The sequence below is a fragment of the Homo sapiens genome, chromosome Y, assembly GCF_000001405.40.
Source record: "Homo sapiens chromosome Y, GRCh38.p14 Primary Assembly".
Taxonomy (NCBI): domain Eukaryota; kingdom Metazoa; phylum Chordata; class Mammalia; order Primates; family Hominidae; genus Homo; species Homo sapiens.
Genome location: NC_000024.10, coordinates 57,037,946 through 57,182,124, shown reverse-complemented (window position 1 = coordinate 57,182,124; position 144,179 = coordinate 57,037,946). Strand labels below are relative to the sequence as shown.

Here is a 144,179-nt window from a genome sequence, read left to right as displayed (position 1 = left end):
ACTCACTGGAGCCATCCCTGCACTAGTGTCCTTACCAAGACAGCTTCTTTCTGTCAGTGTGCCTTCTATCTTGCTGAAGCCAGAATTTACTAACTCAAGACCAGCAGACCACACTACCCATATCATAACCTCAGAAGCAGAGACCACAAGGGCTGGATAGGGAGAAAGGAAATTCTCAAAAGAAAAACCAGAGAAGAGAGCCCCAAATTCTACATCTAAATTCTACCCAAATCTCTGGATGACCCTTGAACTATACATCTGCCAGCTAACTCCAAGGAGCCCAGCTAAGGTTAAATAACCTGAACAGAAGTTTCAGCTGTTCACCTCAGGACACAGAGTTTTCTGCCTGCTAAAATAACAAACAAACAAAAACAAAATTAAAAAAAATTTTTAAACACCCTCCAGAGAAATATAACAGAACACACAGTCTCAACAATGTATACCATTCACAATTTCTAAGATAAAAACAAATTTATCAAACACATGAAGAAAGAGTACTATGTCACCCATGCTTAAGAGAAAAGATAATCAATGAAGATTGACTTCCAGGAATAAGTTGTTGGAAATAGCAAAGGTTTTAAAGCAGATACTCTTACTATGCTCAAATATATAAAGGAAAATATGCTCCCAATGAATACATAGGAAATCTCAGAGGAGAAATAGAAACTATACAAAAGAACCAAGGCCAGGTGTGGTTCTATACAAAAGAATCAAGGCCGAGGCAGATGGATCCCTTGAGGTCAGGAGTTTGAGACCAGCCTGACCAACATGGTGAAACCCTGTCTCTACTAAAAATACACAGATTAGCTGGGCATGGTGGTGCACATTTGTAATCCCAGCTACCTGGGAGGCTGAGGCAGGAGAATCACTTGAACCCGGGAGGCAGAGGTTGCAGCGAGCCAAGATCATGCCACTGCACTCCAACCTGCTGACACAGAAAGACTCTGTCTCAAAAAAAAAAAAAAAAAAAAGAAAGAAAGAAAGAAAAAAGAAAGAAAAGAAAATATATAAGCAAAAAGTGCATCTTAAATAAAAGGAATAGGCCAGGCATGATGGCTCATGCCTGTAATAACACCACTTTGGGAGGCTGAGGTGGGTGGATTGTTTGAGCCCAGGAGTTCAAGACCACCCTGGGCAACATGGTGAAATCCCGTTTCTACAAAAAAAAAAATACAAAAATTAGCTGGGCATCGTGGTATGCACCTGTAGTCCCAGTAGGAGGCTGAGGTAGGAGGATTACCTGAGCCCGGGGAGATTGAGGCCGCAGTAAGCCATGATCAGGCTACTGCACTCCAACCTGGGCAACAGAGTGAGACCCTGTCTCAAATATGGAATAAATTATAACAATGCATACAAGAAGAAGGAACATTAACCTCTCTGAGCCTCAGTTTCCTTATCTGCAAGATGGATACAGAGAGGACTTGTTATATGTTAAACTACATAAATTGTCACAGCCCTATGAGGTAGAACAGAGGTCAGCAAATGACACGGGCCAAATCCAGCCTAATTTTTAAAACCTGTGAGCTAAGAATGGTTTATACATTTGTATGGATCCAGCATGCTTACACTGGTTTATACTTTTTTTTTTTTTGAGACAGGCTGGAATGCAGTGATGCAATCATAGCTCACTGCAGCCTCAAACACCTGGGCTCAAGCGATCCTCCTGCCTCAGCCTCCTGAATAGCTGGGACTACAGGTGTCCACCACCACACCTGGCTAATTTTTTGCTTTTATTTTAGAGAATGGGTCTTACTGTGTTGCCCAGGCTGGTCTTGAACTCCTAGCCTCAAGTGATCCTCCTGCCTTGGCCTCCCAAAGTGCTGGAATTACAGGCATGAGCCACCATGCTTGGCCATCTTAACCATTTTTAAGTGTACAGTTCAGTGATATTAACATATTAAGTACTATTATATTGTTGTGCAACCATCACCACCACCCATCTCCACAATCCTTTTCATCTTGCAAAACTGGAACTTTGTACCCTTAACCAACAACTCTCCATTCCCTCCTCCCCTCAACTTGACAACCACCTGTTAACCACCATTCTACTTTCTGTCTATGCTAGGTACCTCATATAAGTGGACTTATATAGTATTAATTTTTTTTCCAAAGTTTTTTTTTTTTTTTTTTTTTGAGACAGAGTCTCTCTCTGTCGCCCAAGCTGGAGTACAGTGGCACGATCATGGCTTACTGCAACCTCCACCTCCCAGGTCCAAGTGATTCTTGTGCCTCAGCCTCCCGAGTGGCTGGGATTACAGGCGTTCGCCACCACACCTGGCTAATTTTTGTGTTTTTAGTAGAAACAGGGTTTCATCATGTTGGCCAGGCTGGTCTTGAACTCCTGGACTCAAGAGACCTGCCCGCCTCAGTCCCCCAAAGTGCTGGGATTCCAGGTGTGAGCCACCGCACTCGGCCTATACAGTATTAATCTTTCTGTGATTGGATTATTTATATATGGCCACTCCTGATCTCTTCTGGTTACTATCTGCATGACATGTCTTTCCCTATCCTTTTACTTTCATCCTATTTGTGTCTTTAGATCTAAAGTGAGACTCTTGTAGACAGTGTATACTTGGATCATTTTTAAATGTTATTTCTGTATTTATTTTTTGAGACAGGTCTTGCTCTGTTGCTCAGGCTGGAATGCAGTGGTGCAATCACAGCTCACTGACATCCTGGGCTCAAGTGATCCTCCCACCTCAACCTTCTAAGTAGCTGGGACCATAAGTGGGCACCACCACACCTGGCTATTTTTTCTTTTTGTATGTTTTGTAGGGACAGGGTTTTGCCACATTGCCCAGGCTTGGATCATTTCTTTAAGTGGTACATTGACAAATTATAATTGTATATGTTTATGGAGTACAATGTTATATTAGAATTTAGGAATATAAGGTGAAGTGCTTAAATCAAAGTAGTTAACATATCCATCACCTCATATACTTTTTCTTTGTTGTGAGAACATTTACTCTTAGCAATTTTGAAATGTGCAATAAATTACATTTATGGCTGGGCAGGAAGCTCACGCCTGTAATCCCAACACTTTGGGAGACCAAGGTGGGAGGACTACTTGAGGTGAGAAGTTCAAGGCCAGCCTGGTCAACACAGCAAAACCCCATCTCTTACAAAGTTAAAAATTAAAAAACAGTCAGGTGCGGTGCCTATAGTCCTAGTTAGTCAAGAGGCTGAGGTGGGAGGATCACTTGAGCTCATGAGTTCAACGTTACAGTAAGCTGTAATTGTGTCATTGTACTCCATCCTAAGCAAAATAATGAGACCTTGTTGCAAAAAAGGCAAAAAAAAAAAAGCAACCAAAACCCTACATTCACCATGCGACCATGCTGTGCAATAAATTTCAAGTAAAACACTTTATTCCTCCCATCTGAAACTATACTCTTTGACCAATATCTTCCCCATTCCACCACCCACCTGGATCATGTTTTTTTAATCCATTCTGCCAATCTCTATCTTTCGATTGGAGAGTTTATCCACTTACATTCAAAATAATTACTGATAAGGAGAGACTCACTTATGTGATTTTGCCATGTGTTTTCTATATGCCCTATGGCTTTTTTTTGTGGTCCCTTATATCCTGCATTACTGTCTTCTTTTGTGTTTAGTTGATTTTTTTTTACAGTGAAACATCTAAATTCTCTTCTCATTTCATTTTGTGGATATTCTATAGCTAAGCTATTTTCTTTGTGGCTACCATGGGATTACATTTAACCTCCTAATATTAAGACACTCCAATTTGAATTTCTATCACTTAACTTCAATAACATACAAAAACCAGGCCAGGAACAGTGGCTCATGCCTGTGAGAACTTTGGGAGCCTGAGGCAAGATGATCACTTGAGCCCAGGAGTTTTTCGACCAGCCTGGGCAATATGGTGAAACCCCGTCTCTACTAAAAAATACAAATATTATCCAGGTGTGGTGGCATTCACCTCTAATCCCAGCTACTCAGGAGGCTGAGGCATGAGAATCTTTTAAACCAGGGAGGTAGAGTTTGCAGTGAGCCAAGATTGCGCCATGGCACTCCAGTCTGGGTGACGGAGTGAGACTCCATCACAAAAAAAAAAAAAAAAAAACAATCAGCCAGGCATGATGATGCACGCCCGTAGTCCCAGCTATTCGGGAGGCTGAGGTGGGAGTATCAGCTAAGCCCGAGAGGTTCAGGTTGCGATGAGCCGTTATTGCATCACTGTACTCCAGCCTGGGTGACGGAGTGAGACCCTGTCTCCGAAAAAAAAAAAAAAAAAAACAACTATGCCCCTGTACAGTTCCATCCCCACTCCTTTTCAGTTACTGATGTTACAAAATTACATATTTATACATTGTATGTCCAGAAATATAAACTAATAATTTTAAATTCATTAATCTCTTACATTATGTAGAAGACAAAATGTGAAGTTACAAATCACTTACAGTAATACTAGCTTTTACACTAATACTCATTATCATGTATTAGGCTCTTAAATCAAGTAAAATAACAAAAAATAGAATTACAACCCAAAGTTAATAGTAGCTTTTATAACTGCTCTTGTATTTACCTTTACTAAGATCTTTATTTCTGGCCAGGTGAGGTGGTTCACGCCTGTAATCCCAGCACTTCGGGAGGCCGAGGTGGGAGGATCACCTGAGGTCAGGAGTTCAAGACCAGCCTGGCCAACATGGCGAAACACCGTCTCCACTAAAAATCAAAAAATTAGCTGGGTGCAGTGGCGCTACTAGAGAGGCTGAGACAGGAGAATTGCTTGAACCCGGGAGGTGGAAGTTGTGGTAAGCCGAAATCGCACCATTGCACTCCAGTCTGGGCAACAGAGCAAGACTCTGTCTCAAAAAAAAATTTATTTCCTCTTATGGCTTCAAATTACTGCCTAGTGTCCCTTCATTTCAACCTGAAGGACTCCTTTTGGCATTTTTTGCAGGGCAGACCTAGTCGTAATGAAATCTCTCAGCTTTTGTTTCTGTGGGCATGTCTTAATTTCTCCCTCACCTTTTAAGTACAGGAGTCTTGGTTGACAGCTATTTTCTTCCACTGCTTTAAATATATGAGCCCACTACCTTCTGTTCCCCAAAATTTATGATTAGAAATCTGCTGATAGCCAGGTGCAGTGGCTCACACCTGTAATCCCAGAAATTTGGGAGGCCAAGGCAGGTGGATCATGTGAGGTCAGGAGTTCGAGACCAGCATGGCCAACAAGGTGAAACCCGTCTCTACTAAAAATACAAAAAAAAAAAATTAGCCTGGCGTGGTGGTGTGCACCTATAATCTCAGCTACTCAGGAGGCTGGGGCAGGAGAATTGCTTAAACCCAGGAGGTTGAGGTTGCAGTGAGCCCAGATCGCACCACTGCACGCCAGCCTGGGTGACAGAGCTAGACTCAATATCAAAACAAACAAACAAAACCTAAAACTCCATCTCTACAAAATAAAAAAATGAAAAAATAATAATTAGCCATTTGTGGTGGCAAGTCCACTTTCACTGAACACTCTGTAACCCATGCCTTGGAAACAATAATCTCAACTCTTCACATTCCACTGGTTGTGGACACAATTTTGGATTCAACATCAGAGGCACCATATCCCAAGTTACGGGTGAGTTCTCCTTCCCATTAGGTTTGAGTTGACCACTCAAACAAGGGCACACCTGGCCTGGTCATCCAGGCAAGGGCAAGTCATTCCTACTCGCCCTTGGGTTGCAGTCTTAAAAAGTGACCCCATTTTAACCCACAAACTCCCAAAAAGAAGTGTATACTTTTTTTTTGCATTCAGAGGTCCCACATGTTGAGGTCTTTTTGGCTTTATCCCCAAATCCCCAAATAAAAATTATCATACATGCTTCCAAGGAACTTCCTCTCCCCCTGATTCTGATGTCTTAGACGATCCTTCCTTTTGCATACCACACTCTCCTCAGCCTGCTCCTGCTTCACCTACAACCTCTCCATCTGCTCCATCCCCTAATCAACCCTTCCCATAACCAGATACTTTATCCCCCTCACATACTCACTCGGGAGTCACATATGCAACTCTAAGATTCCTCCAAAAATCCCAAAAATGTTTTGCCTGTCCACAAGATGGCAAATAGAGATTTGGGAACAATTTGAGTTCATGTCCCTTTTCCAATGTCTGATCTTTCACAAATTCAACCCACATTGGATTCATTTTGCCAGGATCCCTCTAAGTTCACTCAAGAACTCCTTTGATTTAACCTGACAAGACATATTCGTGCCATTCCCACAAAGAAAAATCACACATATGGTCTTTAGCTCAAGCGTAGACAAATAAAGTTCATGCTCATAATCCTAATGATAAAAGGGTTGAGGCAGAAGCTGTCCTCAACAGAGAACCCAATTGGCAATAACAAACGTTATCTCATCTGCCGATGAGATTATATAATAACGTGCTTGATGGAAGGAATGAAAAAGGCTGTGATAAAACCTGTTAATTTTTCTAAGTTACAAGAAATCACTCAGGAACCATCTGAGAACTCCACCCTTTTCCAAGCTGGACTGGTGGAGGCAATGCATAAATATACAAATTCACACCCTGAAAGCCCTAAGGGCCAATCCATTCTGGCTGTACAGCTTATACGTCAGGCTTCCCCAGACATCAGACAAAAACTCCAAAAATTAGAGCAAGGCACTCACATTCCCTTCCCTACTTTACTAAATACAGCCTTTAAGGTTTTCAATGACTGGGAGGCAACCTCAAAAATAAAAAAAGGCTCAATTGGAGGAGGAAAAATGCCATTGCCAAGCGAATTACATGGCAATGGCATTGATACATTATTTTTCGTTAGCTAATAAACCCAAGACTCATCCCTATAATACTAACAGAATGGGGGCCTATCATCGCTGCAGGAATCCAGGACACTAGAGTAGAGAATATCCCAAACCTCCAAATTACAAGCTACCCCCAGGACCCTGTCCTCATTGCAAACAAGAGGATCATTAGAAGAGTAAGTGTCCCTCTCTCTCTCAGGAGAGGGCCACCTCTTCCTTCTAGGCTGTTACAGCCACAACCTCACCAACCTATCTGACAGGGGTGTCATGCAGGACAAGGATGAGGGCAAGGGCAAGGACAAGCACCTCTAACTCTATTCCTGGATTATGATCAAGCCTCTGAAAGTCATCCTCTAGATGATTGATGGGACATTGAGGCCTTCCAGGCTCCTATCTTTTCCATCTGTATGGATGAGCCTCAGGCAAATCTGATTGAGACTGAACCAGAGGTAACGTTCATTATAGATATGGGGGCCAGTTATTCAGCTTTAAATGTTTATTAAGGCCCAATGTGCTAGTCCTTCATTTTCCTCACGGGTATTGCATTAGTCCATTTTCACACTGCTATAAAGAACTACCTGAGGCTGGGTAATTTATAAAGAAAAGAGGTTTAATTGATGCACAGTTCCACACGGCTGGGGAGGCCTCAGGAAACTTACAATCATGATGGAAGGTGAAGGGGAAACCAGGCACATCTTACATGGTGGCAGGAGAAAGAGCAAATCAGGAAGTGCCACACTTTTAAACTATTAGATCTCAGGAGAACTCACTATCACAAGAACAACATGGAGGAAATCTGCCCCCATGATCCAATCACCTCCCACCAGATCCCTCCCTGACACATGGGGATTACAATTTGACATGAGATTTGGGTGGGGACAGAGGCAAATAATATCATTCTTCCCTGGCCTCTTCCAAATTTCATGTCCTTCTCACATTTCAAATCTAATCATGCCTTCCCAATAGTCCCCTAAAGTCTTAATTCATTTCAGCATTAACTCAAAAATCCACAGTACAAAGTCTCATCTGAGACAAAGTAAGTCCCTTTTACCTATGAGCCTCTAAAATAAAAAACAAGTTTGTTACTTCAAGATACAATGGGAGTACAGGCATTGGGTATATGTTCCCATTCCAAATGGGAGAAATTGGCCAAAACAACGGGGCTACAGGCCCCATGTAAGTCTGAAACCCAGCAGGGCAATGATTAAATCTTAAAGCTTCACAATGATCTCTTGTGACTCCATGTCTCACATCCAGGCCACACTGATGCAAGGGATGGGCTCCCAAGGCCTTGGGCAGCTCTGCCTCTGAGGTTCTGCAAGGTACAGCCCCCACAGCTGCTTTCATGGGCTGGTGTTGACTGCTTGCAGCTTTTCCAGGTGCATGGTGCAAGCCATCAGTAGATCTACCATTCTGAGGTCTGGATAATGGTGGCCCTCTTTTCACAGCTCCACCAGGCAGTGCACCACTGGGGACTCTGTGTGGGGATTCCAATCCCACATTTCCCCTCTGCACTGCTCTAGTAGAGGTTCTCACACTGCTCTAGTAGAGGTTCTCCATGAGGGCTCTGCCTGTTGGGAGAAGCTGAGGGTTGGGAGAGAAGCTGAGGCAGGGCTTGCATGTCTGACATAATGTAACAGAGTCTTGGAACATTTCCAGGGTCCAAGGTCTAAAACCCCTCGTGGCCTTTGGAACACCAAGCTCTGTGGTAAAGGGTAGAAGGCTACCCTGATGCACCATAATCTAAGCCCAGGGCATAAAACCCCTCGTGGCTTGGATAGAATCCAGGGCTCAGGGCACAAAACCCCCCAGGGGCCTCTGGAATGTGCCTAGACTTGCTGGCTCCTTGCTCCTTGCTCTCCCAGGATTGATTGTATCTTGAGTTAAAAGAACCTGCTCTCCATTATCTCAAGTAGCAGAGCATATGCTAAACCATCACAGCTGTAAATCTTGTGCTTAATGCAATGCGCCCTTTCAACCCCACATTCTCACCACCTGTTTCTTTGATCACCAATAAATAGTCTGGGCTTCCAGAGCTCGGGGCCTTCACAGCCTCCATACTTAGCGATGGCCCCCTGAACTCACTTTCTTTCTCAAACTGTCTTTTCTCATTCCTTTGACTCCACCAGACTTCATCGCTCCCATGACCTGGTGTTGGGTCCGATCACCCCAACATTCCTGGCTGCCCAACGTGAGGCAACAAAGATCCCGGTGAAGGAACACTAGAGCGTGTGAAAGCGGAGGATGCATTGTCAAAGGACACCCGAGGATAACTGAAAGAAGCTCGGTGGGAAAGCTTAGCACTCGGAAGAACCAGGTTAACAATGATGGGACAAAGTGAAAGCAAACATTCTGCTTACTTGAATTTCTTAAGGCACTTATTACGAAGAGGGTGAGGCATGGGGTAAGACCAGGGGAATCTGAGGCTTGTTTATTCAGAGGGCCCCATTTAGAGAAACAGAAGACAAAGTGAGGACTTAGAAGGAGCCTGGGCAAGTAAAGTCATCTTGAAGCTTCAGTTTCATGGTTAACCTTCCTCTGCTAGAGAAAAACAGATTTAATGAGCGCAGAGGCATGATATGGGCTGAATGTAAAGAAATTTGGACTCAAGGCCCCAAGGAATATTTGTTTGAGTTGTGGAACATGCTTGATTTTGGTATGTTAGCAATTTTATCAGCATCATTCATTGCAAGATTCAGGGCATTCTGGCATGCTTCCAAAGCCCAGAGCATCACTGATGCAAGTGATACTTTGAAGGACTTGACAAAAGTAACATTGGGAGATAATGTGAAATACTACAGTTTGGCCAGGAGGGAGTGGGACCCCTCGGATCCTCGTATGGTGTCTGAAGGTCTTTGTGCAGTTGCTGTGGTTTTGAGTTTCTCTGGGATAGCTTGTATTTTGCCAGCAAATGAAAGCTTTGGACCTCTGCAGACGTCGCTTGGAGGAGCAGTCAAAGACATCTTCAGGTTCATGCTCATATTCATTATGGTGTTTGTGGCCTTTATGATTGGAATGTTCAACCTCTACTCCTACTACATTGATGTAAAACAAAATGAAGCCTTCACAACAGTTGAAGAGAGTTTTAAGACACTGTTCTGGGCTACATTTGTGCTTTCTGCAGTGAAATCAGTGGTCATCAACTATAGCCACAAATTCATTGAAAACATTGGTTATGTTCTTTATGGAGTCTATGATGTTACAATGGTCATTGTTTTGCTAAATATGTTAATTGCAATGATCAACAGTTCACTCCAGGAAATTGAGGATGACGCTGATGTGGAGTGGAAATTTGCAAGGGCCAAACTCTGGTTTTCCTGCTTTGGGGAGGGGGAGAGCACTTCCTGTTCCTTTCAATCTGGTGCCGGGTCCAGAGTCCCTGTTTTATCTCTTGCTGAAGCTTAAAGGGTGGATTTCTGAGCTCTATCCAGGGTCATAAAAAAGGTTTCCAGGAAGAGATAGAGCTAAGTAAGTAGAGCTAAGTAAGTAGAGCTAAGTAAGTACAGCTAAGTAGGGAAAGACAGGAACTTGCAGGAACTAACAGGTACCATAGGGACAGACAGGGACAGATAGAGATAGATGAAGGCTAGCAATATAAGGTCAGTGCCCTAAAGAGGTACTGATCAGTGCCCTAAAGAGGTACAAAAGTAAAGACTAGTAATATAAGGTCAGTGCCCTAAAGAGGTACTGGTCTGTGCCCTAAAGAGGTACAAAAGCAAAGACTAGCAATATAAGGTCAGTGCCCTAAAGAGGTACTGGTCAGTGCCTTAAAGAGGTACAAAAGTAGAGAGTAGTGAAGACTAGCAGAGATTTGCAGGGACAGACAGGAACATTCTGAATTATGGAAATTAGCTATGGCTCAAAGTCCAATCAAAATCTGAGAGGGCAAATATAAAAGGAATAGAGAGGAGGAGGCAAGGAAGGATAAAAATGCTCTTTCTTTTCTCTCCGACAGGACCTTTTGGATTCAAGGTTGTGCTAGCAATAGGAAATGTTACTCTTGATATAAATACACGTTTTATTACATGCTCTGAATGTTGCTTGTTTACCTGCATTAATTCAACCTTTGATAAAAATCAAATTATCTTGATAATTAAAGCCAGGGAAGGAGTTTGGTTCCCTGTGTCACTAAATAGACCATGGGAGACATCACCCTCTATTTATATTGTAACTGAGATCCTTAAAAACTCTTATCCCATTCCAAAAGATTTACAGTTGAAGGCCATTGGAGGCTCTACATTTGTGGATTTTGTTCTGGTGGTTGTGTGCTTGTGCTGTCTCCTTTTAGTCTGCAGATGTGGAAGCTGCCTCTGAAGAGGAAGCCACCTCTGAAGAGAAAGCTGCCACCAAGAACAAGCAATGAGAGCTGTGGCGGTTTTACAAAAAAGAAAAGGGGGGCATGTTGGGAGAAGCTGAGTGTTGGGAGAAACAGAGGCAGGGCTTGCAAGTCTGAAATGATGTAAAAGAGTCTTGGAACATGTCCAAGGTCCAGGGTCTAAAACCCCTCATGGCCTTTGGAACACCAAGCTCTGTGCTAAAAGGTGGAAGGCTACCCTGATGCACCATAATCTAAGCCCAGGGCATAAAACCCCTCATGGCTTGGATAGAATCCAGGGCTCAGAGCACAAAACCCCTCATGGCTTGGATAGAATCCAGGGCTCAGAGCATAAAACCCCTCATGGTCTCTGAAATGTGTCTAGACTTGCTGGCTCCTTGCTCCTTGCTCTCCCAGGATTGATTGTATCTTGAGTTAAAAGAACCTGCTCTCCATTATCTCAAGTAGCAGAGCATATTCTAAACCATTACAGCTGTAAATCTTGTGCTTAATGCAATGCGCCCTTTCAACCCCACATTCTCACCACCTGTTTCTTTGATCACCAATAAATAGTCTGGGCTTCCAGAGCTCAGGGCCTTCACAGCCTCCATACTCACATTGGCCCCCTGGACCCAGTTTCTCTCTCTAACTGTCTTTTCTCATTCCTTTGACTCCACCAGACTTCGTCACCCCCATGACCTGGTGTTGGGTCTGATCACCCCAACATCTGCCCCTGCAGCAGATTTATGCCTGGACGTCCAGGTGTTTCCATATATCCTCTGAAATCTAGGTGGAGGCTTCCAAGCCTTAACTCTTGCCTTCTGCATACCTGCATGCCCAATACCATGTGGAAGCCACCAAGACTTGGGGCTTTCACCTCTGAAGCAATGGCCTAAGCTGTACCTTGGTCCGTTTTAGCCACAGCTGAAGCTGGAGCAGCTGGGATGCAGGGTACCATGCCTCAAAGCTGCACAGACCAGCAGGGCCCTAGGCCCAACCCATGGAACCATTTTTTCTTCCTCGGCCTCTGGGCCTGTGATGGGATGGGCTGCCACAAATATCTCTGAAATGTCCTGAAGACTTTTTTCCCATTGTGTTGGCTATTGGCATTTGGCTCCTTGTTACTTATGCAAATTTCCACAGCCAGCTTGAATTTCTCCCCAGAAAATGGCTTTTTATTTATTTATTTATTTTTAGATGGAGTCGTGCTCTGTCACCCAGGCTGGAGTGCAGTGGCACAATCTCAGCTCACTGCAACCTCTGCCTCCCAGGTTCAAGCAGTTCTCCTGCCTTAGCTTCCCGAGTAGCTGGGATTACAGGCGTGTACCACATGCCCAGCTAATTTTTGTATTTTTAGTAGAAACAGGGTTTCACAATGTTGGTCAGGCTGGTCTTGAACTCCTGACCTCAAATGATCCACCTGCCTCGGCCTCCCAAAGTGCTGGGATTACAGGTGTGAGCCACCATGCCTGGCTGGCTTTTTCTTTTGTACCACATGCTCAGGCTGCAAATTTTCCAAACTTTTATGCTCTGCTTCCCTTTTAAACATAAGTTCCCATTTCAGACCATCTCTTTGTGAATGCATATGACTGTATGCCATTGGTAGCAGCCAGGCAACATCTTGAATGCTTTGCTGCTTAGAAATTTCTTCCACCAGATACCCTAAATCATGTCTCTCAAGTTGAAAGCTCCATGGATCCCTTAGAGCAGGGGCATAATGCTGCCAGTCTTCTTGCTAAAGCATAGCAAGAATGACCTTTGCTCCAGTTCTCAATAAGTTTGTCATCTCCATCTGAGACCACGTCAGCCTGAACTTCACTGTCCATATCACTATCAGCATTTTGGTCAAAACCATTCAACAAGTCTCTAAAGTTCCAAACATTCCCACATCTTACTGTACTCTTCTCAGCCCTCTAAACTGTTCCAACCTCTGCCTGTTACCCAGTCCCAAAGTCACTTCCACATTTTCTGGTATCTTTATAGCAGTGCCCCACTTTCCTGGTACCAAATTTCTGTATTAGTTCATTTTCATGCTGCTATAAGGAACTACCTGAGGCTGGGTAATTTATAAAGAAAAGAGGCTTAATTGGCTCACAGTTGTGCATGGCTGGGGAAATCTCAGGAAACTTACAATTATGGCAGAAGGCATCTTACATGGTGGCAGGAGAGAGACAGAGTGAACAGGGAAGTGCCACACTTTTAAGCCATCAGATCTCATGAGAACTTATTATCATGAGAAAAACATGGGGGAAATCCACCCCCATGATCCAATCACCTCACTAGGTCCCTCCCCTGACATGTGGGGATTACAATTGGACATGAGATTTGGGTGGGGACACAGAGACTAAACTATATCAGGTATTGATGGAAAACCCCAACGAGGCTGTTTCACACCACCAGTCTCTTGTAAAAGGGAAGGTTATGTCTTTAGCCACTCCTTTTTAGTCATGCCAAGCTCTCCTGTTCCATTATTAGGTCATGACTTACTCACAAAATTACAAGACAATTTATAGCTAAGGCCCCACTTTCTAACTGTATGAACTCACACTTCACTAAAAGAGCTGCTACAGTCTATAGAACCTCACATTCTAAAACAAGTGCCGTTTGAGGTCTGGAATACTTCTATTTCTGGCCATTCAATATCAGCTGCTCCCATCATCATTCAGCTTAAAAATCCCAGTAAGTTCCCAAGAACCGCCAATACCCCTTGAAACCAGAAGCCCAAAAAGTGTTAAAGCCCCTAATAACAAAATGTTTAACCCATGGATTATTGTGCCCTTGCAACTTGCATTGCAGCACTCCCATTTTTGCTGCAAAAAAACCAGATGGCTCCTACCAGCTAGTACAGGACCTTAGAATTATTAATGAAGCTGTTATTCCTATTCATCCTATTGTCACAAACCCTTAGTCTCTTTTGGACAAATTTCCTCCACTGCAGCTTGGTTTACTGTACTTGATCTTAAGGATGCCTTTTTCTGCATTCCGTACACAAGATAGCCAATTTTTGTTTGCTTTTGAATAGCAAGACCTAGATACTCAAATAACTTAATAGTTAACTTGCACTATTCTGTCCTAGGAATTCAGAGATAGCCTCCACTGTTTTGGACAGGACTTAGCTAAAGACCTGTCCACCCTGCAGCTTCTCCCAGATAGCAATCTACTCCAGTATGTGGGTGACCTGCTAATCTGTAGTCCTAACAAGGCTGTTTTAGAGCAAAATACAGTACGAGTACTGAATAAAATTGCTGATTGTGGATATGAAGTATCTCCTTCTAAGGAACAAATATGCACATAAAGGGTTCAATTTGGGGGTATTTTAACCCCTGGTACAGAGAGCCTCTCTAGCACTTGTAAAGATCTTATTTTACACATGACAACTCCAGTAAATAAATAACAGCTTGAGTCCTTTTTGGGTAGGGCCAAGTTTTGCAGAATATGGATTCTTTCTTTCAGATTAATTGTAAAACCTTTATATGAAGCCCTTAGGGGTTCTTATAACCCTAACCCTAACCCTAACTCTAATACCTAACCAAATCCCAACCCTAAACCCTGTAAACCCAGAAAATCTGAGACAGGTCTCAGTTAATTTAGAAATTTTATTTTGCCAAGGTAGAGGATGCAGGCCCCTGACACAGCCTCAGAAAGTCCTGATGACATGTGCTGAAGGTGGTCAGGGCACAGCTTGGTTTTATACATTTTAGGGAGACAAGAGACATCATTCAATATATGTAGGAAGTACAGTGGTTCCGTCTGGAAAGGCAGGGACAACTTGAAGCAGGGAGGGGCTTCTAGGTCACAGGTAGGTGAGAGAAAAATGGTTGCATTCTGTTGAGTTTCTGATAAGCCTTTCCAAAGGAGACAATCAGAATATTCATCTACCTCAGTTAGCAGAGGGATGACTTTGAAAAGAATGGGAGGCAGGTTTGTCCTGAGCAGTTCCGAGCTTGACTTATCCCTTAGCTTAGTAATTTTGGGGCCCAAGATATTTTCCTTTCACAACCCTGACCCCTAACTTTAACCCTAACCCTAACCCTAACCATAATCTCTAATTCTAACCCTCACCCTAAGCCTAATCTTTGCTCTGACATTCTAACTCCTTAACCCTAATCCCCAACGTCTATCCTACACTTAACCTTAGCCCATAATCCTTCAAAAATTCTGGGTTTTTTTTTTTTTTTTGGTATAACCTCTAACCCTCTAACTGCTAACCACTAATACCCTAAATAGTACACCAAGCCATACCTTTTTCTAACCCCAATCGAGTACTGACTCAAACATATGATATCACCAGGACAAAAAAACTAAATGTTAATAAAACTCATAATGATAGACTTAATAATGTTTAACCAAATCATAGTAAGTGGAATTTGGTACATAGCGAAAACATTATACACCACAATGAAGAGGTCTTTTTTTTTTTTTTTTTTTTTTTTTCAGAAAATCAAAGGTTTTTCAACATACTAAAGCCATTCCTTTTCCGTATACTATATAATTAAAATGATGGGAAAAACACGTTTATCTCAACTGTTACAGAAAGTACTTAAAGATAATCAACGTATTTAATGATAAAAACCACCAATAAGCTGAAGATTCGAATTTTCTTCACATGATAAAACACCTTTATGCAAAACCCATAACAATCACCACCTGAATTGTTGGCACCCAAAGCTTTAAGATCAGGAACACAGCACTGATGCTCACTTTCATCATTGTGTTCAACACTGTACTAGAAGTTCCATCCAGAACAATTAGAAAAAAAAAAAAAAAATATATATATATACAAAGTCATTCATATGTGAAAGAAAAAAGTAAAACTACCTACTCACAGATCCCATGATCTCATACACAGAAAATCATAAGGAACCAACAAGAAATTGTTAAAACTAGTAAAGAAATTAAGCAAAGTTACAGGACAAAATATTAATACACAAAAATATATTTCTGTATACTAGCAATAAACGATATGAAAATGAAATTAAGACAACAATTTCATTTCTGAAAACTAACAGGCTGGAATACCTCCAACTGCCCTGGAACACACAGGGCAGGCAGCTTGGGGTGGGGGACGGCCTTGGAATAGGGGCTGTGGTGCTACATGGGGACTTGGCTGCAGTGGCTGCAGGGCTGACAAGAAACAACTGAAGTTCCTAGAGAATCAAAGTAGAATTCCTTAAGAACATAATGGATGAAGAGGAGAAAACGTACATTGGCTGTGAAAGCCCTGATGCCAAGATGTCAAATGAATATCTTCTGAATCATAAATATGTTGTAAAAAGAGAACACGCCCAAACATCAGGAAGAAGGAAACCCATGTTGAGTGGCCCAGGTCATTTTGCTGAGAATGAAACCAATTAGGTCAATTTGAGAGAGATCTCTTCACAAGTGCTGCCAAAAGCAGGCACGTATTTTACCTAAAAGTTTCGCTATACCTACAGCTCCACAGAGATTCTTAAATTCCCATTTCACCTGAAATGACACTAGAACTGCTGAGGCTGTGAACTTCCTAGATTGTTAATAAAATAAATTGTAATAAACTGTTAGTTCTTTCAGTGTTTAAGACCTGTACTTGAGTTACTATTTTGTTTCATATATAGCATGTTCCTTGTATGCAATGGAGCTACAAAATTCATTGCAAAGAAGATTGTCTTCTGTTTTTTGCATGGCAGAGTTGAAATCTGTTTGCAACATCAACAAATTAAGGACATTTTCACAAACTGAGAGATAAACAAATATGTCAATTCATAGGTGGTTTTGCCTTATCCTTTGGATATGACTTTTAAAATCAGAGCAATGATGACATAATGCTGCTGAAAATTAGTCATAAATGAACGTGTTCTACAAGTAAATAATGGGGATAAGTGTTTTTATGTATTTAGTATTTTCTTTAGAAAACTATTTCGATCTTATAGCTGTCCATAGCATTACTAGAGTTATGCAAATAATTGCATTATAAACATATTCATAACTTAGCCAAAAAATTGATTTGTATAACATTCCAGAAATAAGTGTTGAGGCTGGGTGTGGTGGCTCATGCCTGTAATCCCAGCACTTTGGGAGGCCAAGGCAGGTGGATTTCTTGAGCCCAGGAGTTTGAGACCAGCCCGGACAACATAGCAAATCCTCGTTTCTACAAAAAATACAAAAAAATTAGCCGGGTATGGTGGCTGAGGCTAAGACAGGAGGATTGATTGAGCCCAGGAATTAGAGGCTGCAGTCAGCCGTGATGGCACCACTGCACTCAAGCCTGAGCAACAGAGTGAGACCCTGTCTTAAAAAAATTAAAAGAGGGGGGGGAAAGAAGAGTTGGAAATTTCTTATGTCCTTTGGATAAGCTTTCAGTTATTTTTTAAATGTGTCCTGTCATTTTTATTGCTACAATTTAAGAAGTTTATTTAAAAGCAATTCTGGAGGTTATTAGGTACAACTTGAAGAGGTAACTAACTGGTAGCCAGATGGTCAGCGAGTCACTATTACACTTTAGAGTTTTTATGCATTATGCCTCTTTTGGGCAATTCAAAGTACTATATTTTCATTGACTATAAAGCATCCTTTGGAATTTTCAAAACAGAAAGCAAAAAAAAAAGGTTGGGTGTGGTGGCTTATATCTTTAACCCCAGTACTTTGGGAGGCCAAGGTGGGAGGATTACTGGAGCCAAGGAGTTTGAAGCTGCAGTGAGCTATGATCACCCTACCACACCCTACCTGGGCAACAGAATAAGGCCCTGTCTCAAAAAAACAAAAAAAAATCAACAGTAATAATGTTTTAAGAATAAATTTAACAAATATTCAAGACTTAGACATGGAAAATTACAAAATATTGCTGAAATAAATTCAAGAAACCCTAAGTAAATGTAAAGACACTCCATGTTTATGGATTAGAAGACAAATATTAATAATTCATCTGCTTAAATATCTAAGCTTACTTTACTAATTGTCCATTGTATAGAGAAATATATTTGCAAATATTTCTGTAGGTTGTCAAGATATACACTAGCACTTTTGTCAGTTAACTGTACCTTTTGATTACATAAACATAAGTGTTTAAGCCTGAAATCCCTTGCAACTGCTAATTACTGGTGCATGCAGCCCCCAGTCACGTACTCCCTGCTTGCTCAATTGATCATGACCCTCTCACATGTACCCCGTTAGAGTTGTGAGCCCTTAAAAGGGACAGGAATTGCTCACTTGGGGAGCTCGGCTCTTGAGACAGAAGTCTTGCTGATGCTCCTGGCCGAATAAACTGTTTCCTTCTTTAACTCGATGTCTGAGGGGTTTTGTCTGCGGCTTGTCCTGCTACATTTCTTGGTTCCCTGACTGGGAAGTGAGGTGATTAATGGATGGTCAAGGCAGCCCCTTAGGTGGCTTAGGCCTGCCCTGTGGAGCATCCCTGCCGGGGACTCCAGCCAGCTTGAGCAACACAGATCCTGAGAGCGCTCCCGGGTAGGCAATTGCCCTGGTGGAATGCCTCGCCAGAGCAGCATGTGGCAGGCCCCCATGGAGGATCAATGCAGTGGCTGAACACTGGGAAGGAACTGGCACTTGGAGTCTAGACATCTGAAACTTGGTAACACTAGTCTTTGGAACTTGCCTACCCCATTTTAGTGGAAATGTGGCCTGATCACCCACAGCGTGCCCCCGCCAGCACTTTGGTTTTTTTGTTTTTGACTTGACTTGGATTGCTTGATACTTTGGTTTTGGTTTTGACCTGGCTTGGATTTCTTGATACTCTGATTTTGGTTTTGATTCTGGTTTGGTGTAAACTGTAAAAGTGTGTGTGTGCCCTTTTTACCTGTTCTTTGTTTTGTGGTGTGCGTGTAGTGTGAGCGTGGTGTTTTGTCTTGAGAAAACATGGATCAGGCACAAAGTAAGCCCACCCCACTAGGAACTATGTTGAAAAATTTCAAAAAGGGATTTAAAGGAGACTATGGAGTCAACATGACACCAGGAAAATTTAGAGGTGGGTTGGCCATCAGAAGGAAGCCTGGACAGGTCCCTTGTCTTGAAGGTATGGCAGAGGGTAACCTGTAAGTCAGGGCACTCAGATAAGTTCCCATATATAGATTCTTGCTTACAGCTAGTTTTGGACCCCCGACAGTGGTTAAGAGGACAGGCAGCAGCAGTACTAGTAGCAAACGGGCAGTTAGTTAAGGAAGGTTCACGCTCCACCTGCTGAGGGAAGTCAGCACCAGAAGTCCTGTCCGACCCAACACTAGAAGAATCATGGCAGGAATTGGTACCAGCAGTACCCCCTCCTTATCGAGAGGAAGGGCTCCCCACCCCTGAGCCCACAGCACCTACACCTCCACCAGATAACCACACCCCTAGACCACCCAGAGTAGACAAAAGAGGAAATGAAGCCGCGGGAGAAACTCCTCCCATGGCAGCTCGCTTACAGCCCAAGACTGGAATCCAAATGCCCCTGAGAGAGCAGCGATATACTGGGATAGATGAGGAGGGACACATGGTGGAAAGGCGTGCCTTTGTGTATCAACCTTTCACCCCTGCTGACCTCCTCAATTGGAAAAATAATACTCCATCTTATACCGAAAAGCCTCAAGCTTTAATTGACTTGCTCCAAACTATTATACAGACTCATAATCCTACTTGGGCTGATTGCCACCAGCTGCTCATGTACCTCTTTAATACAGATTAAAGGCGAAGGGTACTCCAGGCGGCAACTAAGTGGCTAGAGGAGCACATCCCAGCCGATTACCAAAACCCCCAAGAATATATAAGAATTCAGCTGCCAGGAACAGACCCCTAATGGGACCCGAATGAGGGACCAGACATGGAGAGGCTAAGACGGTACCATGAGGCATTAATAGAAGGTCTAAAGAAAGGGGCTCAAAAGGCTACAAATGTAAATAAGGTCTCTAAGGTCAACCGAGGAAAAGAGGAAAGTGCAGTGCAATTCTATGAAAGACTGTGTGAGGCTTACCATATGTACATTCGTTTTGATCCAGATAACCCTGAAAATCAGCGCATGATTAACATGGCCTTAGTCAAAGCACAGAAGATATCAGGAGAAAATTGCAGAAACAGGCTGGGTTTGTGGATATGAATACCTCACAGTTACTGGAAATAACCAATCAAGTGTTTGTGAATAGAGATGCAACAAGCCACAGAGAAAGCTGTAAGGAAGGCGAACGCCAGGCCAGGCAAAACGCCGACTTACTGGCCACGGCCATTAGGGGAATTCCCCTGAAAGGAGAGGGAAAGGGGGGTTCCAGGAAGAATACCCAGTCTAATGGCACACTCTTGCAACGTAACCAGTGCGCCTATTGTAAGGAAATAGGACATTGGAAAGATAATTGTTCCCAACTGAAGGAAAAGCAAGGTGATTCACAACAAAAGACCTCAGATAAAGATGAGGGAGCTTTGTTCAATCTGGCTGAAGGGCTACTGGATGGAAGGGGACCGGGCTCAAGCGCCCCCAAAGAGCCCATGGTCAGGATTACAACTGGGGGCAAGGACATTAAATTTTTGGTTGATACTGGTGCTGAACATTCAGTAGTGACCACCCCAGTCACCCCCTTATCCAAGAAAATCATTGATATAATCGGAGCAACAGGAGTTTCCACTAAGCACACTTTCTGTCTACCACAGACCTGCTCGGTGCGGGGACCTGAGATAGTTCACCAGTTCTTTTACATGCCTGACTGTCCCGTGCCCTTGCTGGGAAAAGGCTTGCTTAGCAAGCTGACAGCCAACATCTCCTTTACAAACAGGGCTCTTTACAGCTAAAGTTACCAGGAACAGGAGTTATCATGGCCCTTATGGTCCCCCAGGAAGAAGAATGGAGACTTTTTCTAACTGAGCCAGGCCAAGAGATAAAACCAGCTCTAGCTAAGCGATGGCCCCAAGTATGGGCAGAGGATAATCCTCCGGGACTGGTGGTCAACCAAGCCCCTGTACACATAGAAGTTAAGCCTGGGGCCCAACCAATTAGACAAAAGCAGTATCCAGTTCCCAGAGAAGCTCTCAAAGGAATCCAGGTTCATCTCAGGCGCTTGAAAGCGTTTGGAATTATAGTTCCTTGCCAGTCTCCATGGGAACACCCCCTCCTCCCTGGTCCCTAAGCCAAGGGACCAAGGACTATCGATCGTACAGGACTTGCGCTTGGTCAACCAAGCTACAGTGACTCTGCACCCAACAGTTCCTAACCCTTACACATTGTTAGGGCTGCTGCCGGCTGAGGACAGCTGGTTTACCTGTCTGGACTTAAAAGATGCCATCTTTAGCATCAAAATAGCTCCTGAGAGCCAGAAGCTGTTTGCCTTTCAGTGGGAAGATCCGGAGTCAGGTGTCACTACTCAGTACACTTGGACCTGGCTTCCCCAAGGGTTCAAGATCTCCCCTACTATCTTTGGGGAGGCCCTGGCTTAAGACCTGCAAAAGTTTCCTGCTAAAGACCTAGGCTGTGTCTTGCTCCTGTATGTGGACTACCTTCTGCTGGGACACTCCATGGCAGTTGGGTGTGCAAAAGGGACGGATGCCCTGCTTCAGCACCTGGAGGACTGTGGGTATAAGGTGTCCAAGAAGAAAGCTCAGATCTGCAGACAGCAGGTAAGCTACCTGGGATTTACTGTTCAGAAAGGGGAGTGCAGCCTGGGGTCAGAAAGAAAGCAGGTCATCTGCAGCCTACTGGAACCTAAAACCAGAAGGCAAGTAAGGGAATTCCTAGGAGCTGTGGGGTTTTGCAGATTATGGATTCCAAACTTTGCAGTACTAGCCAAACCTTTCTACAGGGTTACAAATGGGGGCGACCGGGAGCCTTTTGAATGGGGGCCTCTACAACAGCAAGCCTTTTGTAAGTTAAAGGAAAAACTTATGTCGGCCCCAGTCCTAGGACTACCAGATTTGACAAAGCCCTTTACACTCTATGTGTCAGAAAGAGAAAAAATGGCAGTTGGAGTTTTAACCCAGACTGTGGGGCCCCAGCCAAGGCCAGTGGCCTATCTCTCAAAACAACTAGATGAGGTTTCCAAAGTCTGGCCACCATGTCTAAGGGCCCTGGCAGCAACAGCCCTGTGAGCACAAGAAGCAGATAAACTAACCCTTGGGCAAAACCTGAATATAAAGGCCCTCCATGCTGTGGTAACTTTGATGAATAGCAAAGGACATCATTGGCTAACAAATGCTAGATTAACCAAGTACCAAAGCTTGCTATGTGAAAATCCCCGCATAACCATTGAAGTCCGTAACACCCTAAATCCCGCCACCCTGCTCCCAGTATCAGAGAGCCCGGTCAAGCATAACTGTGTAGAAGTGTTGGACTCAGTTTATCCTAGCAGACCTGACCTTCGGGACCAGCCATGGGCATCAGCAGACTGGGAGTTATACATGGACGGGAGCAACTTCACAATCCACATGGAGAAAGATGTGCAGGATATGCGGTGGTAACTTTGGATGCTGTCCATTGAAGCCAAACCATTGCCACAGGCACTTCAGCCCAGAAGGCTGAGCTCATTGCTTTAACTCGGGCTCTAGAACTCAGTGAAGGTAAGACTGTAAACATCTACACTGACTCTTGATATGCCTTTCTAATCCTTCAAGTGCATGGAGCATTATATAAGTAAAAGGGCCTGTTAAACTCTAGGGGAAAGGACATAAAATATCAACAAGAAGTTCTACAATTATTAGAGGCAGTGTGGAAACCTCAGAAGGTGGCAGTCATGCACTGCAGGGGACACCAGCGAGCTTCCACCTCAGTGGCCTTAGGAAACTCTCGAGCTGACTCAGAAGCTTGAAAAGCAGCATCTACCCCTTACTGGGCATCGGTAGCAACCCCCTTACTCCCTCAAACACCTGACCTGGTACCTACCTATTCTAAGGAAGAAAGACTTCTTCCACTCAGAAAGGGGGCAAGTAAAAAAAAGGAGGATGGATCAGACTGCCAGATGGGAGGGTAGCTGTGCCTCAGTTGCTGGGAGCCACAATCGTATTGGCCATGCATGAAACCACTCATCTAGCACAAGAGTCACTTGAAAAATTGTTAGGGCAGTACTTCTACGTCTCACACTTGCCAGCCCTTGCCAAAGCAGTAGCACAATGGTGCGTTACTTGCCCACAGCACATTGATAGGCAAGGCCCCACTGTTCCGCCCGGCATACAAGCTTATGGAGTGGCTCCTTTTGAGGATCTTCAGGTGGAGTTCACAGAAATGCCAAAATGTGGAGGTAACAAGTATTTGCTGGTTCTTGTGTGTACTTACTCTGGGTGGGTGGAGGCTTATCCAACACGAACTGAAAAGGCCTACGAGGTAACCCGTGTGCTTCTCTGAGATCTTATTCCTAGGTTTGGACTGCCCTTATGAATCGGCTCAGATAATGGGCCAGCATTTGTGGCTGACTTGGTACAGAAGACAGCAAAGGCATTAGGAATCACTTGGAAGCTACATGCCGCCTACTGACCTCAAAGTTCCGGAAAGGTGGAGCGAATGAATTATACTATCAAAAATAGGGAAAGTATGTCAGGAAACAGGATTAAAGTGCATACAGGCCCTTCCTATGGTATTGTTTAAAATTAGATGCACTCCTTCTAAGAAAACAGGATACTCCCCTTATGATATACTGTATCATAGGCCTCCTCCTATATTATGGGAGCTTCCAGGCACTCCCTGAGAGTTAGGTGGAATTGAATTACAGCGACAGCTACAGGCTTTAGGAAAAATTACACAAACAATCTCAACTTGGGTAAATGAGAGGTGTCCCATCAGCTTATTCGCCCCAATTCATACTTTCTCCCCAGGTGGTCTTGTGTGGATAAAGGACTGGAACGTAGCCCCTTTGCGGCCACGGTGGAAAGGACCTCAGACCATCTTCCTGACCACCTCCATGGCTGTAAAGGTAGAAGGAATCCCAGCCTGGATCCACCACAGCCGTGTGAAACCTGCAGCCACTGAAACCTGGGAGGCAAAACCGAGCCCAGACAAACCCTGCAAAGTGACTCTGAGGAGGACAACAAGCCCTGTTCCAGTCACACCCGGAAGCTGACTGGTCTACGTGGCTGAAGCATGAGGAAGATCATCATGGGACTCATTTTCCTTATAATTTGGACTTGTATAGTAAAAATTTCCACTGATTTTCTCCACATGGAGACTGCTCTCAGTGTATACATGAGGTTACCGAGGTAGGGCAGCAAGTTAAAACAATCTTTCTGTTCTATAGTTACTATGAATGCCTAGGAACTTTAAAAGGAACATGTTTATATAATGACACTCAGTACAAGGTATGTAGCCCAGAAAACGACTGACCAGATGTGTGTTATGACCCCTCTGAGCTTCCCATGTGGACAGTTTTTGAAATAAGATTAAGGACTGAAGACTGGTGGGGACTCATAAATGATACTAGTAAAGTATTAGCCAGAACAGAAGAAAAAGGGGTGCCCAAACACATAATCTTGAAATTTGATGCCTGTGCTGTCATTAATAGCAATAAGTTAGGAAGGGGATGCGGCTTTTTTAGTTAGGAAAAAGGTGATATTACTGAAAATAAGTACATTTGTCATGAATTAAGACTGTGTAGAAATGAATGTGGATGCTCGTCTTGTGTCATTTGGGCCACTTAGATAAAAAATGAAAAGGATCCAGTCCACCTTCAGAAAGGAAAAAATGGCCCTTCCTGTACTAAGGGACATTGTAACCCCTTAGAGCTAGTAATAACCAACCCCCTTGATCCTCACTGGAAAAAAGGGGAGCGTGTGACCTTAGAAATCGATGGGGCCAGACTGGATCCTTGAGTAAATATCTTAGTTCGAGGAGAAGTTTACAGACGCTCTCCTGAGCCAGTGTTTCCAACTTTCTATGATGAATTAAATGTGCCAGTACCAGAAATTCCAGGAAAAACAAGAAATTTGTTTTTGCAATTAGCCGAGCATGTAGCCCAGTCTCTCAATGTCACTTCATGTTATGTATGTGGAGGAACTGTAATGGGAGATCAATGGCCATGAGAAGCCCGAGAATTAGTAGCTACAGACGAGTTCCTGATGAATTCCTGGCTGAAAAGAATCACCCTGATAATTTCTGCGTCCTAAAAGCCTCAATTATTGGACAATATTGCATAGCTAGAGAAAGAAAAGAATTCACTCACCCCGTAGGGCTACTTAGTTGTCTAGGACAGAAACTGTATAATGGTACCACAAAAACAGTCACTTGGTGCAGTTCAAATCACACAGAAAGGAATCCATTTAGTAAATTCCCAAAGTTGCAAAATGGGTGGACTCACCTGGAGTCCCACCGGGAGTGGACAGCCCCCACTGGATTATACTGGATATGGGAGCATAGAGTTACGCCAAATTACCCGACCAGTGGGCAGGTAGTTGTGTTATTGGCACTATTAGACCATCTTTCTTCCCACTGCCCACAAAAACAGGTGAACTCCTGGGCTTCCCTGTGTATGCTTCCTGCAAAAAGAGAAGCATAGCTATAAGAAATTGGAAAGATGATGAATGGCCCCCTGAGAGAATCATACAATATTATGGGCCTGCTACTTAGGCACAAGACAGCTCATGGGGATACTGGACCCCCATTTACATGATCAACTGAATCACACGGTTACAAGCTGTCTTAGAAATAATCACTAATAAAACAGGCAGAGCCTTGACTATACTGGCCCAGCAAGAAACTCAGATGAGAAATGCTATCTATCAAAATAGATTGGCTCTCGACTACTTGCTAGCAGCTGAAGGAGGGGTGTGTGGGAAATTTAACCTTACTAATTGCTGTCTACACATAGATGATCAAGGGCAAGTAGTGGAAGACATAGTTAGAGATATGACAAAACTGGCACATGTGCCCGTGCAAGTGTGGCATGGATTTGATCCTGCAGCCATGTTTGGAAAATGGTTCCCAGCGCTAGAAGGATTTAAACCTCTTATAATAAGAGTTATAATAGTAATAGGAACCTGCTTACTGCTCCCTTGTTTGCTACCTGTACTTCTTCAAATGATACAAAGCTTCATTGCTACCTTAGTTCACCAAAATGCTTCAGCACAAGTGTACTATATGAATCACTATTGATCTGTCTTGCAAGAAGACATGGGTAAGGAGAATAAAAGTGAGAACTCCCACTGTTGAGTGAGATTCTCAAAGTGGGGGGGGAATAAGGGAGGAGACCACCCCTCATATTGTCTTATGCCCAATTTCTGTATCAAAAGAAAGAAGAAGTAAAAACTAAAAGGCAGAAATAAAATCCACAAGCAGACAGCCCGGCACCACACCCTGGACCTGGTAGTTAAAGATCGACCCCTAACCTAATTGGTTATGTTATCTATAGATTACAGACATTGTATAGAAAAGCATTGTGAAAATCCCTGTCCTGTTTTGTTCTGATCTAATTACCAGTGCATGCAGCCCCCAGTCACCTATCCCTGCTTGCTCAATTGATCACGACCCTCTCATGTGCACCCCCTTAGAGTTGTGAGCCCTTAAAAGGGACAGGAATTGCTCACTTGGGGAGCTCAGCTCTTGAGGCAAGAGTCTTGCCAATGCTCCCGACCAAATAAACCACTTCCTTCTTTAAGTCGGTGTCTGAGGGGTTTTGTCTGTGGCTTGTCATACTACAACAGAATTAGCCGGACAAAGTCTTAGAAAATTTGATAAGGTTGGGGGCGCTGGGTGCATGGGTTAAGAGAACATGCATAAAATTCCTGAGACACCCACAAGCCTGCTATGTCCCTGTAATTGAAAGCAAATTGGACTGCAGGTAATTGGGGCTGACTGAATGGGAGAGGGGAGCAGGCAGGAGCACTCATGGGCCAGTAGACCATGAAAAGCCATATGGACCTTGTTCTAAGGCCAGTGGAAACCCATTAGGAACATTAAATCAGGAGAGTGACAGGATGAGATTTATGTGTGTATTTTGCCATTATCAAGTTGAGATCACCTGTGGTGGGTGGGTGGCTCTGTGTTCCTCCTGGTGGGCTGTACTGAGGAGTGCAGTGTTTGCAACTGCTCAGGAGGAAACAGGGGGCAGAAGTGAGAGAGGAGAAAGGAAAAAACCCGGTCAGGCAGCAGTTAGGGTGGGTGCTCAGATGAATCCTTTCAAACAAAAGAACAGCCTGCAGGCACAGATAAGGAACATGCACAAGGGGACTTGCCTAAGACATGGCTACAGCACACCAGATAAGAAAAGCTACACAGGTGACTTGCCCAGACATGCCCACAATGGAAAATTCTGTCCCCTGACACATGCACAGTAAGGGGGAACAAAGCAATTAGGTAGTGAACTCAAGATAAGAGCCCGCATGTGCACTAGAAAGATGGGGTGGCGCCACCAGAAATTCATGCCTTATGCAAATGAGATACCAAGACCTCATCTGTTTCTTATAAAAGCCTTTGCATTCAACTGTAAAAACAGCAACCCTCTTCTGGGTCCCCTCTCCGTAGTGGAGAGCTTTCATCTTTGGCTTATTAAACTTTCACTCCAACCTCACCCTTTGTGTCTGCACTCCTTAACTTTCTTGGTCATGAGACAAAGAACTCCAGGTACTACCTCAGGCAAAGAGAAACTTCTATGTTGTGGTGCATTGGCAAAACTATGACAGAGGCAGCTTGGATTCATCTCTATTATTTAAATCTGCCAAGGTTGTGAAACTGAGAGATAGTCACAGGAACAGTTCCAGGAAAAGAAAACTGGATCCAAAGGGAAAGAGACATTTTTCTCACAGTCAGCACAGGCAGTAAAGTGAACTGGGTCAGCTGATTGGATTGTCAGGTAGAAACCATATTGATTTCCTGATTTGGAGGTTATGTGGTGGTTACCTGGGAGAGTGTCCCTGCTTTGAGTAAAATACAGTAGAGTATTTTGTGTGAAGTTGCAAATCTGGTACTGGAGTGACCACTGGGGAATCTGAGAGAAAGGATAAAAGGTATTTTGTACTGCCATTGCATGTTTCCTATAAGTATGAATTTACTGGAAAGTAAATTACTTTATAAAACAACCATATCAATACCATACCAGGAAAGTAGAGATGACATCAAACTTCATTATAGAGGCTCCATTTCAGCCAAAGCTGTGAAACCAATAATTCTCAAAAGAGTGTGAATTTCATTAGTGGCCACTGTGTGGACATGATTCCATCAGTAGTAGGGGCCACTGAGTGGATACTAACTACTAGAGGCCATTGTGTGAATATATATTGTAGCCACTATGTCTTGGATGTTGAGAATGATCTCAGGGTGCAATGGCAACAGTGGGATTTTGGGGTTATATTTTTCTACATGAACCCTTCCTGTGCAGAATCCTCTGAATCAGAATCTCCGCTACACTCCGAGTTGTGGACAGAAGCTTTTAATTCACCACTGAACAGTATCAAGTTTAGATCTCCATCCTGGAGCCTTGAGGAAAATGAAGTTCTTGTCTCCCTGCTCCCACCATCTGAGGGGAGATGGTCAGAAGAGGCGGGTTCACATGCCATCTGGTGGCTGTCAGGACTCAGCACAGGACGCTCTTGCTCACAGTTTATCGGTGGACGTGTGCCCCCTCTTGGCTCTCTTGAAAAATCAATACAATTCAGCATTCATTTACTCAGTGCGATTATTTTGGAAATTCACTATCCCGTGTATTTTTCAAAAATAGTGATGGAACAATTATTTAGAAACCATATGGAATGAAAATAATGTACATGCAAACTAAAATTATGCAAAAATTCACTCACAATCATCCATAGGCTGAAATTTGAAATGCAAAACTATAAACATTCTAGAAGAAAGCCTGTGCAACCTTGGATTTGGTGCTGAGGTTTAACACATAATACCAAAAGCCACATCACAAAAGAAAAAATACTGATAACACAGACTTTATAAAACTAAATTTTCAACTCTGAGAAAGAGCCTATTCAGAGAACAAAGACAAGACACAGACTGGGAGAAAGTATTTACAAAATACATATCTGGTAAAAACAATTGTATTAAAAATATAAAAAGATGTTGGGTGGGGTGGCTCATGCCTGCAATCCCAGTTACTTGGGAGGCTGAGGCAAGAGGATGGCTTGAAGCTAGTAGTTTGAGACCAGTCCGAGCAATATAACAAGACACTGTCTCTAAAAATAATGATAACACAAAAAGAACTCTTAAAAAGAAGCAATAAGATAACTAAAAACCCAATTAAAATGAGTAAATAGCTAAATGGACACCTGACCAAATAAAATATAAAGATAGCAAATAATCATACAAAAGGGTGCTCAACATATCATTAGGAAATTGTAAATTAAAACAACAATGAGATAGCTGCACACCCTTTAGAACTGCTGAACTCTAAAAGAGCCCTGATAAACCACTTGCTGGAGGCTGAAGAACAATAGGAGCTGTCATTCATTGGCTGGTAGAACGCATAATGGTACAGTCACTTCAGAAGACACTTTCGCGTTTTTTTTTCCAAAGCTGAACAACTCTCACCTTATAATCTGACAATTGCACTCCTAAATTGCCTGTATTTAGACAACTGCTTTGAAAAGTTATGTTCAAACATATACCAGCATGTAATTATGTACAGCAGTTCTATTCATAATGGTCAAAATGTAATCAGAATTTCCTTCAATAGCTGAATGCATGATCAAATTGGGGTGCATCTATGCAATGGAGTACCATTCATAAATAGAAAGGAATAAACTATCTACGCATGCGAAGACATGGGTAAATCTTGCATGTATACTGCTAAGTGAAGGAAGCCAGTCTGAAGAGGCTACCCACCATTTCACCCCATTTTATATCATATTTTGGGAAAGGCAAAATTACAGAGATAAACGAATCAGTGGTTACATAGGGTGGGTATTTGAAGGTACTTCAATGGTGGATACCTGACACTATGCATTTTATAAAACTGATATAGTTTTACAGCCCAAAGAATAAATCACAAGCTATACAAATTAAATCAAACATTTAGGGTGCAGTAGTATCCAAGGATAAAATATAGAATGGGATCAGGAATCTAACTGTATTACAAATTTATGGAAAAACTCACTGCAGGTGATGGGCAGAAAGTGCTAACCTAAGTCACTTTGGAAATGAGTAGAATCTATAGTCTAAAAGCAGAATATACTGAATATAAATAGTGGTCTCTATTTTATAAAGTTCTCTCCCCCAGGGGTAATAGTCAATTTTGAAACCAGTATATCTGTAAAAAGAAAAAAAAACCTGTTTTTCATCTATACTCTCAATACTTCACTTCTGACACCAAATATATGAGGGATTTTCCCATATCAACCAATTCTCCAACTTTCTGGACACCAGCTGGGTGTTATATAGTTCAATTATGACATGAACTAACTGGAGTTATTACATACCTAATAGTTTAAGGGCTCAGTAACACCAGACTGCCCCCCCCACTTCAGATGCCAATCACAACTAGTAAATCCCCAGTTTACTCATACTTCTGTATGACTTAGCTGCAAATTGAACAGTCCCACACCTCCTCCTCAGGATTGATAATTTGCTATGATGGCTCATAGAACTCAGGGAAACATTTACTTATGTTTACTGGTTAATATGATCTCAATGTTGGTGTCCCCCCAAAATTCATATGTTGAAACCTAACCTCCAAGAGGATGGTTTAAACAGGTAATTCATTGTCAAGTGTTGTGGGAAGTCAGAGACCCCAAACAGAGGGACTGGCTGGAGCTGTGGCAGAGGAACATAAATTGTGAAGATTTCATGGACATTTATCAGTTCCCAAATAATGCTTTTATAATTTCTTATGCCTGTCTTTACTTTAATCTCTTAATCCTGTTATCTTCATAAGCTGAGGATGTATGTCACCTCAGGACCACTGTGATAATTGTGTTGACTGTATAAATTGATTGTAAAACATGTGTGTTTTAATGATATGAAATCAGTGCACCTTGAAAAAGAACAGAATAACAGCGATTTTTAGGGAACAAGGGAAGACAACCATAAGGTCTGACTGCCTGCAGGGTCAGGCAAAAAGAGCCATATTTTTCTTCTTGCAGAGAGCCTATAAATGGACGCGTCAAGTAGGAGAGATACCACTAAATTCTTTTCCTAGCAAGGAATATTAATATCAATACCCTGGGAAAGGAATGCATTCCTGGGGGGAGGTCTATAAATGGCCGCTCTGGGAATGTATGTCTTATGCAGTTGAGATAAGGACTGAGATACACCCTGGTTTCCTGCAGTACCCTCAGGCTTACTAGGGTGGGGAGAAACTTCACCCTGGTAAATTTGTGGTCAGACCGGTTCTCTGCTCTTGAACCCTGTTTTCTGTTATTTAAGATGTTTATCAAGACAATATGTGCACTGCTGAACATAGACCCTTATTAGTAGTTCTGCTTTTGCCCTTTGTCCTGTTCCCTCAGAAGCATGTGATCTTTGTTAGACCCTTACTAGCAGCACTGCTTTTTGCCTTTTGAAGCATGTGATCTTTGTACCTACTCCCTGTTCTTACACTCCCTCCCTTTCTGAAACCCTTAATAAAAACTTGCTGGTCTGAGACTTAGGTGGACATCATGGTCCTACTGATATGTGATGTCACCCCCGGCAGCCCAGCTGTAAAATTCCTCTCTTTGTACTGTCTGTCTTTATTTCTCAGCCGGCCGACACTTATGAAAGACAGAAAGAACCTACACTGAAATACTGGGGACAGATTTCCCCAATAATCAAGGCTCTGCCCTCATGAATGGCACAAGTGCCCTTATAAAAGAGTCTGTAGGGAGCCTGTTTCTCTATTCTGCCATGTGAGGACATGGCTAGAAGGTACTATCTCTGAGAGACGAGCCCTCACCAGACATGGAATCTTCCAGTGCCTTGATCTTGGACTTTCCAGGCTCCAGAATTATATGCAACAAATTTATGTTGTTTAAAAGTTACCCAGTCTATGGTATTTTTTTATAGCAACCTGAAAGGACTAAGACCCCAGTTCATTATAAAGGACATGGTAAAGAAAACACATGAACAGCCAGATAAGGGGGTACACAAAGCAAAGTTTGGAAGTGCGGAAGCTCTGTCCTCATGGAGTTGGGGTTTGCCATGCTCCCTGCACATGGATGTATTTAACAATTTAGAAACTCTTTAAACCCTATCTTTTAGGATTTTTTAAGAGACAAAGTCTCGCTCTATCCCAAGCCTGGAGTGCAGGGGTACAATTATAGCTTACTGCAACCTTGAACTCCCGCCCTCAAGCAATCCTTCTGCCTTAGTTTCCCAAGTAGCTAGGACTACGTGCACACACTACCACACCCAACTCTCTTATTTTCTGTAGAGATGGAGTCTCACTGTGTTGCCTAGGCAGGCCTCAAATTCCTGGCCTGAAGTGATCCTCCCACCTCTTTCAGGGATTTTTATGGAGGCTTTATCACATAGGCATGATTGATTATTAACTCAATCTCCAGCCCCCTTTCCCCTCAGAGGATAGGATATGAAGCTGAAAGTTACAAGCTTCTAATCATGGCTTGGTATTTCTGGTGACCACGCCCCATCCTGAAGCCATCCAGGAGCAGAGCAAAAGACATTCCTATTACCTGAGAGATTTTTAAGGCATTTGGAAACTCTGTGTCAGAAACCAGGGTCAAAGACCAAATATGAGAACAAAAAATGCTCCTAGCACCCCTATCACTCAAGAAATTGTAAGGGTTTTGGGAGCTCTGTACCAGGAAATAGAGACAGAGACCAAACATATATTTATTATTAAATCACAACTTATAATTTGAATCAACAACAATAAATTCGGTGTTTATACTGGAACAAGGGATTAAATAAATGGCAGATGGTAGAAGCTAATTCCTTGCTGTCAGAGTGAGAATTTACAGACAAGAAAGGCAGGGGAGGCTAGAATAATTCTTGTGATAATGGATCAGAGTCCATTGATTGGAGATATCAGTATAAACTCACATGTAGCTTAATATATACACAGATGGATCCACATAGAAATCTTTATAATTAGGCATGTATATGTAGGTTAGAACACACACATATATATTTCCTTGCATTGTCAGCTGTGAGGGACAAGATGCAATGAGCATATTTAGCTGCCAGATATAAGTTTTTAAAACCATTCTCTAATAAGGGAAATCAGTGCTCTTGGAAGAAATAGCTAAACTAGGGCTGAGACAGTAAATATATGAGCCAGGATACTCTTGAAGTGTCAGAAAGAAATTGTTAAAACAAAACAAAACAAAACATGCAGTTATGTCAAAGGAAAACAGGAGCCAATAGAAAGATCTCCCAATGGCCACAGGTAGGAAATCAAAGCAACAAAATACTGTACAATTGGATAATAACCAAAAGATTGAAGTAACTGTCTGGTTGTCCATACTGGTCTAAATAAATGATTAAATAAATATGCAAATTGGCCAAATAGAAATATCTTATACAGAAGAATTCCAAATACCTAATGTAGATACTCAGCCATCAAGGAAGTAGAGCTAACTCCCTACTCCTTAAGTGTGGGCTCTGCATGCTTATTTCCTCCAAAAGAATACATACAGTATGGACATGGGGAAAAAGTAACTTCACAGTGAGAAACCTAAAAACACTACCTCAGCCAGGTGATCAAAATTAACATTAATGGTGATAATGCATCTTGAGAGCATGAAGAGACTAGAATAGCACTACACATCTGATCTGCTTCCCCCAAACCCGTAACCCCAGTATAATTATGAGAAAAATACCAAGTAAACCACAATGAGATATTTTCTACACAATACCTGACCAGTCTTTCTTACACTGTCAAGGCTATCAGAAGGAAAGTCTGAGAAACAATCATAGGCAAGAAGAGCCTGACATGACAACTAAATGTCCTGTAGGATCTGAGATGGGATCCCAGAATAGAAAAAGATAGAACTGAGGGAAACCAAATAAAACGTGGGCTTATTTAGTAATAACATATTAATATCTGGTCATTAATGGTAACAAATGATGTAAGATGTTAAGAAGACATCTGATACATACTAATATGTTAATAAGAGGGAAAACTAGGTTGCAGCTACAGGGGAAATCTGCATTCTTCTTTCTAATTTCTGTGTGAATCTAAAACTAATTTAAAATAATAACTTTATTCAAAACGTAATTTTTTTCAAACATCTGCTTATTTATTTGTACTAATAATTAAGACTATACTTTCAGGGATTATTTCTATAGTTTGTTAATTATTTGTACTAATAGTAGTAATTGACACTAACTAGTCCTACATTTAAAAAATAAGAACATTCATGATGCTGTGAAGTATATAATGCAGACTAATAAATAATTCCAAATAAGTGCCTCTTTTGCATGTTTTATGTTAAAATAACATACTCGTGTAAACTTATTAATCATATTTTTTACTTGTGGTGTGGTTCTGTCCTGGGTTCACTCTCTAGAAATCTGGTCACCTTAGACCAGGGAAAAAATCACATTTTAGAGACTATTTCAATTCATTGCTGAACATTTTCAAAAGTACAACTTTAAAAAATAAAAAAGGGCCAGGCACGGTGGCTCACACCTGTAATCCCAGCACTTTGGGATGCCAAGGCAGGTGGATCACGAGGTCAGGAGTTTGAGACCAGCCTGGCCAACATGGTGAAACCTGGTCTCTACTAAAAATACAAAAATTAGCTGGGTGTGGTGGCAGGCACCTGTAATCCCAGTTACTCAGGAGGCTGAGGCAGAATTGCTTGAACCCAAGAGGCGGAGGTTGCAGTCAGCCGAGATCGCGCCACTGCACTCGAGCCTGGGTGACAGAGCAAGACTCCATCTCAGAAAAAAAAAAAAGGTCCAAATGACAAATTGATTTATTGTGACTGGATCACTTATTGTAATGAATCTTTGTCTTTGTTTCCAAGCATTCCTTTTAACAGTAATACAACAGAAACAAATATTTGTCACTGCAAAAAATATTCAGAGAAAGGAAGAATATGAACAGATTTTGTGACCACGATCATTCGGTGTCTCCTTGTGATGCTTTCTAAAACAGAAGAGTTTAAAGGGATATTCAAAGTCAATTTTAGAGAAATTGATGAAATTAGATAAACAAAAGTGGCAGGACATTCTATGAGTGATTTTAGATATTGCTATGTCTTGAGGAAAAATGTAATATACCTTTTAGAGGATCACAAAGGATTATTGGAAGCCCAGACTCTGGAATGTTTCCAAATTCAGTTGAAATTATGTCAATATAGGTAATAATGAAGGTAATGATAAAATGGGATCTGTGCCTTATTTGTGTAATAAAATCCACAGAGTATTTAATGCTCCTAGGAAAACATGTTAGACTTGAAATACAGTTAATAATATCAAAAGCAAAATACACTTCTGTAAACCAAAAATAAAATTCTAAGGCTCCCAACCTTCTAAATGGACTTCCTCCTCAGCCAAGGCTCTCTAAAATTTAATCTGAGAGACTGTTTCAGGCCAAGACGGGAAGTGAGGGTCAGACATGCCTCATTATACCTCTTTGGAATTAACATCAACACAGACTTTAAGTATGATAAGAAACATTTTAAAACGTATTCTCTGTGAAGCCTACTGCCTGAAGACTTCCTCTGCAAATAAGAACTTGGGTCTCTAAAATCCTTTATCTTAACCCAGACATTCCTTTCTATTGATCCCAGGTCTCTAGATAAATTCAACCAATGGTCAACCAGAAAAATTTTAAATCTACCTGTAAGCTGGAAGCCCCCCATTTCGAGTTGTCCCAGCTTTATAGATCAAGCCAATGTATTTCTTAAATGTATGTGATTGAAGTGCCATGTCTCCCTAAAATGTATAATAACAAGGCGTACCCTGACCACCTTGGTACATGTTCTCAGGACCTCCTAAGGGCTGTGTCCTAACCATAGTCACTCATATTTGGCTCAGAATAAATCTCTTCAAATGTTTTACAGAGTTTGACTGTTTTCATTGACACTTCCTTACATTTGATTGTACAACAGAAGTAGCTCATCAGGAACAAATGTACCATATTGAAGTATGTTCATATTGTTGACCTAAAGGAAGAAGCTGAGGCACAAAATAGAATTTTACAGTTTACTTGAGCTAAGATGAGGACAGCTGCCCAGAAGACTCAGACCTAAATATCTGTAGATATGAGCTCCATTCAACTTCTGTTACAAGCAGGTTTTTTAATTTGGCAGCCAGCACCAGGGCACCAGGGAGAGAGAATCTCCTGATGATCCACAGCTGTTAACATTGAAGTGTTAATTGAATGCAAATGACAGGGAGAAGAAACTTCCTGGGCATGTGCTTAAGAGACAAAATGGTGAAGTATGACCTTCTGGGGACACTCCACCAGAAAAGAGAGGAAAGCCTCAGATGGGCACGCGTACAAGCTTCCTAAAAAGACGGCAAGTGCTCAGTTCCCAAGGGTAAGGAGGGCACTGTGCATGCGGGCAGCCCACCCTAAGGGAAAAATCATGGGAAAGAGGTGAGCCTATAAAGTCCTAGGATCAAAGTTAAATGCTGTCTTTGACCTTCAGATGCCTACTTGGGTCTCTTTCAAAGCGAATTTTCCTTCCTTTCCTGTTCTATAAGCCTTTTTAAAATAAACTTACACTCTTCTTCTAAAACTCGCCTTGGTCTCTTCTTCCACTTTATGTCCCTCAGTCGAATTCTTTCTCCTAAGGAGGCAAGAACTGAAGTTGCTGCAGACACATATGGATTCACTGTTAGTAACTCAGGGTAACTTGGATACCTGCCACTGGTAACAATAATGGAATAAAGTTTTCTTGACTTTACTGAAACGATGTGTTGATGAGAGGAGGTGCCAGCTGGGCTTCCTGGGTCTAGCAGGGGCTCAGAAAGCTATGAAACTCATTTTCTGCAACAGGACTTACTTTGGTCCTGGATGAATAATATTGAAGATATATGCTTAAAATATTCCTAACATCAGAATTTGTGCATGTGTTTTCTTCCCCAAGAAAGCTATAAACAGCGAAACTTTTGCTGTAAGCTTCCCTGTGTCCTCGCTCCCTCTCTCCCTTCCCCCTCCCCTGAAACTGAAAGGAATGTTAAAAGCCCGTTTTTCTGTGACCAGCAAACCTTATCTATGCTCCCAATTCCGATTCCTTGTAAACACAGTTTGTAAAATCCTGTGAGATCCTGTCTCCTTTGCCATGCCGCTGCAAGGTCATAAAGTAGATAACCTTAAGTTACAATTCCGGTTTCCTCAGATCTGATACATGTTAATTGTCTTTGTTTCTCGCTCTGGTAACATCTTCCCGCCGCACGTATTTCCCGCCTTAAAGGGTTTAAAGGGGTGATCAAAAAATCTAACACTGGCTACCGGCCCAGGACCCTTCACGCTGTGGAAGCTTTGTACTGCCACTCTGCTCAATAAAGCCTACAGCTTTTTTCTCTCAGTCTGATCCGTGTCTCTCTCTCACCGCGGCTGCCGCCACATCAATTCTTTGGTGTGGCTAAGGCAAGAACCTTTGGCGTTACATTGAGACCAGAAACCCAAAATGATGGTGACTGAGAGTACTACTAATGCCCTATGTTTTGGTCACCTAGGTGAGAACCTGACCAAAAGGGGAGAGTTATTAACTGGGCTCCTGCACTAGGCCACAACAGACCAGGCCAAACCAGGATGGAATAACTGACGCCAAATGCCACACAACCAAACTGAAGTGTTAAGGAAGCAGATAAATCCCAAAACAGACCAGTGTTTCCTGAAAAAGAAAGGATTCCCGTCTACCTGAGTCAGCATAAGGAAATCCCCTCTGCTTTAACCCTTACCCAAAAAGGGACCTGATATTAACTGAACCCAAAATATCTGAGACAGGTCTCAGTGAATTTAGAAAGTTTATTTTGTCAAGATTAAGGACACACCCGTGACACAGCCTCAGGGGGTCCCGATGACATTTACCCAAGTTGGTAAGGGTACAGCTTGCTTTATACATTTTAGGGAGACATAATACATCAATCAACACATGTAAGATTTACACTGGTTTGATCTGGAAAGGTGGAACAACTCGGGGTGGGGGCTTCCAGGTCATAGATAGATTTAAAAATTTTCTGATTGGGAATTAGTTGAAAGAGTTATTATCAGTAGAAAGGAATGTCTGGGTGGATAAGGGGTTATGGAGACCTAGGTTTTATTATGCAGATGAAGCCTCCAAGTAGCAGGCTTCAGAGAAAAAAAGATTATAAACGTTTCTTATCAGACCTAAGGTCTGTGTTGATGTTAATGCTGGAGGGGTGTAATGAGGCATGTCCAACCCCCTCTTCCACAATGGTCTGAACTAGATTTTCAGGTTAACTCTGCAATCCCCTTGGCTGAGAGGAGTCCATTCAGGTGGTTGGGGGCCTTAGAATCTTATTTTTGGTTTACATAACCAATCAGCTGTTATTTTCCATTGTTCTGTTTCCTTGTTTCCATCTTACAAAACTCACTGTTCTGCTATTGCCCAGTGGGAACTGAGACCAAATAAGAACTTCTGAATTCCATACTGAGACCAAATAAGCCCATTTATAATGATGACAGAGAGTGGAGTCATGGTGACAATGCCCAAAAGTTTTGGTCAATTTCTCAAAATTAAAAGGCTGACCAAAAGGAGGGAGTTGTTAAACTAAATTTGGGCTTTAGAAGCCTCCCAACGAGTCCTTGTAAAGAACTACAACCTAAGTTAGTATATAAACAAACTGAAAATCTGACTTAGAAATCTGTCTTTATAACAAATAGCTGAGGCTAAACCAATCACAGCTGCCAAGTGTCAGCCAATGGCAGGCGGCCAACTGTTCAAACTAGGTTCCATAAAGGCAAATCCAGGCTGTAACCAATGGAGCTGTCTCTGTATTTCACTTGTTTTCTGTATGTCACTTTCTTTTCTGTGGTTATAAACATAACCTGCAGATGTCATGTGGCAGAGCATTCTGGACCATTTTTGGTCCGGACTGCTGCCTGATTCTAGAATCTCAAACAAAAGCCAATTAAGATCTGCAAACCTAGATGTGCTGTAATTTTGTCTTTTAACAGTTGGGTCCTGAAAATGATGGCCTATTAAGCTGAAGTTAATTAAAAATCACTTAAGGTCATCATTGGTGTCACGCGCGTCAGCGTGAAGAGACCACCAAACAGGCTTTGTGTGAGCACCAAGGCTGTTTATTTCACCTGGGTGCAGGTGGGCTGAGTCCGAAAAGAGAGTCCAGCTACAGCCTTGCAGAGAGCCAGCACCCATGCCGGCACCCTGAGCTGCCTGCTGTGCAGTGGCCAGACCCTACAATCGCTCAGACACCCCTCACCACTCCACGCCTGACTCGCCCTTGGCAGGCATGGGCTCCAGGCCAGTAGCATGAGCTGAGTGCAGCCTACCAGGCCAAGTGGGTAGAACGAGTCCAGCGGGCCAGGGTAAAACTGCAGCAAAGGCTCCACTAGCCACAAAGGTTTCCGGCCAGAAAAGTAACACCCCAAGGATCCCTAACAACATGAGGAAAGTAAAACATATGGCAGCGTTCCCTCCTCTGCACTCAGGGCATGGACAGGAACCTTATTCCTCACCTTCAGGTGTCCTGAAGCCAGGGTGCTTCCCCAGGTCCCTCCTGAGCAGAAGGAGGCTTGGGTCCTCCCTGGGCACGACCCCCAGGTGTTCCTTAGCCACAGAGGGTCTCCCAGGTGGGTCCTGAGGAGAAGGAGATTTGGGTCCTCCCTGGGCATGGCCCCCAGCTGTCCTGTAGCCACAGCAGCACCTCCTGGGTGAAACCTGAGAACAAAGCTTGGTCCTCACTGTGGAGGTGCCGGATGTCTACGCAGAGAACATGGGGGCCTCATGAGGGTCCAAAAAGGTGGGTTTGCATGCCCCTACAGGCCGTTGGGGGCAGTACAGGATGCTCAGGCGCTCACGATTTAGTGGTGCCCATAGGCTGCGGTCTGCGGTCCCCGTGAATCTCTGAAAATCCATTGTTCTGATAATTCCATGCCATGATTTTGGAAATTAAAACTGAAAGAGAGCCTACCATCCCTTGCCTTGACCAAAATGGATAGAGATAAAAAGCAAAGTAGATGGTCAACGGACAAAAGTCAATTGATGTCCTACGTATCAGCAATTATGTATGGATAAAACTGGAATTTGAAAGCTGGAATACAGTATTTAAAAAAATCAATATCATTTACAACAGCAGGCCTCAAAATTAAAGTTCTTAAGTATAAATTTTTTAAAAAGGTACACATATGCATTCATAAAAACTAGAAACACAGTTAAAAGAAACAAAACGTAAATAAATGCAGAGATATTCCTTATTCACCATTGGTAGACTAGACATAGTTAAGATAAAAATTCCTTCAAAGTTGATCTATATATTCAGTGCAATCTCAATTAAATTCCCAGCAAACTGTTTCTAAACCTATAATAGACAACACTGAATAAACACAAACTTAAGAAACTCACACATCTGTACCCTAACACTTATTATAAAGCTAAACTAATGAGGAAAATGTGATAACGACCCTGACCCCAACACTGATCCAAAACCTAACCCTAACCCCTAAACTTAACCCTATGCTGACACTGACCCTGATCCAACCCTGACCCTGACCCCAACCCCTACCCAACCCAGATCCAGACACCAACCCCAACCCATATTTATAACCCAGACCCTGACCCTGACCCAATCTCTGACCCCTAACTTTGATCCTGACCTTTAACCTGACCTAGACTTCTGACTCTAACCCTAACTCAATTTTCCCCAGTTCAACTTGAGTGCCTAAATCTGAAACCATAATCAAAACTCAATATTATCCCAAAGTGAAACTCAACATCAATTTCACCCTAACCCTAGTGGTAACACCCACCGTAAGTCCTAAACCAGAATTGAGCCTGTATCCTGAAATTGTAACTGAACCCAGGTTCAGCTGCTTGCTACTTGAAAGACAAAACTCAAGAGACAGGAGGTGAGAGGAAAAGCAGGTTTATTAAGAAAGCCAGCAAACCTAGAAAATGACATGCTAGCATCCTAAAGTATCATCTTAAGTCACTATAAATTTTAGGTTCTTTTAATGTTAAAGGCAAGAGGTAGAGGAAGGAGTTGGGATCTAGAAGTGACCAACAACTTCAGACATCTGGGCGCCAGTGAGGGCCCGAGGAGGTTGGGAAATTCTTTGTCCTTGGTCAGGTCACAATGCTCCTATAAGTCTTTTAACAAAACACAGTTAGTTGTTTACATGCTTTTTTCTTTAATCTCAGAGTTAGTTTTAAAAGCTACGTGATTGCTGTTTTTCCATATTATCTCAGTGCTCTAAAATTATCCTAGCCTATGTGCAGGAATGGGTAAATGTCCCTTAAACAAAAATAGAATTAGTTATGTTAGTTTTTTTGCTGTTTCACTGTTACAAAACCATCCCCACACTTGAACCCAAATCCAGAAATCTTGACACTTAATCCAAATGTAAACTAGGATCCAACTGAAACCTATTAACCCTATCCTGAGCCTAAGCCCAAGTCCCAACCACAATCCTAAACTCTTTATGTGACCTGTTTGTCAATCATAACCGTGACCTCAATACAAAACCACAAATCCTATCCACATCTGAACCCTAGTCCTAAACACTAAACCCTAACCCAAATTGAGGCCAAAGTCCTATACCCTAAAATCCAGCCCAAGTCAAGAGTCTAATCCCAAACCCCAACCAGATTCCAATCAGACACTGACATCAAACCTGATCCCATCCATAACATCAATACCAACCTGAAGTTGAACCAGAAGGTGAACTATGAACATGAACCAAAACCCTAATTCAACCCCCTAAACTCTAAAGTCAAGCTTCATTCAGAGCCTATGCACAGGCCAGGACATCATAAACTGCAATCCAAATCTGAATCAAACCCCAACTCCAATTCCAACCCTAACCCTTACCATAAACCTCGATCCCAAACTTGAACCCAAATCCAAACTCTGAATTCCAAACAGATCATGACCTGAACCCTGACCCCTACACCAATCCAAAATCCTTAACCAGAATTGAACACAAACTCAAACTTTAAACCGAATGTAACCTGACCCAAAACCTAAACTCTAAACCCAAGCTGAAACCTGAAGCCAAACATTGAAGCTGAATAAAACCTTAGTCCAAACTTCTAAACTTTAAAACCAAGCTTAAATCAGGAGCCCAACCCAGGCATAAACCTGAACCATACCAAGCCCCAAAGTCAAAGCCAAACCCAAACCTAACTCCAATTACAACCATTACTGTACCTCTAATTTTAACCATAAACACTAATCCCAAACTCTAACCCAAACCTAAACCCTTAACCATGAAACTGACATCTGGGCCTGCGGTTCTGCCCTCTGGGGGCATGGCTCATTCTTTTGTTCCCAGCTGCACCCACTGCTCCTCCATCTAAGGATGAGACTGCTCACCCTGGGCCTGAAGCTCAGGCCTCTGCCTATGCTCATGTGGCTCAGCCTTTTGTTTCCACAGCTTCACCATTTGGGGCCAGGCTGTTTCCTCTAACTCCAGGGCGATGCCACCCTTTAAGCTCAGGACCCCGCCCCCTGCACTCTGGGGTCTGCTCTCCTCTGGGTTAAATCTGCCTTCTACCATTGTGATCTTGGCTCTGGTCTTTGAAACACAACACTAAAACTGAACCAGCACACGAACCCCCCTATACATTGAAACTGAGCACAAGTGAGAGTCCAAGTTCAAGCCCAACCACAAACCCCAATCAAACCCAAAGCTGAACCCCACCAAAATCCCAGAACACTATACTTACATGTGGGCAAACCAGAACATGTACTTGAACCCCTAAACCCTAAAACTTAGCCCTAGAACCCCAATTCTAACATTGACCTGACAAACAAGCCAAACCCCAAGCCCATCCTAATACTAACCCTAATACTAAATCCCAACTAAAAGCCAAACACTGAACACAAGTCAGAACCTGAACCTGAACATTTGAACCTGAACCTAAAACCAAGCCCAAGTCAGAGCCCAAGCCTAAACAAGACAGAACACCAGTCCATATCAAGGCCAATGCTGTTCCCAACTTTGACTCCATGCCACCCTAATCCAACTGTAATCAGGCCCCTTGAGATTTCAGCATCCCAGCATTTTAGTGACTGAAATAATGAAAATTCTGATCAGACCACTGCTTAAACATGTTAACTACTCATTTTTGGCCCATTATTCCTTGTTTCCACAATATAATTATAAACTACTGACATATTCTTTCTTTGTCAAGCAGGAGGAGATAACTTCAGGGCCACGAAAAAAAAAAAATGGCAAAAGGAATGAATGTTTTGAAGGACATTGGGACCAGGTTTTGATGCCCAGAAGTCTGGTTGTTCCAGGTGTTATCTGAGATTGAAGAAACACAGACGTTGCCCTTCAGTTCTCTGAAATACTCCCTTATTCCCTAGCTGCATAAAAACTCCTTGCTGCATCTTTTTGTTAAGGCAGATTTGACAGATCTTGCTCTCCCGCCTTCTTGCTTTGGCAAAATCTAATAAACCTTTCTCTATCTCTAAGAACTGGTGTCTCGGTGTTTGGCTTCAGCTGTGCATTGGGTACACGAGTTTGAATCTGGGGTTCCACGACCCAATCGCAATAATCCAAAGCAGCCCCAACTCAATCCTAGCCCAAGTTCTAGTCAAAACCAGCACCCCAACCCTACCCTAACCCTAACCCAACCCCAAGCCAAGCCCTAGCTTCAGCCCTGGTACAAACCTGAGCATGAACCTAGACACTACACCAAAAGCAACTCTGACCACAACACCAACCCTAAACTTTAAAATCGTACTTGACTACTACTCAGACCTCACATCTAAACCCTAAAGACAAATCCAAAGGAGAACACAAACATGAACCCTAAACTGTAAAGCCAACTCAAACCCAAAGGTGAACTCTCAACCAGAATATGAACCTGAACTTCAACCCTAAAATTAACCTTAACCCTAAGACATGAACCAGGACCCAAACTGTAAACATGAACAAGAACTCATACCCTTAAATGCCCAAACCAAGCCTGAATCAGAGCTTGATCTGAATCCTGATCAATACTCCTGATGAAATTCCAACCCCGAACTTTGACCTCAACCCCAACCCTAATCCAAACATAATCAGAAACAAAAAACTCTAGTCACAACCTGAACCCTATCCCCAATTCAGGCTAAGCCTTAGCCCCAGTACATTCAAAGAACAGGCCAAGTCCAAGTGCCAGCTCCAGCCCATGCCAAGCCCCAGCCTGAGAACTGAGTCCAAGCTGAGTCCAAACCCTTACCCCAACCCCCAAATCGACCCTGACTTGAACTCTGTCCCCAACCGTTCCTAACCCCAACCACATACCCAACCCTAAATTCTTAAAACCAAAAACTCCAACCTCAACCTCCAATCTAAACCCATATACACAAACCTGAACTAGAACCTAACTCAAATTTCTAAAGCCTGAACCCAAGCTGGAATCCCTAAACCCCAAAACAAAGCCAAGTCAGGACTCAAGCCTGAGCACCATAAAAAACCCAATTCAAATCCTGCCCCCAACCCCAAACCCAACCCTGACATCCCACACCCACACTTGACATCAATCCCAGTCCCAGCACCAGTGAGAGCTTGAGCTGTCAAGCTAGAAATAGAGCCTGAGCTTGAGCCAAAGCCAAATCCCAAAACCCATTTTGAACCAAACACCAACCTGAATCCCAACCACAATGCTGACTTCAACCCAGAACCAAACCTGGGTTCCAAACCCTGTCCCCAACCACAACTACACCAAACTAAAGCCCTAAACCTGAAATATAACCTAAATCCAAACTCTGAAATTAAAGCATAATTTACTCAAACTCTAAACATTAAAGCCTGACTCAAACCTAAAGGCAAAACCTGAACCCCAATCAAAATCCTAATCCAAAGCCCTTAGCCATAATATTGAAATGGAGTCAAAGCCCAAGTCTGGGCATGAATGTGAACCGCAATCCAAACTCTGAATGTGAACCTAAAATTTAACTCCGAAATCCTGAACTAGAACCTAACTGGAACCTAACTACACCCCAGCCCAAGCCTGAATCCTAAAACCAAACCCAAACCTAAACCCTATGCCTGAGCTACACCTTGACCTCAACCTAGCCCCCAAAAGAAGGCCTAAGCATGAACCCAAACTCAAATTGATACTCTAACCCTAAACTCAAACTCCAAACATGACTAGAACACTGCACCTGACCACTAACCTGAATTCAAAACCCAAACTCTAAAACCAAGTCTGAGGCAAGGCCCAGGCTGAGGGATCATATCCTGACTTAATTCCAAACCCTGACCTGATCCTTTACCCAAATCCTGATCCCAACACTAACCTCAACTTCAACCTTTTCATGGTCCCAAACTCAAACCCAGCCTCAACACTGGCCCAAACCCCGTCCCCATCCATGGCACCAACTCCAGTGTGAGCAGAGCACTAGTTCAAACCTGAGCCCAAAACTCTAACCTGAACCACATTCCAAAACCAACCACAACCATAAATTAGAGCCAACATTGTCCTCAGCCCAGACCCCTAAATCCAAACTTGAACTCAAGTCAACCCCTGCATCCAAACAAGACCACACCCAAACCCGGACCTCTATTCCAATCATATACCTAATACCTGACCCATGCCCTGAGTTTGACCTGGAGCCAAATAGCAACTCTAACCTGAATTCGTACCCAAGCCTAAATCCCTGAACATAAAACCATTGCCAGAGTCTGAGCCCAAGCCCACGCCCAAACCATAAATCCAATCTAAACCTAAACTCAAAACACGACTTAAACCGTGAACTCAACCCTAACACTAACTGTAATCTTAAACCAAATTCCAATCAAATTTGCTCTTAAATTCTGACATTGAATGAGAGTGATACCTCAGGCTTAAAACTTAAAACTAAACCTGAGTGAGAGCTCAAGCCCAAATGTGAATCACTCCAGCACCGACTCCAAACCTAAATCATAATCCTGAACCCAAACCCCAAATTGTAAATCTGAATCCAGACCTGAACCTTGAACCCAAACTACTAAACTCCAAACCCAAGATAGAGCCTGAACCTGAACATGAAAACCCTAAATCCAAATCTGAACCTGAACTAGAATCCAAACCTAGCTAATCCCAATCCCATTACCATTTCCAGCCCCAGCCATAAACTTGCATAAAGCAGGTTCACTGTGCACTGCTTACCAACTTGTCTGGGTCTGGTGAGACAAGTTATATGATGAAGCAAATGTATTAATTACAAATAGGCAGTAAGAGAAAACAGAAGCCTAGGATTCACTGTGAGCCAGTCCCCCAAGGTTCAGGAAAGCTGCTCAGGGCAGATAGAGTCTTGTCTGTGCATGCCTCACTTGCACTGCAATTGAAGGATCCTGGAAAGCAGTTTGCTCTGGATTTTATACCCTGGGAGTACAGGAACTACTTGTCTAAAGCGTCGTATGACATCCTGTTCTGGGTGAGGGGCACTGGAACAAAGCCTGGGCTGTTCCAACTAGCCTTCCTTATCTCAGGGTGTTGCATTCCCAGACATTCTACAATTATTCTTGAAAATTACGAGTGAGAAAGAAGGGAGAACTGGGATGGTCCAAGGATATCTGGAGAACTATCCTGCACCTAGCTCCATCCTAAGCCCCTGTCCTAATCTCAATCTCAGCCAGAGCCCAAGCCCTAGTCCAAACTGAGCTCTAGTCAGAGCTCCAACATGAACTGGACTCAGAGCCCGAGCTTCAACACAGACCTCAAACTGAACCAAATCCCTACCTTAACTCCAGCCCAGAACCAAACTGCATTTCAATAATGTCCTTTAATCCAACCCCAAATCCTAACACAAATACAAATCCAAACTCTGAACCTGAACCAGAACCCAAGTCTGAATCCATACACCCTAAAATCAAAGTCAAGTCAGAGTACAAGCCTGAGCCCAAACCAAATTTCAAACTAAGCCCAAACCTCAGACTCAACATCCACACTAACCCTAACCCAAGCCTTATACCCTAAACCCTAACCATAAATATAAACCTTAATTCCAAACTCAAAATCTAACCCAGACTTGAACCCAAATCCCTAAGCCATAAAACTGATCCAGAGTCTTAACTTGAAATGGAACCCCTAAACTCTAAGCCTAAACTCAAACCTGAGCTAGAACCTTACCAAAACCCCTAAACCCGAACCCATGCCTGTAACCTGATCAATCCTAAACCTAACCAAACCCTGACTATGACCTCAATCCTAAATTTGAACTTGATTCCAATTCAAAACCTTCAATCTGGCTGGGTGCAGTGGCTCATGCCTATAATCCCAGCACTTTGGGAGGCCGAGGCAGGTGGATCACTTGAGGTAAGGAGTTCGAGGCCAGCCTGGCCAAGATGGTGAAACCCTGTCTCTACTAAAAATACAAAAATTAGCCAGGCGTGGTGGTGTGTGCTTGTAGTCCCAGCTACTTGGGAAGCTGAAACAGGAGAATTGCTTGAATCCAGGAGGCGGAGGTTGCAGTGAGCCAAGATTGTGCCACTGCACTCCAGCCTGGGTGACAGAGCAAGACTCTGTCTAAAAAAAAAACCGAAACAAAAAAAACCCCAAAACCTTTCAATCTGAGTATGAATCCAAACCTCAATAATAATCCCAACCCAATCCCTGATGTCAGCACTAATTCTAAAACAGAAGCTCAAGCTGAACTCAAACCCTAACCTGAACTCAATTTCTTAATCCCAAAGCTTACACCTGAACCTGAACCTTAGGAAATAAAACACCGCAATTGTTTTATAACACCAAGTTTTGGGGTTAGGGTTATTTTGCACTGGAGTTCAAATTCTGGGCAAGATGGAGAAAGCACACTCTATTGTGTCTCTCCCACAACTATAAATCCTAGATGGAATGTATGGAGCAGCTAATTTGAAGACTAAAAATGTATGTTAACAGGCAGATTGAAGATCAGAATCTGAAGTACCACCAAACCTGAAGTATTTCATTGCTTTTCCTTCTCAGACCATGTAGGCTCCAGAGGAAGCCCAAAACCTAACTCCTAGATTTTAAACTGGTAATCCTAATCCCCAACCTTAAACCCTAAAAACCCTGACACCTGATGAATTTACCCACTTATCATTATGAAACAATCTTCTCTATCCCTGGCAATATCCTTTGCTCTGACATCTACTGCAGTTTTCTCATTACTGTCTGCATGGTATATTTTCCCATGCTTTTACTTTTAACCTATATTAACATTTTAAGTGAGTTTCTTAAAGATAAGAGTTGACTCTAAAAATACACTTTGACATTTAACACTTTATCTTTTAATTGATGTGTTTCATTTGGAGAGTTTCTATTGCTTAGTCTTCAAGGTCAGTAATTTCTACTTCTGCTATGTCTACTAGGTCATTAATCCAATCCTGTGTATTTTACATCTCAGATATCCTAGTCTTAATTTCTAGAAATTAAATGTGCCTTTTTATTTCATGCCTCTGCTTACCTTTTAGAACACATGTAATACAACATTAATAGCTGTTTTTATATCTTTGCTAATTCTAACATGTCAGTTCTCCATTTATTTAAATTGATAAATTTTTTTATCTTATCGTTGGTCATATTTTCCTGCTTCTTTGTGTGACCGGTAATTTTGTATTTGCTGCCTTACACATTGAATTTTAATTTGCGTGCTGTGTTTGTGTTTCCATAAATATATTCTTGAGGTTTGTTCTGGGATGCAGTTACCTGGAAAACAATTTCATCATCTCAGGTCTTACTTTTAAAATGTATCAAGCTGGATGAGAGGTGTGTTTAGTCTACAGCAATGGTTCTCAATCAGGGACAATTTTGTCTTCCCAACTTTGTGAAATCATTTGGAAGGTTTTTGGTTGTCAGAACTGGGAAGACAGTGGCCCTGGCATCTAGTAGATTGATGGCCAGGGATGCTGGCAAAATACTATAATACAATGCACAGGACAGCCCCACATGACAAAAAATATCTGGCTCCAAATGCCAACAGTGCCAAGGTTGAGAAGCTCTGGACTAGGGTTATTTATTCTCCATTACTGAGGTAAGACCTTTCTGGGTACTCTATCAAATACTCTGTGATTCATGAAATTTTCCAGTTTGAATGCATATACAGGCACTACTTCTGGTACTGCGTGAGTGCAGGAAACTCTTCCGTCTAATCTTTTTTCGGGTGGTTCTTTCTCTGCCATTGAGTAGTTTCCTCAGATCTAGAGTCCTTTCTGTGCAGCTCTCTCCTCTCTAGTACTCTATCCTGCAAAGACATCTGTCTTGATCTTCCTGGAAATCTCAAGTCACATCTCAACCCAGGGAATCTGCCAGGCTCTGCCTGGGTTCCTCCTCATTGTATTATGACCTAGTTACTCTCTCCTCAGAATAAGCTGGTACAATTGTAGGATTCAACTCTTCGAAAGATCACTGTCCTTTGTTGCCTAGTGTCCAGTGTCTTGAAAACTGTTGCTTCATATATTTTGTCTTTCCGGGGGTGTTATTTCACGCAGGTAGGTAAATGCCCTGTATCTGTTACTCCATCTTGGCCAGCAGTGAAAGTCTGTAAGTTGCAGTCTTGAGTTCAATATTCTCTATGAGACTTCTTAAAGTTTTCTTTGTGCTTTTCTAAACTTGCAATGGGGATTTAAAAAGAAAAAACATGGTGTCAGCCCGTGCATGTTAGTTTTCTTATACAGAATATTGCCATGATTTTTTTTCTCTTTGGAAGAGATGTAAAAAGTCACAGCATTTTGGATTTAGATTGTTTGGGCTTAATAAATAGCACGAACCCAAAATAATTTTGTACAGTGTATTCTGACCAGAAGAATGCTTTAACTTACCAAAATTGTCTTGACAAAGCAGTAGAGCCAATACTATGAATGAGTCTAGGAGGAACTGGGCTATGCTAGACTGGCACCATTGCTTTTGCCAGAAGCTGAGAATTTCATAGAATCCCCTTACCCTAGATGGTTTTAGGGTTAGCCTTTCTCAGTGAGTTGCACTTATATGAGACTTGGAAAGCAGAACAAAAGTAGAGGCCAGTACCCTTCAAAGGATACAAAGATGCTTAGGTGCCTGGTGTGTCGCAGCTTTTCCTCAACCTTTTCCATTCCACATCCAACTCATTCTGTGGACTGTTAGTCATGCTAACCAACTGGGGCTGCAAGCCTACTACTTGGTACTTGGCATCAGATCTACTGAAGCTGTGGCTTCCATAAACCTTTCCACATGTCTCTCTTCACACACCAACTTTGGCAAGTGTATTAGTCTTCTCTCATACTACTGTACAGATACTACCCGAGACTGGGCAGTTAATAAAGGAAAGAGGTTTAATTGACTCACAGTTTCGCAAGGCTGGGGAGGCCTCAGGAAACTTACAATCATGGTGGAAGGGGAAGCAGCCACCTTCTTCACAAGGTATCAGGAGAGAGTGAGTGTGTGAAGGAGGAACTGTCGAACACTTATAAAACCATCAGATCTCATGAGAACTCCCTCACTATCATGAGAACAACATGGAGGAAACTGCCCCCATGGTCCAATCACCTCCCACCAGGTCCCTCCCTTGACATGTGGGGATTATAGGGATTAAAATTCAAGGCGAGATTTGGGTGGGGACACAGCAAAACCATATCAGCAAGCAGACATACAGGGCTTCTTAGGTTTTCCAGCAAGCTCCGACCTGTCTGCCTATGTCACTGCCTCAAGTGAAAGCACTAGGACTGTTCTTCTGATCTTCTGGTACCTGCCTTCCAGACCTTCACTTCCCAGTTTGTCACACATTTTTGTAACCTTGAATCCTATATTAAACTCTTTGTTTCCCTAACACTTGTCTTGCCTCTGCTGTCTTCACTGGATTCACGCTGATATACATGGCAACCACAACCACTACTTCCACCCTGTTTATTATACTTGAGAAGATGGCATTGCAAGACATAGACTTGCTTCTAATGTAGAACACTTTGGTAGGGTCTACGGTGCTGCTGTTGTTGTTACATTCATTTCCATCAAGATACCCTGGGAAGCAACCCAGTATCTTTGTCTATCTTGAGGCCAGAAAAGATAGATACCAAGAGTCAAGCAAGAAGAAACCATTATCTAAAGGCACCTACATTCACTATTAAGGAAACTTTTGGATTGTAACACTGTTTTTTTTTTTGCCAAGGGTTTGAAGTAAAGAGAAATAGCTGGTGTCACTTCTTTCTTTATTCATAACCAAATAAATAACCATCTTTTATTTTTCTCTAAGTGTCTGTTAGAGAATGCACATTTCAGTTGAAATCTGGATAAAACCTAGGGAGAACTTAAATAGGCTGTTTTTAAGTTATTGCAGCCTGTACAAAAATATATTCTATACCTGACTTTAGCCACCTTACGTTCAGAGGTCCCAAGTGACTGATTATTTTGTTGTGACCTATCTATTTGTATATTTGATTTGTGCCTGTTTTTCTTTTATTTCTGTTTAGGTACCCTGTTTGCTATAATGAATTATTCCCTCCCACCATTATGCCTTCCGCTTGAGTCTCTTTCAGAACCAGTCATTTAACTTTAGATAGAAAGATTTTTCAGAATTGTGCTAAACTGGATGAAAATCCCTGGGGTTCTTTTTCAGTTCTGTCTAAATCATGCACTCAGGACGATAGTTGTGAAGGCTGTGTGATCATCTCAGAATCTTTCATTGGTTTCAGCATGGGCTATATATTTTTTAAGTTCATTTGTGTCTTTTGAAGAAATTCTACACACCTGAGACTATGCTACAGATCTTTACTGGAAGTCTCCAGGTAACACTTCTTAATATATTTTCCGCATAAGTAAAATACTTTTGTTCTGTAAACAATGGCAAATGTCATCAGAAGAAATTAGGTTCCAGAAAGAACTTCTAAAACAAGCAAATCATTGTATTACTCTTAAATTTTATTAACATCTTCAGTTTGTGCGTCATTTAAAATGAGACATGTGCTTTAAAAAGCATTCTTATACATAAATAGACCAAGGAACAGTTAGGTAATTGATCCCTAAAACATGCACATCAATTTTATTCAGGTGTGTATAAGAAAGGGAAATAAGCTTTAAACCTTTTTCTTTGGATTAAAAACATTTGGAAATTATTCAGGAATGCCAAATGTTTTTCTGGAACAGATGTATTTTCCAATAGGAAATACTGATGCAATTAAGAGGCATTAGTGTTGATAAAGAAGACTGGAAAAACGTTTGTGCTATGCTAGATAAACAAGAAAAGAGTTCAAGTGGGCCTAAGATCTATGTCAAATAAATGAATCAGGTAGCATGAATTGAAAGGTTTGGATAGAAGAACAGGTACCATGAGCCAGATTATGGGACACATATATGTTCAAGGCACATGACTAGGCTAAACAGGTGGCTAGATTCTACAGACTAATTTGTTCATTCATTGAGAAAGTGTAAAATGTAATATAATTTCAATTTAATGGCACTTATTGATAAATAAATGCAATTGGATCTAGGGTAGAAAATGTCTTCCTTTCAGATACACACCAGAAATGCATACTAGATAACAGATGCCAGTAGCGATATGATTACAGTCCAATTTTCTTACACTGCAGTTAAATGGTTGTTAAACTGTTTTGTATTAATTCTATATGTCATACTGTCTATTCTCTTTCAAGTTTCACAAAAGAATTCATCAAAACTAGGCAGATTTAAGAATTTATTTAACCACAAAGAATGCTCAAAACTATTATTCAACAGGAATCAAGCCCAAACCCTGGAGTTGACTGCTGACCGTATTCGGTTTGGGCTTTTCCCAGAATGGAAACACTTTTCCCACACTACCTCCCTTTGCACAGCTAAAATGCTAGCATATCCACTGTGGTTCCCTTCTTTTTCTTTGGCAAGTCAGAGGAATTTACCTCCCCACCCCCTCTACTACATATTCTATTAGCGACACGATTGCCCTAAATATTCACAGAAGAAAAAGGAACACATTTAAAAAACTGCAACTTTCAACAATATTTAAACCTTCATCTTCTCAAATCAACTGCAATGGGAAAACAGAAGATATCAAGCTATCCACTGTATTGTGAATGATCAGCACACTGAACTTTATTCCTGAAAGTCAATATTAGGAGGACAAGGATAATTCTGTGTGCTTCTAATGGGCTAGCAAAATGTTCCCCATCTAACTGAAATAAGAATGTTTCATACTTTACTTGTCTGAGCTCTTAGAAGGAAGCAGCACCAACATCATTACAATTCCCCAAATAACAACTATTATCCATTTATATTGTTTTGAAGCACCTAAAACTTCTCAATAACAAAAGACATTAAGATGAGATGTTAGCAATACTGTCTCTTGAATACTTTTGTGTGCACATACAAAGTTTCTCCATAGTTTTAGTAGATAGCTCATAAGACTAGCGGCGACAGCTTTGAGCAATTAAAAACAAAAATGTTTCTCTAAATAGATGACACTAGTTAACAAACCAAAGAAATAAACAAAAGCCTTTTTAAGGCTACTGCTGCAATGAATGGTTCAATCTGAAGTTCACAGGAATAAACTGGTAGATAAGACAAAGATAAACCTGGAGGCATGGAACAAGATTTTAAAAAGTGAGAAGAGGGTTGAAGAGACTGGCAGATACCATCTGTCAGTATGTGAAAGGCTTGAGTCACATGGATTGCTTTTAACTCCTTGTTCTCTCATATCCTTGGTTAATGGTAACTTCTTCTTTCCTATTTCTTCACACAGCTTGGCCATGTAAATCCACCACAGAGAGGTGAAACAATGATATAGATGAACACCTGGAGGGACGAGGAGAGCAATTTTATTTTCTTGAATCAATCATATTATTCTAAATAATATATATAGGAAAGTAGAGCCTTATTAAGAAATACTTCTGATTCCATTAGAGTAGCAGTTATGTAGTAATGGAACACACTAAACAAGTATTTTCCAAGACAGAAGTGTAGTTAACATTGTCGTTTTTGGTATAACTCACACCCACTTGAACTCTAGCGTTTCCTTCAGTGGGAGAGAAAGCAGTGGGGTTGTTGCTCTTCACTGGTAACTCGGCAGAATCAAGGCTAAATGAGCAACTCATACTGATGTGTCATTAACAAGTCATAAAAAAATCACAAATAACCATAATTCTCCTGAAGTATGGTTTCATTAATTATATTTTTAGGTTTTGCACATGAATTTTATTTTTGATTAATATAAGAATATATTTTAAAAGCCTGAGTAGAAGGCTTTCATCTATATCACTTATGAGCAAGAACACTGCTACGAACTGTTCAGTGGATAATGACACAATAATTACGATGACCAAAACAATGAAAAGCAGATGATGTAAGTAACACTGCAAAAATACTGGTGCTATTACAGATGTGTTTGCTTTTTAATTCTAGATTATAATTTTAAATTATATTATAAAAGTCACTACTTGTTCACATTATTATATCACAAAAAATAGATTTTAAACATTAGGTTCACTGCATTAGTCACTTTATTTTATTTATTTTTTATTTTTTATTTTTGTAGAGATAGGGTGTCACTATGTTGACCAGGCTGGCTTCAAACTCTTGGCCTCAAGCAATCCTCCTGCCTCAGCTTCCCAAAGTGCTGGGATTACAGGCATAAGCCCCTATGCCTGGCTTTATTTTGCTTTAAATTACAACTTTTTGAGATCTTTAAGTGACTGATTTCATTATTTGCAAGCTTGGAAAAGGATGCATTGATGAATTGCATGCCCTTTGCTCCAAAAGTGAGCAAAGCATTTTGCCTTGTAGGGAACTATAAATATTGCCAGGGTTGGGGGGCAGATTACAGCAAATTCTGTTTATTAATGAATAGGTTGAACTTCTGACATCATATTCACACATACACACACATACTCACACATACACATGCCACAAATGTAAAGTTTACCAACTTGATGTAAAGTTGACTATTTGTCACAGCTGTAATATAAGGATTTTTCAAGCTGAAGTACATCTCGTTAGGTGACAACACCTTTTCGCAAAGATTGATATTGCATTTAGAGCTGTGCTCTGCATGTAATAAGTAATCAGTAAATATATTCTGAATTTAACAATTCAGCTGCACAAATCAACCTAAACTCCCAGACCAAATAATAAGTAAGAAGCTAAGCTCAGGAGCCTAAAATGTGATATTAGAAAGAGAAACCTGAGCAAGGAACCATTCAAGGCCATGACAATTACTTCCAGTATAAAATCTACAGATCTATGACTGCTCTTCTCTTTTAGATAAATCCAGCTGTCTAAGGCAGAGGACCCTCAAGCTGTGGTAGAGGAGAAGCAGGGTCAGAGTTATCTGCTTGGAGGTAACTTTGGGCTTCTGGACATGACTGGAGGATGGGGAGGAAAGGCAACTTTATCTGACCATGAACAGGGTAAAGCACCCCCCACCTGTTAGCAATAGTTTTTAAAGTTGTGGTTTAGGACCTCTTTACACACTCAAAAATTACTGAGGACTCCAAAGAGTTCTTGTTTAAGGGGGATTATAATTATCAGCATTTGCCATATTAGAAATTAAAACTTTAAAAATACATAATTAATTTAAAAATAAAAACAATAAACCCATTACATATAAACCAGAAATGTCTTTATTTAAAATAACTACATTTCTGTGAGGTCAGTTTTATAGATCTCTTCCTATTGAGAATATATAATAATTCTCAATAGGAAGGAGGGGTTTAAGTAGAGATATTTCATAGTGACTTCATAGGAAAGCCACTGCCTGGTCATGTGTTTCACTATTAAAAGACATATGTAGCTCATTTCAGAGTGTTAATCATTGAGAAATAATTCTAGTACCTAATTTCTTAGAGATTGAAAAATAAAGCCATACACTAAAAGGACAAAAACTTACAATTGATACGATGATGATGATAATAGTGAGCTTGAGGTTCTTCATACACATGGCTCGAGCAAGATTTCTGCTGGTAGTTTTGAAGGTGACAGACTAGAAAAGAGGCGAGAATTGTTTAACCCCTGGCACTGACTACATGAATGATTTGCAGTAACAACCTGAGAACATTTTACTTCCATTAATTCCATTTAAGTCCAATGACCTCTCTTTACAAGTAGAGACTGGCCATTCATACTCAATAGTTGCCAAAAGCAAGACTCTGCCAGGCCTATCATAAGCAGTATGAGCCCAATGAAAACGCTTCCCTCTTTTTTCTTCTCCACTGCAGCAATGCACATGATGTTGAGCACCAGAAGTGGTTCTTCCCGCTAGTGGAAAAGAATTTTCCTCTCTATACTTCCAATAAGAAAGGCTCTTTTAAAGCCAGCTGACTGCAAGCACATTCGCCTATTCTGCCCCGTATAATTCCGGGGCTTTGAGCCATAAAAACCTGTTTGATTTCTGTAGGAAGATATGTATTTACTTTTGTGAGGGCCAAAACCCATAGAACTTCATTCCTTCTGCTATCCATTTTCTTTTGCATCATCAATTTCTCAGTATCTACTGAACAATTCCCACCAGGACACAAGGAGTTTAAAACAAAATGGCAAACAACCAACCAACAAAACTCCCTAATAATCCAGCAATCCACTCTGGTATGGTCCCACAGATGTATGCAAATTCACCAAAAGACATATAAAAAAATGTTTTGGACAGCACTACTTTTCATACCTTAAACTGGAAACCACCCAAATGCCCATCAACTGTGCAATGCATAAATTACAGGAGAGTCATAACATGGAATACAATACAGTAATGACAATTCACAATCTACTACTACATTTATACAATTTACCACAGATGAATCTCACAAACATCATTTTGAGCAATAGAAACTTGACATAAACAGAATACCTGCTATATTTTATTATTTATCTTGAGACAGGGTCTTGCTCTGTCGCCCAAGCTGGAGTGCAGTGGCACAATTACGACTCACTGCAGCTTTGACCTCCTGGGCTCAAACGATCCTCCCACCTCAGCCTCCTGAGTAGCTGGGACTATAGGTGTGTGCCACCACTCTCGGCCCCTGCTATGTTTTATTAATCTATGTGGAGAAATCAGGACAGTGGCCACCTTTGGAGAAGAGTAGTGACTAAAAGAAGGGAGAAGGGAGCTTCTGGGGTACTGTTCGTGCTCTAGTTCTTAATCTGGGTGTTGGTTCTACATGGTATGTTTACTTTGTGAAAACACAACAAGTTGTATGCTTACAGTTGATGCACTTTATGTATATTATACTTCACATATTGGTTTTAAAAAATCCACTCCCTTAACCATAGATTCATCTCCAACCACATACTCCACAAAGTCTCTGCAGTAGAACAACTGACAGGGGCACCAGTCTTTGGGTTTCACTTCATGAAGACTGCACAGGATGCCACCTGGAGGCACATACCAAAACTGATTACATCTAGAGCTAAATATATATGTTGAATAGAATATATGCATTGACTAGAACTTTTGAGAAGAAACAGCAGTTAAAGTGAGGAGACAAAAAAAGCAATGGGGACAAACAGTCCTTAATGGAACAAAGTTAATATGGGAAACAAGATAGAATAACAGTAATAAAAAAATTTCTAATAAGTATCCTCAGATACAAGACATAATTGAACTAATTTTAAACAAAGTCATCAGAGGACATAAAAAATTAGATAACATGACAACATTCCAAAAACTATATTTTAATAAAATGGCATAATTTTTTAAAAGCAGAACATAAATGAGCAAAAGCAGCTTCTGCAGTAACAATTCAAAAAATTTGTTCTGAAAACAGCAAAATGTCTAGGTTGTAAATCATGAAAGAAGATGTAAGATACACGGAAAACTGATCAAGCAAATCCAGGATCAATTTATACGATCAACAGATATTTAACATGTGCTTATTATGTGCCTGGTACTGATTTACACACCTATTAGCAGTCACAGGAGAGAATACAGCCAAAAGAGAAGGATCAATAATCAAGGGACTAATTGAAGAAAATATCCCCCAAATAAGACAGACTTGAATCTTCAGACTAAAAGGACCTACCCACCATGTGGCAAGAATATTGAAAAAAGGAAAATGTTACACTTTTAGTAACATTTCAGACCTCCAAGCTTTTGTTTCTACTCTAATTTTATTTTTTTCTGCCTTGAAGTATAATTGGCAAATAAAAATGGTATATATTCAAGGTATACAATGTGATATTCTGATAAATGTACACATTGTGAAATTATTACCACAATCAAGCTAAGTAAAATATCCATCACCTCACATAGTTACTTTTTTGGGTATGTGGTGAGAATGCTTAAGATCTATTCTTATAGCATATTTCAAATATTCAATACATTATTATTAACTATAGTTGCCATGCTGTATGTCCGGTATCCAGAACTTATTCATCTTACAACTGTAAGTTCATACACTTTGACCAACATCTCTCCAGGTCTCCCACCCACTGTCAACCACTGTTTTACTCTCTGCTTTTATGAACTGAACATTTTTTTTAGATTCCATATATAAGTGAAATCATACAGTATTTATCTATCTGTGTCTAGTATATTTCACTTAATATAATGTCTTCTAGTTTCATCCACATTTTAGAATTTTTTTTTCTATTCTGTGAAAAATGCCATTGGAATTTCAATAGGGATTGTGTTGAATCTGTGTATTGCTTCAGGCAGTATGAACATTTTAATAATATTGATTCTTCCAATCCATAAACATAAGGTATCTTTCCATTGATTTGTGTCTTCTTGAATTTCTTTCATCAATGTTTTATAATTTTCAGTGTGCACATTATTACATCCTTGGTTAAATTTATTCCTAACTATTGTACTCTTTTTGATGCTATCATAAATGGGATTTTTAAAAAATTTCCTTTGATTCCTGTTCCAAGATGGCCAAATAGGAACAGCTCCAGTCTACAGCCCCCAGCGTGAGCAACGCACAAGACGGATGATTTCTGCATTTCCAACTGAGATACCGGCTTCATCTCACTGGGGCTTGTTGGACAGTGGGTGCAGCCCACCGAGCGTGAGCCGAAGCAGGGCGAGACATCGCCTCACCCGGGAAGCACAAGGGGTCAGGGAATTCCCTTTCCTAGCCAAGGGAAGCTGTGACAGATGGCACCTGGAAAATCGGATCACTCCCACCCTAATACTGCGCTTTTCCAACGGTCTTAGCAAACAGCACACCAGGAGATTATATCCCGCGCCTGGCTCAGAGGGTCCCACACCCACGGAGCCTCACTCATTGCTAGCACAGCAGTCTGAGATTGAACTGCAAGGTGGCAGCGAGGCTGGAGGAGAGGCGCCCGCCATTGCTGAGGCTTGAGTAGGTAAACAAAGCTGCCGGGAAGCTCGAACTGGGTGGAGCCCACCACAGCTCAAGGAGGCCTGCCTGCCTCTGTAGACTCCACCTCTGGGGGCAGGGCATAGCTGAACAAAAGGCAGCAGAAACCTCTGCAAACTTAAATGTCCCTGTCTGACAGCTTTGAAGAGAGTAGTGGTTCTCCCAGGACAGAGTTTGAGATCTGAGAACAGACAGACTGCCTCCTCAAGTGGGTCCCTGACCCCCAAGCAGCCTAACTGGGAGGTACCCCCCAGTAGAGGCAGACTGACACCTCACACGGCGGGTACCCCTCTGAGACAAAACCTCCAGAGGAACGATCAGAGAGCAACATTTGGTGTTCAGCAATATTCACTGTTCTGCAGCCTCCGCTGCTGATACCCAGGCAAACAGGGTCTGGAGTGGCCCTCCGACAAACTCCAACAGACCTGCAGCTGAGGGTCCTGACTGTTAGAAGGAAAACTAACAAACAGAAAGGACATCCACACAAAAACCCCATCTGTATGTCACCATCATCAAAGACCAAAGGTAGATAAAACCACAAAGATAGGGAAAAAAACAGCAGAAAAACTGAAAATTCTAAAAATCAGAGCGCCTCTCCTCCTCCAAAGGAACGCAGCTCCTCACCAGCAACAGAACAAAGGTAGACAGAGAATGACTTTGACGAGTTGAGAAAAGAAGGCTTCAGATGATCAAACTTCTCTGAGCTAAAGGAGGAAGTTTGAACCCAGCACAAAGAAGCTAAAAACCTTGAAAAAAAGATTAGATGAATGGCTAACTAGAATAACCAATGTAGACAAGTCCTTAAATGACCTGATGGAGCTGAAAACCATGGCACGAGAACTAAGTGACGAATGCACAAACTTCAGTAGCCGATTCGAACAACTGGAAGAAAGGGTATCCGTGATTGAAGACCAAATGAATGAAATGAAGCGAGAAGAGAAGTTTAGAGAAAAAAGAATAAAAAGAAACGAAAAAAGCCTCCAAGAAATATGGGACTATGTGAAAAGACCAAATCTACGTCTGATTGGTGTACCTGAAAGTGATGGGGAGAATGGAACCAAGTTGGAAAACACTCTGCAGGATATTAGCCAGGAGAACTTCCCCAACCTAGCAAGGCAGGCCAACATTCAAATTCAGGAAATACAGAGAACGCCACAAAGATACTCCTCGAGAAGAGCAACTCCGAGACACATAATTGTCAGATCACCAAAGTTGAAATGAAGGAAAAAATGTTAAGGGCAGCCAGAGAGAAAGGTCGGGTTACCCACAAAGGGAAGCCCATCAGACTAACAGCTGATCTCTCGGCAGAAACTCTACAAGCCAGAAGAGAGTGGGGGCCAATATCCAAAATTCTTAAAGAAAAGAATTTTCAACCCAGAATTTCATATCCAGCCAAACTAAGCTTCATAGGTGAAGGAAAAATAAAATCCTTTACAGACAAGCAAATGCTGAGAGATTTTGTCACCACCAGGCCTGCCTTACAAGAGCTCCTGAAGGAAGCACTAAACATGGAAAGGAACAACACATACCAGCCACTGGAAAAACATGCCAAATTGTAAAGACCATCAAGGCTAGGAAGAAACTGCATCAACTAACGAGCAAAATAACCAGCTAGCATCATAATGACAGGATCAAATTCACACATAACAGTATCAACCTTAAATGTAAATGGGCTAAATGCTCCAATTAAAAGACACAGACTGGCAAATTAGATAAAGAGTAAAGACCCATCAGTGTGCTGTATTCAGGAAATCCATCTCATGTGCAGAGACACACATAGGCTCAAAATAAAGGGATGCAGGAAGATCTACCAAGCAAATGGAAAACAAAAAAAGGCAGGGGTTGCAATCCTAGTCTCTGATAAAACAGACTTTAAACTAGCAAGGATCAAAAGAGACAAAGAAGGCCATTACATAATGGTAAAGGGATCAATTCAACAAGAAGAGCTAACTATCCTAAATATTTATGCACCCAATACAGGAGGACCCAGATTCATAAAGCAAGTCCTTAGAGACCTACAAAGAGACTTAGACTCCCATACAATAATAAAGGGAGACTTTAACACCCCACTGTCAACATTAGACAGATCAATGAGACAGAAAGTTAACAAGGATATCCAGGAATTGAACTCAGCTCTGCACCAAGCGGACCTAACAGACATCTACAGAACTCTCCACCCCAAATCAACAGAATATACATTCTTCTCAGCACCACATCGCACTTATTCCAAAATTGACCACATAGTTGGAAGTAAAGCACTCCTCAGCAAATGTAAAAGAACAGAAATTATAACAAACTGTCTCTCAGACCACAGTGAAATCAAATTAGAACTCAAGATTAAGAAACTCACTCAAAACTGCTCAGCTACATGGAGACTGAACAACCTGCTCCTGAATGACTACTGGGTACATAACGAAATGAATGCAGAAATAAACATGTTCTTTGAAACCAATGAGAACAAAGACACAACATACCAGAATCTCTGGGACACATTTAAAGCAGTGTGTAGAGGGAAATTTATAGCACTAAATGCCCACAAAAGGAAGCAGGAAAGATATAAAATTGACACCCTAACATCACAATTAAAAGAACTAGAGGAACAAGAGCAAACACATTCAAAAGCTAGCAGAAGGCAAGAAATAACTCAGAGCAGAACTGAACGAGATAGAGACACAAAAAACCCTTCAAGAAATCAATGAATCCAGGAGCTGGTTTTTTGAAAAGATCAACAAAATTGATAGACTGCTAGCAAGACTAATAAAGAAGAAAAGAGAGAAGAATCAAATAGACGCAATAAAAAATGATAAAAGGGGATATCACCACCGATCCCACAGAAATACAAACTACCATCAGAGAATACTACAAACACCTCTACACAAATAAACTAGAAAATCTAGAAGAAATGGATAAATTCCTTGACACATACACCCTCCCAAGACTAAACCAGGAAGAAGTTGAATCTCTGAATAGACCAATAACAGGCTCTGAAATTGAGGCAATAATTAATAGCTTACCAACCAAAAAAAGTCCAGGACCAGATGGATTCACAGCCGAATTCTACCAGAGGTACAAGGAGGAGCTGACACCATTCCTTCTGAAACTATTCCTATCAATAGAAAATGAGGGAATCCTCCCTAACTCATTTTATGAGGCCAGCATCATCCTGATACCTAAGCCTGGCAGAGACACAACACAAAAAGAGAATTTTAGACCAATATCCCTAATGAACACCGACGCAAAAATCTTCAATAAAATACTGGCAAATCGAATCCAGCAGCACATCAAAAAGCTTATCTACCATGATCAAGTGGGCTTCATCCCTGGGATGCAAGGCTGGTTCAACATATACAAATCAATAAATGTAATCCAGCATATAAACAGAACCAAAGACAAAAAACACACGATCATCTCAATAGATGCAGAAAAGGCCTTTGACAAAATTCAACAGCCCTTCATGCTAAAAACTCTCAATAAATTAGGTATTGATGGGACGTATTTCAAAATAATAAGAGCTATGACAAACCCACAGCCAATATCATACTGAATGGGCAAAAACCGGAAGCATTCCCTTTGAAAACTGGCACAAGATAGGGATGCCCTCTCTCACCACTCCTATTCAACATAGTGTTGGAAGTTCTGGCCAGGGCAATCAGGCAAGAGAAAGACATAAAGGGTATTCAATTATGAAAAGAGGAAATCAAATTGTCCCTGTTTGCAGATGACATGATTGTATATCTAGAAAACCCCATTATCTCAGCCCAAAATCTCCTTAAGCTGATAAGCAACTCCAGCAAAGTCTTGATACGAAATCAACGTGCAAAAATCACAAGCATTCTTATACACCAATAACAGACAAACAGAGAGCCAAATCATGAGTGAACTCCCATTCACAATTGCTTCAAAGAGAATAAAATACCTAGGAATCCAACTTACAAGGGATGTGAAGGACCTCTTCAAGGAGAACTACAAACTACTGTTCAGCGAAATAAAAGAGGACACAAACAAATGGAAGAACATTCCATGCTCATGGATAGGAAGAATCAATATCATGAAAATGGCCATACTGCCCAAGGTAATTTATAGATTCAATGCCATCCCTATCAAGCTACCAATGACTTTCTTCACTGAATTGGAAAAAACTACTTTAAAGTTCATGTGGAGCCAAAAAAGAGCCTGCATTGCCAAGTCAATCCTAAGCCAAAAGAACAAAACTGTAGGCATCATGCTACCTGACTTCAAACTATACTGCAAGGCTACAGTAACCAAAACAGCATGGTACTGGTACCAAAACAGAGATATAGACCAATGGAACAGAACAGAGCCCTCAGAAGTAATACCACACATCTACAACCATGTCATCTTTGACAAACCTGACAAAAAGAAGAAATGGGGAAAGGATTCCCTATTTAACAAATGGTGCTGGGAAAACTGGCTAGCCATATGGAGAAAGCTGAAACTGGATCCCTTCCTTACACCTTATACTAAAATTAATTCAAGATGGATTAAAGACTTAAATGTTAGACCTAAAACCATAAAAACCCTAGAAGAAAACCTAGGTAATACCATTGAGGACATAGGCATGGGCATGGACTTCATATCTAAAACACCAAAAACAATGGAAACAAAAGCCAAAATTGACAAATGGGATCTAATTAAGGAGCTTCTGCACAGCAAAAGAAACTACCATCAGAGTGAACAGGCAACCTACAGAGTGGGAGAAAAGTTTTGCAATCTACTCATCTGACAAAGGGCTAATATCCAGATTCTACAAAGAACTCAAACAAATTTATAAGAAAAGAAACAAACAACCCCATCAACAAGTGGGTGAAGGATATGAACAGACACTTCTCAAAAGATGGCATTTATGCAGCCAACAGACACATGAAAAAATGCTCATCATCACTGGCCATCAGAGAAATGCAAATCAAAACCACAATGAGATACCATCTCACACCAGTTAGAATGGCGATCATTAAAAAGTCAGGAAACAACAGGTGCTGGAGAGGATGTGGAGAAACAGGAACACTTTTACACTGTTGGTGGGACTGTAAACTAGTTCAACCACTGTGAAAGACAGTGTGGCGATTCCTCAGGGATCTAGAAGTAGAAATACCATTTGACCCAGCCATCCCATTACTGGGTATATACCCAAAGGATTATAAATCATGCTGCTATCAAGACACATGCACACGTATGTTTATCGTGGCACTATTCACAATAGCAAAGACCTGGAACCAACCCAAATGTCCAACAATGATAGACTGGATTCAGAAAATGTGGCACGTATACACTATGAAATACTACGCAGCCGTAAAAAAGGATGAGTTCATGTCCTTTGCAGGGACATGGATGAAGCTGGAAACCATCATTCTCAGCAAACTACTGCAAGGACAAAAAACCAAACACCACATGTTCTCACTCATAGGTGGGAACTGAACAATGAGAACACCTGGACACAGGAAGGGGAACATCACACACCGGGGCCTGTTGTGGGGTGGTGGGAGGGGGAAGGGATAGCATTTGGAGATATACCTAATGTAAATGATGAGTTAATGGGTGCAGCACACCAACACGGCACATGTTTACATATGTAACAAACCTGCACGTTGTGCACATGTACCCTAGAACTTAAAGTATAATAAAAAATATATATATTTATAAAAAAAATAAAAAATAAAAAAGAATTAAAAGAAAAAAAATTTTTTTTTTTTTGAGATGGAGGTCACCCCTCTGTAACCCAGCCTGGAATGCAGTGGTGTGATCATAGCTCTCTGCAGCTCTGAATTCCTGGGTTCAAGCAATTCTCCATCTTCAGCCCCCCAAGTAGCTAGGACTACAGGTGCACCCAATCACACCTATTTTTTTTTTTTTTTTGTTTGGTTTTGTAGAGATAAGGTCTCACTTTGTTGCCTAGGCTGGTCTTGAACTTCTGGATTTTAGAGATCTTTCAGCTTTGGCCTCCCAAAGTATAAGTATTAGGATTATAGGTATGAGCTACCATGCACAGCCTTGATTTATTTTTCTAATAGACTGTAATCTAGATAGTAACAATGTGATTTAGGGTGGGGAAAAGACACTCCAGAAAAAATGACTATGTGATTTAGGAGGCTTTGGATCACACCAAGTGGAGCTGGAGACTGAGATCAAGCCAGAGGGCAGTCAGTCAATAATGCCTACATAATGAAACCCCAATAAAAACTCTGAACACTAAGGCTTGGGTAAGCTTTCCTGTTAGGCAATGCTCTGCACATTTTGTCACACACTGATGCCAAGAGAGCAACGTGTCCTGACTCCATGGGAAGAGGACAACAAAAGCTCTACATTTGGTATCTTCCCAAACTCCACCCTATGTACTTTTTCCCTTGGCTGGTCTTACTATGTATAATTTGCCTGTAATAAACCATAACTGTGAGTATAATAGTGCTCACAGAGTATTATAAATCCTTCTAATGAACTATCAAATCTGAGGGTGGTTTGGGGAATCCCCAAACTTGCAGTTGGTGCCATTAAGTGAGGGTGGACTTGAGTAAACTGTATAGTTGTTCATGCCATGGCTCCAGCGTGAGTGGATGGCTTGACTGAGATCCTGTTGCTCTGCTCCTCTGTGTTGCCAATCAATTTGGCCTTGAGACCTCACTAAGTTCTTTAAGCCATGGTACCTTTTTTACGTCTTTCCATCCAACACGGGACAAGAATATCTGGGAATAAGCCTCCCCAGTGACATGGGATAAACTTATATCTAAAATGCTGATCATCAATGCTTTCAGAAGAGAAAAATTTTGATCAAAAGGGGGAAATGAGAAAAGAAAAACAGCTCAGAGCAGCCTGAGCTATGTGAGGTATATAAAATTTATCAGGCCCAGAAGACATGAGTATGGGGACTTCAGTCACACCCCCCACACAATGCCCAGGGGGGGCAACTGTTTAAAGGCAATTTGTTGCTGACTAGCTGCCTCAACCATTATCTTCATGTTCCTGGAATTTGTGATACAAAGGACAATGTATAGCAATCAATAGCTTATGCTATTTTAATGTAAATTCTTGGTAAACAAATTAGATACTGCCTCTCCTTTTTTCCTTTAAAAACCTACTTGTAACTGCTGCTAATTAGAACATATATTCAGAGCAACTTGAATCTATGCTCCTGGGTTGCAGTCCTCAAACTTGGCCCAAATAAAAAACGTGTAAACTGTATAGTTGTTGAACTTCTCAGATGCCTAAATTCTTCATGCACTGAAATGCAGCAATATTCAGAGAATTTTGAGAGAAAATGATCTTAACCCTAGAATTCTACACCAGTCAAAAAATTGTTCAAATATGAGACCAAAATAACACTTTTATTCTTGAAGGGATTATCATCCACAAACTCATATGAAGAAAATGTGTGAGGATATACTACAAACAAAGACTAATTCACAATAAATAATTCAAGAAAGAGAAAGATGATGTAGATGAGAAAAAGCAGTGAGGAATGAAACTAATAAATCCGAACATAGCTGTGTGATTCAACAGGTTGTAATGGAGATTCCTCCACCACTCTCAGGTCAACATCTGAACACTGACAAACCATCTGTTTAAAACAAGTTCACCTATAAAGAACAATTGTTAAATGTTGCCCTAAGACATGCCTGTGTCCTAATCCCTATGAATGTGACATATGTGATATTATCTGGAAAAGGGGTCTTTACAGATGTGATTATGTCAAGAATCTTGAGATGAAGAGAGTATCCTGGATTATCCATGTGAGCCCTAAATGACATCACAAATGTCTCTATAGGAGGAAAGTAGATGGAGGCTTGACACACATGCAAAGGAGAAGGTAATGTGAACATGGAGGCAGAGACTACAATGATATAGCCACAAGCCAAGAAATACTGGCAGCCACCTGAAGCTGGAAGAGGCATGGAACAGATCCTCTCCTAGAGCCTCTGGAAGGAGTGTAGCCTTGCTAACACCTTAATTTCAGCCCAGTTAAACTGATTTTGAACTTCTGAAATCCAGTAGTGGGAGAAAATAAATTTTTGTTGTTTTAAGCCACCAAGTTTGTGATAATTTGTGATAGCAGCCACAGAAAGCTAATAACCATATATAAAAAGTTGAAAACCAAATATAAAAAGACACTCTTAAAACCAGCCAAAGGGGGCCAGGTGTGGTGGCTCATGCCTGTATTTCCAGCACTTTGGGAAGCCAAGGTGGGAGGATCACTTGAGCCTGGGCATTTGAGACCAGCCAGAGCAACATAGGGAGACCCGTCTCTAAGAAAAATTTAAAAAATTAGCTAAGTGTGATGGCGCATGCCTGTGGTCCTCCTACTTGGGAGGCTGAGGCAAGGCAGGAGGATCACTTGAGCCTGGGAGGTGGAGGCAACAGTAAGCTGTGATCGTGCCACTGCACTCCAGCCTGGGTGAGAGAGAGAGACTCTGTCTTAAAAAAACAAAACAAACAACAACAACAACAACAACAAAAGCCAAAGGTGGGGTAAGAATCATTATTTTTCAAGTAAGACTAAGAGAAATGACAATCTCTTTGAGAACATATGAAAGCCAAAGAAAAATGGAATGGCATTTTTAAAGCACTCACTTTAAAAAAAAAAAAAAACTGCCATTGTGAAAAACTAAAAAACTCTATGCAAAGAAAGTATTCTTTAAAAAAATGATGAAACAGATTTTCAGACAAAAGCTTAGAGAATCTCTCATCAGTAGATCAACATTATAAGAAACAATAAAAGAACTTCTTCAGTTTGAAGCAAACAAAATCGTACACTGAAACAGAACTGCAGGAAAACAATAAAGGACACAGAAAGAATTACAGGCATATCCCCTTTTATTGTACTTCACATTATCGCACTTCATGGATTTTTTTTTTTTTTTTTTTTTTTTTTTGGCAAATCGAAGGTCTGTGGAAACCCCATGATGAGACTATCAGCACCATTTTTCTGGTTTGTTTTTTTTTTTTCCTGCTTGGCCTGCACTTTTTGTTTCTTTTTATTATTATTATTATACTTTAAGTTCTAGGATACATGTGCAGAACGTGCAGGTTTCTTACACAGGTATACACGTGACATGGTGGTTTGCTGTACCCATCAACCCGTTATCTACATTAGGTATTTCTCCTAATGCTATCCCTCCCCTAGCCCCCACTCCCCGACAGGCCCCAGTGTGTGATGTTCCCCTCACTGTGTCCATGTGTTCTCATTGTTCAACTCCCACTTAGGAGTGAGAACATGCGGCAGCACCATTTTTCTAACAGCATGTGGTCGCCTCATGTCTGTGTTTTGGTAATTCTTATAACATTTCAAACTTTTCATTATTTTCATTCTATCTGTTATGACGATCTGTGACCTCTGATGTTACTATTGTGATTGTTTTCGGGTGCCATAAACTGTGCCTATATAAGGTGACGGAGCTAACGGATAAATGTTGTGTGTTCTAACTGTTCACTGACCAGCTATTCTCTTATCTCTCTCCCTCTCAGGCCTCCCTATTTGCCGAGACACAATATTGAAATTTGGCCAATTAATAACCTTACAATGGCATCTATGTATTCAAGTGAAAGGAAAAGTCACACATCCCTTGCTTTAAATCAAAAGATAAAAATAATTAAGCTTAGTGAGTAAGGCATGTCGAAAGCTGAGATGGGCCTAAAGCTAGGTGTCCTGTGACAAACAGTTAACCAAATTGTGAATGCAAAGAACAGTTCTTGAAGGAAATCAGGAGTGCTACTCCAGTGAACACACATATAAGAAAGCAAAACAGACTTACTGCTGATATGGAGAATGTTTTAGGGGTCTGGATAGAAGATTAAACCAGCTATAACATTTCCTTAGGCCAAAGCCTAATACAGAGCAAGGCCCTAACTCTTCAACTCTATGAAGGCTGAGAGAGGCGAGGAAGGTGCAGAAGAAAAGTTTAAAGCTAGCAGAAGTTGGTTCATGAGGTTTAAGGAAAGAAGCCATCTCTATAACATAAAAGTACAAGGTGAAGCAGCAAGTGCTGAGAGAGAAGCCACAGTAAGTTATCCAGGAGACCTAGCTAAGATCATTGATAAAGGTGGCTATACTAAACAACAGATTTTTCAATGTAAACAAAACACCCTTCTTTTGGAAGAAGATGCCATCTAGGACTTTCATAGAGAGAAGCCAATGACTGGCTTCAAAGCTTCAAAGGATAAGCTGACTTTTATTAGGGACCAATGCAGCTGATGACTTTAAGCTGAAGCCAATGGTAATTTACCATTCTGAAAATCTAGGGCCCGTAAGAATTATGCTAAATATACTCTGCCTGTGCTCTTGAAATGGAACAACAAACCTGGAAGATAGCACATCTGTTTACAGGATGGTGTACAGAAGATCTGTGGAGATCTGCTGCTCAAAAAGAAAAGATTCCTTTCAAAGTATTACTGCTCATTGACAATGAACCTAGTCACTCAAGAGCTCTGATGGAGACTTACGAGGAGATAAATGTCGTTTTCATGCCTGTGTGAAAGGAAAATAAATCTTGGGGCCTCCAAATCACTAAGCTAAAGGGAAAAGTCAAGCTGGGAACTGCTTATGGCCAACCTGCCTCCCATTCTATTCAAAGTCACCCCTCTGCTCACTGAGATAAATGCGTATCTGATTGCCTCCTTTGGAGAGGCTCATCAGAAACTCAAAAGAATAGAACCATTTGTCTCTTATCTATCTAAGACCTGGAGGCCCCCTCCCCACTTCGAGCCTTCCCGCCTTTGCTTCGAGTTGTTCCGCCTTTCCAGGCCAAACCAATGTTCATCTTGCATATGTTGACTGATGTCTCACGTCTCCCTAGAATGTATAAAACCAAACTGGGCTTTGACCACCTTGGGCACATGTTGTCAGGACCTCCTGAGGCTGTGTCACGGGTGTGCGCTCTCAACTTTGGCAAAATAAACTTTCTAAATCAACTGAGACCTGTCTCAGACTTTTGGGGTTCACACCTGCTAATACAACATCCATTCTGCTGCCCATGAATCAAGGAGTGATTTCAACTTTCAAGTCTTATTATTTAAGAAAAACATTTAGTATAGCTGCCATAGATAATGATTCCTCTGATGGATCTGGGCAAAGTAAACTGAAGACCTTCTAGAAAGGATTCACCATTCTAGATGCCATTAAGAACATTCATGATTCGTGGGAGGAAGTCAAAATATAAACATTAACAGGTGTTTGGAAGAAACTGATTACAACCCTCACAAATTACTTTGAGGGGTTCAAGACTTCAGTGGAGTGAGTAACTGCAGATGTGGTAGAAATAGAAGAGAACTAGAATTAGAACTGGAGCCTGAAGACATGACTGAACTGCTGCAGTTTCTTGATAAAACTTTAATGAATGAGGAGTTGTTTCTTATGCATGGGCAAGGAAAGTGGTTTCTTGAGATGGCAACTATTCCTGGTGAAGATGCTGTGAACACTGTTGAAATGACAACAAAAGATTTAGAAAATTACATCAACTCAGCTGATAAAGCAGTAGCAGGGTTTGAGAGGATTGACTCCAATTTTGAAAGAAGTTCTATTGCCAGTAAATTGCTATCAAATAGCAACACATGCTACAGAGAAATCTTTTGTGAAAGAGTCAATCAATGTGGTAAACTTCACTGTTGTCTTATTTTAAGAAATTGCCACAGCCACCACAACCTTCAGCAACCACCAGCCTGATCGATCAGTCAGTAGCCATCAACATCAAGGTGAGACCCTCCACCAGCAAAAAGATTAAGGCTCACTGAAGGCTCAGGTGATTGTTAGCATTTTTTTTTAAGCAATAAACTATTATGCTTAGTGAAATAAGCCAGACACAAAAGGGCAAATTTTGTATGATCCCACTTATATGACATATCTAGAACAGGCAAATTCAGAGACAGAAAGTAGATTAGAGTTACCAGGGGCTGAGAGTAAGGGGAATGGGGAGTTATTATTACTTAATGGTTACAGAGTTTTTGTTAAGGGGTGATAAAAAAGTTTTGGAAATAGCTAGTAGTGATGGATGCACAACATTGTGGATGTAATTAACATCACTGAATTGTGCACTTTAAAAAGGTTAAAATGGCAAAATTTTATGCTATACATATTTTACCACAATTTTAATAATGTAATATACTAAATTCCACTGAAGTGTACCCTTTAAATGGGCAATTTGTATGGTCTGTGAGTTATCTCTCAATAGAAGTGTTAAAAAACAAATAGAGATGGTTAAAAAACAATTTAAAAAGTACTTGAGTAATCAAAATAAAAAAGAAGAGGACAGGGATGCGGCAAATAAAAAACAAAGAGCAAGATACCTACACCTAACTCTATCAAAATTTGCATTACATGTAAGTGGAATAAGCACTTCAATTATAAATATACTTCATATACTCAAGGTAGAGGAAAGTATGCACATGTTAAGGAGACACATGGAAGATATAAAAAAGATCCAAAACAAACCTGTAAAGATGAAACATACACAGGACAGAAACAGCAGATTGCGAACTGCAGAAGAAAAGGTAAGTAAACTTGAAGACATAGCAATAGAAACTATTCTAAATGAAACATAGTGGAAAAAAGACTTAAAAATGAACAAAGCATCAGTGAGTTGTGGGACAGCTTCAAGTGGCTTAATACAGATGTCACTGGAAGCCTAGAAAGAGCTAAACATTTTCATAATTTGATGAAAACTACAACAAACTCAAAGCCAAAGAAACATAAAGAAATATATACCAAGGCATATATATTATAATCAAATTTCTTAAAACCAATGATAAAGAGAAAATCTTTAAAGCATCCAGAAGAAAAAAAAATACACTTTATGTATGTAAGAATGACAGCAGAATTCTTGTCAGAAACAATGTAAAAGACAGTGATGAACCACCGTTCATCAAGTATTAAAAGAAAGAAAAATCACTGACCTAGAATTCTATACTCAGTGAAAATGTCTTTCAAAAAAAAAAAGGAAGTGAAATAAAAACTTCTCAGACATACCAAACCTGAAAGAATTCATTTCCAGTAGACCTACACACTTGAACTACAATGGAAGATTATATGTTAAATTAAAGCATACAGGCAGAAAGAAAATAACATCAGATAGAAACTCGGCCTACACAAAAGAATTAAGAGCACTGAAATGGTAGCTGCATGGGTAAACAGAAAAGACTTCCCTTATTATTTAAATCTCTTTAAAAGATAATCAACTCTTTAAACAAAAACAACAACAATGTATTATGAAGTTTTTAATACATGTGTAAATAAAAATATGTCAACAATAGCATAAAGGCCAAGAAGAAACAGCTAGAAGTATACTATTATAAGGTTCTTATCTATTCATGAAGTGGAAAAATGCCACTTTAAGGGAGATTATAAATCAAAGACATACTGTAAACCCTAAAGCAATCAGAAAATGACAGAATGGAGCTATAGCTAATAAACTGACAAAGGAGACATAATGGAATAACAAATGTACTAAATCCAATGGAAGGCAGAACAAAAAGGGAACAAAGACTAGATGGTATAAATAGGAAACAAACAGCAAGATGGCAGATTTTAAATTTTCCAACGAAGAAAACTCGAGGCCCAATCTGCTTTACTAGTAAATTCTTCCAAACATCTAAGACAGATAATACCAATAGTACCCAAACTCAGAAGATAGAGAGGTAAGATTTCCCAACTTGTTTAATGAGGCCAGCATATTCCTGATACCAAAACCTAAAGAGAAAAATAAATTACAGACCACTATCTCTTATAAACATAGATGCCAAATTCCTGAACAAAACAATAGCAAATCCAATAAAGTGTTATATAAGAAGGGTAGTAAGTCATGACCTTGCAGGAATGCAAAGTTGGTTTAACACTGAAAAATCAATGTAATTTGCCATACTAACTGAATAAAGGAGAAAAACCAAAGATCTCAATAAATGGAGAAAAAGCATTTGATAAAATCATGAATACAACTCTCAAATGAGGAATTAAAGGGAATTCTTCCACCTATTAAAGGGTACCTACAAAAAATCTACAGTTAACCACAAACTTAACACTGAATTTATTTTTTTCAAAAAGTATTGAATTTTTCCCCACAAGATGGTCAATAGGCAAGGATGTTCACTGTTATCACTTGTATTCAGTATTGTGTAGAAGGTTCTAGCCAGAATAAGGGAAGGAAAATAAAAGGCAGGAATGTACAAAACAGTAACCAGAACTGGTAAATGAATTTTTCTAAGGTTGCAGAATACAAACAAGGTCAATATACAATAACCAACTTTATTTCCATATACTAGCAATAAAGAATTAGAAACAAAATTTAAAAATTTGTTACACAATACAAAAGCATGATATTCTCAAGGGTAAATTTAACAAATATGTGCAAGACCTGTACACCAAAAACTAAAAAATACTGCTGAGAAAAATTTTTAAATCCTAAGCAAAAGCAGAGATATGTCACGTTCATGGACCGAAAAACTCTATACTGTCAAGATACCAATGTCCCCTAAAGTGACCTATATATTAAATGCAGTCACAAAGATACACATTGTTGTGGGGTCAAGAGATGGAAAACAAGCTTATTCTAAAACATATATGGAAATGCAAAGCACCTAAAAGAGTGAAGACAATATTGGACAACAAGAATATAGTTGGAAGACTTACACTACTTAATTTCAAGAATTCTATTAAGTTATACTAATCAACACAGTGTGGTACTGGCATAAAGGTAGACAAACTGACCAATGGAACAAAATAGAGAATCCAGAAATAAAGCCCCACAGAGAAGAACGGATAAACAAATTGTGGTAGATTTGTATAATGGAATAATATAAAACAATAAAAAAGAATAAGTGATTACTATAATAAAAAACGTGGATGAATTTCACAGGCATAACAGTGAGTGAAAGAGGCCAGACACAAATAAATTTTAAGAACAGGCAAAACACTATCTGTGGTGATATAAGTCAGAAACATAATTACGTCTATTGGGGATTATTAACTGGAAGGGGTATGAGGCAGCCTTCTGGGGTGTTGGTAATGTTTTCTATCTAGATCTGGGTGGTGGTTACATGGGTATAGATATATATAAAAAATAATTGAGCTATACACTTAAAAGTTGTACACTTGATACAATTTGCTGCACGTATGTTATTCTACCATAAAGAGAGATACCTGTTAGTTCATTAGTACCTTCTGTTTTCAGTCATGAAGTCAACAAAATTAAGACTTTTATTTGTAAAGTACAGATCATACTACTATTGGTCAAAGACAGACCATTCCCCCTAAGCAGGGTAATCCTCAAGAATTAAGAATAACTAAGAGACAGCCTGGAAGTATCAAAGAAATTGGTCTGCAGATCTGGAATCAGATACTTCTCTGTTTTCTTTGCTCCCCAGCAATGGGTCACAAAGTGAGATCTAGAACCCAGGTGTTTTGACTTCCTGTATGGTAGCATCCTTCCTCCACCTACCACATGCTTTGATGAAAAAACTGTTTATAAACTCCTAGAAAACCTGATAGTAGACTGTATATACTAAAACCTGCTGCTAATAGATGTCCCTGTAAAATTAACAATAATGATGAACATTTAAATAGCTCTTACTATGTATCAAATACTGTGTTAGGCACTTTACATGCATTATCTGATTTAATCCTTAAAATGCTCTGAAGTGGGTACATCTTCATTTTACAGAAGATGATGACTGAGGCACAAAGAGGTTAAGTCATTTGCCTAAGGTCACACAACTAGTAAGTAGCAGAGGTGGGATTCAAATCCAGGCAACCTGATACTAGAGCCTGTGTTCTTAACCACTACAATCCAGCTGTCAGTCACAACGAACATAATCAATCACTGTTTTCTTTCAAGGTGTAAACCTGCACTGTACATTTACATTTATAATTGTGTAGACCCAAATTGTAGCTGATCTCTGCCCTCCTTCTGTTCACCATATATCTGTCATCTTTCCTTAAAACTTTCATCCACAGTAACTGCATTGAAAATGTGAGGACATACGGAACCATAGTATAAGCAGCTCACAAGGACACATTGTCTCCTTTAAGGCTTATTGGCGCTTTCCAATCGATGTCTCTTGATTGATACAAGGCAAGATGAAACTATCAGTGTAAGCAAAAAAGTGAATTGTCCAGTTTTCAAGATTCATACTGGGTCACAAACGGCTTGCACATTTGTTTCATGTTTTACAAATTTGTAAAGGGAACAGACTGTTACATGCAGTTGAGGTGCTAAATTATATAGGCCTCAATCCAAAGCTTTAGAAAATTGTTTCTGTATACTGAGTATGTTTTCCAAACCAAAGCTACCTTAATGGCTATTAGGGGATGATGTTTCTTTTCTATGCCTCATTGTTATCCTCATTATTACAAAGTAATCACATAATGGAAATGAGAAAGAAAAAAAAACCACCAAATATTTGAATTTAAGGTATTTCCCAATTATGTTAGCCATCATCCATAGTTTCTCCACTTTACATCAGACTCCATATTATCAGATTCCATACTTACAGAATCCACAAGATTTTCTGTTTTGTCAATCAATAATTCCAATCTTTCTCCTCGCTGAGCTACCAGATCTGAAAATATTGGAAAAGTAGAAAAGGTCAAGTTTTCCATTGTAGAATAAAATAAACTTTTTTTAAAAAAGTAATATAACTTAATGAATACACTGTCCTGGGGCCAAAGGACAGGCATGCTTCACCCACTGGTGACACCACTCGAAAACAAGGACTAGCCCACCTGAAATCCCCATGCCCATCAAAACTTCACCACAGCCTCCATAACAACTACACCCTAAGCCACTAAGAAAAATACAGACATGGTTGATGATGCTGTTTATAGCTGAAGAAATTATACAGACTACACTACTGAATGTACCCATAATCAAAGTCTAAGTGCCCTGCCCAACCAACACCATAGATATATCCTCAAGAAAAAGTCCTTGCATATTAAAGCAAATCTAAAAATTGGAAGAAGTGACCATAGAAATACTATTAACAACTATATGCTAATAAACTTGAAAACCCAGAAGAAATGGATAAATCCCAGGACACATGCAACCTACCAAGACTGAATCAGAAAGAAATAGAAAACCTGAACAAGCCAGTAATGAGTAATGGGATTGAATCAGTAATAAAGTATAATCAGTAATAAAGTCTCCCAACAAAACCAAAACAATGCCCAGAATCAGCTGGCTTCACTGGAGAACTCCATGAAACTTACAGAGAAGAACTAATATCACTTCTCAAACTATGCCAAAAAATTCAAGAGGAGGGAATTCTCCCTACTCATTCTATAAGGCCAGCATTACCCTGATACCAAAACCTGATAAGGACTCAACAAAAAAACAAAACTGCAGGCCAACAACCCTGATGATCACAGATGCAAAAATCCTCAACGAAATACTAGCAAACCAAATCAAACATCACATCAAAAAGATAATACACCATGATCAAGTGGGATTTATCCCAGGGATGCAATGATGATTCAATGCATGCAAATCAATAAACATGAAACATTCCATCAATAGAATAGAGAATAAAAGCCACATGATCACCTTAATAGATGCAGAGAAAGCATCTGATAAAAAAAGCATTTGATAAAATTCAACATCTCAGGGTGGTTGGCAAGATGACCGAATAGGAACAGCTCTGGTCTGCAGCTCCCAGTGAAATCAATGCAGAAGGTGGGTAATTTCTGCATTTCCAACTGAGGTACCCGGCTCATCTCATTGGGACTGGTTAGACAGTGGGTGCAGCCCACGGAGGGTGAGCCGAAGCAGGGTGGGGCGTTGCCTCATCCAGGAAGCACAAGGGGTCGGGGAACTCCCTCCCCTAACCAAGGGAAGCCTTGAGGGACCGTGCCGTGAGGAATGGTGCACTCTGGCCCAGATACTATGCTTTTCCCACAGTCTTCGCAATCTGCAGACCAGGAGATTCCCTTGGGTGCCTATGCCACCAGGGACCTGGGTTTCAAGCACAAAACTGGGCGGCCATTTGGGCAGACACCGAGCTAGCTGCAGGAGTTTTTTTTTCATACCCCAGTGGCGCCTGGAATGCCAGTGAGACATAACTGTTCACTCGCCTGGAAAGGGGCTGAAGCCAGGGAGGCAAGTGGTCTAGCTCAGTATATTCCACCCCCACGGAGCCCAGCAGGCTAAGATCCACTGGCTTGAAATTCTCATTGCCAGCACAACAGTCTGAAGTCGACCTGGGACACTCGAGCTTGGTGGAGGGAGGGGCGTCTGCCATTACTGAGGCTTGAGTAGGCAGTTTTCCCCTCACTGTGTAAACAGAGTGGCCAGGAAGTTTGAACCGGGGAGAGCCCACCGCAGCTCCGCAAAGTCCCTGTAGCCAGACTGCCTCTCTAGATTCCTCCTCTCTGGGCAGCGCATCTCTGAAAGAAAGGCAGCAGCCCCAGCCAGAGGCTTATAGATAAAACTCCCATCTCCTTGGGACCGAGCACCTGGGGGAAGGGGTGGCTGTGGACTCAGTTTCAGCAGACTTAAACGTTCCTGCCTGCCAGTTCGGAAGAGAGCAGCGGCAATCCCAGCACAGTGCTCAAGCTCTGCTAAAGTATAGACTGCCTCCTCAAGTGGGTCCCTGAGCTCCATGCCTCCTGACTGGAAGATACCTCCCAGCAGGAGTCGACAGACATCTCATACAGGAGAGCTCTGGCTGGCATCTGGCAGGTGCCCCTCTGGGACGAAGCTTCCAGAGGAAGGAACAGGCAGCAATCTTTGCTGTTCTGCAGCCTCCGCTGGTGATACCCAGGCAAACTGGGTCTGGAGTGGACCTCCAACAAACTCCAGCAGACCTGCAGCAGAGAGGCCTGTTAGAAGGAAAACTAACAAACAGAAAGGAATAGCATCAACATCAACAAAAAGGATGTCCACATAGAAACCCCATCCAAAGGTCACCAACATCAAAGACCAAAGGTAGATAAATCCATGAAGATGAGGAAAAACCAGTGCAAAAAGGCTGAAAATTCCAAGAGAACAAACTGGACGGAGAATGAGTTTGACAAATTGACAGAAGCAGGCTTCAGAAGGTGGATAATAACAAACTCCTCCAAGCTAAAGGAGAATGTTCTAACCCCATGCAAGGAAACTAAGGACCTTGAAAAAAGGTTAGAGGAATTGCTAACTAGAATAGCCAGTTTAGAGAAGAACATAAATGACCTGATGGGACTGAAAAACACGGCACGAGAACTTTGTGAAGCATACAAAAGTATCAATAGCCGAACTGATCAGGTGGAAGAAAGGATATCAGAGATTGTAGATCAACTTAATGAAATAAAGTGTGAAGACAAGATTAGAGAAAAAATAATGAAAAGGAATGAACAAAGGCTCCAAGACATATGGGACTATATGAAAAGACCAAACCTATGTTTGATTGGTGTGCTTGAAAGTGACAGGGAGAACAGAACCAAGTTGGAAAACATTCTTTAGGATATTAACCAGGAGAACTTCCCCAACCTAGCAAGATAGGTCAACATTCAAATTTGGGAAATACAGAGAACACCACAAAGATACTCCTCGAGAAGAGCAACTCCAAGACACATAATCGTCAGATTCACCAAGGATGAAATGCAGGAAAAAATGTTAAGGGCAGCCAGAGAGAAAGGTCAGGCTACCCACAAAGGGAAGCCCATCAGACTAACAGCAGATCTCTCGACAGAAACCCTACAAGCCAGAAGAGACTGGGGGCGAATATTCAACATTCTTAAAGAAAAGAATTTTCAACCCAGAATTTCATATCCAACCAAACTAAGCTTTATAAGTGAAGGAGAAATAAAATCCTTTACAGACATGCAAATGCTGAGAGATTTTGTCACCACCAGGCCTGCCTTACAAGAGGTCCTGAAGGAAGCACTAAATATGGAAAGGAAAAACCAGTACCAGCCACTGCAAAAACATATCAAACTGTAAAGACCATCAACACTATGAAGAAACTATATCGACTAACAAGCAAAATAACCAACTAGCATTATAATCACAGGATCAAATTCACACATAACAATATTAACCTTAAATGTAAATGGGGTAAATGCCCCAAATAAAAGACACAGACTGGCAAATTGAATAAAGAATCAAGACCCACCCATGTGCTGCATTCAGGAGACCCATCTCATGTGCAAAGACACACACAGGCTCAAAATAAAGGGATAGAGGATTATTTACTAAGCAAATGGAAAGCAAAAAAAAGCAGTGGCTGCAATCCTAGTCTCTGATAAAACAGACTTTAAACCAACAAAGATCAAAAAAGACAAAAAAGGGCATTACATAATGGTAAAGGGATCAATGCAACAAGAAGAGCTAACTATCCTAAATATATATGCACCCAATACAGGAGCACCCAGATTCATAAAGCAAGTTCTTACAGACCTACAAAGAGACTCAGACTCCCACACAATAATAGTAGGAGACTTTAACACCCACTGTCAATATTAGATTGAGACAGAATATTAACAAGGATATTCAGGACTTGAACTCAGCTCTGGACCAAGAGGACCTAATAGACATCTACAGTACTCTCCAAGCCAAATCAACAGAATATACATTCTTCTCAGCACCACATTGCACTTATTCTAAAGTTGATCACATAATTGGAAGTAAAACACTCCTCAGCAAATGCAAAAAATGGAAATCGTAACCAACAGTCTCTCAGACCACAGTGCCATCAAATTAGAACTCAGGATTAAGAAACTCACTCAAAACTGCACAACTACATGGAAAATGAACAACCTGTTCCTGAATGACTACTGGGTAAATAACAAAATTAAGGCAGAAATAAATAAGTTTTTTGAAACCAATGAGAATAAAGACACAACGTACCAGAATCTCTGGGACACAGCTAAAGCAGTATTTAGAGGGAAATTTATAGCACTAAATGCCCACAGCAAAAAGTGGGAAAGATTTAAAGTCAACACCCTAACATCACAATTAAAAGAACTAGAGAAGCAAGAGCAAACAAATTCAAAGGTAGCAGAAGACAAGAAATAACTAAGATCAGAGCAGAACTGAAGGAGAAAGAGACATGAAAAACCCTTCAAAAAGAATCAATGAATCCAGGAGCTGGTTTTTTGAAAAGATTAACAAAATTGATAGACTGCTAGCGAGACTAATAAAGGAGAAAAGAGAGAAGAATCAAATAGAAACAATAAAAAATGATAAAGGGGGTATCACCACTGATCCCACAGAAATACAAACTACCATCAGAGAATACTATAAACACCTCTATGCAAGTAAACTAGAAAATCTGGAAGAAATGGATAAATTCCTGGACACATACACCCTCCCAAGACTGAACCAGGAAGAAGTCAAATCCCTGAATACAACAATAACAAGTTCTGAACTTGAGGCAGTAATTAATAGCCTACCAAACAAAAAAGGTCCAGGACCAGAAGGATTCACAGCTGAATTCCACCAGAGGTATAAAGAGGAGCTGGTACCATTCCTTCTGAAACTATTCCAAACAACAGAAGAAGAGGGACTCCTCCCTAACTCATTTTATGAGGCCAGCATCATCCTGATACCAAAGCCTGGCAGAGACACAACCAAAAAGGAAAATTTCAGGCCAATATCCCTGATGAACACTGATGCGAAAATCCTCAATAAAATACTGGCAAATCGAACCCATCAGCACATCAAAAAGCTTATCCACCACGATCAGGTCAGCTTCATCACTGGGATGCAAGACTGGTTCAACATACGCAAATCAATAAACGTAATCCATCACAGAAAAAGAACCAATGACAAAAACCACATGATTATCTCAATAGATGCAGAAAAGGCCTTCGATAAAATTCAACACCGCTTTATGCTAAAAACTCTCAATAAACTAGGTATTGATGGAATGCATCTCAAAATAATAAGAACTATTTATGACAAACCCACATCCAATATCATACTGAATGGGCAAAAGCTGGAAGTATTCCCTTTGAAAACCAGCACAAGACAAGGATGCCCTCCCTCACCACTCCTATTCAACATAGTATTGGAAGTTCTGTCCAGGGCAATCAGGCAAGAGAAAGAAATAAAGGGTATTCAAATAGGAAGAGAGGAAGTCAAATTGTCTCTCTTTGCAGATGACATGATTGTATATTTAGAAAACCCCATTGTCTCAGCCCAAAATCTCCTTAAGCTGATAAGCAACTTCAGCAAAGTATCAGAATGCAAAATCAATGTGCAAAAATCACAAGCATTCCTATACACCAATAAAAGACAAACAGAGAGCCAAATCATGAGTGAACTCCCATTCACAATTGCTACAAAGAGAATAAAATACCTAGAAATACAACTTACAGGGGATGTGAAGGACCTCTTCAAGGAGAATGACAAACCACTGCTCAAGGAAATAAGAGAGGACACAAATGAATGGAAAAACATTCCATGCTCATGGATAGGAAGAATATGGCCAAACTGCCCAAAGTAATTTATAGATTCAATGCTATCCCCATCCAGCTACCATTGACTTTCTTCACAGAATTAGAAAAACACTACTTTAAATTTCATTTGGAACCAAAAAAGAGCCCACATAGCCAAGACAATCCTAAGCAAGAAGAACAAAGCTGGAGACATCACGCTACCTGACTTCAAATTATACTACAAGGCTACAGTAACCAAAACAGCATGGTATTGGTACCAAAACAGATACATAGACCAATGGAACAGAACAGAGGCCTCAGAAATAACGCTACACATCTACAACCATCTGATCTTTGACAAACCTGACAAAAACAAGCAATGGGGAAAGGATTCCCTATTTAATAAATGGTGTTGGGAAAACTGGCTAGCCATATTCAGAAAACTGAAACTGGCCCCCTTCCTTACACCTTATACAAAAATTAACTCAAGATGGATTAAAGACTTAAACATAAGACTTAAAACCATAAAATCCCTAGAAGAAAACCTGGGCAATACCATTCAGGACATAGGTATGGGCAAAGATTTCATGACTAAAACACCAAAAGCAATGGCAACAAAAGCCAAAATTGACAAATGGGATCTAATTAAAGCAAAGAGCTTCTGCACAGCAAAAGAAACTATCATCAGAGTGAACAGGCAACCTACAGAATGGGAAAAAATTTTTGCAATCTATCCATCTGACAAAGGGCTAATATCCGGAATCTACAAGGAACTTAAACAAATTTACAAGAAAAAAACAACCCCATCAAAAAGTGTGTGAAGGATATGAAAAGACACTTCTCAAAAGAAGACATTTATGTGGCCAATAAACATATGAAAAAAAAGCTCATCATCACGGGTCATTAGAGAAATGCAAATCAAAACCATAATGAGATATCCTCTCACACCAGTAAGAATGGCGACCATTAAATGGCAATCATTAACAAGTCAGGAAAGAACAGATGCTGGAGAGGATGTGGAGCAATAGGAATGCTTTTACACTGTTGGTGGAAGTGTAAATTAGTTCAACCATTGTCAAAGACAGTGTGGCGATTCCTCAAGGATCTAGAACCAGAAATACCATTTGACCCAGCAATCCCATTATTGGGTATATACCCAAAGGATTATAAATCATTTTACTATAAAGACACATGCACACGTATGTTTATTGCAGCACTGTTCACAATAGCAAAGACTTGGAACCAACCCAAATGCCCAACAATGATAGACTGGATAAAGAAAATGTGGCACATATACACGATGGAATACTATGCAGCCATAAAAAAGGAGGAGTTCATGTCCTTTGCAGGGACATGGATGAAGCTGGAAACCATCATTCTCAGCAAGGTAAGAAAGGAACAGAAAACCAAACACCACGTGTTCTCACTCATAAGTGGGAGTTGAACAATGAGAACACATGGACACAGGGAGGGGAACATCACACACTGGGGCCTGTTGGGGGTAGGGGGGCTAGGGGAGAAATAGCATTAGGAGAAATACCTAATGTAGATGATGGGTTAATGGGTGCAGCAAACCACCATGGCATGTGTATACCTATGTAACAAAGCTGCACATTCTGCACATGTATCCCAGAATTTAAAGTATAATAATAAAAAAAGAGCAAATGTGTAACATAGAAATTGCAATGGGTCAGGTTGAAATATTTCCATTTTCATCCATAATTTTAGCAGTATGATGACATAGCTCAAAAGGAAAATAGGATATTCTACTTTTATATATTCAAATAAAAATATATAGTTCAAGGTATCAAAAAAAATTCAACATCTCTTCATGATAAAAACTCTCAAAAAACTAGGCATAGAAGGAATATCCCTCAACATGATAAAGGCCATTTATGACAAACCCACAGCTAACATCATACGGAATGGGAAAAACGAAAAGCCTTTCCTCTAAGAAATGGAAAACTCTCACCACTCCTATTCAACATAGTACTGGAAGGAAGCCCAGTTTCACTACTCCTATTCAACACAATACTGGAAGTCCTAGCCAGAGCAATCAGGCAAGAGAAAGAAATAAAGGGCATCCAAATTGAAAAAGAGGATGTCAAATTATCCCTCTTTGCAGATGATATGATCTTATGTCTAAAAGACCCAAAGACTCCACCAAAAAACTCCTAGATCTGATAAATATATTCAGTAAAGTTGCAGGATACAGAATCAACATACAAATATCTGTAATGTTTCTATGCATCAATAATCAACTTGGTGAAATAAAACTTTATGAAATCAAGAAGGTAATCCCATTTATAATAGTTATGAACATATAAAATATTGAAGAATAAATTTAACGAGTAGGTGAAAGACTCCTACAAGTAAAACTACAAAACACTGATGAAAAAAACTGAAGATGACACAAAGATACAGAAAGACATCTTATGGTCATGGATCATAAGAATGTATATTATTAAAATGACCATAAGCCCAAAGCAATCTACAGATTCAATGCAATCTCTATCGAAGTACCAATGTCATTTTTCACAGAAACAGAAAAAACAATCCTAAAATTAGTATTTCAGGAACCAAAAAAGAGTCCAAATAGCCAAAGCAATCCTGAGCAAAATGAACAAAGCTGGAGGCATCACACTACCTGACTTCAAAACATATTACAAGGCTACAGTAACCAAAACAGCATGGTTTGGTATAAAAACAGACACAAGGTCGATGGAATAGAATAGAAAAGCCAGACATTGATCCACGTATGTACAGCCACACATATATAGGCAACTGATTTTCAACAAAGGTGCCAAGGACGTACACTGGGGAAAGGACACTTTCTTCAATAAATGGTATTGGGAAAACTGGATATCCATATGTGGAAGAATTAAACTGGACCTCTGTCTCTCATCACATACAAAAATCAACCAAGATAGATTAAAGACTTAAATTTCAGACCCAGAACTATAAACCTACTAGAAGAAAACATAGGGGAAACACTTCAGAACACTGCTCTAGGAAAAGATTTTATGGCTAACACCTCAAAAGGACAGGTAACGAAAAGAAAAATAGACAAATAGGACTATATTAAACAAAAAAGCTTTTGCACAGCAAAGGAAATAATCAAGAGTGAAGAGACAACCAGTTGAATGGGAGAAAATAGTTGCAAACTATTCATTTGATAAGGGAATAATATCCAGAATATATAATGAACTCAACAGGAGATATACAAATAATCCCCTTAAAAAGTGGGCAGAGGACATGAATAGCCATTTCTCAAAAGAAGACATACAAATGGCCAAAAGGTATATGAAAAAATGCTCAACATCATAGAAATGCAAATAAAAGCCAAAATGAGATATCATGTTACCCCAGTTAGAATGGTTACTAAAAAGATACAAAATAACAGATGCTGGCTAGTATAAGGAAAAAAAAAAAAAACACTTACACACTGTTGGTGGGAAAGTAAACTAGTGCAGCTACTATGGAAACCAGTGTGGAGATTTCCCCAAAAACTAAAAATTAAACTACCATATGATCCAGCAATCCTACTACTGGGTATTTATGCAAAGGAAAAGAAATCAGTGTATAGACGGGATATCTGCACTTGCATATTTATTGCATCCCTATTCACAATAGCAAAGATATGGAGTCAACCTAAGTGTCCATGAATGGATGAATGGATAAAGAAAATGTGGTTTATAAACACAATGGAATACTATTTGACCATGAAATAGAATGAAGTCATGCCATTTACAGCAACATGGATGTAACTGGAGGTTATTATGTTAAGTGATATAAGGCAGGCATGGAAAGACAAATATCACATGTTCTTACTCACATGTGGGAACTAAAACAGTTGATCTCATGGAGGTAGACAATAGCACAATAGATACCAGAGGCTAGGAAGGGTGTGGGTATGTGGGGCCGAGCAGGGAATATGAGAGGATGGTTAATAGGTACAAACACACAGTTGGATAGAAGGAATAAGTTCTAATGTTTGATAGCAGAGTAGGGTGACTAAAGTTAACAATAGTGTATTATATATTTCAAAATAGCTAGAAGAGAGAATTTGAAATGTTCCCATCACACAGAAATAAATTCTTGAGCTGATGGACACCCCATATATCCTGACTTGATCATTACACAGTCTTTGCATGTAACAAAATATCACACGTACCCCATAAATGTGTACAAATATTATGTATCAATTAAATAAAAGACACTAGACAGCTAGCTCTCTTTTCCTTGCCTGATGGGAGAACAGAGAGAGAAGATGCTGTCTGCAAGCCAGGAAGAGAGCCCTTACCAGAACCTGACCATACTGGCACCGTGATCTTGGACTTCTAGCCTCCAGAAATGTGAGAAAATAAATTTCTGTTGTTTAAGTCACTACGTCTATGGAATTTTGTTATGGCAGCCTGAGCTAAGACAAATGATCTCAAATTAACAACCTAACAACTTAACTTTCTACCTTATGGATCTAGAAAAGAAGGGTAAACTAAATCTAAAGCTAGCAGTGGGAAGGAAATAAATATTAGGGTGAACAAATTAAATAGAGAACAGAAAAACTATAGAAAAAAAATCTATGAAACCAGAAGTTGGTTCTTTAGAAAGATCAATAAAATTGACAAACCTTTACGTAGAATGACCAAGTAAAACAGAAAAAACTTACATTACTAAAATCAGAAATGAAAGAGGAGACATCACCACCAAACTTACAAAATGAAGAGGATCTTAGGGGAATTCTATAAACAGGAGTGTGTAAATAAATTAGGTAACTTAGATGAAATGCACAAATTCCTAGAAAGATACAAACTGCTAAACAGACTCAAGAAGAAATAAAAAATCTGAATAGCTACAGCAAGCATAGAGACTAAATCAGTAATTTTAAAACTTCAGGCCGGGCATGGAGGCTCATGCCTGTAATCCTAGCACTTTGGTAGGCTGAGGCAAGTGGATCGCTTGAGCCCAGGAGTTTGAGACTAGCCTGGGCAACATGGCAAGACCTTGTCTCTACAAAAAAACCAAAAAACAAAAATTAGCCAGGTGTGGTGGCACATGCCTGCAGTCCCAGCTGCTTGGGAGGCTGAGGTGGGAAGATTACCTGAGCCCAGGAGGTCAAGGCTGCAGGTAACCCTCCCACCAAGGGAATGAAAGAGGAATTAGAGAGGATCATGTCACTGCACTCCAGCCTGGGTGACAGACAGACCCCATCTCAAAAAACAAAAACAAAAACAAAAAAGCTTCACACAAAGAAAAGCCCAAGCCCAGGTGGCTTCAAAGGTGAATTCTACCAAACATTTCAAGAATTAATACAAAACTTTCACAAATCTTTCCAAAATAGAAGAAAAGGGGAACACTTCTTGACTCATTCTATGAGCCCAGCATTACCCTGGTATCAAAACCAAAGACATCACAAGAAAAGAAAATGGCTCTCCCTCTCCCTCTCCCCCTCCCCCTCTCACTCTCCCCACGGTCTCCCTCTCCCTCTCTTTCCACGGTCTCCCTCTGATGCCCAGCCGAAGCTGGACTGTACTACTGCTATCTCGGCTCACTGCAACCTCCCTGCCTGATTCTCCTGCCTCAGCCTGCCGAGTGCTGCCACGCCTGACTGGTTTTCGTATTTTTTTGGTGGAGACGGGGTTTCGCTGTGTTGGCCGGGCTGGTCTCCAGCTGCTAACCGCGAGTGATCCGCCAGCCTCGGCCTCCCGAGGTGCCGGGATTGCAGACGGAGTCTCGTTCACTCAGTGCTCAATGGTGCCCAGGCTGGAGTGCAGTGGCGCGATCTCGGCTCGCTGCAACCTCCACCTCCCAGCCGCCTGCCTTGGCCTCCCAAAGTGCCGAGATTGCAGCCTCTGCCCAGCCGCCACCCCGTCTGGGAAGTGAGGAGCGTCTCTGCCTGGGCACCCATCGTCTGGGATGTGAGGAGCCCCTCTGCCTGGCTGCCCAGTCTGGAAAGTGAGGAGCGTCTCTGCCCGGCCGCCATCCCATCTAGGAAGTGAGGAGCGTCTCTGCCCAGCCGCCATCCCATCTAGGAAGTGAGGAGCGTCTCTGCCCGGCCGCCCATCGTCTGAGATGTGGGGAGCGCCTCTGCCCCGCCGCCCCTTCTGGGAGGTGAGGAGCGTCGCTGCCCGGCCGCCCTGTCTGAGAAGTGAGGAGACCCTCCACCCGGCAGCCGCCCCGTCTGCGAAGTGAGGAGCCCCTCCGCCCAGCAGCCGCCCCGTCTGGGAGGTGTACCCAATAGCTCATTGAGAACGGGCCATGATGACAATGGCGGTTTTGTGGAATAGAAAAGGGGGAAAGGTGGGGAAAAGATTGAGAAATCGGATGGTTGCTGTGTCTGTGAAGAAAGAAGTAGACATGGGAGACTTTTCATTTTGTTCTGTACTAAGAAAAATTCTTCTGCCTTGGGATCCTGTTGATCTATGACCTTACCCCCAACCCTGTGCTCTCTGAAACATGTGCTGTGTCCACTCAGGGTTAAATGGATTAAGGGCGGTGCAAGATGTGCTTTGTTAAACAGATGCTTGAAGGCAGCATGCTCGTTAAGAGTCATCACCACTCCCTAATCTCAAGTACCCAGGGACACAAACACTGTGGAAGGCCGCAGGGTCCTCTGCCTAGGAAAACCAGAGACCTTTGTTCACTTGTTTATCTGCTGATCTTCCCTCCACTATTGTCCCATGACCCTGCCAAATCCCCGTCTGTGAGAAACACCCAAGAATGATCAATAAAAAAAAATAATAAAATAAATAAATAAATAAAAGAAAATGATATACCAACAACTCTTAAAAATACAGACATTTAACAAATCCTCAACAGACTACTGGCAGGATGAATCCAATAATATGCAAAAAGGACTATACACCATGATGCAGTGGGATTCATTTCAGAAACACAAGGTTGATTTAATATCTGAAAATCAATTGTTATAATACATCATATTAATAAAGAACAAAAACCATCATTTCAATAGATGTAAAAAAAATTGACAAAATCCAACACTGTTTAATGATAAAACCACTCAACAAATAAGAAAAAGAAACTTCCTCAACCTGATAAAGGACATCTATGAAAAACCCACAGCTAACCTCATACTTAATTGTGGAAGATTCTTCAAGATCTCCCTAAGAGCAGGAATAAGACAATGATGTCCACTCTTACCACTTCTATTCAACATTATACTGGAGGTTCTAGCTAGGGCAAATAAGCAATAAAAAGAAATGAAAAGCATCCAGACTGAAAAGGAAGAATTAAAACTATCTCTATTTGCAAGTAGCATGATTCTATATAGAGAAAATCCTAAGGAAACTATTAAAAAGCTATTAGAACTAATAAAGGAGAACAAGGTTGTATGATACAACACCAATTTATAAAAATCAATAAAATTTCTATACATTAGTACTGAACAATCCGAAAATGAAAGAGAAAAATTCCATTTACAATAGCATAAAAAAATACTTAGGAACAAGGCAAGAAGGATGTTAGAAGAGATATTGTTAAAGAAAAATTATTCTGACACTGGTTAAAAAATGGTAAGGCAGATTTTGAGATTACTGCAATAGGGGTCAAGGCTATCACAATGGAGGGGAGAGATTGAGCTCAACTCCTAACACAACCAAGACCAGTGGGGATTTGTGGCCAATGAACAGAGTGAGGGGGTCAGAGGATGGAAAATTACTAAGAGGAGGCATCAAGGGCAAGGGGATTCTCTCTAAACTGGCCTAACAGGATTCCTGCTAAAAGCTGGCCGGACTTATATAACAAATATAGGGGACAAGGAACTTGATCAAGGGTGGGGTATTAGCAGGATTCTTTGCTAAGACTTCCTTAGGCAGGCCAAGGACAGAGCCCGAGGATGAGACCTAGTTTAACAGAGTGCTCAGAGGAGCTTGTCTAAAATTTGGTGAAGCAGAGTCTTTGTCATGTAAGACTTGCACACTGAAAACTACAAAACATTGTTGGAAAAAATTAAAGAAACCTAAATGAATAGAAAGAAAGCCCATGTTCATGGATCAGAAGTTTAATATTGTTAAAATGGCTCCCTAATTGATCTACAGATTCAACACAATCCCTATCAAAATCCCAGATAGCTTTTTTTGCTATCTGAAATTGACAAGCTCATCCTAAAGTTCATGAAAATGAAAGGTACCCAGAATAGTCAAAGCAATTTTGAGAAAGAATAAAGTTGGAAGATGAATATTTCCTGATTTTAAAACCTACTACAAAGCTATAATAATCATGACAGCCTGGTACTGGCATAAAGATAAACTGAACAGAACTGAAGGTCCAGAAACAAAGCTATACATCCATTGATAACTAATTTTTGATAAGAATGCTAAGATCATTCAACAGGGAAAGAAAAGCCTTTTCAGCAAATGGTTCTGGAACAACTGTATATACATATTCAACAGAATTAAGTTGGATCTCTTCTTTATTCCATACATAAACATTAACTCAAAATAGATCATAGATAGAAATGTAAGAGCTAAAACTAGTCTTAGAAGAAAACAAAGTAGTAAATCTTCATGATCTTGGCTTAGGCGACAGTTTCTTAGATATGTTATTCAAAGCACAAACTAAAGAAAAAAATAAATTGGACTTCATAAAAACTGTTGTGCTTCAAAGAACACCATCAAGAAAATGAAAAGACAACTCACAGAATAGAGCAAAATATTTGAAAATCATGTATCTGATAAGGGTCTAGTATCCAGAATATATAAAGTACTGTTATAGCTCAACCATAAAAAGACAAATAACCCACTTAAAAACAATAAAGTATTTTTAAATAGACATTTCTCCAAAGGTAAAGAAAATATACGAATGGCCTATAAGCACATGAAAAAATGCTCAACATCATTAGTCATCAGGGAAATGCAAATCAAAATCACAATAAAGTACCATTTCACTAGACTGGGTATAATCAAAAAAGATAAGTTTTGGCAAGGATGTGGAGGAATCAGAATCCTCATACATTGCTATTAGGAATGTATAAAGGTGCAGTCACTTTAGGAAAGTTTGGCCCTTCTTCAAAATGTTACAAAGTTGCCATGTGATCCAGCAATTCTATTCCTAGGTATGTAAGCAAGAGAACCAAAAACATATATATATATATATAATATATAATATATATATATGCTCACACAAAAACTTGTACACAAATGTTCATAGCAGCATTATTTATAATAACCAGACCATGAACTAATGAGTAGATACATAAAATGCATTAATGCATTGGAATTATTAGTCATAAAAAAGAATTAAGTATTGATTTATGCTACGACATGAATGAATCTCACAATCATTACGCTAAGTGAACGAAGACACAAAAGGCCACATATTACAAGATTCCATTTATACGAAATGTCCAGAATAGGCAAATTTATGAAGAAGAAAAGGGAATTAATTGTTGCTTAGGTCTGAGAGTTGAGGAGCAACTGCAAATGAGTACAGGGCTTCATTTAGGGATGATAAAAATGTTACAAAATTGATCGCAGCAATGGTTGTACAATTCTGTGAATATAGTAACCACTGACTGTATACTTTAAATGGGTGAATTATATGATATGTGAATTATATTTCAATTAAGCTGTTAAAAAAATGAAAGGGAATTAACTAGGAATGTTCTTGTCACATTTTAAATTTGCTTTTTTTATTTTATTTTATTATTATTATACTTTAAGTTTTAGGGTACATGTGCACAATGTGCAGGTTTGTTACATATGTATACATGTGCCATGCTGGTGTGCTGCACCCATTAACTCGTCATTTAGCATTAGGTATATCTCCTAAAGCTATCCTTCCCCCTCCCCCCACCCCACAACAGTCCCCAGAGTGTGATGTTCCCCTTCCTGTGTCCATGTGTTCTCATTGTTCAATTCTCACCTATGAGTGAGAACATGCGGTGTTTGGTTTTTTGTTCTTGCGATAGTTTACTGAGAATGAGGATTTCCAATTTCATCCATGTCCCTACAAAGGACATGAACTCATCATTTTTTATGGCTGCATAGTATTCCATGGTGTATATGTGCCACATTTTCTTAATCCAGTCTATCATTGTTGGACATTTGGGTTGGTTCCAAGTCTTTGCTATTGTGAATACTGCCGCTATAAACATACGTGTGCATGTGTCTTTATAGCGGCATGATTTATAGTCCTTGGGTATATACCCAGTAATGGGATGGCTGGGTCAAATGGTATTTCTAGTTCTAGATCCCTGAGGAATCGCCACACTGACTTCCACAAGGGTTGAACTAGTTTACAGTCCGACCAACTGTGTAAAAGTGTTCCTATTTCTCCACATCCTCTCCAGTAACTGTTGTTTCCTGACTTTTTAATGACTGCCATTCTAACTGGTGTGAGATGGTATCACATTGTGGTTTTGATTTGCATTTCTCTGATGGCCAGTGATGGTGAGCATTTTTTCATGTGTTTTTTGGCTGCATAAATGTCTTCTTTTGAGAAGTGTCTGTTCATGTCCTTCGCCCACTTTTTGATGGGGTTGTTTGTTTTTTTCTTGTAAATTTGTTTGAGTTCATTGTAGATTCTGGATATTAGCTCTTTGTCAGATGAGTAGGTTGTGAAAATTTTCTCCTATTTTGTAGGTTGTCTGTTCACTCTGATAGTAGTTTCTTTTGCTGTGCAGAAGCTCTTTAGTTTAATTAGATCGCATTTGTCAATTTTGGCTTTTGTTGCCATTGCTTTTGGTGTTTTAGACATGAAGTCCTTGCCCATGCCTATGTCCTGAATGGTAATGCCTAGGTTTTCTTCTACGGTTTTTATGGTTTTAGGTCTAAATGATAAAGGGGATATCACCACCGATCCCACAGAAATACAAACTACAATCAGAGAATACTACAAACACCTCTACGCAAATAAACTAGAAAATCTAGAAGAAATGGATAAATTCCTCGACACATACACCCTCCCAAGACTAAACCAGGAAGAAGTTGAATCTCTGAATAGACCAATAACAGGCTCTGAAATTGTGGCAATAATCAATAGCTTACCAACCGAAAAGAGTCCAGGACCAGATGGATTCACAGCAGAATTCTACCAGAGGTACAAGGAGGAACTGGTACCATTCCTTCTGAAACTATTCCAATCAATAGAAAAAGAGGGAGTCCTCCCTAACTCATTTTATGAAGCCAGCATCATCCTGATACCAAAGCCGGGCAGAGACACAACCAAAAAAGAGAATTTTAGACCAATATCCTTGATGAACATTGATGCAAAAATCCTCAATAAAATACTGGCAAACCGAATCCAGCAGCACATCAAAAAGCTTATCCACCATGATCAAGTGGGCTTCATCCCTGGGATGCAAGGCTGGTTCAGTATACGCAAATCAATAAATGTAATCCAGCATATAAACGGAACCAAAGACAAAAACCACATGATTATCTCAATAGATGCAGAAAAGGCCTTTGACAAAATTCAACAACCCTTCATGCTAAAAACTCTCAATAAATTAGGTATTGATGGGATGTATCTCAAAATAATAAGAGCTATCTATGACAAACCCACAGCCAATATCATACTGAATGGGCAAAAACTGGAAGCATTCCCTTTGAAAACTGGCACAAGACAGGGATGCCCTCTCTCACCACTCCTATTCAACATAGTGTTGGAAGTTCTGGCCAGGGCAATCAGGCAGGAGAAGGAAATAAAGGGTATTCAATTAGGAAAAGAGGAAGTCAAATTGTCCCTATTTGCAGATGACATGATTGTATATCTAGAAAACCCCATTGTCTCAGCCCAAAATCCCCTTAAGCTGATAAGCAACTTCAGCAAAGTCTCAGGATACAAAATCAATGTACAAAAATCACAAGCATTCTTATACACCAATAACGGACAGAGAGTCAAATCATGAGTGAACTCCCATTCACAGTTGCTTCAAAGAGAATAAAATACCTAGGAATCCAACTTACAAGGGATGTGAAGGACCACTTCAAGGAGAACTACAAACCACTGCTCAGTGAAATAAAAGAGGATACAAAGAAATGGAAGAACATTCCATGTTCATGGGTAGGAAGAATCAATATCATGAAAATGGCCATACTGCCCAAGGTAATTTATAGATTCAATGCCATCCCCATCAAGCTACCAATGACTTTCTTCACAGAATTGGAAGAAACTACTTTAAAGTTCATATGGAACCAAAAAAGAGCCCGCATCACCAAGTCCATCCTATGCCAAAAGAACAAAGCTGGAGGCATCATGCTACCTGACTTCAAACTATACTACAAGGCTATAGTAACCAAAACAGCATGGTACTGGTACCAAAACAGAGATATAGATCAATGGAACAGAACAGAGCCCTCAGAAATAACGCCACATATCTACAACCATCTGATCTTTGACAAACCTAAGAAAAACAAGCAATGGGGAAAGGATTCCCTATTTAATAAATGGTGCTGGGAAAACTGGCTAGCCATATGTAGAAAGCTGAAACTGGATCCCTTCCTTATACCTTATACAAAAATTAATTCAAGATGGATTAAATTTGCTGTTTCTATAACTCTAAAAATAAATAAGTCATTTAAAAGGAGTCGATTAAAAACGTTGATTTTTCTGGAAACTTTATGCATCTGCAATAAATAATATTGTAGCAATTGTCTGCCTCCACTTTCGGGCAAAATAAATACATTTGGTGACAAAAAAAAGAATAAAAATAAATAGTAGTTGTCTCAACAGATTCTCTAGTCTCTATCTAGATATATAATTAAAACTAAAATCAATTAAAGGAAATCACTTTAAATAGCCAAGACGTACATATCAAGAACCACGAAAACGTTTGCGCATTTTGATTATTAATCCCATTCCTGATAATTAATCTCAAGAAAATAAGAAAAACATAATAGGCACAAAAATATAACAGTATGGTTACTACTGTAGGATAAACTTCTAAATCAGTCCTACTTAAGAGTATTTGCAACTGGTTGACTAAGTCTCTAAGCATACTGTTCAGTCCAATTGACATTTTCATAGCAAGAGGGCCTCAGTGAAGGAAGCACAATATTGATTGACATTCTTCAGCAAGCTCCTTATCTGGTTGCAAAACAGCACTCTAACACTGTGCTAAAGAACCTATGCGTCCAAAATTCAGGCAAGGTTAGGTAACCCGTGATACATTAACTCAGTGAAATACTGTACAATCACACTGACCAAATTATTCTAAACTGCTGAATTATCATAAGGTTCTTAGAAATTAGTCTTGTTAAGCAAACTAGTAAATTTAGAATGAAGAATAGTTGCAAGGACAAAGAAGAAACCATTTGCACAAGCAGACAGTATCACAGTTGTCTCAGCTGACAATTAACTTCCAATGGTAAGAATAAGGAAGTGCTATTTTGGCTTCTCTAGAATAATTTGACCCCAGTCAAGTAATCTTTATCATTTTTGCCCACATGCATGAAACTATGCCATGAAACATACCTATGTTTCTGACCATGATTCCTTTCAGTTCATCCACTTGGGCTTGAGTCTCCATCACTTTGTCTAGGCCCTTATTCTCAGAGTGATGCTTCTATAAGAAAATAAGTTTTAACTTATGGTACCTAGACATTATTTACAATAGGAAAACAAAAATAAGGGGAATGACAATTTACACTGAGGAATGCTATAAAATTATGTCTCTATTGATATAAAAGATACATGTCACTTCACTGGAAAAATGTTACAATACCCAGGAAAAAATATGGGCAGCATAAAAAATGCTTCTATACAAACTATAAGTATGTAGTCTAAAAATTACCTTATTTTAAATAAAATAAAAATAAACATTATATCAAATATACATGTGACTTGTGGGGCAGAGATTGGGGGGGATATATAATCTGTGCTCAGACAAGGAAGAAAGGAGAAAAAGAAGACTGTAGTTGGGGCAGTGGGGGAAAGAATGCTGCAAAATTGTTCCCCACTTCTTGAGTATGATGAGGTAGGGGCTGGCCCAGCTTCTCAGAATCTGTTCTTGTATCTGCCAGGATCACAGCATATAAACTATTTTTATTGGCTTCTCACAGGATCTAGAATCTAAGACACTGATAATATATAGTTTGAAATTATTTATCCATAGCTAGCAATTATGGGGTGCTTAATACACAATGTTCCAGTCATTTCATTGTGTTAAGTGCTTCAAACGGGATATTATTTAATCCACCCCAAAACTCTATGAAACGATGCTATTATCTCTATTTACAGACAAAGGAACAGGTAGAGATTTTGTTCAGAAGGTCACACAGATCTAGAGCTAATGACAAATTGGTTAATTTGAAAGTTTTGTTTCTAGCTGACCCTTTACTTTTGACTAAGTACTGGTATTTTTGTTGTGGGTAGTGTTTTACACAGTTTTACACAGATGAACATTTCCTAGTGGGGAGTATGAAACAAACCAACTGCTTGAATAATAAAGGTTTATAAGTAACCAATTTAAAGGGACTTTATTGCCAGAAGAGTATGTGTGTGCGTGTGTGTGTGTGTGCATAAAATTTAGAAATGTAATACTCAGAGTATTAAAACCACAGGAGAAGTGAAAGTATTCCATTACAATACAGCTTTTTTTTAAACTCACAACAAAATCATAGCTAGAGCTTACGTCTTTATACTCAAATAGTTTCATGGATAAAAGGGAAGCATTTCGAAAGGTGTCTGACATCATGAAAACATAAATTAAAACCACAATGAGATACCATTACACATCAACTGGAATGGCAAAACTTAAGACCACATCAAGTACTGGCAAGGACGCAGAGACACTGGAACTGCTGGTGAGAATATAAAATGGTACAACCACTTTGGAAAAAAAAGTGGTGATTTTTTTTTTTCAATTACACATCACCTACCATATGACCCAGCAATTCCATTCCTAGGTATTTATCAGAGAGAAATAAAAACATATGTCCACACAAAGACTTATACATGGAGGTTAACAGCAGCTTTATTCATGATAGCTGAAAACTGGAAGCAACCCAAATATCCAGCAACAGGTGGATGGATAAACAAATTGTGGTATATGCATATACTACTACTTAGCAAAAAGGGGAACAAACTACTGATTTATACAACATGGAAGAATATCAAGAGCCTTACACTGACTGAAACAAGCAAGACACAAAAAAGTACATACTGTATGATTCCATTTACAGAAAGTTTACATACTGTATGATTCTATTTACAGAAAGTTCTATGAAAGACAAAACTAATTTATAGTGATAGAAAACAGATCCGTGGTTGCCTGGGGCAAAGTGTAGGGGAGGGGACCAACTGGTAAGGGATATGAGGGAACTTTTAGGGTGATTAAAATGCTGTCTTAAGTACAGTGGTATTTCACAGGTATATTCACATGTAAAACCTCACTAAGCTGACAATTAGGGATTCATACAGATGAGGAGAGTTTCAAATTATTAATTTGGGTTGTTAGAAAATTAAATTTCCCTCATGGAAGGGTAGAAGGTTTACGTATAGTTTAAAAGATCATTTGGCATGCTGAACACATTTAAGCATCAGATGGGTAGTTCAACTAGATGATCTTTAATGCTCTTCCAATCATGAGACACTGTGACCACTATTAATAGAGATAATAAAGACTATCACTGTTTTCTACCCTAAAATGGCCCCTTTACATTTTTTTTTTAATCAGGGAAGTTTTATTATGTTGGCTTACAGTAACACAATCAGAAAACTATATTGCAGGTCAGGGCCCCCTAGATTCATAGTGTTTGAAGGTAATGAAGAAGATATAAATCAAAATACCTTATCCTGAGAAAGATCTTACCAGCTGTGCAGCTAAGACACTTGAGAACTCGCTATTCATGGCATATGGAAGTGCTGTCTGTGCTCTTGAACCGTAAGTAGTCTGGAACCTCTTCTTTATCTCATTCAGAAAATTAAAGGCTCGGGAACGTTCAAAATCCTGAAAAGAGATCAACACAGAACTCACATTTAGAAAGTAAACAAAGATGATGTGAGTGATTAAGAACAACAATAAAAAACAGCTAACATTTACTGAGCAATGATTATCTGAGGAGGAACTAGCATTGATCCTATCTTAAAGATAAGTAAAGGAAGGCTCTGAAAAAGTAACTAACTTGTCCAAAGGTCCAACAACTAGTAAATGAAAGAGCTGAGAATGAATCCAGATATATCTGGTCATTGACAACTGAAGATAATGATACCTAGGTTATCAACTTCTTGACATCAGGAATTGAATTTTACTTCCTCCATATATTTCATAAGATCTATTAGAAGGCCCAGCACAAGAATATGTTTAATAAATCCCATAATAATCATAGAGTCTTTCACACATACAGATACTACTACTGATATTAACTTCAAATCGAATTTTTTCAATAGTGGTGGTATATTTGAAAAGATCAAGTGACATACTCATGTCTAATCCCAGCCAGCCAAAAAGTATGTGTGTTCTCTGTAAGAATACCTTAGAGGAAAAAAATGAATGTGTGTATGTGTGTTTATGTATACATGTATATGTGTGTATCAAATTATAGCTCAAGAAATATGAGGCTCGACTCTAACTATCCCAGATTTCATTAGTATTTTCCTTCTATTCCAAGCTGTTTCACATCAGTCATTTCACATATAGCTAGATTTTTTCGTACTTTTGGAAAATATTGTGAAGCCAGAGATAAAAATCATTGTGATGATCACTATGGTTGACAGTCATTTCCCTTTCACCCAAGATGCTTAGTCTAAGCCAAGGGTTCTTAAATTGGGGTCAATGGTCCAAATTCAAGGGGCCTTTGAACTTGGATAGAAAAAAAGAAAATCACATCATTATTTTTATCAATCGTTAACTTATATTTCAATTGTGAATATAGGTTGTATATTCATAATCGGGGTAGTATTAAACAGTACCTGTAACTGTCACCAACAGAAATCTTTTTTTGTATACCATCACAGTTACAGATATCTCAAAATACTGTCAACACCCATCACATCAAGACTATTAGTTATTAGACCTATGACTAGATCTTGTTAATGAGTTCATAAAGAAGCATATATATTACTACATCAAGTTTTTAAAATATTTTGAATACTATATATATATATATTTCAATATAATTGGCTTTGTTAGAATTGTGTGTGTTTTATACATTTAAAAGCATTCTGGAAAAGGAAAATTAAAAAAAGAAAACAAAAACATTCTGGGAGTGTCCCACAAGTGACGAGTCTGTGATACAATAAAGATTAGGAACCCTGATCTATGGCAACCATGCCAATTCCAAGTCTCTTTGCCAGTAGGCAGTTTAGAAATGAGCATGCAGCCAATAAGACATGAAAGGAAGTTCACTTTGAAAGCAGGGGGAGGGGAGGGCATGCAGCTGGGAAAAGCTTCCTCATTCCTACAATAAGACACTCAAGAAGACACAGTCCCTCTACTCCGGACATGAATAAATAAGTATGTAGCTCTACGAAACCATAATGGCAACCTGTCTGGGAAGAAGGAGACACGGAGATAAGCAGAGAAGAGAAAGGACCTTAATGACATCATTAAGTTACTGAGAATTTTGGGCTGAGAGCCGACAAACAGTCATACCTAACCAATGTAAACTACAGGTTTATATAGCTGATCATAATGTATTGTAATTTTGTTTTTCCAAAGTTCACATACATTAAAGGATTCATTAACTACTGATAGAAGAAATGATGCTATCTAATTTAACATTCCACGTAAACAATTTTTGAGAGGTTTTGATATCAAAGAATTATAATTATGAACATCAATTCTCACTACAAAATAGAATAAATATAGAAGTTGCAAGAGGCTAAGCTAAAACTCTACCAAAATTGAGTTGATTTGCACATACCCCAGTATCAAGTTTTCTTAACATTTGCTGCTCTATATGACAAATGCAAAATATTAACAATTCCAGCTATGTAAAGTTCGCATCACGTTTGCCCACTATAGGTACAGATCAGCAGTCCCCAACCTTTTTGGCACCAGGGACCGGTTTTGTAGAAGACAATTTTTCCAAGGACTGGGGGAGGGTGAATGGTTTCGGGATTAAACTGTTCCACCTCAGATCATCAGGCATTAGATTCTCCTAAGGAGCATGCAATTTAGATCCCTCGGATGCAGAGTTCACAACAGGGTTCACACTCATATGAGAATCTAATGCTGCTGCTGATCTGACAGGAGGCAGAACTCAGGTGGTAATGCTCATAGGCCACTCACCTCCTGCTATGTGGCCTGGTTCCTAACAAGCCACAGACCTGTACCGGTCTGCAGCCTGGGGGTTGGGGACCCCTGGTATAGATAATTAAGAACTGGCTGTATTAACAGTACACATAGTTAAATAGCAATATGTCTTCAAGTTACTTACATCATCAGTGATACAAAGATATACAATCCTGTCTTGGCAGATGTAATGAAACAAATAACTGTAGAATAAAAGATATAAAACTTACTGTGGTTATAAGCAACATCACTTTTACTTCTATCTTCTATCTATGTATAAGCACGTTCAGTACTGCCAATGTCACCATATTACTTACGGATACAGTCTCTTCTCCCTCTTCCCCTTCCCAATATACCTGTTTCTTTCAAGTCAAACTGATAGAAGTACATAAGAAATAAAAAGATCTCTATTCTAGCTACATAGCACAACAGCATGTGTATTACCCATTAGAACGATAGCTGCAAAAGCATAATTGGACTCTTAAAGCATGAACAAGAGATGACATCTTAGGAGGAGGATGTAATTAAGATTAACCCCCAATAGGCCATATGGTTTTCTTTGCTTTTTCCTAAGTTCTTAAAGCAAACATCTTTTCTACCAAATTCTCAACATTTGAGTATCCACTTTGAGTTAGTTACTGTGCTGGATGCTGAGGATACAAAAAAGCAAAACCACCAAGTCCCAGTCTTCATAGGGATCACAGTGTAAGGAATTACAGTGCAGCATGGCAAACAGGATGACAGGAAAGTTAAAGGCAGTACATGGTGCTCTGGGGACACATTAATAGATGAGGCACGAAATGGAGATTTGCCAAAGGGTAACCAGAAAGACTTCCCAGAACAAGTGATGTCTGATTTAAGACCTGAAGAATAAGTAACAGATGGCAAGGTAAAGAGTGAGCGAAAGGCCAGGCGTGGTGGCTGGCTCATGCCTGTAATCCTAGCACTTTGGGAGGCTGAGGCGGGCAGATCGCTTGAGCTCAGGAGTTCAAGACCAGCCTGGGCAACATGGCAAAACCCCGTCTGTACACAAAATACAAAAATTAGCCAGGTGTGGTGGCACACGCCTATAGTCCCAGCTACTTGGGAGGCTGAGGCAGGAGGATCGCTGGAACCCAGGAGGTTGAGGCTGTAGTAAGCTGAGATTGCGCCACTGCACTCCAGCCTGGGTAACAAAGTGAGACCTTGTTTCAAAAAACAACAACAACAAAAAAAAGTGAGCAAAGAGTTTTTCCAGAGAGGAAGCAGCAAGCATAAGGGCCTAGAGGTAAAACAGCACCTAATAGATTTAGGAAAGTAAAATTGGCTCACATGACTAGAGTACAGAATGTGAAGAAAAAGTGAATTATCTGGACAGACAAGACTGGAGAAGTAAGCAAAAACCAGGTTATACAAGACTTTATAAACCACACTGTGCATTATCCTAAGAATAATGAATAAACATCCAAAAGTTTTAGCCTAGGGAGGGTGTGATCAGATTTGCACTTTAAAAAGGACACATTAAAAAAAAAAAAAAAAAAAAAACAAAGGACACATTGGCTAGAGTGCGGAAAACTGACTCAAAGGAGGACCAGACAGGAGACTACTGCAGTATACCGGGTAAGAAATGAGGAGGGAAATAAACTAAAGTAGAATGGGTAATAAAGAAAAAGGGACAGAGAAGAGATAGGAGGCAGCATTTATAGAACTTGGTGACTGGCGTGAGACAGGTTAACTAAATTTTGCCTCCCACATTTGTACCTTGGGCAAGTGGATAGATAGGGGTACCTGTTGAATTATATTAATGTTCACAGAGGACTGACATGAATTACAAGGAGATACAGGAACTCAGGCAAAATCTTTTCCTCCAATACTCTAAAACTATTTGCACCATTTCCACCAATGACTTCCACATTGCCATATCCAGTGGCTCTCTCTGAAACATATGATAGTGTTGACCACTTCCTTTTGGAAAGTGTTTTATCTTCACTAGATTTCTTGACATCAGGCTTGCCTGGTGCTATAGACTGAACTGTGTCCTTTCAAAATTCATATGTTACAGTGTGACTATATTTGGAGACAAGGCCTTTGGGAGGCACTTAAGATTAGATGAGGTCATGAGGGTGGGGTCCTCGTGATGGGATTAGTGGCTTTAAAAAAGAGGAAGAAAAAGATCACTCTCTTTCCACCACCTGAGAACACAGCAAGAAGGTGGCCATCTGCCAGCCAGGAAGAAGGCCCTCATCAAGAACTGAATTAGCGGGCACCTCACGCAGTCTCCAGAACTGTGAGAAACAAGTATCTGTTGTTCAAGCCACTCAGTCTATGGTATTTTGTTATAGCAGCCCAAGCAGGCTAATATACCTGGTTTATATCATAGTCCCTTTCCCTCTACACTAACGTTTTCTAGCTTCCTTAGCCTCCTGCTTTTTTCACACTTACTTACTCCCTGGAGGGCAGCATGCACTCTCATGTTTTGTTGTAGTTTGTTTTCAGCTACCACAATTATGCCAATGATTCCCAAATCTCCATCTGACCTATCTCCTGAGCTCCAGGACTACCTACACTACTGTCTACTAGACATATCCAACTGGACATACCATAGACAGCTTAAACATGACATGCCCAGAATGAAAGTCATCACTTTCCCCATAAAATTTGTTTCTCCTAAACCAGACTTGTAAGTCACTTGGTGCACAGGCCACAAAAGGTAACAAGGTATGATCCCTGCCATCAAGAAGCCTACAGTCAGGGTACAGAAATAAACAATCATTTCAATTATAATACAGTCTGAGGCCAGGCACGGTGGCTCATGCCTGTAATCCCAGCACTTTGGGAGGCCGAGGCGGGCGGATTGCCTGAGGTCAGGAGTTCGAGACCTGCCTGGCCAACATGGTGAAACCCCATCTCTACTAAAAATACAAAAATTAGCCAGGCGTGGTGGCACACGCCTGTCATCCCAGTTACTCGGGAGGCTGAGGCAGGATAATCACTTGAACCCAGGAAGTGGAGGTTGCGGTGAGCTGAGATTGCGCCATTGCACTCCAGCCTGGGCAACAAAAGCGAAACTTCGTCTCAATAATAATAATAATAATAATAATAATACAGTGTGAAAAGTGTTACAATATGAACAAACTAGATGCTATGTAGACACATAAAAAGAGTGTCTGATTGCGGTGCCTGACTCAGTGTTAATGTTCAGGGGTTTCTGGAAAAGGAAACATCTAAGCTCAGGCACACAAAGTGAGATTTTTAAAAAATTAAGTAGATAAATATATTCCAGTAAAAGGTAACAGCTATTGCAAAGGCTAGGAAGAGAGAAAGAACCTAGCATTGAATTGTAAATGGCTAAGTATGAAGTATGGCTGGAAAGCAAAACTGAGGACTAAAGTAGTAAAAGATGAGCCCACAGAAGGAAAAAGTGGCAGATCTTGAAGAATATTCCAAGTCCCGTTAAGGAATTTTACCTTGAGGGCAGACAGTATCTGTTGAAGGAAGGAATATGATCAGAACTGCCCTTTTAGAAGCATTAAAGTACAAATTAAGAAAGTATTTCGCTTGGGACCTGTAAAGTGAGCAAAAGTTTACAAGGAGGCTTAGGGGGAGAACAGCATTCCTAGAAGATAACAAAAGCATGAAAAAAAGGTACCAAAGCTCGAAATAACACAGCTAGATCAGAGACACAGGCAGAGAGGCATGGCAGACAGATAACATCTCCTTCTACTATAACTGCATTTTAATTGGATTACATATTCTATACTCTCTTAAAGCTACATATGGCTGTGACTAAATTCTGGCTCATAATACATGAGTGGAAGATATATGCCCTATTTCCCAGTCTTGCCTCTAAAAGGACGACTACATGTGCTTTCCCTGGACATTTTCCCAGGAACTGCCTAGAAACACAAAGACTGTAAGTCTAATACATTTTTAGAGAAAGTATAAAGCCAAAATCATAAGAAGCTAAGATTATTTAACCCCTAACCTCTAGGCCCACAAACCTACGCTGGCAGCAAGAGGACTACAAAATGGGTACAATTCCCAAAGATGATATACTCTCTAACTACCATTTTGGATGTGGCCAGAAAGGAAAAACTTCCTGGAGAACAAAGCCAGGAGTCAGGGAAAAAGGGTGAGGGAGTTCCTCCAAGAAAGCAGAACCACTAACCACTTCCTGGTCAGAATAGGGAGTCTTTGAAATTGTGTGAGGCAATTATTTGATCATTACTGGAAAGCAATGACTTCTACATGTTTCTCATTCTTCCCTTTTCCAAATGGGAGTTTGTAACTCTCACTGTGATGATCCTTTTCTTATTTCACCATTGTCTACTGGGTTAGGCTGGGAAAGCAGGGAAAACATATGACTTATCTTTTACTTTATGGTCAGTGGACCACAGGAGCCACACCAGGGCCTGATGGATAGGACTGTGTACCACCTAGACATGCTGGACTTGGAGCCAAACACAGTGACTAGATAGGTCTTTGGAGCTACCTCTCTCAGAGAAGAGGCGTATTCTATGTTTGGGAAGAAAGGTTCACTGAAATATCTGGGTGGCCAGGAGAGTAGACTGGAAGACTGCAAGTCATCCCCTGATATCCTATAACTTCCTCCAGAGTAACAGAGTTTTAGTTGAGCCTACGACTACATAGCCAGAGATGACAATTCCTGGCCTCCCTTCTAGCTATGCTAGCTACATGACTGTGTAGTGAACAGTAAGATGTAAGTGGAAGCTTCTCAACAATATCAGGCCACTTCTGGGCCCTGCCTTTAAAATTACTGGGCAAGCACTGGGATATAACAAGCACCAAAGGAGCTGCCTTGGCCAGAAGTGGAAAGCACTAATTGCTTTGGGAATTAGGGAATTGGAAATGGCAGAGCCACCCCAACATCCCAAACCACTCATCTCTGGACTATCTCATTAAAATTAATACTGTATCTTGGGGGTCTCTCTCATAGTAGCTTAGAGTACACCTTAAACTGTATAAGGGGTTAGCCATAGAAAGTAATAAGGACCTCATTCTGAGATAAGAACTAAGGAAGTAAGGCTGGGTTAAGTAAGAAAAGATTTTTAAGTGCCAACGGGGAAGGTTGAGGCACTTTTTAAAACTAATTACTAAGATTTCCCAACTATGGCCACTCTAATAAGCCACCAGAGTGATCTTTCTAAAGCAAAAACTGACTGAAGGGCCAGGGGCAGTGGCTCACGCCTGTAATCCCAACGCTTTGGGAGGCCAAGGCAGGCGAATCACCTGAGGTCAGGAGCTTGAGACAAGCCTGGCCAACATGGTGAAACCCCAACTCTACTAAAAATACAAAAATTAGCTGGGCATGGTGGTGCACGCCTGTAATCCCAGCTACTCAGGAGGCTAAGGCACGAGAATCATCTGAACCTGGGAGATGGAGGTTGCAGTGAGCCAAGATCGCACCACTGCACTCCAGCCTGGGTGACAGAGTGAGACTCTGTTTCTAAATAAATAAATAAATAAATAAATAAAACAAACCTGACTCTGTCACACCCTGGCTGAAAACCTTCAATGCCTTTCCACTGCCCACAAGGTAAAGTCCAAGCTCTTAATATGGCCTACAAGGCCCTACATGACTTTTCTTCTACCCATCTCTCTAGCTTTATTTTCACCATCCTGGGCACCAGTCACAGAGAACAGTCTGCAGTTCCCTAAATATGCCCGCCCTATGATCTCATGCCTCCATACTTCTCTACCTGCTGTTCCTTCTACTTGGAATACCATTCTCCTATCTACTACTTCCCATCCCCCCAACCCTTGACATCGTGGATTTGACTTTCTCCCTCATTAAACTATAACCCTTATGAGGGCAAATACCACATATCTTGTTATATCCCCAGCACCAAGCAAAGTGCCTGGCAATAGTTAAGTGCTCAGTAAATATTTACTGAAAGAATGAACAAAGGAACATTATCTATCTTATCTGAATTATTTTCACATATCACACAGCTCTAGAGCAAAGTCATTTTTACATTTAACATTTCATCTTTCTTCAAAATAAAATATCACTTCAATAATAGAATAAAATAATTACAAGTTAAATTTATAAGTAACAAAACCAGATATATTTTCTAAGTTGGTGAAGGTTACTATTCTGTCAGCTTATTCAAATTATGTACCTAGAAGCTTGTTTTCTACTTTTCTACCGTTCTGATTAGAGTAACAGAATTCCCTTCTTTCATCCCTTACCACATGCAGAACAGAACTCACTTGCCATGTGAGTACGTTAGTTTGTTATTTTCAGAAGGTATCTTAGCCAGAATCTGCTCTGTCACCTCCAGGAAGTTTCCTCCACACCAAGCATGTTTGGCAAGGATAGTGGTCCCCCTGGCAACAACAGCAAAAAGAATCGCCATGGCTTCAGTCTATCAAAAGGAAAAAGACACAGATTTAGAATATTTCTTTGACATAATCTTTCAAAGGTAACTTACTATCATTTATCAACATACTACCTGGAGATAGTATCTAACGAGGCACTATAACATGAAACTTAACAACAGACTTAAGAGCAGGCTTAAAAAGAAGGTCAAAGTTTTCTACAAACTTACAACCTAAGCCATGCTTGTATGCATTCATATAAAGAGACATACAAAACACATACACACACACACACACCATTGATAGCTTGCATTTACAAATTATTATAGCACAAACAGATATCACCCTTTTGAAAAGCAATGACTATAGATAGCAAAGGGACATAAAGATGTCTTCATTCTTTAATGTAGAAATTCCATCCTGAAAATTTATCCTAGAGAAATAGTTCAACAGAAGTTAAGACTCTAGATTCACAAAGATAACTATTAACAATAAAAATAGCCTATATTTATTGTTTACTATGTGCCAGGTACCATTTTAAATACTTTATAATTATTAATCCATTTAATCCTCACAACTCAATGAGATTATACACTATTATGATACTTCTATTATAGATGAGAAAACTGAAGCACAGATGACTTAAATAATTTCCCCCAAATTACAGAGCTAGTAAGTGTGGAGCTGCAATTTAAACCTAGGCAGTATGGTTCTAGAGCTCATAATCTTAGCCTTTTACTGTACACTGCCAGTATAAAGGCATTATCCATAACAGAAACAAAGTGAAAATAACTCAAAGCTTCCACAAGAAAGGAATGGTAAGACCCTTCATAAACAAAACATTACTAAAACCATATGGCATGAGTTTAAGATTATTTTCCTTATGTCTGCCTATGAATATGTGCTATTATTTCCCACCTAACAAGCCCAGCTTCTCTTATTTAATGGCATAAACATAAAAAGAGATGAACAAATCCTTGTCTAGTCTTCGATTAACTGTTAAACCTACTCTTATTTGTTAACATGCTCAGTACCCAACATACCAGTGGTTCTCAAACTGTAGTGGGAATACGAATCATCTTGTGTGGCAGAGTATGAGTCATTTGCTAAAAATTCAAACTCTTGGCATCACTTCCTGAAATTCTGATTCCGTAGGCCTGAGGTAGGGCCCTGGAATCTGTATTTAATACAAGTCTGTCTGGATGCAGGTGATTCACACAAACATACTTTGTGAAACACAACAGCAAACTATAAACTGTTTGAGATCAAGGAATGTGCAGATTCCTTATTGCAATCCCAGCATGGAAGGACAGCACACAGAGCAGAAGGTGCTCATCTGTCTCTTGGGCTGAATGCCTTTTGGGGATCTCTTTTTCATTCCTACTCTCTAACTGAAGTTGTTCCCCAGGGTTGTGATCTCAACCATCTTCTTTCTAGAATTCTCCTTACACATATGCAGTAAGTTATAGTTTCCAAATTGCTGTCTTATACTTTATCTCCCTTGATCCTAAAGCCTCCCTAACTGTGGATCCTACTGTTCTGTTTCTTTTCTTTTTTTTTTTTTTTTGAGACAGGGTCTTGCTCTGTCACCCAAGCTCCAGGCTAGAGTGCAGTGGCACAATCTTGGCTCACTACAGCCTCCACTTATCAGGCTCAAGTGATCCTCCTACCTCAGCCTCTGGAGTATCTGGGACTACAGGTGTGTGCCACCATGTCCGGCTATTTTTGTATTTTTTTTTGTACAGACAGGGTTTCACCATGTCACCCAGGCTGGTCTTGAACTCCCGGGCTCAAGTGATCCACCTGCCTTGGCCTCCCAAAGTGCTGGGATTACAGGCATGAGCCACCGTACCTGGCCCTGTTCTGTTTCTTCAAAGCATCGTTACGCATTATCTCTGCTCCTCTGCCTCCTTTCAACTCTTCTACTTACTATAATCCAGCTTTTGCCCTTAAAACTCCAGAAAACCATGCTTCCTAAGGTCACCAACAGCCTCTATATTGCAAAATACAGTGGTTGCTTCTCTATTCTTACCTTACTTGACCTCTTAGGCACAGTCAACACTGCTGACCGACCCTCCTTCTTGAAATGCTCCTACATCTCTGGCTGCTCTTTTTGTCTTCTTGCTGACTCTTCCTCCTCTACCTGACCTCTAAATGTCGACTTTCCTCCGGGACTGATTCTGTGCCCTTTTATTCCCAGATGAGCTCAGTTAGATCTGCCATTTTAAACATGATTTATTTGCTGAAGATATATTGCATACAGAAAAAAAAAATAGTGCCAAAGATAAAACCCAAAGCACAACCAACAGTTGAGGGAAAGGTAGATAAATAGAGACTCACAAAGACTGAGGAGGACCAAATGGGAAAGCCAAAAGTGTGGTGGCCCAGAAGCCGAAAGGAAAGAAAGAGAATGAAGACTGTAAAACAATCAGTGAAATTTTATAACAAGGAAGGAGGTCATTGCTTAGGGTCAAAGAGACACAGTAGAGAGGAACAAAAACACAAAGAGAAACAGAGATAAGAAATCATATGGTCCCTGGAACAGAGAGATGAAAAAGTAGCAGCAGCCTCAGTCCCTGTGCAGGTTCAGAAGGAAACTTGACCTTGGCAACAATTAATACAAAAAGATCTAGTGTTTCAGTGGACTGTAAGTTCATTATGAACCAACGGTATGCGATATTGCTTAAAAATGCTTACATAATCTCAAAGTACATTAAGAAATAGGGTGTCTTGACCTGTTTAAGTACTAGTCCCATTACACTCTGTGCTGGTTAGAACATATGTAAAATACTGAATTCAATTCTGGGTAGAATATTTAACGACTAGACAAAAGGGAGGCAATACAATATGGGTGAGAGACATGGAGATTGTGTCATCTGAAGACTGGCTGGAGGAACTAGAGATATGTAACATGAGAAAGAGAGGACTTAGAGGGAACATGACAATAGTTTTTGAGTTTATATAAAGTACAGTCACCTGGAACAGGGAGCACATTATTCAGAATATAACTAGGAACAATGAATATAAGTTATACGCAAGTAGTGTTTCTTCCAATAAAAGCAGTCCCCAACTTAAAAATGACTGTTAAACAGTGGGTACATAGCAACAGAAACTTTACTTTCCTTCCAGATGTCACTAATAGGAATTCCTTCCTCTCTGCTATACTGCTAAAAATCCCACCTATGAAGTCTTACCTGCCCCCATTGTAAGTGTCTTGTAATAGAATCCATAACGTCTTGATGAGTATTGGGATAACAGAAACAATTGTGGCACAATGAACACTGCACTTGAAGTTAGAAAACCTGGCTCTGCTAATTATTAGCAGTATGTAAATGCCTAATAAACCATAAAGTGCTATATAAAGATAAGATCCAAGAAGAAAAAGAATGAAAAGATAAGCCAGAGAGAGAAGGGAAGAAAAAAAGATAATGCAACATAAAGGAAAGCCCCATATCAACACTGTTCCTCTTTGTTCTCCTATTCACTCCCCACTTGGTCCCACAGCCACCATCCCAATTCTACTTTATTCCTGCTAAGAATCCTGTATTAGTTTCTTGTAGCTGCAGTAATAAAGTACCAAAAACTTGGTTGCTTAAAACAACAGAAATGTATCGCCTACCAGTTCTGAGGGTTAAAAGTCCAAAATCAAGATGTTGGCAGGGTTATGCTCCCTCTGAAACCTGTAGAAGAGAATCTTTCCTTATCTCTTTCTAGCTTCTGATAGTTTGGTGGCAATCCTTGGTGTTCCTTGGCTTGGAGGTGCAGCACTTCAATCTTTACCTCTGTAGTCACATGGTGTTCTCTGTATCTGTGTCTTCACACTGCATTCTCTCTGTCTCTCTTCTTTTATATGGATGCCAGTCATATTGGATAAAGGGCCCACTCTACTCCAGTATGACCCCATTTTCAATTACATCTTAATTACATCTGCAAAGATCCTATTTCTAAATAAGATCCCATTCACAGGTACCACGGGTTAGGACTTCAACACAGCTTTCTGGAGGACACAATTCAACCCACAACAAACCCCCATTTTAAACTGATACTACACCTGATCTTAGCCAAAAGGCTGACAAGCAATGCAAACTTCCATTTTAGAAACTCACTGTTCATCCCAAATAAATCCTACCCTTCCCTTTCCAGATACTCATATCACCCAACTTGCCTCCCTCTCTAAAACCTCTGTCCCTTCGTTTTCCTTGCTCATATTGGAGGACTGTCCTTAGAGCTAAGGGCTAGAAGGGTCACCCACAACAGTTTGGAGTTAGAAAAGCCTGTTTTTACTATGTTAAGGGACTAAAGAAAGGATATTTTTGTTCTAGTTGTTGGGTTTCTAAAAAAAGATATGCTATAAGGGAATTCAAATGAGAATTATAAATGCAGTTTTTTAATAGAGGAATTATTGTAAATTGTGGGGAAGGTCTTCGAGTCCACTAAATTAAAAGTTAATAAAATGATACTGGTTGGCATAACAGTGTAAATGTCATGGATAGCATTATTTATAGAAGGAAATGCATCCAGCGTTCCAAACAATAAGCTTACAACAGTACTTTTAGAATATATCCATTTGTAAGTAAGAAATTGCCTGTATTAAAAAATTTGGTAATAACATAGAACAGCAATGATGAAAATGCTCCTCCTCAGCAGAAGCATCTTCAAGTAGAGGCTGAAGACAGTTTCAGGTAACTGAGTAAGGGGAAAGGCCAAGTCCATGTGTTTTGAGAAATCTTTTAATTCTGCATTTGTATTTTGATAACACTGAAAAATGTATAAGAATATTCTGGATCATCTACATGTGTATCTTATAAACGAGCAATGGCACACAATTCAGTGCTGCACTTGCATTCCTGTCTATAAAGAAATAGGTGTCAATAAATCACCTAAAATAACAATGCTTAATGTTTACATCTTAGAAGTATCTGGCTGATCTTAGGTTGGCACATCCTAAATTCACGACAGTCATGACTCAAGCACTCTTGTACTGCTGTTGTTTTTAATCAGTTATAAAGACAAAATTTGTCTTTTGCAGTAATGATTTACAATTGAAAGATACCTGCATGGAATAAGACTTTAATTTTGGCTGGGCGCAGTGGTTCATGCCTGTAATCCCAGCACTTTGGGAGGCTGAGGCGGGCGGATCACCCAAGGTCAGGAGTTCGAGACCAGCCTGACCAACATGGAGAAACCCCGTTTCTACTAAAAATACAAAATTAGCCAGGCGTGGTGGCGCACGCCTGTAATTCCAGCTACTTGGGAGGCTGAGGCAGGAGAATCGCTTGAACCCGGGAAGTGGAGGCTGAGGTGAGCCAAGATCATGCCATTGCACTCCAGCCTGGGTAACAAGAGCAAAACTCTGTCTCAAAAGAAAAAAAAAAGTTTAATTTTAATACTTGAGGCTTTTATCTGACATCCTGAAAATGACAATGTGGCAGAATAACATTACCACTTAAATTACCTCAGGCTGAGAAAGTAATACTCAAAGATGTGTTTCTTGGCCGGGCATGGTGGCTCATGCCTGTAATCCCAGCACTTTGGGAGGCCGAGGTGGATCACCTGAGGTCAGGAGTTCGAGACCAGCCTGACCAAAAATGGTGAAATCCCGTCTCTACTAAAAATACAAAAAAAAATTAGTCAGGCGTGGTGGTGTGCACCTGTAATCCCAGCTACTCAGGGGGCTGAGGCAGGAGAATTGCTTGAACCTGGGAGGCGGAGGTTGCAGTGAGCCGAGATCGCGCCGCTGCACTCCAGCCCAGGCAACGGAGTGAGACTCCGTCTCAAAAAAAAAAAAAAAAAAAAAGATGTGTTTCTACCAAGTAGAAACCAAATGATACCAAAACATGCTGTGTGAACAGAGGTTATACAACTGTTCAAATAAAGTAGTAGAATTAACTCATTACATAGCACATGGTGATAGTCAATGCAAAATCTTTAAAAAGTATTCTGTATCATTATATTATTGCAGTAGGATCTATTACATTAATTCTTGCAAGAGTTCATTGGCAGAATGTTTCATAGGAAATATAAAAAGGAAATTAATTTTTTTCCACCCCTGTATCATGAGCAGATTATTAAATTAACTGGCCCACCAAATTAATGGAGGGAGGTACACAAGGTGCTTGGGAAGAGATGGGAGATCCTTTTAGGAGGGATGGATGGAAGAAGAGAAGGCACTGAGAGCAAGGTAAAGAAGGTACATAAGCTAGCCTGATAAGATGGAATGGTCCACCTTTGGTGAATGAGAAGGTTGAGGAATACGGCTGATGGCCTTACATAAAGAAGGCCTTGTATAAATCATGTCATTTAAATTTGATCAAATAGGGAGTCTATTTCAGTTCAACACGTATATACTGGTGGGTTACTATATGACAGTCAAAGTAGACACTAGAGGTATAAAGTTAAGGAAGAAGGGACTCCTATACTTGAGGGAGCCATAGAACAATGGGGAAGACAGATATAAATAAATGCAATAAAGTATAATAAGTGAATAATCTAAGAATGTCCGCAATTGCTCAGGAAATGTCTTAATGTTTTGTGATGATCTCACCTCGGATGAAGAACAGGAATGCAGGTGTCAGCCTATGCCTTAGAAATTTCCTCAGTATACTGTTAGGATTATTTCTCCTTGGAAGAGAGGTCAAAGTGTCTATTTTACCCTATTTTCCCAGTGCTCAGCACAGTGCCTACCATCTAATATTCCCTCAAATATCTGTTGAATAAATGAGTGAACATTGAGCATATTTTGGTTTTAAAATATACTATAAATGGTAGATAACTTTATATTCAGAAGGACCTGGTAAGAATAATATTTTCACAACCAAACTATCTTTCTAAGTAAGATAAAGCAGTTGAGCTAATAGTAATCCAATCCCCCACTCTTCTCTCTGGGTCTTAGAAGGAATAAACCAACTACAGATAAACCATGAATTCTGATGCAATAACCTTGGAGGAGATAGAAGAATGAAGAATAAACACTGCTTAGACAGGGGAAAAGAAGAGGTGTTTACGAAAAGTCATGTTACAGATCAAGATTATTCCTGTTGGTATTACAACTATTCTTTCTGGACGATGCCCTGACCTCTGACTTTCTTAGGATAGGATCCCATCCTTTCAAGTCAACCACCTGTTTTATTTTGCATTAACCAATATATAACATAATCCTGATTATTCCTGTTTTCCCCTCTAGACACAAACATGTAAGTTCCTGAGAGTAGCAACCTCCTAAGTCTTGTTTACAGCTGTATCCCCTGCACTTAAAAGAGTGTCAAGCATATACCAGCCGTTCAATAAATATTTGTTAAATGTATGAATGGATCTGCTCTCAGCCACAGGTATTCAAAGGGAATTAATATCCTAAACATGACTGTATCCTCTGGGATCAAGGGAGGGATAATGGAGATACAGGTAGTTGAAAGCAATTAATGAGGCCAAATGAAGACAGTTGGTTGGTTGTGAGAGTTATGGGAGACGGAGATGTAAAGCATTTACCAAAGTACGCAGTCAGAATTTGATAAACATTGGCCATTAATAAAAACACCAAACAGGTCTGAAGCTGAGGAAACGGGTCTAGGCAGAAATACAGTCCCTGAACAGAGGAAGAAGGGGACTGTCAATACTGAGCAGTGGAGGAAGGGCGAATAAGGGGCTAGGAACCCACGAAGGAGCATAAACAGCCAGAAGTAGAAGGTGAAGCAGAAAGTGACGTCATCGAACAAGGACGTAGAGAGTTTTTAGAAGACTCTGGCGATCTCAAGAGATTTAAATGCTACAGAAAGGTCTTGTAGAATACAAACTGAGAGAAAGTTAACATTTTTTCCCTCCTGTAATGACAGCTTAAGTGACGCATTCTGACACTCTTTAACTCGAGGCCTTTCCAGTGGCATAAGACGCACCTCGCCAAAACTGGTCCTGCCCGACAACTGGAACTGTCGACACCAGAGAAGCCCAAGTCACCCCTGCACTGCCTCCTCGCTCCACCCCAGCACCTTTCCATCGACACCTCCGCCCTCCCTCCGCAGTTCTCTCCCCGCCTCCCGCAGGCGCACCCCACTCCATTTACCTGTCCGGGCACCCTCTGAGGGCGCGCGGGCTCGGGACGGAGGGACGCGGGTCAGTGCAGGGTCGCCAACTGCCCGCTCCCAGAGGAGGCTGGGACCGGACGCCGCTGACTTCCGCATGAAGCGCCCCGTCTACGCGTGGCCTCTTGGGAGTGGGAGCGCTCCTCCAATGGCAGCAGGCGACACGGCTAGGCCTGCTGCGTTCCCAGCCCCCCGCACTTCCCAGGAGCCGTACTGCATTCTGGGAGTAGTAGTTCCGGTTGGAGTATCACTGAGTGTTTCACGTTCGTTCGACAGCTCTTGTGGTAAACAGCGTCAAATGCCGTATAGGGATCCAGGAAAATGAGAGGATGCAGGCTAGATAAAGAATCTACCAGCAATGAGTAGGCGGCATAAATGAAGAGCCAAGCTTGCCCCGTCTCTCCTGCTTAGTCTCAGTAGGCAGCGTCGCCCGTTTCCTCACAGACAAAATAGAATTCATCTGACAGGAACTGCCTCTACTTTCGCCATGAAATTTTCTAATTTTCTTGTACCCCTCACCAATCCTTTCTCCTATTCTTTTTGCAATAATAATAATAATAAACGACTACTCTCCTTTGATCTAAGCCAGCCCTCTTCCATCTCTATTCCCTGTTGCCGACTCAGAGTCAAGCTCCTCTGATGAACCCTTCCGTTGCATGACTCCTCAACGGCTCTCTGCTAACTCGCTCTTTACTATCAGGACTTAAAGGCTGTCAAAATTTCTCTCATCTAAAACATTCCAAAGTCACCTTTCTTAACCCCATACCCCAAGCCCCCTCATCAAACACAGACCAAACACAGATAAGCTAGTGGTCTTTCTCTCACCTCTCCTTTACAGACAGAATTCTCAACAGTGTTGCTAAAACAAATAGATACTTTTAAGCCATTACCGTATTTCAACTCTGCAGGACTTTAGTTTCATTATTCCTTTTTTTTTTTTTTTTTTTTTTGAGATGGAATCTCACTCTGTTGCCCAGGCTGGAGTGCAGTGCCGCGATCTCGGCTCACTGCCAGCTCCGTCTCCCGGGTTCAAGCGATTCTCCTGCCTCAGTCTCCCAAGCAGTTGGGACTACAGGCGTGCGCCACCACAGGCAGCTAATTTTTTATATTTTTAGTAGAGACGGGGTTTCACCATATTGGCCAGGCTGGTCTCGAACTCCTGACCTCATAATCGACCCGCCTCAGTCTTCCAAAGTATTGGGATTACAGGCATGAGCCACCACACACGGCCCTTATTCCCTCCTTTTTGAACCCCTTTATTCTGTTAGCTCTTTCCAAGAACTACACCCTGCTGGTTCTCCTCCCACCTCTGTGGCAGCTCTTCATTTTCTTTAGAAATGTTCACATTCCATAGGGTTCTGCCCTATGCCATCTTCTCTTCTTACTCTTCACACTCTTCCTGGTGATCTTAATCATTCCCCTTGCTTTATCTCCCCTTTGCAAAGGTTCGCATTTGGTATTAATATCAACTTAATTATATTGTATTCAATATCTATTCTTTAAGAGGCAGCATAGTATCCTAGAAAAAGAATGAGTTTTAGAGTCAGAGAGATCTGAGTTACTAAGCTGTGTGAACTCTAAATATCGCCTCTCTTTAGAGCTTTCAGGACTCTAGCAAAGCCCCCTCTTACTCCATATTCTCTCCTAAAGTAATCTTATTTATACCCTAAAATTTGTAGTGTAATTATCTGGCCATGTAAGATGTGCCTGCTTCCCGTTTGCCTTCCACCATGATTGTAAGTTTCCTGAGGCCTCCCTGTCAGAGGTATGTGAACCAGAACAACTTTGTCTTGAATAGGAGCTGGGTAAAATAAGGCTGAGACCTACTGGGCTGCATTCCCAGACAGTTAAGGCATTCTAAGTCGCAGGATGAGATAGGAGGTCAGCACAAGATACAGGTCATAAAGATCTTGCTGATAAAACAGACTGCAGTAAAGAAGCCAGCCAAAACCCACCAAAACCAAGATGATGACGAGAGTGAATGTACACAGGCTAATTTCCTTAATATGGTTATTTTCAGCATCTAGGGTTACCATAGTGAATGGTGGGGCACTGATAAACATGGCTATCTAGACATTTAGAAATAGCTCCTGTATAAGTGTTCATCCTAGGGCTGGCAAATGCAGACCCTAGAAGGGCAGGCCAGGAAAGCCCTATATTCCAGTGGGACAGCAGAAATATTTGCCTCCTGGCAATTGGATCAAGATTGGATCCTGGCAATTGGATCAGGGTTTGCCTCCTGGCAATTGGATCAGGAATCTGATCCAGTTCTCCCTTGATGGGACTGAAGTAAGTTACTAAATCTTGGAGCCTTAGTTTTCTCCCCTGTAAAATGGAGATAATTCTATCCACCAAGCCCTAGCACGATCAGATGAGATAACAGAGATGAAAGCAGTCTGTTGACTTTTAAAGGGCTGCCAGATGTTCTAAATTATTACTATGCTAGGCAGTGCTGCAAATATGCATCTTAGATTTAGCAGTTTGTCCTCTATCCTACTTATTTTTATTTTATTATAAGTTCTGGGGTACATGTGTAGGATGTGCAGGTTTGTTATACAGGTAAATGTGTGCCATGGTAATTTGCTGCACCTATCAACCCATCACCTAGGTATTAAAGCCCAGCATGCATTAGCTATTTTTCCTGATGCTCTCCCTCCCCCAACCCCACCCCGACAGGCCCCAGTGTGTGTTGTTCTCTTCCCTGTGTCTATGTGTTCGCATTGTTTAGCTCCCACTTACAAGTGAGAACATGCAGTGTTTGATTTTCTGTTCCTGCATTAGTTTGGTGAGGATAATGGCTTCCAGCTTCACGTGATGTGTTATTTTGTGGTTTACAAACAAATCTAGTGATTCTGTTGCTTTTGAATCAAAATCACATGATTGCAGTGTATCACTGATTGCCATTGCTGTTCATGCTTCTTTTCTCCTGGATGTTTGGACTTAGGCAACTTTTCTTCCTCTTATACTATGCTGAAAACAGACCTACATCAAGGATACCTGTTCTCTTTTGAAATTCACAATCCGTAGAGGGAACTAACACATTATCAATAGCTATAAAATAATTGACATTTGAGTATGGGACATATTTTTGGTTGCAGCTTATTCCAGTTAGAGTCGTCACATATCTTCCTTTGTTCATCTGAGCCATCTGTGGTTCTAACATGAACTTTTGCAAAGCAGTTGTGAATAATTATTTTTTTTCTTTTTTTCTTTTTTTTTGAGATGAGGTCTGGCTCTGTTGCCTAGGCTGGAGTGCAGTGGCACGATCACAGCTCACTGCAGCCTTGAACTCCTGGGCTCAAGCGATCTTCCCGCCTCAACCTTCCTAGTAGCTGGGACTACAGGCACGTGCCACCATCCCCAGCTAATTACTTCCGAGGTGTCTGTGTTCCACATAGTAGTAAGATTTCTCATTACATCAAGAACATGCCATTTCTTTATATCTGTGATAGGAACACTGCTTCTCATAATGTGTCAAGCACTTCCAGCATCCACATTTTGATTATTTATTATATCTCAGTTTAATAGCTGCTTGTAGCCATGGTGCTGGCAGGCAAAAAATTTTTTTAAAGGCCACAGATGTGTTTGATTTAAACCTTCAATGACTATGTGCAGCTATTGGTAATAGAGTGTTCACGTTCTGGCAAGCCGTTTTTCTCTCTAATTATAGGAGCCATTCCCTAAACAACCTGCTAGATATCAGTGCATTTTTGTTAATTTTATATGCACACAGTTAAATTGTGTATATAAAGGAAATTTTAAATTCTTCATATAGATTATTTAAATTTCTTGTTCTTCTCAGCACTCTGGCAAAAGAAGGCTGATGACCCAACTCTCTTTATATATTTATTTTTGTCCAAAGAAATATTTTTCTGTCAGAGAATGCCTCTGGTTTGGTTGCAGATTACAGAGGTGTAGTAGATGTGCCCCATGGGTATCTCTATTCAGATTTCACTTCCTACTTTCAAGATCTTCAGCAAACAGAGTTATTGTAGATTCTTCACCTTTTAGGTGAAGTGACATGATATTGTGATAATGCCAAAAGCATTGTCACTTGCCATAAGACTTGACATCAACTCCCATCTGGAGAGCAGTTTCATTAGCCTTTTCTAAAAACTCGTGAGCATGCAGATATAGAAATACCTGCTCTGATGTGGCAAAGTTATTCAAGTGTTTTATTTACTAAGTTAGCATGTTTTGCTCCTCTCATTCTGTTACCAATTTCACCTCCCCTGGCTGCTTGTCTTTTTATCTTTTCCTAATATTTAAGAAACCTATGGAATATTCATATAGAAACTCCAAATTCTGAGACTATTTCACTTTTTGACTTCTCTTTCTTACCGAGTAACTTGTAGCTCTGGAGAAACTGGGAGCTAATTTTTCTCTTTAAAGCCACAACTAACGCATTGCATGGAGAGTAACAGAAAAGGCCTGCTTCACAGAAAACGAACATTCTAAAAAGGAAAGCCTAAGGGCAAGCCCAAGGCTTGGTGCAGAAAGTGGAAGTGTAGCAGTGAAGAAGCAACTCATTTTCTTAAGTTTCAAAGTTTCTAAAAATAGCAAAGATGATGTCAACTTCACTGGAAGGGCTAATTTGAATTATCTTAATAACCAAGGTATACTAATGACTTTGAGATAGATACTGTTGCTATCAGATATTGAGTGATTAGTTTTAAGACATAAAATGATGAAACTGAAGGACAGCACAGTTTTTTAAATTATCTTCTCTTAAAATTTTGATGGAAAATTAAGAACAATTCCAGTTCAAAGTTCTAAGCATAAAATGAGGGTATTCCCATCTGTTGGTTCTCTTCTTTGATTGATATTAATAATCCATACTCTTATTTCAATCTTAATGTCCATGTATACCCACTGTTTAGCTCTCACTTATAAGTGAGAACATGTAGTATTTGATTTTCTATTTCTATGTTAATTCCTATTAACATAGAAATTATTTCTATGTTAATTTCACTTTCTTTGCTAATTCACTTAGAATAATGGCCTATGTTTTCTATTTCTATGTTAATTCACTTAGAATAATGGCCTCCAGCTGCATCCATGTTGCTGCCAAGGACATGATTTCATTCTTTATTATGACTGCCTAATATTCCATGGTGTATATGTTCCACATTTTCTGTATCCACTCCACCGTTGATAGGCACTTAGGTTGATTCTATGACTTTACTATTGTGAATAGTGCTGCAATAAACATATGAGTGCAAGGTTTCTTTTTAATAGAGCAGTTTCTTTCCCCTGAAAAACTACCTTATTGGGTACTATGTTCACTATTTGGGCAATGGGTTCACTAGGAGCTCAAAGTCAGCATTATGCAATATACCCTTGTAACAAACCTGCACACATACCACTTGAATCTAAAATTTAAAAATTAAATAAATGTTTTTAAAAAAGAATGCATACTCTAATGGAATGGTAAACCACAAAACTGGTGTCCTCATGAAAAAGGTCTGTAACTTGGCATTAGATTTTTTTCCGCCTTGGCTTATTTCCAGTTGTTCAGGATTTTGGCTAAAAATCCTTCAGCATTTAACGAATTATCTGTTGGTGAAAGGTGCTGGATCTGTTTCTCTGCGCATATACTGATCTTTGTCATCAATCACTTTAATAATGAGAAAACAGCTGGGACAGGTTCCCATATCTTTCCCGTTCTCCAACTCTTGGCGAGAATGAAGATGCCCATATAAATTGTCCCTACATGTGCAGGGATAGAAATACATCTTTAAGTCATTGTCATGTAATAAGTGCATGATTTTCACCTTGGAACAGACCAAGCATGCACTCACCTTTGAGTTTTTGCGTCAGCTGTTTACTCTGCACTGAATGCTGAACCTGCAGATCTGTGTGCATGTCTTTCTTGTTATTCAGGCCCCTCCTCAGATGGACTTTCCATGACCACTGGCTTTTCATTAGCCACTTGCCACATGTTCACTCTGTACATATTTTCTTGTTTTATTTTCTTATGATAATTAAAATAATTATGTTTTTATTGTTTACTAGCTTATTTTTCATTTACCATCATTAGGATATACATTTCATATGGGCAGGAACGTTATTAGTCTTGTTCACCACTCTTATCTCCTCAGGGTAGCACAGAGCTTGTGCTCAATTACAGTTTGTTGACAGAATGCATACTAATGACAAGGGCTAACACTCCTCAGTACCAAACAGTATTCTAAGATAGATATATATTACTGCATTTAATCATCGCAGTAATGGTGTGAAGTAATTATTATTATCAGCAACCCCCTTTTCCAGATAAGGAAAACCGAGGCTTCTAGCCTCACAGACAGCGAGGGGGCTGAGATTTGCCTCCCACGCTCTTGGCTTCCTGACTCCGCCCCTCTCGAGCAATTTTCAGAAGCTGTTTAAGAGGGAACACAGAGGAATGAGCAATCAGTGTTGGTTGACCAAAGCGAACAGTTCCAGTTGGGCACATAAAGTGTTTGCTTCTGCGCTCCTCCTTCATCTCGGTTCCTGCCTCCTCCCAAGATGGGGACAGGGAGCATGGAGCACGCATTCCACAGCAAAAAGGTTGGAAGACAGTGAGTAAATACTAGCAAGGGGCGGAATGTTTCAGAGTGTACCTCCCAGGGCCCTCATCAGAAATGCCCCAGCAGCTGCAGAGCTTGAAGCGAGCCGGGGACAGGGACCGGCGGCAGCTGCTCTGGGAAGGCGTCCTCCCCGTTGTTCTCTTCACTCCAGCGGGGAGTGGACTCGAGGACCGCTACCTTTAGATGCTGAACGTGACTTCTGAATGCGAGGTCGTGGCCCGGGACTCCGGAGAGCGGCGGCAAAGCGACGGATCGTGTGACCTTTTTCGAGATGCAAGGAGACCAGATTGGCTTTGGTTTTCTTTTTTCTCCTCCCACCCAGCTCGAGATTCACACGGAGCACTTCTCTGAAAGAAAGGAGACTGTGGTTAAAATAATGGGGGAAAACCACCGATGGAGTGCACCCCCATAGTCTAAAACAGTAAGGCCCAAAGGCGTTGCTCTAAATCACCCCCGAGTTTGGGGCCACGGAGGTAGGACTGCAAGTCCAGCCAGAACGCAGCTGCCTGCTGGACCCTTACTCTCTCCAACACATTCCCAACGATTTTTTTCCTGATACTACTGCCCTCAATTTTATTTCAAATCTGTGCTTGCGGTGGTTCCCTGTAAGGAAAAAAACAAAAACTTCAGGTAGCTCGAATGCGAAGGTAATGGTTTTCATGTTATGTTTGAGTGTTTGAAAGCCATGAGTCCATATGTGACACGAATGAAATCAGGGAATGTGTGTGTGTTTTTCAAATTGTTCATCTTCCTACATTGAACATTACTACATCTTCTTGACACAGCTGTGCAGATCATTAACTTTGTTGAGAGATGGAAATACTTTTCGTAAGAAGACAGTAAATTTCTAAGTATAATGGAAAGTCACACAAATTTAAGAGACGTGAAGAATATTTATGCATGATACAATGATAGTTGATATGAAATATATTTTATTAACAAAGTAGGCAGAGGAAGGAAGGGAAACACATGAGCATTATTTGTTGAGTTTCTGCTATGTCCAAGGCACTAATACAACAGTACACAAAACAAAGTTCCTGTCCTCTTGGAGACTGCATTTGTTGAGTTCCCCTTATATGTCAGGCAAGATTTCTTACATTCTGTTTTTTGAAAAATATACATGGTTTCAATGAATATTCCAACAATCCTGGGTAGTATCATCTTGAAGTCCATTTCTTGAAATTCCAGCAACAAGTAGAATTTTAAAAACAATCCATAGACATGTCCATGGTGTAGATATATCTAAGGATATAGTGAACAATGGTGAGAAAACTTAGGTTTAAAGAGGTTAAGTACCTTAATAGCAAAGCTGAAAATCAAATGCAACTCTGTTTTGTCTCCAAAGTACCCTTTATATTAATACAATGCAGCTTCCTCTGTGGCCAAGCGCAAGCTGACTTCACAGCAAGCTGACTTCACAGCAAGCTGACTTCACAGCAAGCTGACTTCACAGCAAGCTGACTTCACAGCAAGCTGACTTCACAGCAAGCTGACTTCACAGCCGAACTGCATCTTCAAGGATGAGTGGGGGCAGAGATGTAATAGGGAAAACGTCACTACTTACGTAGTAAATCCCACAAAAGGGACTTCTCTTTTTTTCAGTCATTAAGGCAACATAATTCAGTTGTCCCAGATTTATTGAGAGAGTTATTCACACAGCTTTACTCCGACAAATTAGAAAGGCCAACATTCTAGGTAAATATGTTTAGAAGCTATCACCATGACTTTAATTTTTACTACTTGGAGTTTAAACAGAGCATTCAATTCAACAAACTTTTACCCAGGCATCATGTGCCAGGAAGTGTGCTAAGTAGTAGAGATACATGCTCTCAAGGAACTCCAATAATATTCATAATGGATTCATTAAATACATGGTAAAGTGGAAAAACACACAAGTGTAAGAGTACTTGTGTCCTGGGTTTTGTAACAACTCTGCCACTATCATATGACTTCATTTCTCTGACTCTCATCTGTAAAATTATGAGGTTGAATTAGCTGGTCTAAGAATTCTTTCAGTTTTAAATTTTTTATGATCTGGATGTATTGGAGTCTGACAAAAGGTTTGCTTTAAGTGACTGCTTTTCCCTTTCAAATTTTGCTGCATTCTATTTTTTGGTGCTTGATACTGAGGAGTAACACTGTTGATTCTCACTTTTTTTTTGGTTGGGAAGGATAGGCAGTTGATACAAGTAGAAATTGTATCACAATTTGTATTGCCCAAAGAGGACCATACCCTAGGAAACTCTCTGTTATGTGATCATGAAGTGAGTGTAAATGTTCATTCACCAAGGGCTTGGTGATTTCTTCCTAGAACCATTGGCCTAAAACATTGATTCCTAAACACGGTTGTATCGATAAGCTACTTCAGAATCACCTATGGTTAGCTGATATTCCTGGCCTACAAAGTCACATTTTTGAGGGTGCAACATGAGGATCTGTATTTGTAGCAAGAGACCCAGATGATTCTGATAAGCAACATGGTTTAGAAAATGCTGAAAAAGCAGAGACTATGACAACCTATTTATTTAATCCTCAAATCTCAAAATGGGATTTGATTTAATTCTAAACTGGAGTCAGATTTTTCAGTTTGCAGTCATGCTTCCAGAATTAACAACATGAACTGTCAGAATATTCTTTAGTAAATATAACCTTAATCTCTCATATTGTAGTTTCAAGTCTGTTATTTGTCCCTAGCAACTGGTACCCTGTAATTTTGGGCTTAATGACTCTAGAATTACATGACTACCAAGGTCTAATTTCAGTTGACAGTTTGTGATACAAATGCAAATGAAAGCTGTCACCAGACAGGGACTATAAACCTCATTGTTTTCAAACACTATTCAAAGCCTACTTTCATTTAATAAGTCATGATAGTTTATTTATACAAGTCATGCATGACCAGTAATAGAAAAATCAAAAAATGTTCACAGGAAATAAGAAAAAAATCAGAAAATGTCACAGGAAATAAGAAAAATATAAAAATCAACTTTCATCCTGCAATTTGGGGCCTCTATCTCACAAGACTTTATATATACATGTGTAGACATGTGCATGTGTGTATGTGTATATACAATTATTTTTAATTTTTTTCTGAGTGCTTATAAGTTATGATGTATAGTAAAGAAAAGTCCCTTATACCATAGAAATTTTCACCAGTAAATTAACCACTTATAAAATTAGTCCTCCTCAAAAACCCCTTTCTGCTAAACAATAGCACGTATTATTGTCCATCATATCACTGGTCCTCTGTTGACTATTGAATGTTAACAATAAAAAAAAGAAATTAATTGCAATGTAGAATTATAAATCTTGGAAAATACACAGGATTTCATAAAGTTGAAAGTGGTATTGGATAACTATTTCAATATGTCAAAGCCAATGAAAAACGATTTAAATCAGTTAAGTTGAAGTGAAAAAAATCCACTTGGATGATGAGTGATGGGTATTTTGAATATCCAATTAATGAGAGACCTTTGGAGGAAACAGTGAATTGTTCAAACGTTTTGGTAAAAATAACCCTATTTATGAGGTAAAGGATACTGTATCATTCAACACTTTTATCAGAGAACTACCCCAAATCCCTCAAATAGTTCTTATTTCATTCTTTGTCCATTCTAAAAATTATTGCATAGCTGCAATTAAAATTAAATTTTAAATTAATTATATTTTAATATAATTATATTAATTATATTTTAAATTAAAATTTAAATTATTTTAAATTTAAATATTTTAAATTAAAATAAGATTAAATAAGCTTAATTTAATAATTTTTGGTTTTAGTTTTCTAAAGTCCCAAATAAAACTTCTTTTCTATCATTTCTGATGAAATTTTGTTCCCCTATTAAGTTGATTCCCTTCTGGTGGCATTTTCAGTGCCAGCTGTCCTTGGATAATGGGAACTTTCTGTGTATGTGTGTGTGTGACATTTTTTAAAACAAACATTTATTAATTAGATGCCAGAAATCATAAATGTCAGAGTTACAGATATAAATTTGGATGTTATGAGCACATAGTTGGCATATAAACCCATGGACAGGAATGAGATCATCCAAGGTAGAAATGTATACGAGAGGGTCCAGCATCTAGCCCACAGGAATTTCGATATTCAGAGGTCTTATCGAGGAATAACAACCATAACAGGACAAGTCAATAAAGTGTGTAGAGAGGTAGGAGAAAAAACAGGTGAAAGTGGCCTCACAGAAGCTGAAATAGGAGAGTGTTTCAAGAGGAGCTTGGTCAGATATACATATGCTGCTTAAAAGGTTGAAGTAACAGTAAGATGGAAAATGTTAACTTGACTGGGACCATGAATCATATTATTGTTGATATTTTCAAGTGTCATTTTATTGGAATTGTGGGGATAAAAGTGTATACCAAAAATAAAATTCTAAGGCCCCCTCAACCATCTAAATGGACTTCCTCCTCGGCCAGGGCTCTTAAAATTTAACCTGAAAGACTGGTTCAGGCCATGAAGGGAAGTGGGGGTTGGACACGCCTCATTATACCTCTCTGGCATGAACATCAACACAGACTTTAAGTCTGATAAGAAACATTTTACAGCCTGTTCTTTCTGAAGCCTGCTAGCTAAAAGCTTCATCATTTGCATGATAAAACTTTTTGGTTTCTGCGACTTCTCATCACAACCCAAGCATTCCTTTCTATTGATCCCAAGTCTTTAGACAAACTCAATCAATTGTCAACCAGCAAATGTTTAAATTTACCTGTGGCCTGGATCCCCCACCCGCTTCTTTGTGTTGTCCCGCGTTTCTGGACCAAACCAATGTATTTCTTAAATGTACTTGATTAATGTTTCATGCCTCCCTAAAATGTATAAAACCAAGCTGCATCCTTGGGCACATGTCCTTAGGACTTCCCGAGGCTGTGTCACGGGCATGCATCCTCAACCTGGGCGAGAGACCTGTCTGACATTTTCTGGGTTCACAAAAGCCACATCAAAGAGGTGATGAAGTAGAGATAGCTTGTGTAGAAAACTCTTTTGAGAAGTTTTTCCCTGAAGGGAGGAAGAAATTTGGTAGCTAGATGGAGATGTAAGGTCCAGGAAAGGATTTTATTTAAGCTAGGATATCCCAGAACAAATTTGCATGTAAGAAGGATCTAAAAGAGATGGGAAAATTGGTGATGCGAGCAAGGGAGGGCAGCAGGGGGAAGACTAAAGGAGAAAAGAAGGTAAGAGGGGATGGTGAGAAGGCATTGAGCTTTAAGCAAAGGATAGCTCCTTCATTTTAAGAATATGACAAAAGGAAAGCAAGTTCATTGGCTCAGAATAAGTTGGGAGAGGTGGTATTGGTGGTTTGAGGAAAGAGAAATACTTATGGACTAATCAGCTCAAAGAGTGGGAAGAGTAAACTTGGGGAAAAGTGGTAAGATTGTCAGATAATATGTTGATTTGAGGTTTGTGAACATGAATTTATTATAAAACATGGTGGGGTTATTTTTTCCTGTGATATTCAGCAAAAGTAGGGCAGGCACAGAGAAGGCAAACATAGGATGATACCATTCATAATATTTTGTAATATATTTCTCTCACTCAGTAATGTATTATGAACCTCTTTCCATGTTGAGTATAGTTTTACAGATCACCTTAAGTACTACATAGTATTCTATTATGTAAGTGTGTTACAGTACTTATCACCTACTGTTGAACAATTACATTTCTGGCTTACCTATGTTGTATACAATGTGATAAAATACCTTGTAATCAAAGCTTTATCTACAAACTTAAATGTTTCCTTAGGATAAATGTCATAGGCCGAAAGAATGAGGGTCGTGATCAACTCAGTATACCACTGGAGGCTATATGAGTGGGCAGCAAACTGTTCTCATCAATGCAGAATGTTGGTAAACTGACAAACTGCATCTGCTGCCCAGAAGGAATGCTGAGGGTAGTCACGACCCAAGCACAGTGTTTCTTGCGATTAGGTACATCTGAAGCCGGTTGGTAATAATATGAACCTGTTATCAATTAAGCAGCCAACCAATCATTACCTCCTCCTCCCTGCTCTTGCTACCCAATAAATATGAAGGGCTGTGGAAGCTCAGGGGCTGCCTATGCTCACTAGAAGCAGGGAGCTCTCTTCTTCTTCCCCTGGACCCTTCCTTTAAAACAGTTTCTTTTGTCTTAAGTTTTCATTTCTATGTTCGTCCCTTCATTCAGTCTTGTAATGATGGTCTCAAGTAGTGACAGTAGTAACTGTCATAGTGACGGTCTCAAGTAGTAACAGTGGCAGTTGGCCACAGATAAGTCTCTGTAATTGGAATCTCCGAGTCAAAGGATATATAAATTTTAAAAACTATTGTTGTATATTGCCAGATTTTTTTCAGAAAAGATTATACCAGTTGATTTACTCCTTCCCTGTGTTAAATACAGTGAGTTCTAAGTTTCTCTTCAAAGAATCAGTATGTCAGTATGTTCAGGTCCTTGTTCTCCATTTTAAAGTTTAACTTTCTCATTCTCTTCATCTCCTTGCCCCTAGTTTCAGTAAACAACCTTTCTGCCAGTTCTAATCAGTAGTTCACATCTGTTCCCCTGGTCACCTGCTCCATCCTGAATCACCCCTGGTCACCTGCTCTGACCTGAGTCTCCCTTAGTCACCTGTTCCATAACCACCTTTCCCACCAAAACTGCTCACCCCGCCTCTCTGGCTTGTACACCTGGTCTCTTTAAAATGGCCAATTGGAATTAGTTTAGACTGTGTGGTCCAACCCTAGCCAATAGGGGAACGACACAGCAGTAGGAGCAACCTGTGTCAGGGATAAGAATCCCTTCCCCTCCCTTGTTCAGGTGTGTTCTCGCCATTGCTCCATCTGTGAGACACACCCTTCTATAGAAGTAAAATTGCCTTGCTGAGAAAATTTATGTTTGAGTGCTATTTCTTTTGTGGCACCGAAAATTTATTTCCAACACCTGGACATCAAGTGATGAAAATAACTTTTTCATACTCTAGTCAGTGCTGCTATTTTCATTCTATCTTATCTGTGGATGTTTCATAGGCAATAAATTATAACTAACTCATTTTCACTTGCATTTATTAATTACGAATGAACTTAAACCTTTGTAAAAGTGTTTTTGTTTTAAAATTATTTTTATTGCTGTTTGTTTTTAATTATTTTGTGAATGACTTGTTCTGCTTTGTTTTGTTTTTCTATTGGTATTATATTGGTCACTAATTTTTTACTGAGATATATTTGACATCTCTTAAATTGCTATCCATTTTCTTACTGTTTTTATTCTACAAATAAATATTATAAATATTTATAAGACATAGTTTATCAACTTAACAAAATGATTTGAGATGCCCTATAGTATTAAAACATAAGGTAGGATAGATTAAAAATAGATTGGAAAGGAAATTAGAAATTAAGAAGAGAAACTATTTGAGGAATCCAGGATAAAATATTTATTTTTTATGAGTGCTAAATTTATCTCTGTGCTTCATAGCAGCCAATAGAAAAGAGAAGTACATATTTTTGTTTTTTTTGGTTTTAATTATCATTATCTGACAGAATGTGTTTATCTTGAGAGGCAAAATTTTCCCCAACAGTGGAATCTGGGAGTTTATTTCATGGTCTCTTGTACAGAAAACAGTAACAATGGATGCATAATAAGTACTCACAATATTAACTATTATATTATCTAAATGACAGTTTGCAAGAATACTTTTTGAAAATGAAGTATGCAAGTTCATACTTGACAGCTAGGTCGGTACTTCAAAGGCCTGTTTTGCTTTCAGGTTCTGGGTGGTGTTTCAAGTAGTTGAGGTTGCCTGAAACCTGGCCTCCATATTACTGGGATATTTCTATTCTTGAATTTTTCTAGGTATGTACTTTGTGGATAGAAGTAGTTCTATATTTGGATAAAGTATTTAAGATAAATAAACTATTAAAAGGTGATTTCTGTTATCTTCCCTAAGAAAAAGAAATGAATTTCATGCAATTCTTAGCATGTTATATGAAATTCATTTCCAAGTTGGCTGATGAAAAATAATCTTCCCATTTCATACTGTCAGACCAAAGCTTTTAAGTAGGAAAATGTACTTTAGAGTCAAGACAGTATAAGTATGTGATGGCCAGATATTCACAATAAAAATTTTTAATAATATTGGATATTCAGGAAGAACTACGAATCTAACCCATCTTTTGGTCTTCAGTTTACTATGATTTTTGAGGAAACAGAGAATACTTATACTTCCTGGTACCTTCCTAGCTAAGAATGTGTTTATTTTTTTCTACACGTGTAGTTTCTGCCAGCTATTGTCTTTCTAACCTTTTAGGAACAGTAAGATGCTGACATCGGAGTTTGAGCTCACAGTGAGCTGTTTTGTGCCACTGCACTACAACTTGGGCAACAGAGCACGACTCTGTCTCTTGATAAAAAAGACACCAAATGCAGTAGTGCTGTTTGTGAACATAGATTTGAGTGACACAAGAGTAACAGATAATCACTTGTTTCTAGAGTTAGAAGCCAAAATGCCTGTTTTTCCTACCAAGTGCTAAACCCTGAAGTATTCTCATCTGTGATGTAAACTTTGGTCACATTGTGTCCAAAATTGGTGGGTTCTTGGTCTCACTGACTTCAAGAATGAAGCTGCAGACCCTCCTGGTGTTACAGTTCTTAAAGATGGTGTGTCCGGAGTTTCTTCCTTCTGGTGGGTTCGTGGTCTCGCTAGCTTCAGGATTGAAACTGCAGACCTTCACGGTGAGTGTTACAGCTCTTAAAGGTGGCACGTCTGGAGTTGTTCATTCCTTCCAGTGGTTTCCTGGTCTGCAGCTTCACTCCAGTTCATAAAGGTGGTGGGCATCCGGAGTTGTTCATTTCTCTGGTCCGGAGTTGCTTGTCCCTCCCAGTGGGTTTGTGGTCTCGCTGGCCTCAGGAGTGAGGCTGCAGACCTTCGCTGTGAGTGTTACAGCTCATAAAGGCCGCACAGACCCAAAGAGCTAGGAGCAGCAAGATTTACTGTGATGAGCATGAAAGCGGTCCCGAACAGGTTGCCCCTGCTGGCTGGGGCAGTCTGCTTTTATTCCCTTATCTGGCCCCACCCACATCCTACTGATTGGTCCATTTTACAGAGAGCTGATTGGTCCTTTTTGACAGAGTGCTGATTGGTGTGTTTACAAACCTTTAGCTAGACACAGAGTGCTGATTGGTGCATTTACAAACCTTTAGCTAGACACAGAGTGCTGATTGGTGCCTTTACAATCCTTTAGCTAGACAGAAAAGTTCTCAAGTCCCCACCAGTCCCAGAAGCCCAGCTGACTTCACCTCTCACTGGCAGTCACTGTGCTGCGGGAGTTTCTGGCACCCAGCAGGGACACTCCGGCAGCCCAGAGGGAGCTCATCCCGGATCAAGCCCAGCAGGCACTGGCTGGTGGCGCCAAGTGCGGGGCCCACGGAGCCCGTGCCCACCCAGAACCCATGCCAGCTCACGAGCTCCACACCCTGCCCTGGCTCCCTGCGGTGCCTCTCCCTCCACACCTCCCCGTGAGCAGAGGGAGCCGGCTCCGGCCTCGGCCAGCCCCAGAGAGGGGCCCTCACAGTTCAGTGGCGGGCTGAAGGGCTCCTCAAGCCTGGCCAGAGCGGACACCTAGGCCGAGGAGGCACCAAGAGTGAGCAAGGGCCGCTAGCACGTTGTCACCTCTCAATATTTCTGTGTGTGTAGCACTAATGTTTATTTTCATTTTATATCTTATCAGTTTAAGGGGTATTTTTCCATCATTCTCCCCACACTCATGGTTAATAACACCATTCTTATAGTAACTTAAGTAAAAAACTAAGAATTATTCCCAACCCAGTCTTTTATCTTATCCCTCATATCCAATCAGTCTCTAAGTTCTGTAAAGGCTGCCAAATTTATTAACTTATCATTTTCATTATGAGTACTTGAGTTCAGCTCTTGATATCTCTTCTGGACTATTTCAGTAACCTCCAACTGATCTCCCTGCCATTATCACTTTCTTCTACAACTCGTTCTGCAATACCACAGATAGACACCAAGGGGAGTAATAGAATGTGGACTCCTGAGAAGAAAACAGGAGCAAACCTTTTTCACTGGGAAATTACATGCACAAGCTCACAGAAGAGGTTAAGAGGTCCACAGATTCTCTAGCCAAGCTGACTGGTGAAGGTCTTTCCCTTTATGAAGCCATTCATTAAGACTGGGAGAGATGGCTATCTTTTTAAATACCCAAATCCCAATAAAAGATCACAAGGCACACAGAAAAACAAAACAGGGAAACATGGCTGAATTCAGCAAAATAAAGTTCCAGAAACTAACTCTAGAGACATGATCTAGGAATTATCTGACAGTTAGTCAAAATAACCATCTTATAGATGTTCAGTGAGCTAACAGAGAACACAGATAGGTAAGCAAACGAAATCAGGAAAACGATTCCTGAACCAAATGATAAAATGAACAAAGGGATAGAAACTACGAAAAAGAACCAAATGGAATGAACCTAAGTGTTCATCAACAGATGAATGGATAAAGGACATGTGGTACATATACACAATAGAATATTATTGAGCCATAAATAATGAAATCCTGTCCTTTGCAACAACACGGATGGAACTGGAGGATATTATATTAAGTGAAATAAGCCAGGCACAGAAAAGTTTTCACAAGTTCTCATTCAAGTGTGGTAGCTAAAAAGTAAAACAATTAAACTCATGGAGATAGAGAGTAGAATAATGGTTACCAGAGGCTGAAAAGGGTAGTGGGGAGTGGGGATGGCTAATAGGTGCTAAAATATAGTTAGATGGAATGAATAAGATACAGCATTTTATAGCACAACAGGGTAACTGTAGTCAACAATAATATATATTTTAAAACAACTAAAAGAGTAGAATTGGAATGCTCCTAACACAAATAAATGATAAATGCTTGAGATGATGGCTACCCCAGTTACCCTGATGTGTATATTACTCATTGTATGCGTATGTTAGAACATCACATATACTTCATGAACATATACACCTATTATGTACCCGTAATTACTAAAAATAAAAAGAAATCTGAAGAGCAAACTATATACACACACACACACACACACAGAGTTTAGAATACTGAAATGAATTTTTTAACAGATGAAAAACTGTTCAGAATCATGTTTTCTATATAGTATGCAAATCACTTGTGTCTCTACTGGACAGTGCTCATTTGTGTTTCTATGGACAAAAATCATTTATACTGCCATTAGTTTTCTACAACTTTTAGAGTTGTAAAATAGCCATGTCAAAGACAAAGATGCACAACTCTACAAAATCGGATCACCCGGAATTCCATTGCCAGTATTCCACTAAATGGACACCCAGTCGTTTTTGCCTATTTAACAATCTTTCATACATTCTCATGACAGTTTTTGACATATCATGTAGATAAAAATAAACAAGGAGATAAAAATTAGTAAATGTGGTTAAATATTCACATTTATACAAGAAAAGAAGTTTTCTTTTTCAGCACTATGGAAATTTTGTCTGGTACTATGTCACAAAATCTCACCTGAGTCTCAAAACAGAGATCATATAAGCTAAATGCAATGGTCACAATTGTATTTAAAAACTGGAAATTATTTAGTGTTTGTATAAAATCACAATTACTGGGACATTTTAAAAAATCCTGCAAATAAATCCTGGATCAAATAAGAAATACAAATTACAACTACAGACTATTTAAAAATATGGTCAAAGAGAGTATTACTTTTCAAAATTTATGGGTTGTAGTAAAAACTGTTGTTGAGGAACTTATAAATCCTTAAGTACCTTGGTTACTAAACAAGACTGAAAATAAATGTACTATATATTGAATTCAATAAGTTAGAACAAAACAGCAGCAGTAAAAACAAAGTAAGCAGGAAAATGTAATTAATAAAAACTGCATGTAATTACTTAGAAAACAGAAAAATTGATAAATTGTAACCTCTTGTGTTGGAAAAAACAAATATATAAATATTGGGTGTATTAGAAGCAAATAGACCTCAAAATGTTAAATGGTTCAAGGACAACAAAGTTTCTCAATTATGTAACAGTATAAGGCAGATATGCTTAGTAGACAAGTGATGATTTGTCTCTACATGATCGTTCAGGGATCCAAGCTGATAGCGACTCTTCCATCTTCAATATATGGCATCTAAAGTTACATTGATTATCTCCATCACAGTCCTCTGAAAGAAGAAATAAGCATAGAGAAGTGTGAATGAAACATTCATATGTGCCAGACCTGGAAGTGGCACACACCACTTATTAACATTTCATTGGCCAAAACTCAGTCATATGGCCACTCCAAACTGGCCACTTCAGCATGGAAGGCTGAAAAATGTAGTCTGTTTAATGAGCCCAGAAAGGTCAATATAATACAGATTATGGTGTATAGCTGTCAGTCTGTCATGTCTAGCAAGGTTGATCAAGAAAAATGAGAGGTAAGAATTACCCAAAGTCAAAATAAGGAAGTAGGTATAACCACTGAGAACTCAACAAAGTGAAAATTTTAGTAAAGAATATCACTAATGAGTCTATAAAAATAATTCTAAACTACTGATGAAAAAGAGATTATCTAAAAAAGCAGTACCAAAATTGATTCTGGGAGAAATAAAAAGCTAAGTAGATCAAGAAACATGAAAGAAATTGAATTTATGAAAAATAAGGTTTTTCCATTGAGTACGTGTGGACACAAAGGGGGGAGCAATAGACACAGGAGCTTACTTGAGGGTAGAGGGTGGGAGGAAGGTGAAGATTGATAAACTACCTATCAGGTACTATGCTCACTGCCTGGGTAACAAAATCATTTGCACACCGAACCTCAGTGACATGCAATTTACCCATGTAACAAACCTGCACATGTACCCACTAAACCTAAAATAAAAGTTGGAAGAATGAAAAAGAAAAATAAGGTTTTTCAGGCACATTATTACAGACCTTCATGGAATAGACATTTTCATGGTTCCAAAACATTTAAACTGATGGACAGCATCATATTCTTTCTATGAAGTGGATGCCAAAATGTAAAAAACTCCCAAATATTATAAAGTCACAGAATATCAGTTAGAACAGGCTGAAACCCTTTTAAAATGTTAGCAAACTAAAGAAGACATCATAACGAAGTAAAACTTATGCCAGGAATAAAATAGTGAAATAAATAATAAATAATAAAATAAAATTAATACAAAGAAATCTAAAATATAAATTATTATCTCAAATAGGTTTTAAAATATTTCCTCCATAATGGAAAGGATTATCCAAAAGTTATTTGATAAAATATATCAATTATAACTATCTTTTTAAACCACAGGAAACTATGGTAAAATAATATTTCCTTAACGTCATACAGACTATCTGTAACCAATACTCATTCTTAGAAACGAGACACAGATGACCATTACCAACATGACATGGCTCCAAAAGTCTTTTTCAATATAATAAGAGAAAAAATAAAACCTACCAAATACTGACAAGAAGAAATACAACTCATAAGAAGATTCAGTATGGTATTATAAAGGTAATTTAAAATCTATAGCTTTCTATTCCAATAAACAAAAAATAACGATTTAGAAGATATGCTGAAAAAGTAACCCCTACAGAAACAAAACAATACAATAAAAATAATCTGTGCAATACTAGGATATGTACAATACTTTAAAACCTTACTGAGGGACTTAAAAGAATACTTTCATAATTGGACAAACCTACTATGTACCTAGAAGGGGAAATGTCATAAGATTTCAATGTCATGAGGTGTTTATTTCTTCTGAATTTAGTTTTTTTGATAAGAAGTCTCACTCTTGTCGCCCAGGCTGGAGTGCAACAGCATGATCTTGGCTCACGGCAACCTCCGCCTCCCAGGTTCAAACGATTCTTCTGCCTCAGCCTCCCAAGTAGCTGAGATTACAGGTGGCTGCCACCATGCCTGGCTAATTTTTGTAGTTTTATTAGAGATGGGGTTTCACCATTTGGACCAGGCCGGTCTCGAACTCCTGATCTCAGGTGATCTGTCCGCCTCGGCCTCCTAAACTGCTGGGATTACAGGCGTGAGTCACCACGCCCGGTCCCCAATTTAGTTTTTAGGTTTAATGCAATTTCTATAGGTATCCCAATAGGATTACTTGTGGGGAGGGACCTGTTAAAATGATCCCTAAATTCATATGGAAAAGTTATGCACAAGAATAGCCAATAGCATTCTTTTTTTTTTTTTTTTTTTTTTTTGAGACGGAGTCTCGCTCTGTCGCCCAGTCTGGAGTGCAGTGGCGCGACCTCGGCTCACTGCAAGTCCGCCTCCCGGGTTCACACCATTCTCCTGCCTCAGCCTCCCGAGTAGCTGGGACTACAGGCGCCCGCCACCACGCCCGGCTAATTTTTGTATTTTTAGTAGAGACGGGGTTTCACCGTGTTAGCCAGGATGGTCTCGATCTCCTGACCTCGTGATCCGCCCGTCTCGGCCTCCCAAAGTGCTGGGATTACAGGCGTGAGCCACCGCGCCCGGCCGCCAATAGCATTCTTAAAAAAATACCAGGGAGTGATTTTCACTTTTAGATATTAAAACATTATAAAGTTACAATAATTAAAATATTTGTTAGCAGTAAAATAATAGAAACAAAAAACAGAATGGAAAAAATAAGTGCAACTATGCATAAATATTTGCTATATAAAAAAGTGTATCATTTCAAATTAGTTGGAAAAGAATGAGTTGTTTTATCAATTACAGTAAAAAACTAAATTTGATCATTACTTCATAAGCATACATCAAAATACACTACAGGTGGAAAAAATAGTTAAACATAAAAAAAGAAAGTAAAAGAGGTCGGCCACGGTGGCTCACACCTGTAATCCCAGCACTTTGGGAGGCCGAGGCGGGTGGGTCCCCTGAGGTCAGGAGTTCAAGACCAGCCTGGCCAACATGGTGAATCCCCATCTCTACTAAAAATACAAAAAATTAGCCAGGTGTGGTGGCACATGCCCATAATCCCACCTACTTGGGAGGCTGAGGCAGGGGAATCGCTTGAACCCGGGAGGTGGAGGTTGCAGTGACCTGAGATCGCGCCATTGCACTCCAGTCTGGGCAACAAGAGAGAAGCTCTGTCTCAAAAAAATAAATAAAATAAATAAATAAATAAATAAATAAATAAATAAACAAAAGAAATGGAGAAAAATATAGGAGACCCTTTATGTAGGCCCTTTTCCCTAAGCAACAAAGAAAAGGCAGAAATAGTAAGAACAATTACATATCTGATTATATAAAATTTAAAATTTCTTTAAAATACTATAATTAAAATAAAGAACTAACAATATCTTAAATAAGTTTGCAATATATATGCCAGACAAAAGGTATGGTCCTAAATATATATAAAGTGTTCTTACAAATGAATTAGATGAATACCCCAATTTTAAAAAAAGTTAAAGTCAAGAATGGGAGCAAGAAATGCAGCCGAAGAGTACATCTATTGTTTTGTTTGACCAGCACCACCTTTCTTCTGGATTTTTACATAGTCACACATCCCTAACAATTTATTCGTCCAGTTTCTACTTTCTACTTCTATGAGATCAACTTACTTCACTTCCACATGTGATTGAGAATATGTGGTATTTATCTTTCTGTGCCTGGCTTATTTCACTTAACACAATTGAACAGAAATTTATTGCTCTTAATTCTGAACGCTGGGAAGTCCAAGATTAAGGGGACAGCATCTGATGGGGACTTCTTGCTGTGTCATCCCATGGCAGAAGGTAGAAGGGCAAGGGAGAGAGAAGCTTAACTCACCATTTGTAACTAACCATCTCCTGTGATAACAGCATTGATTTATTCATGAGGGCAAAGCCCTCATGGCCTAATCACTTCTTAATGGTCTCACCTCTTCATACTGTTACAATGGCAATTAAATTTCAGTGTAAGTTGGCTGGGCGCAGTGGCTCATGCCTGTAATCCCAGCACTTTGGGAAGCCAAGGTGGGTGGATCACTGGAGATCAGGAGTTTGAGACCAGCCTGGCCAACATGGTGAACCCCATCTCTACTAAAAATACAAAAATTAGCCAGGCGTAGAGGCACACGCCTGTAATCCCAGCTACTGGGGAGGCTGAGACAGGAGAATCACTTGAATCCAGGATGTGGAGGTTGCACTGAGCCTAGATCATGCAACTTACTCTTTAATGCTTCAGAAACTAACTAAAAATACATACATAAAAATAAATACCATGTCATAAATAATATGTAATTAATGATATTTATTTCATAATATTTTTATATGCGTGGACAGAAACAGAGAGAGGAGAGAGAATGAGCATGGAAGGGACAGATAGACATAAAGTAATGTGGTAAAATTTTAACATTTGGAGGATATGGGTGAAGGGTATATATGAATTCTTTGTAATGTTCTTGTGACATTTATGTGTATCTGAAACTGTCAAAATAAAAAGCTACAAGTGAAAACTTTTTTTCACTCATAGAAGTTTAAATATGCTGGATAATTTAAAAAATAATCTCTTGTTTCTTGCTTTTTTTTTTCTTTCTTTGAGACGGAGTTTTGCTCTTGTTGCCTAGGCTGGAGTGCAATGGCGCAATCTTGGCTCACTGTAACCTCCACCTCCCAGGTTCAAGCTATTCTCCTGCCTCAGCCTCCCGAGTAGCTGGGATTACAGGCACCCACCACCACGCCTGGAAAATTTTTGTGTTTTTAGTAGAGACGGGTTTCACCATGTTGGCCAGGCTGCTCTCGAACTCCTGACCTTGTGATTCACCCACCTCAGCCTCCCAAAGTGCTGGGATTACAGGCGTGAGGCAACGCGCCCGGCCCTTTCTTGTATTTTTAAATACCTTTTGTTTCTTGAAAAACATTAAACATAGTCTAAAAATATTTGGTGTCTGATAATTCCAATATCTGAAGCCCCTTGGAGGTCTGATTCTGCTATATATTTTCAACTTTTTTTTCCCCCTGACTCAGAATCATGGTGCCTTATTTCCTTCAGCATTTTGTGAGTTTTGACTTTCAGCTCATGTTCCTTGGAACTTTGTACTTCTCCAGAAAGGATTTGCATTTGCTTCTGCTGGTCACCTGGGGGCACTACCAACCTGGGACAGCTTTAAATTTTTGGTTGAGACTTGTGGTTTGAGGGACCTCACACGTTGTGTGTATTTTGGACCACAAACCTGCAGTGAGGGCCACTTTTTGGTTAGAAATTCTTAGGGGAGACTTTTTTTCCCCACTTCTCCAGTTCCAGAGTCAAAATTAAGCATGTTTCTTTGCTATTCATTTCTGTTCCCTTTTATACTGATAGTGAAGACTTTTGAAGTTCCAGCTAAATGTAGCTGTCCTAATAGACTTGTCCTTTTGGATAGGCTATAGGATTTATAGCCTGTCTCCTGTGCCCTGTGCATTCGTCAAAACAGAAGCTCAAGGTCACTCAGGTTTGGCAGATATTTTCTGGGTAAACGTCAACTTTAGTGCTAACTTACCTTTCAAGGTCCCCACATTTAGTTTATATTTCTGTCTTTATGGATTTCTTACTTTCTCTCCAGCTTGGTGATTCATTAAAAATAAGTCTTTATATCTTAAAACACCTTTTCTTAATATCTTTGTAAAGTTATTATCATTGGGAAGGTCATTTTCTAAACATTTATTATTTTCAACCATTTTTAAATTATTTATTTCTTATTTTATTGAATTATGGTCAGAAAATATTGCTTTGAAATCTATACTTTAAAACAGTTTTGAAAGTTTACTTCATGGCTTAAAGACATGACTGATTTTTATGGTTTTCTGTGGGCATGAAGATTGCCTATCCTGTGTTTGAGAGATGTAATTTTCTATATACATCTTTTAAATCAGTTTCTTGAATGTATTAAATTCCAATTTTCTGACTTGTTTTATCCGTCCAATCCTTAAGGAGGTATATTGAAATCTACTGCTCTAATTGTGTTAGCAACATGTCCTTGCATGTATAACTACTTTTGTTTTAAATCTTTAGCTGCTATGTGTATTCATTGATCATTTTCTTAGTTTTAAAAAATCACTACATAGTGTTTTCCTTTATTCCTATTAGTGCATATTAATTTTCAGCTTGTGAAGCATTAAGATTACTACTACTGCTTTTTTTGTTTGCATTTGCTTTATATCTTTTTGCAATCTAGAAATCCTACATTATTTTGTCAGTAAGCTCACACTCCTAGGTAACTATTTCGCATCTTCTCTCTCTTCAAACTACCAGTGTCTCCTCCTATCTCAACAGATAACTATGCATGCAAGCTTGTCAAATGTCTTTAGAAGGCTTCCCTTTATCTTATTATTCTGTTAAGCTATCATGTCATTTTCATCTTCCTTTCTACAGAAAGTATTGAAAGAATTGTCTGTGCTTAGTATATCCATTCCTTTTTCCTCCATTCTCTCTTGAATACAATCACAACTTTGTACCTACCATTTCACCAAAACTTATCTTCTGAAGGTTAACAAAGACCCTCATATTATTAAATCCAGTAATGAAGATAGCCACTTTCTGCCTTTATTAACTTATTTTGACAATCAACACTATTGAGATAGAATTTACATAAAATAAAATTCATTTTAGGTATGCAGTTATGAATTTTGACATACATATCTGTAACCATCACCAGAGTCAAGAGTTACATTCCTTCTATACATTTACAGTCAATCCCACAACATCACATCCCTTGTCTGAGGCAACCATTCATCTCACTCTGTCAGTATAGTTTAGCCCTTTCTTGAATTTCACATAAACAAAGTCAGACAGGCTGGGCATGGTGGCTCACACCTGTAATCCCAGCACTTTGGGAGGCCAAGGCGGGTGGATCACGAGGTCAGGAGATCGAGACCATCCTGGCTAACACACTGTGAAACCCCGTCTCTACTAAAAATACAAAAAATTAGCCGGGTGTGGTGGCGGGAACCTGTAGTCCCAGCTACTGGGGAGGCTGAGGCAGGAGAATGGCATGAACCTGGGAGGTGGAGTTTGTAGTGAGCCGAGATTGTGCCACTGCACTCTAGCCTGGGTGACAGAGCGAGACTCCATCTCAAAAAAAAAAAGAAAAGAAAAGAAAAAAAACAAAGTCAGACAGTATGGGCACTGTTATATCTTTCTTTAACACAACATCATTATTTTGAGAAATTCACCCCTATTACACTGTGTATAAATAGCATGTGCCTTTTTATTGCTGAGTAGTACCGCATTGTATGAGTGTATCACAGTTTATTCATTCACCTGTTGGACATTTGAGCTGTTTTCTATTGGGGATTTGAGCTGTTTTCTATTGGGGGCTTAACTACTATGAAAATTCTTATAAAAGTGTTTTTTATTTGTATAAATTTACGGGATGCAAGTGTAATTTTGTTACATGGATGGATTACATTGTGGTAATTCTTTTTAATTTTAATCATTGTAATAGGTATATAGTGGTGTCTAATTGTGGTTTTAATTGGCATTTCCTTAAGAGACAAAGAAGGCCATTACATAATGGTAAAGGGATCAATTCAACAAGAAGAGCTAACTATCCTAAATATATATGCATCCAATACAGAAGCACCCAGACTCATAAAGCAAGTCCTTAGAGACCTACAAAGAGACTTAGACTCCCACACAATAATAAAAGGAGACTTTAACACCCCACTGTCAACATTACACAGATCAACGAGGCAGAAAGTTAACAAGGATATCCAGGAATTGAACTCAGCTCTGCACCAAGCGGACCTAATAGACAGCTACAGAACTCTGCACCCCAAATCAACAGAATATACATTCTTCTCAGCACCACATCGCACTTATTCCAAAATTGACCACATAGTTGGAAGTAAAGCACTCCTCAGCAAATGTAAAAGAACAGAAATTATAACAAACTCTCTCTCAGACCACATTGTAATCAAACTAGAACTCAGGATTAAGAAACTCACTCAAAACCGCTCACCTACATGGAAACTGAACAACCTGCTCCTGAATGACTACTGGGTACATAACGAAATGAAGGCAGAAATAAAGATGTTCTTTGAAACCAATGAGAACAAAGACACAACATATCAGAATCTCTGGGACACATTTAAAGCAGTGTGTAGAGGGAAATTTATAACACTAAATGCCCACAAGAGAAAGTAGAAAAGATCTAAAATTGACACCCTAACATCACAATTAAAAGAACTAGAGAAGTAAGAGCAAAAACATTCAAAAGCTAGCAGAAGGCAAGAAATAACTAAGATCACAGCAGAACTGAAGGAGATAGAGACACAAAAAAATCTTCAAAAAATCAATGAATCCAGGAGCTGGTTTTTTGAAAAGATCAACAAAATTGGTAGACTGCTAACAAGACTAATAAAGAAGAAAAGAGAGAAGAATCGAATAGACGCAATAAAAAATGATAAAAGGGGATATCACCACTGATCCCACAGAAATACAAACCATGATCAGAGAACACTATAAACACCTCTACGCAAATAAACTAGAAAATCTAGAAGAAATGGATAAATTCCTGGACACATACACCCTCCCAAGACTAAGCCAGGAGGAAGCTGAATCCCTGAATAGACCAATAACAGGCTCTGAAATTGAGGCAATAATTAATAGCCTACCAATAAAAAAAGTCCAGGACCAGATGGATTCACAGCCGAATTCTGCCAGAGGTACAAGAAGGAGCTGCTACCATTCCTTCTGAAACTATTCCGATCAATAGAAAAAGACAGAATCTTCCCTAACTCATTTTATGAGGCCAGCATCATCCTGATACCAAAGCCTGGCAGAGGCACAACAAAAAAAGAGAATTTTAGACCAATATCCTTGATGAGCATTGATGCAAAAATCCTCAATAAAATACTGGCAAACCAAATCCAGCAGCACATCAAAAAGCTTATCCACCATGATTCAAGTGGGCTTCATCCCTGGGATGCAAGGCTGGTTCAATATACGCAAATCAATAAACATAATCCATCATATAAACAGAACCAAAGACAAAAATCACATGATTATCTCAATAGATGCAGAAAAGGCCTTTGACAAAATTCAACAGCCTTCATGCTAAAAACTCTCAATAAATTAGGTATTGATGGGACGTATTTCAAAATAATAAGAGGTATTTATGACAAACCCACAGCCAATATCATACTGAATGGGCAAAAACTGGAAGCATTCCCTTTGAAAACCAGCACAAGACAGGGATGCCCTCTCTCACCACTCCTATTCAACATAGTATTGGAAGTTCTGGCCAGGGCAATCAGGCAGGAGAAAGAAGTAAATGGTATTCAAAAAGGAAAAGAGGAAGTCAAATTGTCCCTGTTTGCAGATGACATGATTATATATTTAGAAAACCCCATTGTCTCAGCCCAAAATCTCCTTAAGCTGATAAGCAACTTCAGCAAAGTCTCAGGATACAAAATCAATGTACAAAAATCACAAGCATTCTTATACACCAATAACAGACAAACAGAGAGCCAAATCATGAGTGAACTCCCATTCACAATTGCTTCAAAGAGAATAAAATACCTAGGAATCCAACTTACAAGGGACCAGAAGGACCTCTTCAAGGAGAACTACAAACCACTGCTCAATGAAATCAAAGAGGACACAAACAAATGGAAGAACATTCCATGCTCATGGATAGAAGAATCAATATCGTGAAAATGGCCATACTGCCCAAGGTAATTTATAGATTCAATGCCATCCCCATCAAGCTACCAATGACTTTCTTCACAGAATTTGAAAAAACTACTTTAAAGTTCATATGGAACCAAAAAAAGAGCCTGCATTGCCAAGACAATCCTAAGCCAAAAGAACAAAGCTGGAGGCATCACGCTACTTGACTTCAAACTATACTACAAGGCTACAGTAACCAAAACAGCATGGTACTGGTACCAAAACAGAGATATAGACCAAGGGAACAGAACAGAGGCCTCAGAAATAACACCACACATCTACAACCATCTGATCTTTGACAAACCTGAGAAAAACAAGAAATGGGGAAAGGATTCCCTATTTAATAAATGGTGCTGGGAAAACTGGCTAGCCATATGGAGAAAGCTGAAACTGGATCCCTTCCTTACACCTTATACTAAAATTAATTCAAGATGGATTAAAGACTTAAATGTTAGACCTAAAACCATAACAACCCTAGAAGAAAACCTAGGCAATACCATTCAGGACATAGGCATGGGCATGGACTTCATATCTAAAACACCAAAAGCAATGGCAACAAAAGCCAAAATTGACAAATGGGATCTAATTAACCTAAAGAGTTTCTGCACAGCAAAAGAAACTACCATCGGAGTGAACAGGCAACCTATAGAATGGGAGAAAATTTTTGCAATCTACTCATCTGACAAAGGGCTAATATCCAAAATCTACAAAGAACTCAAACAAATTTATAAGAAAAGAAACAAACAACCCCATCAACAAGTGGGTGAAGGATATGAACAGACATTTCTCAAAAGAAGACATTTATGCAGCCATCAGACACATGAAAAAATGCTGATCATCACTGGCCATCAGAGAAATGCAAATCAAAACCACAATGAGATACCATCTCACACCAGTTAGAATGGTGATCATTAAAAAGTCAGGTGCTGGAGAGGATGTGGAGAAATAGGAACGCTTTTACACTGTTGGTGGGACTGTAAACTAGTTCAACCATTGTGGAAGACAGTGTGGTGATTCCTCAAGGATCTAGAACTAGGAAATGGCCATTTGACCCAGGCCATCCCATTACTGGGGTATATACCCAAAGGATTATAAATCATGCTGCTATCAAGACACATGCACATGTATGTTTATTGTGGCACTATTCACAATAGCAAAGACTTGGAACCAACTCAAATGTCCACCAATGATAGACTGGATTCAGAAAATGTGGCACATATACACCATGGAATACTATGCAGTCATAAAAAAGGATGACTTCATGTCCTTTGTAGGGACATGAATGAAGCTGGAAACCATCATTCTCAGCAAACTATCACAAGGACAATAAACCAAACACCACATGCTGTAACTCATAAATGGGAATTGGACAATGAGAACACTTGGACACAGGAAGGGGAACATCACACACCGGGGCCTGTCGTGGGGTGAGTGGACAGGGGAGGGATAGCATTTGGAGATATACCTAATGTAAATGATGAGTTAATGGGTGCAGCACACCAACATGGCACATGAATACATATGTAACAAACCTGCACGTTGTGCACATGTACTCTGTAACTTAAAGTATCAAAAAAAATAGTGTCCACTGTGTCTCTAAGACAGTCAATATTTGCTGAATGAATAATTGAAGGAATTAATAATTGGAAAGTGTACAAACCACATAAGTTATAAAAAACAGACTGGGAGTTTAGAATAAATGCTTGACTTACCTGATTTTAGTACAAATAAATTCATAAATCAGAGCAAAATATCACAGGGGAGATAGAAATTCTGGGAATGAAATCTGGCTATGCTATAAATATAGCA

The 144,179-nt window shown here is 40.0% G+C and overlaps 1 protein-coding gene and 4 pseudogenes across 7 annotated transcripts, besides 2 other annotated features; 3 read left to right on the top strand and 2 right to left on the bottom strand.

The window, feature by feature from the left end:
- Positions 9,354–10,251, top strand: TRPC6P1 (TRPC6 pseudogene 1; annotated as a pseudogene).
- Positions 16,280–16,613, top strand: ELOCP24 (elongin C pseudogene 24; annotated as a pseudogene).
- Positions 34,160–34,235, top strand: LOC124905309 (uncharacterized; annotated as a pseudogene).
- Positions 35,930–36,448: an enhancer, noted in NCBI's record as "NANOG hESC enhancer chrY:59291828-59292346 (GRCh37/hg19 assembly coordinates)". NCBI's record gives its function as "activates a minimal SCP1, AML or CMV promoter by ChIP-STARR-seq in primed H9 embryonic stem cells {active_cell/tissue: H9 hESC(primed)}" and the evidence as "EXISTENCE:reporter gene assay evidence [ECO:0000049][PMID:30033119]".
- Positions 51,836–114,260, bottom strand: VAMP7 (vesicle associated membrane protein 7). 7 transcript variants are annotated; one of them, NR_033715.2, is made up of 8 exons: positions 114,157–114,260; positions 106,058–106,147; positions 99,925–99,982; positions 97,356–97,493; positions 95,018–95,108; positions 75,725–75,792; positions 55,812–55,904; positions 51,836–53,722 (listed from the first exon to the last, which is right to left on the bottom strand). NR_033715.2 is itself a non-coding variant. In XM_017030063.2 (8 exons), exons 2-8 carry the CDS (start codon positions 105,974–105,976, stop codon positions 53,654–53,656), a joined length of 522 nt encoding a protein of 173 aa, XP_016885552.1. In that variant the 5' UTR covers positions 105,977–106,147; positions 114,157–114,260; the 3' UTR covers positions 51,836–53,653. The 7 variants fall into 7 exon arrangements, 5 of the variants coding, with proteins under 5 accessions (XP_016885552.1, NP_005629.1, XP_011543955.1 ...); XM_017030063.2 differs by having other exon boundaries at positions 105,972–106,147; NM_005638.6 differs by having other exon boundaries at positions 105,993–106,147.
- Positions 87,240–87,791: an enhancer, noted in NCBI's record as "H3K27ac hESC enhancer chrX:155137478-155138029 (GRCh37/hg19 assembly coordinates)". NCBI's record gives its function as "activates a minimal SCP1, AML or CMV promoter by ChIP-STARR-seq in primed H9 embryonic stem cells {active_cell/tissue: H9 hESC(primed)}" and the evidence as "EXISTENCE:reporter gene assay evidence [ECO:0000049][PMID:30033119]".
- On the bottom strand, positions 119,720–119,969 carry DPH3P2 (diphthamide biosynthesis 3 pseudogene 2; annotated as a pseudogene).

Bases quoted from the DNA above. Each gene is read 5' to 3' on its own strand.
- VAMP7 (NM_001185183.2), bottom strand. From the start codon at position 106,138: ATGGCGATTCTTTTTGCTGTTGTTGCCAGGGGGACCACTATCCTTGCC. The intron at 99,983-105,992 runs GTGAGTTCTGTT...TTTATTCTACAG, and splicing joins CTAACGTACTCACATGGCAA to TTATTTGTTTCATTACATCT. The intron at 97,494-99,924 runs GTAAGTAACTTG...ATCTCTTTTCAG, and splicing joins ATCTTTGTATCACTGATGAT to GATTTTGAACGTTCCCGAGC.